At 37.7% G+C, this 144,179-nt stretch overlaps 1 protein-coding gene across 1 annotated transcript; it reads left to right on the top strand.

Moving 5' to 3' along the window:
* Window positions 1-50,232: 50,232 nt before the first annotated feature.
* On the top strand, window positions 50,233-119,020 carry MAN2A1 (mannosidase alpha class 2A member 1). Its single transcript, XM_070742943.1, has 23 exons — window positions 50,233-50,577; window positions 50,714-50,855; window positions 60,442-60,702; window positions 64,800-64,944; window positions 69,334-69,505; window positions 70,491-70,618; window positions 71,754-71,927; window positions 75,593-75,779; window positions 78,339-78,516; window positions 81,477-81,679; window positions 83,849-84,034; window positions 84,252-84,366; window positions 85,803-85,870; window positions 98,158-98,323; window positions 99,941-100,174; window positions 100,257-100,379; window positions 101,539-101,653; window positions 106,529-106,662; window positions 108,213-108,354; window positions 108,639-108,772; window positions 112,329-112,523; window positions 114,538-114,648; window positions 115,646-119,020. The coding sequence occupies exons 2-23, from the start codon at window positions 50,715-50,717 to the stop codon at window positions 115,796-115,798; spliced, it is 3,465 nt and encodes a 1,154-aa protein (XP_070599044.1). The 5' UTR covers window positions 50,233-50,577; window position 50,714; the 3' UTR covers window positions 115,799-119,020.
* Window positions 119,021-144,179: the final 25,159 nt, after the last annotated feature.

Here is a 144,179-nt window from a genome sequence, read left to right as displayed (position 1 = left end):
ACCCCGCCCTGGCAGCAGATGTTCTTCTCATAGACTTAAACACAGAACCCTTGGTCACAGCTAAAGAGATGGCTATTGAAACAAAAAAGGATCATATTTTAAACAGAGTCCTACAATATATTCTAAAAGGGTGGCCTCCCAATGGGGAAGACCCCGGGGTGGGGGAATACAAAACTAAACGACTGGAACTGTCAGTCATGCATGATTGTATTTTGTGGGGTGACAGAGTGGTCATTCCAACTACTCTGAGGCTACAGGTTATTAAAATGTTACATCTGGGACACCCAGGGGTGGTCAGGATGAAGGCCTTGGCTAGAGGCTATTTATGGTGGCCTGGATTTGATAAAACAATTGAGGATTGGGTTGCCACCTGCGGACAGTGTCAGGAAACAAGGCCAAATCCACCCAAAACCACCCCTGCACAGTGGGACATGCCACAAAGCCCATGGTCAAGGGTGCACATCGACTTGGCGGGCCCGGTGGGCAACAACATGTTTTTGATTGTAGGGGACGCATATTCTAAGTGGTTAGACATAATTTTGTTAGGGTCCACTACCTCCACTGCTATTATAACTGCTCTAAGAAAATTATTCTCAACGCATGGGTGTCCAGACGTCCTAGTGTCGGACAATGGGCCCCAATTCACTTCCAGGCAGCTGGAGATGTTCTTGGCACATCTAGGGGTCAGACATGCTTTAACATCACCCCACGCAGCCTGGTCTAATGGGATGGCAGAGAGATATGTCCGTGTGGCCAAAGAGGCCATTAAGAGGTCATCACCAGGGGAGATGCGAGAGAGATTAGATACTTTTCTCCTGACTCAACACATTACACCAAGTTTAACCACTAGCAAGAGTCCAGCCGAGCTACTTATGGGGAGGAAGTTGAGGTCTCCCCTGGACAGACTGCACCTCTCTTTTGTACAATTCAAAAATGTAAATATGACAATCCCTGAACGGGCAATGTGTGTGGGTCAACCGGTATTTGTTAAGAATTTTGACAGGGGCCGACAATGGGAATGTGGCATAGTGACCGAGCAAACTGGCCCAAAGACTTATTTGATCAAATTAAATGATGGACGCCTATGGAAATGACACATAGATAATATATGGGGGAGACAGGAAACAGCCAGTATAAGAGACAATATGGATAACAATAGTAATGGGGTCTCTACTCCTTCACTCCCCGCAGGGTGTTATACCAGACCGGCCAGAAACCAGGAACAAATAGACTGGGACTTACCTGGGGTCAGTGGCCTCTCCAGCGCTGCCCCTTCTTTGCCACATGCCAGTCGTGGGGACTCTTCTTCAGCAGGACCCGAGGAACCCTCCTCTTCCGTGGACACCCAAGTATTGCATGAACCTCGTCGGTCGGAGAGGACGCCAAGAAGGCCTGCCCGGTTGGACGACTATATTACTTATTTGTCAGAATAATGGGTAATAAAAAACTAACCAGAAGGGGGAGGGGTGTTATGTCCGAAGTTTATATAAAGATTTGTAACTAGGTAAAGTTCTAATAAGTTGTTGTTAAGCAGAACTCATCAAATGTAATAAGAACTGTTTACCTGTTTCCTATTGGCTGATGTAGTTTGGCGCCAATATCAGATAGCTGTCAGCCGCCGCTTGTTGCTGGGCGAAACTTTATAAATAGGAGTGCTTCTGGTCTTACGCGTCTTCTGCTGAGCGCGCGCCAGAGTGAAAGTGTTACAGCCGCTCGTTAACCTCCTGCTGTGAATAAAGAAGAATAGTTAGAAATTGTGTATCTCGGTCATTTCAATTATGAGAATCAAGTCTGGGAAAGAAGAAAACCTTCTTCCAACAAGAGAAGGAATGTTGGTCCATTGCATTCTATGCTAATAAATTTACTTTAAAAAGATGGCATACAGTTGTTTAAGTTAATACTAATGCATGTATCAACTTGTGAAGAATTTCTGCTTAAAGAATAGGCTTATTGACTTTCTGAAACAACAAATGAGATTTTGAGTATGTATGTATGTATGTATGTATGTATGTATGTAAAAAGTAACAGCAGATCATTGAGGACAAAACTAGGAGATAGGTTAATTTTAAAGGAGAAGTATTATAGTTCAACAGTATTTGTTTTTCAAAAGAGGACAAAACCCACAAAGAATGATCAAAGTAAAATTTCACAGAGGTCAAAATATTTTATTAATGCAGGTGGTGCCTCATACTGGGATTATACAGTAGAAAGAAGCACATTTAATCTTTACATATATATGACTTTTAAATCTATTTCTATTCTTGTACATATAGTATATTTCTTTGTATTTTAGGTTGGATATCAGAATAAGAAGTATAAAGTAAGATTTCTTTTCTTCCTTCAGTCTTTTGAGTGCATATATAATCTTATTTGTATTGTTCTGTATAACCTTGTCATAGTCATGTTAAAATATACTGAAATATGCAATTTAAAAAAAGAATGGGAATGTATATTATTTTGTTTCATCCAGCTTCTGTGCATCTATTTCTATAAATTACTCTTTGTATTTTTGTACTTATTTCAAATTCTAGAATTTCTCACATACATATACCTTCAAAATGGTCTTTCTTTAATTAGCTTATCATCTCTGATTATTTTTAAAAATCTTCTTAAATAAAATTTCTTCAGGACTCTTTCTTATACATTGCAATTTTTAGAAGAGGGAGAGAGGATGTGATTTTTTTTGGTATACAGTAGTCCCTCGCTATACCGCGCTTCACCCACTGCGGCTTCACTTCATCGCGGGTTTCTGAGGAAGTCGATCGGCAGATTTAAACAGCCTGCCGAACTCGATCGGCAGGTTTTTTTAAAAAAAATAAATCTAAAATTGTAAATAATGTATTTAAATACTGTATCTAAAATAAATACTGTGTGGGAAGGGTTTATAAACACTTAAAACAATGAAAACTTACCAAACAATTACAATATAAATACTTAAATAAGTACTATCAGTCGATAAATATTCCCCATCGTGGATTTCACCTATCGCGGCCAGGTCTGGAACGTAACACCAGCGATAGGTGAGGGACTACTGTAATGACCTTCATATGGTATATCAGTGAGTACAGAGGTAGCAATAAGAGACAGTGATAGCAACAAAAGTCTTACTTGGGTAGCTGAGTTGACTTTGTTCATAAACTGAGAGAAGAATTCCTGGAAAAGGGAGAAAAACCACAGGAGAAAAATGTTAAAATGCCAAGTAAAAAGGATACATGTGTCTTTCTTCTCCTGAATTAATACAATGCAAAAGTGCATAAAATGAGGGATTTTAAGGAAAATCTGAAAGGGAAATGTAATAAAGTTTGAAATCTGGGAAAACATCTCTCTCTCTCTCTCTCTCTCTCTCTCTCTCTCTCTCTGAGCATGTGTGCGTGTCATCTCTCAAGCAGTGATTGGAAACCTAAGTATTTTTCCAGCTTTGATGTGCTGAAAGGTTCTTCGAGGCCTGTATTTGCAAATAATTTTAGGATTTGGTGGGATGTTTCTTGCCCCCCACTCTAGGAAAGACAATTTTATTAGATCCTGCTCAGAATATGTTCTGTCAGGCTCTCTGGTAGAATCCTCCCAAAAATTCACAGGTACAAATTTCAGACACACACGCGTTTGAAAATTCAAAACAATGTTCTTTATAATGAAAATTCACTTAAACTAAGCCCTCTGTTATAGCAAAGAGCACTCGTCTCGAAACAAACTGGTAATTTATACAAGTCCCCTATCAGTCATGTGATACTTAGCTTGCAGCTGTGAGGCAATTCAAAGTCCTTCTTTCACAAAGTGAAACACACTTTGCTGTGGTTTAGGTTCAAAGCAGGGAAAAATCAGCACACAAAAAGTCAAAGTCAGGAAAGCAGTCACGGAACACAACGATCAGATAATCCTCCACAATGGCCAAACCCACAGGCTGCTCTTTATAGCAGCCTCACTAATTACCACAGCCCCACCCAACCACAGGTTGCCTCATTTTCATTGATAATAATCTCTCAGTTGTTGTTGCCTATGCATCGCTCTCCGCATGCGTGGCTGTATCATTAACTCTTGTTCTGAATCCAAGGAGGAGCTAGATAATTGATCTCCTTCGGAGCTGTCTGCCACACTCTCCTCCTCCCTGTCACTCATGTCTTCTTGGTCAGAGGAGCCTTCATCAGCAGATTCCACCGGGGGCAAAACAGGCCTGCAGCATGTGGATGTCTCCCCCGCATCCACAGTCCTTGGGGCAGGAGCTGGGCCAGAGCTAACCACAACAGAATATAAGACAATTTATTCTTTGGTTACTCTTTTTAGGCAATTGGTAAACAGCATATTGCCTTCCTGGTGTTACTGAACCTTAATCCCTTAATCCCTATCATTCCTTTCATTGGCCATGTTGGTATAACTAATAGCAAGTGAAAATTCACATGCAAATAGCCTCAGGTTGTCTTTCCCTGCTCAGGGCAAAAGAACGGAGCCAGCTTAGCCTGATATTTCAACTTGTCATTGAATTAACCTGCTCTTACAGTATAAATGGCAATAGCAATCACACTTAGCTTTTTAAAAAACCGTTTCACAGTGCTTTGCAGCCCTCTCTAAGCAGTTTACAGTGTCAGGATATTGCTCCCAACAATCTGGCTCCTCATTTTACCAACCTCAGAAGAGTGGAAGGCTGAGTGAGCCTTGAGCCAATCAGAATTGAACTGCTGGCAGTCAGCAGAGTTGGAGTTAGGGCTAGGGTTAGGCAATTGAGGTATGTAAGAAGAGTTGGAGGAATATACCCAGTTCCCATAGATGGAAGCTGCCCTTTTCATCTCCCTAAGGGACCATAGATCAGTGATGGCGAACCTATGGCATGTATGTGCTGTTTGGTTTTTAATTATGATAGGGTTTTTAGTTATTTTTTAATATTAGATTTGTGCCATTGTAATATTGTTTTTATCGTTGTTGTGAGCCGTCCCGAGTCTTCGGAGAGGGGCAGCATACAAATCTAATAAATTGAATTGAATTGAATTGAATCTGAGGGCACGCGAGGCATTGTCCTATGTCAGCTCCAGCTTATTTTTGACCTTCTTTTCGGCCATTTTTGCTCTCCCCAGGCTTCAGGAAAACCTCCTGAAACCAGGGGATGGCAAAAAATGGCTCAGTGAGCCTACCGGAGATCCGGAGGCTTCAGTGAGGCCTGTGAAGTGTTTGAGTTGTGCAAATGTTGAGGGGGAGGGCATGCACACATGCACACACACTTTTGGCATCTGAGCCCTCCCAAAAAAAGGTTCTCCATCATAGATCATATAAACTAAGATGACAGGCTGAGAAGAGGTTCACAGGGAATCAGAATTAGAATTGTCTGGGACTAATTGAAACCCACATAGATAATTAATTGTAAACCCTGCTAAATAGAGCAGTCAGAAAATCAAATACAGCTACTTTTATGAGGATTGATCATAATAATGAATCTTGCAAAGGTGGTGATTCTATATCTTGTTCTCCTTCTAATAATTCAGTGAATTAGAGAGAGACATCTGCGTGAGCCACTTCCATATGTCATCTCATTGTTTTGGTTTTTAAAAAAATGCTTGAGCCCTTTTTGCCTAAAAATGATTTTGGTATATTGCTGCAAAGGCCATTTTCCTTATTGTCTACACTGACTGAATCAGTTAGCTGAATTATGTAATATGATCCATGAATCATTTATTCGAATAATATAAACCTAGCTATACTTTGTTTAGATTGTTTAGAACAGCTTTGGGGATCTTTCTGGATGAAGAGCATATTTTTAAAAATCTTGCACTAATATACAGTAATTAAGTACACTGTCTTAGAGATTATAATGCTTCTAATGAACTGGCCTAGATATCTGCCACCTGAGGCAACCCATCTCAATAAGTTAGAGCAAATCCTCACAACTGAAACATACCTATCACATAGAAACATAGAAACATAGAAACATAGAAGTCTGACAGCAGAAAAAGACCTCATGGTTCATCTAGTCTGCCCTTATACTATTTTCTGTATTTTATCTTAGGATGGATATATGTTTATCCCAGGCATGTTTAAATTCCGTTACTGTGGATTTATCTACCACGTCTGCTAGAAGTTTGTTCCAAGGATCTACTACTCTTTCAATAAAATAATATTTTCTCATGTTGCTTTTGATCTTTCCCCCAACTAACTTCAGATTGTGTCCCCTTGTTCTTGTGTTCACTTTCCTATTAAAAACACTTCCCTCCTGGACCTTATTTAACCCTTTGACATATTTAAATGTTTCGATCATTTCTCCCCCTTTCCTTCTGTCCTCCAGACTATACAGATTGAGTTCATTAAGTCTTTCCTGATACGTTTTATGCTTAAGACCTTCCACCATTCTTGTAGCCCGTCTTTGGACCCGTTCAATTTTGTCAATATCTTTTTGTAGGTGAGGTCTCCAGAACTGAACACAGTATTCCAAATGTGGTCTCACCAGCACTCTATATAGCGGGATCATAATCTCCCTCTTCCTGCTTGTTATACCTCTAGCTATGCAGCCAAGCATCCTACTTGTTTTCCCTACCGCCTGACTGCACTGTTCACCCATTTTGAGACTGTCAGAAATCACTACCCCTAAATCCTTTTCTTCTGAAGTATTTGCTAACATAGAACTGCCAATACAATACTCAGATTGAGGATTCCTTTTCCCCAAGTGCATTATTTTACATTTGGAAACATTAAACTAAAGATTTCCATTGCTTTGACCATTTATCTAGTAAAGCTAAATCATTTACCATATTACAAACGCTTTTTGAGTTGATGTGTATCTACGCCCTCTGATGGAGTTCACCTCAAACACCTTTACTTTGATCAATTTGTTGTCCAATGTATATTATATTATACTGTGTAGCTCGTATAACACCAACAGTGCTTTCTTCCTTATCGCCAGTCAAAGGTCCTGAAATGAGAACACATTAAAAGAGAATCATTATGCAATAGAGAAAAGATACAAGAAATGTACATGCTTTAAAGCAGAAGAAAATCACGAAAGGACCAAAATAGCAATACACTTTCACAAATATTTAAATAAATTGTGGAGAAAGTCTACATTAACAGGCTTCTTAAGAAGCCTATTAATGCATTTTATCAATATTATCCCTCTTGTGAGATGAGATTTATGCTCTAATGGAGCATAATCTGAAAGGAATGAAATTTAATATAACACAATAAATCATTATATTAAAAAGGGTAAATAAGAGTGTTAACTTATTTTGTTATTTAAAATTAAGTATAGTTGGAGAGAAGTCTGACTCATTTCCTTTTCTAAAAAATCATATCATATATGGATTCAAAATATTATCATATTTCTAAATAATATGTTTGAAAAGGGGAAGATTAAATAATGTAAAAAGAACTAATAAAATTTGTGCCATTTTGCATTCCTATCATATTCTTAGTAAAGTGAATGAAATAATTTGTTCCATTTTGTCATTCTTATTATAATATGCATCACTAGAATGAGGTGTCAAGAAGCATTTAGACTTCCCTCGATGAACAGCAGAAAAAACAGCAGAAAAAAGAAATAGTGAAAGATTACTACCAAAATTTATATAAAGAGGAATCAGTAGAAAGCACTAAAATTGCCAAATATATAAATGAGAATAATATACTAAAGATAGAAGAGCCAGATAAACAACTTTTAAACATGAAAATAACTCTACAGGAAATTCAATTGGCCTTAAAAAAACAAAAAAACAATAAAGCGCCAGGACCAGACGGACTTCCAGGAGAATTTTATAAATATAATAAAGAATTATTTGAACCTATACTACTAGAAATTTACAACGAAATCCTGGAACAAGCTAAAATCCCGAATACTTGGAGGGAATCATATATCACAATGATACCTAAAGAAGGCCTAGACAAACAAAAAATAAGAAATTACAGACCAATATCCTTACTAAATGCGGATTACAAGATTTTTATGGCAATTCTCTCAGAAAGATTAAAAAATATATTAAATAAAATAATCAGCCCGGACCAAAACGGATTCCTACCTAACAGACAAATTTCAAATTGTACGAGGACAGTCCTAGATATCATAGAATACTGTGAAGTCCATCCAGGAGAACAAGTAGCCCTGGCATTCCTGGACGCACAAAAAGCTTTCGATAGCGTCAACTGGCAATACTTAATAGCTGTAATTAAAGAATTGAAACTGGGAACCAAATTCGAAAATATCATTAAAAATACTTATACAACACAATCAGCCAGAGCAATAATCAACAATGACATGACGGAACTAATTTCAATAGAAAAAGGGGTAAGACAGGGATGCCCAATGTCCCCTTTGTTATACATATTAACCCAGGAAATACTACTAAACAAAATTCGACTAAATAATGAAATAAAAGGAATTAAGATAAAAGATGAAGAATACAAATTACAGGCATACGCAGATGATATTGTACTTTTCCTAGAAGATCCTATAAGATCTGGCCCAGAATTAATCAGAGAAATAGAAATTTGTGGGGAACTCTCAGGACTAAAAATTAATAAGCAAAAAACAATGCTTATGACAAAGAATATGACTATAAAACAAATTAAAAAATTGGAAGAAATTACAAATCTACAAACCACAAAAAAAATTAAATATTTAGGACTAATACTATCAAATAAAACTTCATCTCTTAAAAAAGATAACTATAACAAACTCATACAAGAAACTAATAAAAACTTAGAAAAATGGAAAGATTTGCAACTATCCATGTTAGGTAGAATCGCGGTGATTAAAATGGACATCTTACCCAAATTCCTCTACCTTTTCCAAACTGCCCCTATTAATATCGAACAATTTTTTTTAAAAGAGATTAATAAAACTTTTTCAAAATTTATTTGGCAAAACAAAAAACCCAGAATTCAATTCAGATACCTCCAAGACACCAAAAACAGAGGAGGGTTAGGACTCCCCGATCTGAAACAGTATTACACTGCAGCGTGCCTAACATGGCTAAAAGAGTGGATTAATCTTACTAATAAAAGAATACTGGTACTTGAGGGCCATGATCTACAGTTGGGGTGGCATGCCTATTTATGGAAAGACGATAAACAAAAACAAACTGTCTTTAACAAACACATGATAAGAAAATCTCTGCTTAAAACCTGGTATGAGATTAAAAGAAAATTTTACAACAAAATTCCTAGATGGCTATCTACCATGGAAGCCATAGTATATCCGAACTTAATAGACCCTACCAAGACCATAAAATATAAAGATATTTTACATCCAAATGGAGAAATTAAAACTAAACAAGAATTGGAAATACAAAATTATAGGATGGACGAGTGGACATATATGCAAATAAAATCAAGATATAATAAGGATAAACAAATACCAGGTATAGCAAATTCCACCCAAACTCTAGATAAGATCTTAACAGGAAACGCTGAAAAACACATAACCAAACTATACCAGATTTTACTAGAACACGAGAAAGAAAAAGAGATGATTAAAAATCCAATGGTAGCCTGGGAGAAAAACCTACAAAGAAAAATCCATATAGCAGAATGGGAGAAAACATGGAATACAATAACCAAAATCACCATATCATCAGCCTATAAAGAAAACTATTACAAACTATTTTACAGGTGGTATCTACCACCGGCAAGACTTGCCAAAATTTATCCAGCACTACAAAATGTATGTTGGAAATGCAATAAAGAAAAAGGAACTTTCTTCCATATGTGGTGGTCCTGCCCTAAAATCCAAAAAATTTGGGAAACAATTTACAAATGGTTAAAGGAAATCACGAAGGAGGAAATAGAGTACTCACCGGAGGGGATGCTACTCGGAATTTGGAAAAAATCTTACTCGAAACAAACCCTTTTTTTAGTGACTCACATAAATACAGCTACAAGAATTGCAATTGCGCAAACATGGAAGAACAAACAGACCCCCAATATAAATTTAATAATAGAAAAAATATATACATGTGCAGAAATGGATAAATTGACAAACCTACTTAAGGGAAACAGAATCAACGAAACTAAAAGCATGTGGAACAATTGGCACGAGTGGATTCAAAGGAAAAGATTTGTATAACCTTATACAAAATAGCAGTACAAACCTTAAAAAAAAAATATGAAAATACCATTTGAATGTTTTTACCCTGTTTTGCATTGCATAGTATTAAGTTAATATTATCCATATAACAACTGTAACCGGTAAAAAAGTTGGATAAGACCTGTAAACTGTATAAACAAATTGTGATATATGTATCTATAAAACAATAAAAAGATTTGCAAAAAAAAGAGAAGCATTTAGACTGCATTCCCTTTTTTACAAATTAAAATACTCTGTCATAAAGTCTTGACCTTTTAAATATTCTCCCCCCCCCCCTTTCAGTATTTGGAGATTTCTCTTTTGGTTGAAAATGCATTGCATTACTGAGAATAAAATAATCTGAAGAGGGTTTCTTATTGCATAATTAAAATGCAGAATAAAACAATTAGTAGAATCAATCAATTTTTATTCTTCCCCATTATTTAAAGTAAAATTATACAAATACCAATCTTTCTGATAATGACCTATAACCTATATTTGAATAACATGCTCAGGTTAATGCAATAAGTGGCAATATTTCTGGATTGTACATTATGGTTAAAAATAATATGTATATTCAGGAGTCTATTTTTAGATAAACTTATTGAAGTACCATGTAATTGTACAGACTGAGCCTTGGTCCTCTTTAATTATAGAAGAGAATGAAGGAATGCAATATTAAACGCTGCAGATAGCAAGCAGAGTGAAAATCTGGATTAGTCAGGCATGGTATTCTACATATTCTGGAACCTGAGTCCTTTTTGTCATTGCTAGTGCTAAAAAGCAATATGTTTTTCCCCCTTCTAGCAGCACATTTAGCAGCTATATTTTTAAAAAGAAATTCTGAGTTAGGAAACTTACTTTCTACATTCAGATTCCATCTCACCATTTATTCCATTCCACACAAACCTTATCTGGAAAAAGTATTTCCTTTGATAAACTGACTGAGTTCCAACTTTATGTTAAATCTTTATTTTCTTAAGGAAGGTTAAAGGATCTACATTCAATTTGATATATAGTACAGTAAGATATAAACCATAATTTACAAACAGCAGTGCTTGAATTTCTACAAGTTACAACAAAGCAAAAAAAACCCACATTATGCTGCAGGACCATGTGTGACCAGGTCAATGGTAGGAATTCTTAAATTTAATCAGTCTTAAATATTCCATAATTATTCTAAATGCGAAATAGGTTGACAATTAATGAGATTCACTATAAATAATTCTAGAATTAAAGTTAGAATATTTGTCCAAATTGAATGTAATATTGAATGATTTTATATTCATTACAATTTGTGAAGTTTTAGCAAAGTATTATATGAATATAATTTCACTGAATATATTAATTGCTCTAATTCAGTAATCTAAAGTGCTAACATTTATCATGTATGCAGAGGAAGATGTAAATTTAGTTACCGCTGATCATACATTTGTTAACAAGTTTGCAAAAAACTTATGGGTTCATAAAACATATTGCAAGCATACAAAATGTATATCTTTGTATGGCCTGTGACAGATTTACCTATAATTTGATTTTCTCAGTTATATAAATATGTCTTCAAAACTGTCCATAAGGAAATTATTGACTTTTGTTCATCATTTCTGTTAGCAGAAATCTCTGGCGGGAATGGGACAGGAATTTATCCTCTGTCCTGGTGCTTCTCAGCCTCTCAGCGGCTTTTGATACCATCGACCATGGTATCCTTCTGCGCCGGCTGGAGGGGTTGGGAGTGGGAGGCACTGTCCTTCAGTGGTTCTCCTCCTACCTCTCCGGTCAGTCGCAGTCGGTGTTAGTGGGGGGTCAGAGGTTGACCTCTAGGTTTCTCCCTTGTGGGGTGCCTCAGGGGTCATTCCTCTACCCCTGCTATTTAACATCTACATGAAACTGCTGGGCAAGATCATTCAAGGGCATGGGGTGAGGTATCATTAGTACACTGATGATACCCAGTTGTACATCTCCACCCCATGTCCAGTAAACGAAGCAGTGGAAGTGATGTGACGGTGCCTGGAGGCTGTTGGGGTCTGGATGGGTGTCAACAGACTCAAACTCAACCCTGATAAGACAGAGTGGCTGTGGGTTTTGCCTCCCAAAGACAATTCCATCTATCCATCCATTACCCTGGGTGGGGGGAGTTATTGACCCCTTGGAGAAGGTCCGCAACTTGGGTATCCTCCTCGATCCACAGCTCACATTAGAAAAACATATTTCAGCTGTGGTGAGGGGGGCATTTGCCCATGTTCGCCTGGTGCACCAGTTCCGCCCCTATCTGGACCGGGATTTACTGCTTACAGTCACTCATGCCCTCTTCACCTCGAGGTTCGACTACTGTAATGCTCTCTACATGGGGCTACCTTTGAAAACTTCGGAAACTTCAGATCGTGCAAAATGCAGCTGTGAGAGCAATCATGGGCTTCCCTAAGTATGCCCATGTTACACCAACACTCCGCAGTCTGCATTGGCTGCCAATCAATTTCTGGTCACAATTCAAAGTGTTGGTTATGACCTATAAAGCCCTTCATGGCATCTGACCAGAATGTTTCCAGGACCGCCTTCTGCCGCACGAATCCCAAAGACCAGTTCGGTCCCACAAAGTTGGCCTTCTCCGGGTCCTGTCGACTAAACAGTGTCATTTGGCAGGACCCAGGGGAAGAGCCTTCTCTGTGGTGGCCCCCACCCTCTGGAACCAGCTCCCCCCAGAGATTAGAATTGCCCCCACCCTCCTTGCCTTTTGTAAACTCCTTAAAACCCACCTCTGCTGTCAGGCATGGGGGAATTGAGACATCTCCCCTGGGCCTATACAGTTTATGCATGGTATGTTTGTGTGTATGTCTTCCTTTTTAATAAGGGGTTTTTAGTGACTTTTAATTATTAGATTTGTTATACATTGTTTTATTATTGTTGTGAGCCACCCCAAGTCTGCGGAGAGGGGTGGCATACAAATCTAATAAATAAACAAACAAACAAACAAATAAATAAATATAATAATAATAATAACAACAACAACAACAACAACAACATTTATGGCAAAGTAAAATATGTTGTTCAGGAGTGAAATCAAGCAGTTTCTAAATAAGTTCTAGAGAACCGGTAGTGGAAATTTTGAGCTTGCCCTGAGTGGGGAGGGAATGGAGATTTTGCAGTATCCTTCCCCTGCCGTGCCCACCAAGCCATGCCCACCAAGCCACACCCACAGAACCAGTAGTCAAAGAAACTGGATTTCACCATTAATGTTGTTGCATATATTTTTCTTGCACATTGTAAGAAATTAGATTGCCAGTTTTATAGGTTGCAATGAGCTTTTTTTTTCATGAGTTAATGCAAAGTATCAATTTTCTAGTGCTGGGCAACCAGCATTCTGAGGATTTTTCAAATATATCATCTTATAGGTTGCCAAATGTTGTCCATCCCACACAAAATCTACCTGTGTGTCATAATTTTGCCCTTCAGACACGCTTGATTGTAGGAGAGTCAGATTCAAATGGAATTTTGTCTTGCTTTTGAGGATGAATAATTACAATGTCAGACCTTTACAGGATTTAGTGATTTATGCTATAATTGAAGTGAAAGTGTGAGAGTTAATTCTCACAAAGAGAAAAACAATCTGTTATTAGATGTGATTTCCCCCCAAAACGAGATAATTGGAAATTAGACTTCCTGCCTCCACTTACTCTATTGCTGTAATGGTATGTAAAATGACCTTGGGAGACAAGACACAGCCTGGGAAATGGTCAGATAAGAGACAGCATAATCCACAGTTGCATAGAGACTGGAGTAAGAGGCTCAGAAGAGATCTTCCCTAATTTCTCAAGGGATGAGTGTGTGTGTGTGTGTGTGGAGGGGGGGGGGATTGTACATTCAGAGATGAAATATTCTGTCAAAGTAACCTTATAAAAAAGTAAGAGCTCTACAACCTCCATGAACACATGTAAATAATGAAAGAAACATATCCTTTCTGAGCTTGCTATTAGGTAAGGAATAATGAATGAAGAATGAAGATTCCTCTAAGAATGAGGGAAGGAGATGTGAAATTTACATTTTGCACAGAGAAAATAATTTGATACCAAAATTTTGCCATTATCTATGTGAAACAAGGGAAACTTGGCCTGTCTAGAAGTTCATTGCATAGTTTGGCCAAGAGAAAGAGGTAAACTATGAGCTTTGATTTTACTATAAATAGGAGTGGGTTATGATACACATTTTCCATATTCGGTGGTACCTCTACTTAAGAACTTAATTCGTTCCGTGACCAGGTTCTTAAGTAGAAAAGTTTGTAAGTAGAAGCAATTTTTCCCATAGGAATAAATGCAAAAGCAAATAATGCATGCAAACCCATTAGAAAAGAAATAAAACTTGGAGTTTGGGTGGGAGGAGGAGGAGGAAGAAGAAAAGGAGGAGGACAGTCGCTGCCAAAGAAAGAAGGTGAGGTGAGGGGAATCAAAAAAATCCAAAACGTTAAGGCTTAAAAAACCCCAAGAGGAACTCTGAGCCAGCGAGGAGGAGCACGCGCCTCCCATACACCTGGCGCGAGGCTGCCTCCCATACACTGCATCAGAGAGAGAAACCCAGGGGGAATGGCAGGAAACTGGCCGAGCCTTTGTGCCGCTCTCAAATTTCCTCTCAAATTTTTCCAGACTTCGGTTCTTAAGAAGAAAATGGTTCTTAAGAAGAGGCAAAAAAAATCTTGAACACCCGGTTCTTATCTAGAAAAGTTCTTAAGTAAAGACGTTCTTAAGTAGAGGTACCACTGTATAGGAATTGTTTTTATAATGTCTTTGTTGCTTTTCTACCATCCTTACTTATCAGAAGTTGCTGGACTGTAGCATGCCTATTTAATTAGTTCAAGCCTGGTCTTGCCAAGGAGAGGTCTAAGCATAGCTTTTTGTTATCCTTCATTGTATTACACAACAAAGCAATAATACAAAAGTTTTAAAAATGAGATGTGAAGAAGCAGATATAACAGAGTTGTATTACAAGATGTTGGAAAAACCTGTTTTTAACAAACAAATTTTGCATAAGTTCCCCCACCCCCTCTGGCTTCATAAAGTAAGGGATAATGTGGCTCTAGTAATCCAATACATACAGAATTCCAAGTAATGTAAACGACCTTAACTTTGCTAATTTGTTTTTAATCTACTTGACAGTTCAAAGTAGTCAACGTTTAGAGAATATGCAGGGAGACATAGTGAATTTTTGGTGATCAATCTCCTAACAATATACTAGCCAGCTAACAACATATAGAAAGGCCCATTTTCCTAATGGTTATAAATGTTTGTCTCAAAAGAGCCCCTAGATATAATGTTGCAAAATATATAACATTGCAAAAGAGGATAACATACAAATATTTCTTGAGGAGTTAGCAAGATATCACCAGCTTTTGACCATTTTTCCAAATTACCATGTGATCTAGACTGTTAACACTATCAGAAATACAGGGATCATCCCAGAATGGTTTTCACATTTCCCACAGCAACATCTGGTTTCCTCTTGATGGTGATTGCTTCTTCTGGATTTGAATCATCCAGCAAAGTCACATAACACAACAGATTTAAACTTAATATTAACCACTCCAAACTTGACTGTAAAAAATATGACTTCAGTAACCGAGTTGTCAAAGCGTGGAACTCATTACCGGACTCCATAGTGTCATCCCCAAACCTCCAACACTTTACCCTTAGATTATCTATGGTTGACCTATCCAGATTCCTAAGAGGTCAGTAAGGGGCAAGTACAAGTGCACTAGAGTGCCTTCCGTCCCCTGTCCTATTGCTCTCCTATATCTCCTATTCCTTTCTTCTATTCCTATATCTCTTCTTATATTCTTTCATTGATATGTTCTATTACTATATCTTCTTTTCTATTCTTTCTTAGATATATTTTACTATGAGTATCTCCTCTATAACCTTCATCATGTATTTTACTATGTGTATATATATATATACCCACTAAAATTCTCATTGTGTATTGGACTAAACAAACAAACAAACAAACAAAACAAACAAACAAACAGTATTAGGGATGCTTAAATTTAGACCTCTGTATTGAAAAGGGAGTTTGCCTTCATGGACTATATTGGACCTTCTCACCATATGATCTTATGATCTAAAAGTGGAGACAATGGCTTTCCACTTGATACTCCTCCCTCCCTCAAATTGGGATCCAGAACAGTGAATATGACCTTTAGCCTTTTTCATTTTCCATGTGATTGATGGAATCAGTCAACAGGGAGAATGTGCCTAAAGCTAGTAGAAATGGTACTACTTGTCCCATCCACGGAATTACAACTGTGTACTATAGGATGAGCAAACATTCGGCTTTAGCCAATTTTGTTCTCTTTTCCGTTTTTCTAGGTAACCTTTAATGGCTCAATATGCCCAGAGACATTTGGCAAGATCCCTGACAGAAATATGTTCTGGCAAAATGTTCCCATGGCATTGCCTTCATCTGATCCCAGACAAGAGTTTTCTTTATACAGTATTATCCTCAGATAAACTTGTGTTAATGCTTTTTTCACCTTATTCCAACATGGCAAGGGAGCCATAATTTACATACAATCTATTAAAGTTTTTCACCCTGTGTCTGACAGCAGATGGGAACAGAGACATTAGTGTAGGACAGGAATTGAAAAGGAGAACAGCAAATTTTATGCCAATATAGTTTTTGATATGTAAAAGGCAAGTGAAAAACAGTGGAATAGTCCCAAATGGAGATTTGGCTAAGACATTGTTTCTCTGTGAGCCAGGCACGTTCCCAAATTTTACTAACATATTGGGCTGGGAAGAGAGAGAACATTTAGGTGGACAAAGTAGATCAATGGGCATCTAGTTTGGGCTTAGTAGAAAAATGTGCCCTCATCTCATTGATTAAATATAAGTTCATATAGAATGCTAGCTTCTGATACCAAAGTCACCTTGTATGAATCAACTGTGAGCATATGTAAGGGAAATAAAACATAAATCAGTAATTTTATCCATCTTTCTCTGCAAGGGGAATGCAACTTGAAATCACTGAGGATGTCTTAAAAGATCATGTAGGATTTGCTTGATTCCTTGGGGAGTTATAAAATGTGAATGACTACAGTATTTAGCCCTTTATGGCTTGTATACTGATTCTTTTCTCTTGATACTGTTTTTTTCTGCACACATTAGCCCTCTTGATAACTGTTATTCTGGAGTTTAAAATGTGTGCAACTCTCTGCTAAGAGGATTCACTGTCATTGTATGTTAAATACTTTATCCAAGCATTCTGTATGCACTAAGAGATATCTGTGCTATTGGTTCCAAGTAACAGCCCTTTAAAAGTAATTTCCTCTAGATGACTCCAAATGAGATGGCAGTCTAAGCTAATCTTTAAATCACATCAACACAGACTTAGTTCCTCACTACATCACACTTAATCAATGGGGAAATGCACAGGAGGGACACAGATAGACAAGCGAATGATCAAATGCTTGGATTTCATTAAGCTAAGAAATTGCATGAAGATGTATTTACAGGTTAACATTTTCAAGGACAATAAAAAACTATTTGCCAACTTACTTTTTAGAAGCAGTGGATCTAAGGAGCGTGTGCAGCTGCCATTAAGCTAGATCACATTGCTTTTATTTTATTTCAGCACGACATCTGAAAACATCTTGAAAATTAATTTATACATCTACCATAACTTGCATGATTTGCTGAAATGTTTGAAAAAGAGAATATTTAAAAAGAGCAATTTCTTATGAAATGTTTAAATTATTTTCTATTTAAAAATGTTTTTATTGATTATGTGCCATCAAGACAGCATTACTTTTAGCAACCATTCTGATCCCTTCTCCAAGATGGTTTGTACACAGACTGACCTTTAGGCCTTTTAACAGTATACCCATCAAGTTCATCCTACTGAAAGACTGCAGGGAGAACAATTGAAACCAGCCTGCCTTCCATAGAAGGACTGAATCTTGTGCCAATCAGAAACTGATTCTCAATTGAAAAAATATCTACAGATCTCTCACATCCCGGACATAAACTGTTTCAACTCCTCCACTCAGGACAGCACTATAGGGCATTACATGCCCACACAACAAGACGAAGAGACAGTTTTTTCCTTGTGTATCATTCTGTTAATTCTCACAGTGCTGTCTAATGTCTATGTGTATTCACCCATGTAGTATGGCTGTATTATTATTATTATTATTATTATTATTATTATCCTTATTATTATTATTATCCTTATTATCTTCTTTATTCTTATATATATATCTATACACCCCTCTTATTGCTATGATGATGATGATTCTGTCATTTTGAATGTACACTGAGAGTTTTTGCCGAATCCCTTGTGTGTCAAATAAAGTATTCAATCACTTCAGTCATCCCCCCTCCCCCCACAGCTGGTCATTCTTTTCTTCTTTTGTTCCTTAAAAATCTTCTTATCATCAGACAAAAATTATATCCAGAATTGCTCATATCAATTAAAAATAGGTCCTGCTCTTAGATTTAAAACTTTTAAAAGGTGGGGGAAGAGGCACGACAAGCAACAAAGAAGTCGTGAAAAGTGTTGAATTGGTTTGACTAAGCCAGAATGCTTCTACAAAAAGAATTCATTTGATCCACCATGTTGTTCTTCTAGACCAGGGGTTTCTAACCTTTAAGACTTGTGGACTTCAACTCCCAGAGTTGAAGTTGGCTGGCTGGGGAATTCTGGGAGTTGAAGTCCACAAGTCTTAATGTTGCCAAGGATGGAAACCTTTGGTCTAGACCAGTGTTTCCCAACCTTGGCAACTTGAAGATATTTGGACTTCAACTCCCAGAATTCCCCAGCCAGCCAATGCTGGCTGGGGAATTCTGGGAGTTGAAGTGCAAATATCTTCAAGTTGCCAAAGTTGGGAAACACTGGTCTAGACAATGAGCAGATACTAACATGTGCTAGACTATAGTAACTAAACCCACATTTTTATGTTGGATGATGGTAGCAAGATGGTAGCTTTTTAGAATTGGAATGAGAAGGTCCATTTTACTCTTCATGTCAGGTTACAACTTGTTTTTGTTCGTGGTATCACCATTGCTGATTTTATTGGATCAGCCTGTGATCAATGGTTTATATACACTTGCACATTCTCTTTATTATTTAATGTTATGCTAGACATTGAAACAGCAGAATAATTTTGACATTTCCTTCATTCCCCATGTGTCCACATTCTATGTCCTAAAATCTTTTGCTATCTAAAGACTAAATCCCATTTATTTTACATTATATCTGTGCTTCTTTGATTTTATATTGTAAGCTGTCATGAGCTTCAAAGAGCGTGTAAGTCTAATGTGCAGTAAATAAATATTTCATTACTATTTTACATCAAAGTATTTTCTTTCCGATGAATGCAAAGAACAGCATGCCCATTATGATTATTCACAGAACTGATTTTGAAGTTCCTTTATTAAAAAAAGATGAGAAATTCATTGGAAATCTCATATTCATATTAATATAGAGTTTCTCCCCCATCTGTAAAAAATCTATTGAATGTTATTTGATCCCTGGTATTTTACATCATAATCACACTTCAGAAATTAACCAATGTGACTTGACTTTTTAAATGAGTAGGAATAATGACCAGATTTATATGTATTGGGACAGTGATTAATATTGGCTGCATTCCTATAAACTGATATTCATGTGAAATACTTTTCATGTCAGGGCCAGAAAAAGCAATCAGAAATATCATTGGCTTGTTTTGAGGGATTGAGAGTTCTGCATAGTGTTCTGTCGGGCTCTCTGATAGACTCCTCCCAAAAATTCACAGGTGCAAATTTCAGACACACACACGTTTGAAAATTCAAAACAATGTTCTTTATAATGAAAATTCACTTAAACTAAGCCCTCTTTTGGTACAGCAAAGAGCACTCGTCTCCAAACAAACTGGTAATTTGTACAAGTCCCTTATCAGTTCTGTGATACTTAGCTTGCAGCTGTGAGGTAATTCACAGTCCTTCTTCTTTCACAAAGTGAAACACACTTTGCTCTGGTTTAGTTTCAAAGCAGGGAAAAATCAGCACACAAAAGGTCAAAGTCAGTAAAGCAGTCATGAAACACAACGATCAGATAATCCTCCACAATGGCCAAACCCGCAGGCTGCTATTTATAGCAGCCTCACTAATTACCACAGCCCCACCCAACCACAGGTGGCCTCATTTTCTTTGATAATAACCTCTCAGTTGTTGCTGCCTATGCATCGCTCTCTGCATGCCTGGCTGTATCATTAACTCTTGTTCCGAATCCAAGGAGGAGCTAGATAATTGATCTCCTTCTGAGCTGTCTGCCACACTCTCCTCCTCCCTGTCACTCATGTCTTCTTGGTCAGAGGAGCCTTCATCAGCAGATTCCACCAGGGGCAAAACAGGCCTGTAGCATGTGGATGTCTCCTCCACATCCACAGTCCTTGGGGCAGGAGCTGGGCCAGAGCTAACCACAACACATAGTATCTTGGCTTTGACTTTCCACATTTAGTTTCTCCTTCAGGCTGTGATTTTTCTTCAGCCTCTCATATTGTTTCTTTCTGATGTTTATATGATTAAGTATCACTACATGATATCATCCCCATTATCTTCTAGCCTGGGTCAACTACCACAATGTTTGGTTGATTGGCTAGTCCTTGCCTGTCCATCTGGATTTGGAAATCTCATAGACTCTTACCCCTGTCACTCTCCATGACCCTTTATAGTATCTCCCATCGGGACTTGGGAGAGTATAGCCAATGCACTGTGCAAATGTTCCTCTGTACAATGCCAGCTACGTGGTCATAGCATTCAGTTTATGCTGATCCCACCTGCATCTTATACCTTGCCATTACTTTGTCTAGCACATGGCAACTTCAAATATCAACCAGCAAATGTTCTACCCTCCACATCAGCAAAAAGAATCTGAAACTCATATATAAACTGAATAAACAAAATCTCACAGCCAACCCCCACTCAGTAAAAGACCTTGGAATACTAATATCAAATGATCTAAGTGCCAAAGCCCATTGCAACAATATCGCCAAAAAGGCTCCTAGAGTTGTTAACCTGATCCTACGCAGCTTCTGCTCTGGCAATCTCACGCTACTCACCAGAGCCTAGAAAACTTTTGCCAGACCCATCCTTGAATACAGTTCATCTGTCTGGAACCCATACCACATCTCAGACATCAACACCCTTGAAAATATCCAAAGATACTTCACCAGAAGAGCCCTTCATTCCTCCACTCGAAACAGAATACCCTATGAAAGCAGACTATCAATCCTAAGTCTAGAAAGCTTAGAACTACGTTGCCTAAAACATGATCTAAGTATTGCCCACAAGATCATATGCTGCAACGTTCTACCTGTCAATGACTATTTCAGCTTCAATCGCAACAACACAAGAGCATGCAACAGATTCAAACTTAATATTAACCGCGACAAACTTGACTGTAAAAAATATGACTTCAGCAACCGAGTTGTCGAAGCATAGTGTCAACCCCTAACCCCAAACATTTTTCCCTTAGACTATCCACGATTGACCTCTCCAGGTTCCTTAGAGGTCAGTAAGGGGCGTGCATAAGTGCACCAGTGTGCCTTCTGTCCCCTGTCCAATTGTCTCTCATTATCTCATCTATCTTTTCTTCCTTTCAAATATGTTCACCTATACTTTTATATCTTTTTTTCTATTCTTTCCTTTAGTTATATTATTACATATCTTTCTCTTCAATGTGTATTATGTATTGGAATAAATAAATAAATAAATAAATAAATAAATAAATAAATAAATAAATAAATAAATAAATAAATAAATAAATAAATAAATATCTTCAACTGTCCCTGAGGCCTCTCCTTGCAGAGTCTGCACCTTGAGTCATGCCTAGTGTGGTGAACCCCGGGCGTCTATGAATCTGGTGCTTAATGCTTGTTCCTGGGCTGCTATCAGTAATCCAGTGCTGTCTTGTAATTTAGTACTTTCCAGTCACTGATAGGATTTCACAGTGTCAACCACCTCAGCTATCTGTCAATGGCACTTCCCATCCAGATTCTTGTTTTGCCATGATATTTCCTTGATGTTCCTCCCATGAGTGTTTGATATCAGGTCATATCTTTTCCTCTTGTAAGTACCAAGTGTTTGGTAATCATTTCTATAACCAGTGCATATTGTCATTAAGATTTAAGCCAGAAGGATAATCTTTATCCCAAAATAATACTATGCAAAAAGAGGAAGCCATGAGTGTTTCATAGTTAATTAGCTTGAGAATCCTTTAAATCAACCTTGATTCCTAGTGTCTTCATGATTTTGTTTTCTTCTGTTCAACCATGCCAGATTCTTGGGGACTGCTTAGATAAGTCCCTGAAATTTTCTTGTAATAAAATCAGGGTAAGCAGAGCATGTTTGTTTGTTTGTTTGTTTGTTTGTTGGTTGGTTGGTTGGTTGGTTGGTTGGTTGGTTGGTTGGTTGGTTGGTTGGTTGGTTGGTTGGTTGGTTGGTTGATTGATTGATTGATTGGATTTATATGCCGCCCCTCTCCGAAGACTCGGGGCGGCTAACAGCAATCATAAAACAGTGTACAATAGTAATCCAATACTAAAACGAATTAAAGACCCCTTAATATAAAAAACCAAACATACATACAAACATACCATGCATAAAATTGTAAAGGCCTAGGGGGAAAAGGAATCTTAATTCCCCCATGCCTGGTGGCAGAGGTGGGTTTTAAGTAGCTTATGAAAGGCAAGGAGGGTGGGGGCAATTCTAATCTCTGGGGGGAGTTGGTTCCAGAGGGCCGGGCCCGCCACAGAGAAAGCTCTTCCCCTGGGTCCCACCAAGCGGCATTGTTTAATTGACGGGACCCGGAGAAGACCCACTCTGTGGGACCTGACTGGTCGCTGGGATTCGTGCCGCAGAGGTCCAGATATATATAATATGATATATTCCTATTCTAACATTCATGCTACACTGCAACAACCCCCCCCCCCCAGTGGTTTGCCATTGCTTTCTTTCTAGGGCTAAGAGAAAGAGATTGGCTTAGGACATTCAGTGACTTTGTGTCCAAAGTGGACTAAAACTCGCTGTTTCTCAATTTCTAGCTTGATGATTCATGACAGCAAACTAGCTCTCTCTGCATGATTACATCTATGCAATTTTCTTGGCAAAAATATAGAAATGGTTTGCTGCTACCTTCCCTCAGGATGTCTTTTGTCTTCCCAGTCTAGCCTACAATGCTGTTATATAGTATACATTAATGTATGCATTATGTTACCAAGCCTATAGGCTGCTCCATTCAGAGCAGATTCATAATAATATTTATTAGTGGTCTATTATCCAAGAACTAGCTAGAATCAGCATATTTAGCTTCAAAATTCAGGCCAAATGAATATGGAAGAGCAATAAAATATGTATTTGCACTATATAATGTCATAATTCATTCTAGAAAATTGAAGCAATTATATAATATGAATATAGTATGCCCAATTAAACGTTTAAAAACACTAACACTGAATGCAGCTGGACTTAGTAATAAAATTTTAGATTGTAACTTTGGCACATAGTAAAGGAAAATAAATATATTCTGTACTTAGATACATTCTGGAATCATTGTTATGATTCCTGTACTAGTGATCATTGATCTTGCAATACAATAGCAGGATGCAGGGACTGTTATCTCCCTGTGTTCTTTTTCCATTTTTCTTCTCAATCTTTTATTTTGCTTTGATTTTACAAAACTGAGTGATTGTTCAAAAGTCCTTGTTCTTCATAAAGAATCATAGTTGTGTTCCTTCATTAATTTCCTGAGTTCAAAGGGCAAGATTCTTACTGCTTATAAACAGACATTAAGATTGCTGGTGTCTGATATTTTTCTCAATAAACTTTTTAAAAAGGCATTAGACTGAAGGGGTCTACATAAGAGAATCTTGAAGTATCTTAGAGAAACAGTAGGGTGTAATAATAACAAAACAGAATGTCTAATTGCCAAGGCCCATTTTCTTTAAACTCCATCAGTCAAACATATGGGAGAACGTGGATTACATTCAAAAGAATACACTAGAGAACTAAAGAAGTTATACAAAGCAACTGAGATAGATTTTTCCAAGCCACAAGGGATACAAATGCCACTCTTCTTTGAACATAATTGCAAGATCCACAGCTAACAATATGGTTTGGCTAGAAGCTAATATTTCCTCTGAGAATTGGCAAGACTTTTACAACAGGCTATGCAGTTCTTTCTCCATTAGTTCTGGAATCTTCTCACCCTTTAAATAGTGTTCTTTCCATCCCAGCTGCAGCATTTATCAATTTAAAAATGAGAAAGCAAAGTCCCCAGTAGTGATCTAATACTTCTTACACTCTTGAAAAATAATGTCATTGGTGGGCTTTCCCAGTTGCTTCCCTCCTCCCTAAACATTCAATATATAACATATATTAATAACACATTCGAAACATCTTAAAGATTGGACTTTTCTATTATTATCTCACTACTTAACAAAGGCAACAGCATTACCACCTGAGTTTAATTATTCCCAGCAAACTGTAGGCAGTTCCCAGAACTGGCTAGAACAGGAAAAATGTCTTGCTAATAAATGCGGTCTTATAGGTCCTACCAGAGAAATACCCACATGCATACCCCTTGTCATTATTGATTTAAAACCAGTTTTTGATTCCTTCCCTGCAGAAACATTCTGGTGGAAATTCTTTCATTCATCCATAGAGCAGAGATTACTTTGCTTAATTAGGATGGTACACAAAAACATAAGTTATACAAGTTAGATGTTTTGGATGATATCTCAGAGTGCAAACAGGCCTGTATTATGGCCCTTCTTCAGTATTTATCTGAATTGAATGGCCAGCACCTTGATGAAAGCAGAATTCTAACACTGCATGCTTAACAATAGACAGCAGGCCAGCTTCTTTATGACAATGATGCAGTCATTCTCTCCTAATTCAGCTTGGCCTTAGAAGAAATTTGGGGGCTTTAGCAGATGCGTCTAGGGAGAAAAGGCTCCCAGTAAACTCTTATAAAATCAAAATTGTTAAATCAGAGGCTGGAGGCCAATGAAGAGGATAACAGCTCTTTATTTAATAATCAGGAACATCTAAAGTGACCAGCTCGCAGGCAGGTAGCAACTTAAAAAACAAGCGGCCAAAACCGCACCTTATATACATTGTTACTAGCACAGGGATTGGTGACAATGTTTCAAGACTTCGTGCTGGAGCTTCCTATTGGTTGAGCCCGGAGGCTCCTTATTGGTCATGCCCAGGCTTCCCATTGGTTGCGCTAGCAGGCTTCTTATTGGTCGCCCTGCTCCAATCAGCGATCACCTTTATTCTAGCAACTTGCAAACATAACAAAAATCATGGTGTTCTTGATTGAAATTAGATGAGTAACCATCAATGGCAGTTAATAATAAATTAATGTATGTGTCAATTTTGTGTGAAATTCCAACCTTCTGTAATCTGTAATCTGTCGTGAACAAATTAAACATATATTTCTGATAAGGCCAACAAGTGTCCCATGGCCATACTGGGCCTCTTTCACCACCAAAGAGTCAAGAACAAATATCTTGCCAAATTTTTTTTAAAGCAAAACCCATAAACCTGAATTTAGGCATATACTCAGTGAAGGGCTACCAAAATTTTGAGTACCACACTGTGGGCGTGGCTTATGCAGGATGCCCTGCATTTTCTTTCAACATCTTTCAGTGCAAATTGGGTGCTCTGGGGTTGAGCTCCATTTTCGCTACCCCACTGTGTTTCTCACCCCCCCCTCCAGGCAGTAGCTCACCCCTGCATATTCTGTAATAACCTAGAGCCCTTAGAAATCATCCAGTCCAGATTGCTAAGAGTGCTAGCCTAAGTAATGTACTGTATTTTAAATGTAGCATTCCATTTAGAAACTGGGATCATATTGCTATATTTGTCAACTTTATTCTGGCTCACACATCACTTCTTAGAGATTCCCTGGCTGCTGTGATTTTGTTAGATTTTTCTTTCTGAAAAAAACCAGAATTCAGAATTATCTACACCAGTGCAGCTTCTTATGTAAAAGTATTCTGGCCATGAGTCTATTCAGAGTTAAAGACACAATCTGGGAACAGATGTTATAAGCCTCCAAGTACAGCAGGGCAATTTAAGCAATCAATACTGGCAGGATGTAAGCAGAAAATTGTTCATGTCAGCAAATTAACTATTCAGTATTAACTCCCCCATATACCTCAGAGCTTTCTCTTTAGCCTGCTTTAATGCCTTGACCTCTGCAATATTGGAGGCAAAGTATAACAATAGTCCTTTTGCTCTGTGACCTGGGGGAACTTGAGACTCTAGTCCAGTGATTTTCAACCTTTTTTGAGCTGCGGCACATTTTTTACATTTACGAAACCCTGGGGCACATTGAGCAGGGAGGGGGCGGCGGCTAAAAAAAGTTTGGACAAAAAAATCCTCTCTCTCTTTCTTCCTCCCCTTCACTCTATTTCTTTCTCCCTCCCTCTTTCTCTCCCTTCCTTCCTCTTTCTCTCTCTCTCCATCCCTCTTTCTTTCTCTTCCTTCCTTCCTCTCTTTTTTGCTCTCTTTCTCCCTCCCTCCCTACCTCCCTCTATGTCTTTCTCTCTCTCTCCTTCCCTCCCTTTCTCTCTCTCTCTCTCTCTTTCTCTCTTTCTTTCTCTTGTTTTCTCTCTCTCTCTTGTTCTCTTTCTAGCTCTCTCGCGCTCTTTCTTGCTTTCTTTCTCTCTCTCTCTTGCTTTCTTTCTCTCTTGCTTTCTCTCTCTCTTGCTTTCTTTCTCTCTTTTTTTCTCTCTCTTGCTTTTTTTCTCTCTGAGCTTCGCGGCACACCTGACCATGTCTCGCGGCACACTAGTGTGCCCCGGCACACTGGTTGAAAAACACTGCTCTAGTCTATCCCATTTATTCCTTCCTCTTCTAAAGCAACTTCCATTCTCTCTTCAAAATTTCACTTACCGGTATACAAGAAGTTTAATTGATTCTGAACAAGATTTCATTTTCTCTTTATTGTTGGATCGTAATTCCAACTTCTCCAAGAGAATTCAAAATTTATTTTAGCTGTCATTGCATTGCATTATAGAGGAAATCCTAATTTTACAATATTATAGGTAAAACTTTTGTCCTTAGGCTTTCTATGCTGCTTTGTATTTTTTTGTCTTTACCACATCTCACAGGTCCTTAATTACATACAAACACATTCACTTTGCAATTTACTATTTTATTCCCAAAGCAGGTTTTATAATTTATTCAAGCAGTTTTAACTATTATTTTTCTAGTATTCTAATACTCATATTTAGAACTTTATAGTTTGAATCACTGTCTTTATTTATTTTACTTATTCTCAAAATGTCTATGTATTGGGATCTCATAACACATTTACAAAAATTGTATAAAATGCCGATTGGTTACAATTAGGGTAGTGTTACTGAATAACATCAACAAACAGATACATGCACACATAAACATGCACAAGTACACAGACATCACACACACACAAAACACATAAAGAAACTCCAGAGAAATATAATAAGAAATTAAACATAGATTTATTCAGCAAATTAATGTACATAAGGACATGGTGAATAATTTAAAAAATCAATATGAAAAACCTGAATAATTGAAGCAAAGATTGCTGTAGGTTAATGTTTAATATAGGCCTATTAAGTGACCTGTATACTAGCAGTAATTGTTGAACCTTAATTGCATGAATAATAATCACAATGGTTGTAAGGAAAAAGCTGAGAAAGAGATAAGCAGGTCATGGTCTAGTACTTCTATGAAAACCTCATGAATTCTAACTGAATTTTCTTGCACCATAGTACAAGTATTCAGCAAGATTAAGAATTGGTATTATATGTGTTTTAGAATATTAGTTTCTAGAAAACATTAGGGAAAAAATGTAAATATAATTTACACATATTTTAATTTTAATTCATTGAAACCGTAAGTTCCTGTACTAATTTTAAAAAAAATTAATGTTAAAAAGATGATGGGATCAAAACTTAAACTGCAATAAATCACATAAACATGATGGCACATAATCAATATTGTTACACAAACTCTGTCCTTATGGACAGGACGATTGTAAATCTTTTTTTTTTTTTTTTGCATTATTTTGTCACAGGTCACATTTGTCATTTCTTCCTGCTATCTCCCTTCCCATGAAATCCTCTGATTTCTTTGGGCAATATATTCATAAGATAGACTAGGAATTTCAACTTTGGCATTTCTTGCAATGTCTCATGAGGGGACAAAGCTCTCAATTCTACTGGGCCTTTTTAGGAAATATATTGTATTTTTTGGAGTATAAGATGCTCCGAAGTATAAGACACACCTAGCTTTTGGGGAGGAAAACAAGGGGAAAAACCCCCCTGCTTCGGCCTCCCAGCAATTTGCCTCCTTGCAGCAAACAGCCTGTTTCAGTTTCAGTTTCAACAGAGCCTGATTAACACAAGAAAAAAAATGCCCCTGCCTCCCACCAATTTGCTTCCTTGTTTCAGTTTCAGAACAGCCTGATTAGGACAAGTACCTGATTGTTTGGTTGACATCAAAATGTGTATCAACAAAAGGCCTTCATGGCATTGGACCAGAATATCTCCAGGACCGCTTTCTGCCGCACAAATCCCAGTGACCAGTTAGGTCCCACAGAATTGGCCTTCTCTGGGTCCTGTCGACTAAGCAATGTCATTTGGTGGGACCCAGGGGAAGAGCCTTCTCTGTGGTGGCCCCGACCCTCTGGAACCAGCTCCCCCCAGAGATCAGAATTCCCTCCTGTTTTTGTCTTTGTTTGTTTTGTTTTGTTTTGTCTTTGTTCTTTTATGTTGACTTGCTTGCTTGTTACTGTTGCTACTCGTATGATTTATATATTGCAAGTTATTTTTGTAAATTCAAATAAAAATAAAAAATAAAAAAAAGAAACTCAAAATTTTCAACTACTGAAAGTAAAGATCTTAAAAGCTGTAGAGTAATCAGGTCAACAGATAAGTTGACACTATCTATGACGTCTGATAAATGTATAGATATGAATTTACCTCTTTTTTTCTTCTTCTTTTTCTTTTTTCTTTTTTCCTTTCTTTTACGTTCTTTCTCTTTCCTCTTCCTTTTTCTTTCCTTCTTTCCCTTTCCCTTTAGCTTCCCCCACTTATATATGTGTGTGTACTTTAACTTATAACTGTATACTCAAAATTCCAACATTTGCATAGTCACTTTGCATTATGTATCCCTTTCCCTATCTTCAATAAAGATTATATTTTCTTTTTAAAACACTTTAAAAAGAACCTACTGCTTCCTGTCTTCCCCATACAAGTTCTTTTAATTACTTCCTCAGAATCCAGCATGGAAGAATCCATCTAAATAGGAGCAGCCAGTAGATTCTTGTTATCAGGACAGAAACAGGAAGAGATCAAGGGCTGTGCTTTTAATGTGGCACCCTTGGGCATATAGCTAGATCATGCCTATAAAAGCATGACTGATGGTCACAACAATAAGATGCAGAGCTTTAAACTGATGGAGCACAAAACCAACAAATACCTAGCTTGGTCCCAAACAGCACCTCAGGGAAACTTCAACGACCGACCTCCCCAGAGTTCTAAAAGGCAGCCATTCACCATTTGAGGATATCTCATCATCTCAGGTAGCCGACTAAAACCAAGCATACTTAATTGCTCCTCTAATTGTTACTTTACATTCCAAGCAGAAGGTGGAGCTTTCTACTCTTTGGCAACTGCTATTCTGTTCTCCCTCCCCACCAACAAAGTAGCAAGCAGTTCCTTGGGTCAACAGAGGAGCAGGAACAGCAGGAAACTTCACCAAGGCTCAGCTGAGGGTCGCAAGGAGAGACGAAACTTCCCTAGTGTATATGTGGGAAAAAAGATGACTCAACAGATTTGTCTAATATTTTCCTAAATATGATTGGCAGGCAAACTCTTCTATTACCTTTCAGTAAATGCCTTTCAGATATTCAATGGAATGCAATCCTATCTGTTGTGACTGGTAGCATTTAGTCTGGCTCAGGCTTTCTTTTTACCTGCTACCTGACTCCTTCATCTGAGATATCAGAGACTGAAACAGAGGCATTTGGTAGGCAAAGCATGTACTCCCCCACTGAGCTATCAATGGAGATTCCACAGACTGCACTTTGGCTTCTATAAAGAGACAATTGTCCTCGCTGGTGTGTCTCTTGGCAGCATCAGGCTCTAATTTATTAATGAAGAGTCAGATGGATTTTTCATGGGGATGGGGAAGAAACCCAGCAGGTGTGTTCGTATCTTGCTGACACAGTGATAAAAAGGATTTCTGTCGTGCATTAAAATATTTGGCACTCATATCATAGAACAGAAACAGTCAAAGCAAAATCACAAACCTTGATAGGAAAAAGGAGCAACCTGTTAAATAACATCATACCAGATTAATGCATAGAAATCACCAATTAAGCAAAGTATTCCAAGAATAGTGAGAAATTCAGCTTGTGTTCTATCTATAGAGGCCACGGTACCTATGTTAGAACAGTATTAAATGTATAAAGTATAAATTGTTTACACAATTTAACATGTAATGATTGCCTTTATCAGCATATTCTATTATCTCTGTCCACGAAAATCTCTAATATACAGATTTTCCTAACCTGTTCTAGGCAATGTATCTTACAATTAGTAATTCAAATATATCTGGAAAGTAAAATGTAGACATAGATTCCCAAATTTTTTCCTTCCCTTCCCTTCCCTTCCCCTCCCCCTCCCTCTTCCCCACCCCTCACCTAATTTCATATTTATAATATTGGAGGACAACAGCCAATTGTGAATTTATAAGATTTGCACTCTGCCGTGCTTCTATTTGGAGTGGGTTACAAGAAGTGGTCTACAAAGCATGAGAAAAAAATGGATCAAAAGTTCTTCAGTATGGAATGGTAATCACAGTACACCATGGTTAAAGTTTTGGACAAGGAATGGGAAGATCTAGGTTCTATTCTACCTTCAGTCATGGACGCTCAGTGGATGACTTTGGGCCTGTCATTCTCTCTCAGTCCAATTTACCTCACAAGATTGTTGCAGACAAACACAGGACTTTGCATGGCATTTAGCTTTAAATGCATATAAAAATAGTACTAAAATGCTAATTTGATAGCTTCTTCTTCAGCTTCAATATTGTGAAAGAAAAGCTAAAGTAATATTTTAAATAAACAAATTTGGTAAGAAAATAAGTCTCAAGTTAGCATTTGTCTCTTTATATACCATATCTAATACAAAACTGATTAATAAATTTTACTTTAAGACGTCAAATCTAATAAAACAGTTCAAGCACTTAAATTAAAAAGGAATATGCATTGTTTTTCCTTTTTAATTTAAACATTTTGAACTGTTTACTAGTTTTGATGCTTTAAAATAAAATGACAATCATGACTGCGACATTGTGGACACTGTGACAACTTCCAGTTGTAGAGTGCTTGAATCTCTATTATATGACAGCATAGATGCTGCAACAGTCATAAGTGTGAGGACTGGTAATAAAAAAAATTCAGTGCCATCATGACATCTAATAGTCACTAAACATAGCAGCTGTTAAGAGATAAGTATGGCGAACTTTATAATGGGATAGAATAACTTTTTCAGCTGGTATCCTTCAAACATATTGCAGCTATAATTGCAGGGAACTCCAATACACATTGGTGTACATGCATGACAGTAAGCAATAGGCATGGAGGATTTCTACTAAGGATCCTTTTGAAATCAACGTGGATACCAAATATTAAATCTGATACCTTTTTGAATATGATCATGTCTGATGCTATTATGATAAATAGATAAATGGAGAAGAGAAAAAAAGTAGTAAGATGACTTTAGAGGCAGGTGTATTTGTTCTATATACAGGTGGTCAATTGCCTAAGAGTAGCAGATGGTGGTTCTAAATTAAACAATTTATATGTTAAATTACTCAGAATCTCAGCTGGAAGATACCATAAAATGTTTGTTCTTTCTGCTAAAGACTAATTCTTTTTTTAAAAAAAAGATTAAATGTGTATTTACTTTTAAAAGTTTAATAGTTTCAATATGGAAACTGCAAAGAAGGTATTATAGGCAGAAATTAATCTGAAAATGAAATCAGTTCCCAGAACCATTCAGATGGAATATACCGAGTTGGACTGGATAGGAGTGGTGGGTGGACTGATTAGGATAGATACAATCATCCATAAATTCTGTTCTGGGATCATTTATTGCAGATTTTTAAAAAGACTTCTTTTCTTTAAAATTGCTATTCTTTCTGCTGTTGTTTTTTGTTTGGTCACAAATATTGGTGGCTTCTCGATTCTCTGTAAAGCTTCAGTAAATGACCTAGCTGAAAGTCACCTGGAGCATTAGTGGCAGAAAATAAGGAATCGGTACAATCAATCATGGTTAAATGTCCATTTTAGGGAGTATACCATAGTGATAAGAATGCCAAAGTGTGACTACTTCTCCACAGATTTCATCTGCACATTCACCTACAGTAGTCATTTAAAGGTTACCTAAGCCTTCTGGGCAATGATAATAAAAATAATCTCTCTTCAGGCCACTGTGACAGGTCTGCAAATTTTCTTGAGATAAAACTGCTCCCATTCATTCTGTGTTGAATGTCTCTTGCACAAAACCTTGCAAGATAATTAATTGGGACAATGTCATGTTAACTACCAGGAATTCTTCTGGGTTTATAGACAGAGATATGAATATGGCTTTGTAACATCAGCTTTATTATTTCAGAGCTGGATTTCACAATGTTCCCATTTGATTAGGAAGCTAAACATGTTGTGTGCAGAAATTCAGATTTTCAGGTTCTCTGTAAGTAGAAAGTTTATACTATTTGCCCTGAAGAAGAGAGGACCATTGAACCTACCTGAACAGTCTTCTCGATGCACTGGGAGGAGACTCCAATGTGGGTAATACTTCAGCCTGATTGGTAGGGACTGAGTTAAAATTTACATATTAGTTAAGTCCTGCCCTCTAGGTGCCCCAATAGGCCGGTCAGAAAAAACAAAGGAATGGTGTAAAAGAACAATAACTTTATTAATCATAACGCAACAGAAAACAAAAACTGATCACAAACCACAGCACCCCTGGGTCCACTCCTGTGAGGGTTTGGACTCTCCTCGCAGTGCATCAAGAAGGCTGTTCAGGTAGGTTCAATGGTCTTTTTCCAATGCACTGCTACAGAGAGTCCAATGTGGGATGTACTCAAGTTCTAGTTAACAGGGCAGGAAGGCTGGACCATGGGTGATGGAGAAGTGCACATCTTGGCCATGACCCTTGGAATGAGGCATGTAGAAGGGAAGGTGTACAGGAGTCCCTCCAACCAAGGAAGTTGTTTGGTCATATTTATGTTAAATTTGTGCATATTCTGTTTGCAATGTCTCTCATTTTGTTGGTTGAGTTTCAGAGTGTTCAGAGTTTCCTCTAGACTAGGAGTGGGCAATGTTGGCTCTTCTATGACTTGTGGACTTCAACTCCCAGAATTCATGAGCCAATCCTGCTAGCTCAGAAATTCTAGGAGTTGAAGTCCACATGCTCTAGACCCTTTACTTTTTCTTCTAGTAGCTTGATTACTTTATTTCATTTCATTTATTTATTTATTTATTAGATTTGTATGCCATCCCTCTCCAAAGACTCGGAGTGGCTCACAACAACAATTGTAGTTTGGGTATTCTATGGGCATAAGTGTGTACCTGTTCTGCAGATCACAATAGTGTTACTTCCTCTTTCCATGAGTGGATTTTTAAAAAGAAACTTGAGGGTGAACGTGTAGAGTATTTTACAATAAATTTGTAAAAGGGAAAACTGTCCAATTTGGAATACAGCTATTCTAACAGATCATTTAAAGCTTAAAATTTGGGGGAACTCTAGCCAAGCTAGGGGTTTAAGGTTCTATTATTTAAAGAGTGCTTGGTTTAGGGATTTAGCTCCCATTACATATTCCCATTTTAAGGGAGCTAAGAAGTGTGCTTTTTCCATGGCAGCTTCTGCTCCATGAAACACCCTTCCATCTGGAGTTTGGCAGGCTTCAATCCTTCCAACCATTCCATAAGGGATTAAAGACTTGGCTTTCCCTCAAAGCACTGAAATAAAATGTGTACTTTGGAAGCTATACTTGGCTTAATGGTTTTCATATGGCTTATATATTATCAGTTTTTGATTGGGAGTTGCCTAAAGTTTTTTATAAGAAGGGCAGCTGTATAAACATTTTGAATACATACAATGCATGTATACAATTAGTCTTTAAAGTGCTATAAAACTTTCTGATGCTTTAATGCTAGATTAAAGTTATTACCAAGCAGGACATAAGCATAAATATACTGGTGAGCATATCAACTCTCTTTGGCAAAATTTCTATGGCACTTAATCATCTCCCAGCAAAGGGAAAAACCTAACAGTATCTCTGATCTCTACTATTATCAGTAGAAAATTTCCTCAACCCCCAACCCCCAACATTTTCCCCTTAGACTTTCCACGGTTGGCCTCTCCAGATTCCTTAGAGGTCAGTAAGGGGCGAGCATAAGTGCACTAGTGTGCCTTCCGTCCCCTGTCCAATTGTCTCTCCTATATATCCTATACCTTTCTTCTATTCCTATATCTCTTCTTCTATTCTTTCATTGATATGTTCTATTACTTCTTTTCTATTATTTCTTAGATATATTTTACTATGAATATCTCCTCTATAACCTTCATCATGTATTTTATTATGTGTATATAGATATATACCCACTAAAACTCTCATTGTGTATTGGATAAAATAAATAAAATAAAATAAATAAAATAAATATCTTTTCTCCCATTCATATATCCTTTCCTCTACTCTTCATTGATATATTCTACTCTCATATCTCTTCTTCTATCCCTTCCCTGATATTTACTACTACATGTTTTTATTCTCTTTAACTTTCAGTTTGTATTGGACAAAATAAATAAATAAATAAAATAAAAATAAAATAAAAAATAAATGATTGAAAAAAAAGTGTTTTTAGTTGCAGAGCTTGCGATTGTATACTAATCACTGACACCCACCCCCATAGTAATTCTACAAACTAATTGCTAAATTATAGTATGCCTCTACTGAGAACATAGAATGAAAGTCTAAGTATGAGCCAGCAGTGTGCTGCAGCTGCCAAAACCCCCAATGTAGTTCTACGCTACAACAGAGGTATAGCATCAAGATCACAAGAAGTGATAATGCTGTTCCATACTACACTTGTAAAGTCACACTTGGAATAGTGTATCCAGGGAGGCGGAACCAATGAAGATGTTCCGCCCCAGACGCCTGATGGACCCAGAGGGCTTTCAGACGGCGCTTGGGGTTATTCCAGAGGCACTCGTCCACAGTTCGGTGGAGTCTCTTGCAGAGGCCTGGAACAGGGCTGCTGCGGAGGCTCTTGACCGGATTGCGCCTTTGCGACCTCTCCGTGGCGCTAGGCCCCATGGTTCAATGAGGAGCTCCGGGAGTTGAAATGCCAAAAGAGACGTCTAGAGAAGCGATGGAGGAAGAGTAGGTCTGAATCTGATCGAACACTTGTAAGAGCTTTTATTAAGACTTACAAAGTGGCGCTCAAGGCGGCAAGATGCACGTAGGAAGAAAAATAGACATGTAGTAATATATATAAGGGTAAAGTGAACTTAGAGGAGAGGATATATGAAAGAAAGAAAATATATATGATAAGTGAGAGAAGGGAAAGACAATTGGACAGGTGATGAAAGGCACACCAGTGCACTTATGTACGCCCCTTACTGGCCTCTTAGGAACCTGGAGAGGTCAATCGTGGAGAGTCTAAGGGAGAAATGTTGGGGGTTAGGGGTTGACACAGTTGAATCCAGTAATGAGTTCCATGCTTCGATAACTCGATTATTGAAATCATATTTTTTACAGTCAAGTTTGGAGCGGTTTGTATTAAGTTTGAATCTGTTGCGTGCTCTTGTGTTGTTGCGGTTGAAGCTGAAGTAGTCATTGACCAGTAGGACGTTGCAGCATATGATCTTGTGGGCAATACTCAAATCGTGTTTTAGGCACCGTAGTTCTAGGCTTTCTAGCATAGATAGCTCTTTTCCAGTCCCTGAGGGTCTGTCTAAGAGAAGAGGGGATTGATTTATTTTCCAAAGCACCAGTAGGCAGAACAAGCAACTTGTTAAAGAGAGATCTTATCTGGATCTTACCTGGAACTAAGGAGATTTTTTGGCCTTTTGTAATTGTGAGCGCTCCATCACTGGAAGTTTTCAAAAAAAGATTCCATAACTATTTGCTAAAGATGGAATAAATACTCTAGTCATAGGCAGGGGGTTGGACTAGAAGATCTCCAAGGTCCATTTGAGCTCTATGATTCTATTCTGATTGCAAGAAAAAAAACAAAGCAGTTGGCTATATGATCATGAATTACTACCGGTAGTTGAGGGAAGAAAGCATACACAAAGGATTCCAGGGCAACATACTTTAATAATACATAATTTATTGGGAAATGGGTGGGAAAGATTATTAGGTTACACCCCCCCCCCCCCAAATATACATAAAAAGTGTATTATTGCTAACCTTTAGCCAAAGAGAAATAAGTACATGAATGCCATTAGGTATATAATCTTTCACAATACACAATAGGTATTTATGCTTTTTTAAATTATATTTTCTTATTTTCTAACATCTCACAGGTGAAAATAAGAATGAGCAAGTTTGATTATTCTTTTTAGTAGAATTGGTTCACACTTCCTGGTCTGATAGGTGATCAAAATATGTTTGCATTTCACTCATGAATTTGTGATGCAGTGCTCAGGTTAAAAATATTGTTCTAGTGGGGAAATTTGTAAAAAACAACAAGGATGTTTTTGTATATCAATCTCATAAAACAAAATTTAGCAGAACTCAACATGAATCTAGCTTAAGATATGTTGCAGTCACATTTCCATTCAGGTTCATTCTTAATAATAATAATATACAGCAATACATTGTGACATTCTATGTTCTTAGGAAGAACCACACTCCTACGTACACCAACACCAGCTAAAGATCTGGCAGCGGTGACTTGACATTATTGTGAGCAGATAATATATTCAGCTTATGCAAGAAGATTGCAGAAACTGGTTACAAACAACAACATAACAGTGTTGCCAAAATAATTCACTAGAACCATGATGGTGAACCTATGGCACGAAGCTTTGCCCTATGTCAGCTTCAGCACTATTAAGCTGATTTTCAACCTTCTAGAGGGTAGGGGGGAGGCCATTTATCACCCTCTCCAGGATTCAGGAAAGCCTACAGAGCCTGTGGATGGTGAAAAATGGCCCAATAGGCCAATCAGAAGTTTATTTCCAAACTTCTGGTTGGCTCATTGGGCCATTTTTCATCCTCCCCAGGCTTCATGAGGCTGGGGAGGATGGAAAACAGTCCAACAGGAAGTTCGTTTCCAAATTTCTGTTTGGCCTGTTGGACTGTTTTTCACCATCCACAACCTCCGGAGGCTTTTCTGAAGCCTGAAGTGGGTGAAAAATGATCCTATGGGCCTACTGGAAGTTTGGAAGCTTTAGTGAGGCCTGCACACATGCAAGAAGGGGACAGTGCAAAGGGGGATTGTGTGCGCATATGCGGGGGGACATAGCATTATGGGTGCAGACACATGTGCACCGCTATCATGCCTACACACATCCTTTTGGCACCCGAGTAAAAAATGTTCACCATCACTGCACTAGAACATCTGTAAAAATGATCATGTGCCATTAATGAAAAACAGATGGAAATATAAAAGTTGAGAAAGTAGTAAAAAATGAGGAGGTTAAAATAATGCGGAAGTTTAAAACACAAACTGATAAAGCCTTGGCTCATAGTGTACCAAATTTAATTATGGTTAAAAAGAGGAAGTTGTGGTTAATTGATGCGGCAATACTCAGGGTGACTCAGCCTTCCATCCTTCCGAGGTGGGTAAAATGAGGACCCGGATTGTGGGGGCAATATGCTGGCTCTGTTAAAAAGTGCTATTGCTAACATGTAAGTCTAAGGAGAAGGGTGGCATAAACAAACAAACAAACAAACAAACAAATAAATACCAGGAGATACTGGAATGGAAGACAAAATGCCAACATCTGAAAATCAAAACCAAAAGATTATGACATAAACTTCCATAGTGGTTCCAATAGTTATTGGCATACTGGATGCCATACCAAAACCTCTTGGAGGGCACAAAGAAAATGTGCATGTTGACAAAATTTCCATCTGTCAATTACAAAAGACTACATCACTTGGATCCATACACAAATACTACACCGATACATTATGACATCTTTGGTTCTTGGAAAAAACTTAATGTACATGAAGGAAAACACCAGCTAAAAGACCAGCAGCTGTGATTCAATACATTTTTGTATATACTAATTTATTTACTTTAAATGATCCCAGCAGACAGTGACTCTGGGCAGATTACATGTTAAAACTGTTTGAAACATAGAACAGTACAAGGGTAAATAAAGAACAACAGCACAAAAAGAACAGAAAGAAAGCAAAAGGCATTGGTTAAAATCTCTTCATCATTGGCATCTTTCAATCTTTTAAAGACTATGGTATCATGCTTTGGAAAGAGTTCCTAAAATATTATTTGCAAAGCTGGAATAATCTTTCCAGAGCACGAGGCCTGGGGAGGTTAATATGGAGGATAGACTCTTACCCAAGCAGCCGATCCCCCCCTCCACATCTTTGAAATAATCCAATAGAATTACAAAGCCAATACAATTGGTTCCAGCTACTTTGCAGGAGTTATCAGAATATGGCTGTACACAGTCATGAACTGCTTCCAGGACTCTGGCTCTGGATTTTGCCTCAAAGTTTACTCCTGAAGCCTTTTTTCAATTATGGATATAATCACAAGGCAGTGGAGGTTTGCAGTCAGAATTTCCATTCTCCTAGAAGAGTGATGGTGAACCTATTTTGGTTTGCATGCCAAAAGGGTGTGTGGTGGGTGTGCTAGCATGTTTATTTGTTTATTTGTTTATTTGTTTATTTGTTTATTTGTTTATTTGTTTATTTGTTTATTTGTTTATTTGTTTATTTGTTTATTTGTTTATTTGTTTATTTGTTTATTTGTTTATTTGTTTATTTGTTTATTTGTTTATTTGTTTATTTGTTTATTTGTTTATTTGTTTATTTGTTTATTTGATTTTTATGCCGCCCTTCTCCTTAGACTCAGGGCGGCTTACAACATGTTAGCAATAGCACTTTTTAACAGAGGCAGCATATTGCCCCCACAATCCGGGTCCTCGTTTTACCCACCTCGGAAGTGTACGTGCCCACAACCCTTTCCTCCTCCCTATGCATGCGCACCCACACGCTGCCCCCGCACTTGCGCACAGGCCTTACTGAAGCCTGGTACATTAAAAAAAAGCCCAAATGGGCAAACCAGAAGTGCATTTTCCAAAATTCCAGTTTTCCCATTGTTTTTTGCATTCTTTTTTGCCCTGGAGTGCAAAAAACAGCTCAACAGGCAAACCAGAAGTTCAGAAAATGCACTTGTGGTTTGCCATTGTGCTGGTTTTTTTGCACTCCGGGGCTTCAGTAAGCTTCCCCAAACCCCTGGAGTACAAAAAACAGAACAAAGGCAAACAGGAAGTCCATTTTCCAAACTTCCGGTTTGTCCGTTGGTCAATTTTTTTGCCTCTGGAGGGCAAAATGACCTTTCCCAAGGCTGAAAATCACTGGCAAGCACAGACATGCATGCTGGAGCTGACATAGGGCAAAGTTTCACGTGCCCTTCGATATGGCCCGTGTCACTTATGGCATGCATGCCATAGGTTCACCATCACAATCCTAGAAGATGTTTTTGCCTCTTTATCTATTGTTGGAACATACAACCTTCTTCTGCCTTCAAAACCATTGACCATCTTCTTCTGTAACCCTGGAAAGGGGCCTTTACAAGGTGCTACCATGGGCCAGCTGGACCAAGGTTTTTAATGAGGAATTACTCCTCCAACACATGGTATAACAGACAATGATCATCCAAGTATTCATGTAAATTTGGACAACTTCTCCTCCCGCAATCAGGATCAGAAATGAGGGGGGGGAGGAAAGCAGCCCACCTGCCCATTGGTGGCAAAAGACAGGACCAGGAATGGGGAGGAAGAAAACAGCCCAACTGCCAGCTGGAGGCAAAAGGCAGAATCAGGAATATGTGGGTGGGGGATTTAAAAACTCTGAAATACTGGTATAGAACACTCAAACCCCAGGGGAAATCTTATTCCAGAGAATGAACATTGAAAAAAAAAAGAACGGTTTGAACTAACAGGGCAGTTACTTATTAAAGACACTTTACTACACAGCTTCCCACATGCAAAAGGAGGGAGGGGCGAACAGCAAACTGCCTTCTCATCCAGAGAGGTTCACCTGGCATCTTTACTGTCTTGTTGTGAACTTTGCTTTAGATAAACTTTGGACTGCAGCACTTTTATTTTAGTTTACAAAAAAACCTAGCTGCACCTTCCCTGGAAGACAAATATCACATGCTGTTTGGAAATCTTTTCTGGTAATTCTGGAAAATACAGTCCAACTGCTTCAACACTAGTAGAAGCTGGATTGGGGGTGGCTATGTGCCAATTACTAACTGCAAGTTCACTTTTTCCTACTCCTACCAATGGCAAAGCTAGGCAATTATTGACAGAACAAGGGTTAATGTAGGATAAAGAGCTACTAAAATCTGCAGTCAGAATATCTGTGTTTACACTACATGTCACTATAGATCAAGCTTATTAACTTGAGAATTACAGAAATGTCAGATTCTGACTTCTATCCTATGCAACAATGGGCATGCTATGTGCAGATAAATAGAAACTGTACAGAGGATATCATGAGTCTTATTTAGGCGTGGAATAAGGTTTAGAAGTTAGCAAATTGTTGTCCTGCTTGATTCTCACCTCTAGCTATTAGCAATTGTTATCAGTGGAGGGCTTTCTTATTTATGTAGGCTTTGCATAGCTTTAAACTTCAGAGATCTTCTAGGAGTAAATTTTCTCTTGCAGGTAGAAAGCAAACAGCAACCGACTCATCTCTATTTTCTTTTGTGAGTGGAACAAAAATGAGGCACCAGGGTGGTGGTGGGCAGTTGCAACACTTCCACAATCATAAGGGTGGGCACACTGCCAATCACCTGAATATTGATGATGTAAGTATAGATGTACTTACAATAGTCAGAACTTTGAACAGGGGTCATAAGTCCATTCATTCAGTATTATCATAATGCTCACTGAACAAACAAATTTAAGTTGACGACTACCTGTATTTGAAGATATATAATGTTCCATGGTATCTATTGACTCTGCTCTATTGACTCAATGTAGCATGAGTCTTCCTTTGTTAAAACTTTAAAAGTTTAACCCTCCCCCCTTAATGAAGCAAGAATCAGAATTTAGCTGGGATATGTTGTTTTGGTTAAAGGGAATTATTATATAGATATGTACCAAGTTTTGCACCAACTATCCATTATTTTGGAAGAACCAGAAGAAGAAGCTGAACTCTTGAGAATATAAAACCCGTTTACATATTAGTACTAGCAGTGGGAAATTAGGTATTATGTATGATTTCAATCTTGTCTGTAGAAAATATTGTAATCTAACTTAGCCACATTTCAGATTTTTCAGCCAAGTGAAACTTTGACAAGACAATTTATGATTCATTGCCAAAAACATTTGAGACAGGTGGTATTACAAAGGATTATTATAACTAAAGAAGTTAATAATATTTAATCTATTTTTCTTGGAAACTACTTGTTTTCCTCTTCTACACAGAAACAATATAGACTATAAACCAAAGCTTTATCAGCATTCTCATATCTTGTAATTGAGATGTGATATTAATCTCTTTCTTCTCATGCTTGTTTGCATAATTACAATTCCCAACTCTGACAAGAAATTATTGCACTTTTCATGCTGTTAAATCATAAAGTTGCTTAGCAACTGAATGGAATGTTTTCAGTTCAGGGTAATATATTTGTATATACTGTACTATGGTCTTTGCTGAATCTGCAGCATTCAGACAACTATTATCACTTCTAATTCAGAGAAAGAATATTAATGCACTAAAAAGGTAACACATATTTAGTCATTCTTTGGGAATATTGTTAGATAAAATACATGTGCAAGGAATAAGACTTGAGCTAAAAACTGTGAACAACAGATAAATGAAATTTTCTGCAGATTCTGCAAAGCAAATCAGTCAACAAATGAAAATAAGTAGCAGAGAACTAAGAGGCTAGGAAGGCTTTTTCTATGTGGAACACAGAAGAAGAGAAAGGAAAGTAAATATCAGCATTCAAGAAAAGATGCTTCCATCCACAATTTCACCATTTGACAGGAATTCAATTATAGAGGATTGACATGATATTTAGGAGATTCATGATAGAATCTCATATTTTTTTCCATAATTCAAATATCTGAGAAACAGTTAATTTGAATCTAGGGAGATGGAAAAAAACAGTAGGAAAGAGGGAGACACTATTTAAGACTCCCCTCTCCCAAGACATTTGCTAAATAAAAATCCTGCCCCTTTAACGCTACTGCAGTATTAGCTCTTATCACATTTAACCTTGACACTGGTGCGATTAACTCATGTTAACAATAATGTAGCTTCTTTGATGTCTTAAAAAAAAATTCTATATGTACAGTATTCCAATGTTCTGTGCAAATGGTACTTATGCAGTTAAAGGAAGCTTGTCTTATTATATGAGGCCAATCATGATTAACTCAATGAAGCCTAATTAAAAATTGGCTATTTAAATCCCAAAACAGAGTATTAAATCTTTATACAGGTTGTATTTATTTAACAATGGTAATTGGGCCTGCAACTCCATTTTGTGAAGTGATGTCCTAAAGCACTAACTTATGATAGCAGTTGCAACAGTCCTGGTTACTATCATTAGGCAAATTCCATGCAGTTACATCATCCAATGCTCATGTTACTTTCATTTGCAACTTCCTGCTGACTTTCCCATTAACTTTCTATCATAAATTGGCAGTGAAGGCTACAAAGGCAGATTACACAATCACAGGACACTGCAACTGTAATAATTGCAATCCAGCTGCCAAGTGCCTAAACTGCACCAGGAGATAGAGGTGGACTGCTAAAATGGAATGGTGACATGTGCTCTCCCGGTGTGTCTGTGGCTGATTTCTCTACCTGCCCAGGTGCAGTAGCAAAATTGCACTGGACTACGCTAGTACTCAAAGCCATGGGCACACATCAACATTCCACCTTAGTAGCCCTCCTCTGAATGGAGATGATGCCATGGCTGCAACTATGAGAATGATCATAGGTTCCTCATGTTTAGTGCCCTTGTAACTTCAAATGTTTGCTGAATGAAAGTTGTTCAATGAGAACTACTGGCATCATAATTTTTAAAAAATATAATAAATTCAACAATCCCAAATGGGGGGAGGAGAAAATGGGTATTAAGGGGTCTTGCTTTCTCCTTTCATCACATTACTTGACAATTAGCTATTTTTAATTAAAATATCAGGGATACAGTGAAATATTAGTGGCATTCAAGGAATAAAGGAATATCCTAAAAGTCTCTTACACTTTACTATCATCTATTTTTTTTATTTCCACTTCCTTACAAGTGCATGCTGACAGAAATAAAATGCATTTTAACATTACTTTGAATTTTAACAAGGATTATGTAACAATCAACACAAATTATGCAAAATGTATCATTGTGCTGCCAAAGTTATTCCAGCACAGTATGTTATGATTTAATTATTTTTATACCATATATTAAAATATCGGACATGAAGTGAAGAACATTTAAAATGTAAAGTGATTTTACTTCTATTTTGTCTTTTTTTAAAAAAAATAATCAAACAAATCAATACAAGATGAATAAACTATTATGTGCTGGTGATAATTGTAACCCTAAATCTCAGAGGAAGAAGAAAACTTCCCAGGTCACTCTAATTGTCAATTTAATTTCTTGATGTTTTTCATGGCAACACTAGTATCTCTTTTAGCTTGATGTTAATGTTGCCTGTAGATATAGTTACAAGCTAACTTCACATGCAGTAACTAAGCTACGGTTTGCTAAATATGCTACAAATGCCTAATAATGATTTTGTGATTTACTATAGCATAAATCACAATGAATTATGTAAAAATTATAATCAAACTGACTTAAGTGCTAACATCCCTGAATCTGTGAAAGGTAGCTGAGGTGGGACTTGGAAGTCAAGGCCTCTTGCTTTTTAGTCTAGAGCCTTAACCACTATTGCTTGTAGCTTTATGTATACAGTATAAGTAGGAACTCTTGTAGCCAAGAAACAACTTCAGTTTGTTGACTGTAATCTTAAGCAAACCTGAACTAGGAAAAACTCACTCTACGTTTAGAATGCAAGTCTACATTTTTAGCAAGAAGAGTAGTGACATAAGTGGCCTTATAAGAAAAAAGGCAGGTTTTGAAGTGAGGGATTAAGAAATAAACACATTCTGGGAATGCCAAATTATCAAATCATGTTTCTTTGGGCCTTCACTCTAAAAAGTTAGAAAAAATAGTTTTTAAGAATCTAGCCTGTCAATTTGTGACTGTCGTGCTACCTTCTCTTTCAGATCTTCCGTTTTGTCAATCTATGGTACTTTGATAAGAAACGTTAGGAAATGTTGACATTTCAATGTTGAAATTTTACACTGCAGAACTTTAACTCAAATGTGGCACATATACATGGGAGAGCACCTTGTATTTTCTGATGCAAAGAATGCAGGTAAAAGGATTGTATAATAGTAACATGTTTATTCCAGCAGTTTCTTTTTATATATAAGTTTTAAATTTTTTTTACAAGCATTTCAATGAGTGAACAGTGGCACCTGGGTGTCAAACATTCTAATAATATAAAACTAACAGCATTAGTAATGGTTATTACTTTCAACCAACTTATATACTTCTAATAGTAATATATATTTATATAAAGTTGCAATCTATCATCAAGTGTGTACACTAATATTTCCCCTTTCTCTTATTTCTATCCCTTATTGTAACTTTAAATCATATCATCCTTTGTTAAAAACATTTTCTTTCTATCCTACCTAATTTTTAATCATGTCACTTACCTACCAAAAAAGAAAGGATAGAGGAAAAGCAAATCAAATAAAAAACACCACCAAAAATGAAAAATCATCTATCCATCTTCTCTTGTTTGTTTCAATACTTTAATTGCTATGCTTTTTCCTTTTTGACTTGATTCCCATATTCCTCTCTACAATCTTTATCTCTTCTTGGCTGTTCAATATGAGTATTTTTCCCACCTCTACATCTACCATTGCCTAGTTTCCATGCCCCTACCTCCCTTTCAAAGGTATCTTCCTGTATCCCCAATTTCTTTTTGACTCTCCTAATATATTTCCTCCTTGATTTAATTCATCAGTCCTTGTTATTTTTATTGTCTCTTCCTTTTTTAAAAACAAAACAAAACAAAAACTCTGGTTCTTCATCTCAGTCTTTTCCTCCATTTCTTCTGTTGGCTCTTCCCTTTCCTGGGCATCTTGATCTTTGCACATCATCCTTTGTATAGTATTTTCCATTTTTTCTGTAATCTCCTTACATCCTTTCTCCATAATATTCTTTGTGTTTTGGAAGAATAATGCCATCTCCTTCAATGTTTCATTTGTTTCTTCCTTATAAAGCATCTTGTTTTATCTTTTTAAAATAATCACTTTTGTTCCACTGTCCAATAGTTAGTTGTTCAGTCCTTAGGTTGCCCTTCAAGGGTTGCACTAATCACAGTTCTTTATATCACAAAGATAAACAGTCAGTTCCATTCGAATAGTCCAAGAGATTATTGATTGATTGATTGATTGATTGATTGATTGATTCATTCATTCATTCATTCATTTATTTATTTACATTTATAGACTGCCATTCTCCAAATAGACTCAGGGCAGCATACAATAAGGTTCTCAGAAGTCTTTCAGGGGTCTCTTTAATTAAGTAGCTTGCCTTATTTTCATATTTAAATCTCCAGTAACTCTGGGGTCTAGTTGGCAATAATCCAGTATCTCCAGACATGTAGGTTTTTTGTCAGCAAATGGCACTCCCCATTTAAATTTCAGTATTACTACTCTGCAATTGTCATTTTAGTTATAAGTCAATTCTAAAATCAGAATAGGTTTTATAGGTAATTAATTACAGCATTTTAAAATGCATTCCCAGAACTGTGTCTTCCCAATTTAAGAGTCCAATTTTCTATACATTTCAAAATTTATTATTTTTCCCCGTTGTGTCTTCCTCTGGCAGTCTGGTGTTTCTCAGAATGCTTAGATGCCACTTTAACAGATAATTCTGAGCAAATAGTTCTAAAATATTTCTTGTGCAAGTTTAAGGCAAAAATAAATCTTCTTGCCCAGTTACTATTTATTTATTGGATTTATATGCCACCCTTCTCCGAGGACTTCCAGTCACTGTTCACCTACTTTGCTCCAACACCAGTCTGTTTTGTTGTTCTTTGATTGTCCCAGCTTTGTGGCAGCCATATTTAGGCTGTCTCTTTTCCTTGCTGTGGCTGAGAGGGAAAAAGAACCCTGGGTCAGACAGAAGAGCTATGACTCTCCTTAACCTCAAAGGTACCCCTCTTTGCTTCACTGCCCCTACAAGGTGGCTTTGGCTCCTCTTGGAGCTCACCAATAGGGGGAAGTCAGCACACGGAATGCGGTGACCAGTTCCTTGTGTCTGATATTGCCATGACGTCAACTGGCAGTTTCAATCCACTTGTTATCTACCAGTATACTAGGTGGAGCCAAGTGGATTTCTTTCAGGTTTAGAAATCTTCTGGACAATATTAGTCAATTTAGTTGCTATCCAGTTTCTGAAACAACTATGTTTTGAATGCAGTTGTACCTGACTAGCCTCCGTGTGCAATTTCCCAGATTTTGTAAGAAATGAATCAGCAGCATGTTTATGGAGTCTTAATCTTTCTAACAGTAAACGTGCTTAGCATTCCATTGTTTTGAAACTTACCATTGCTTTATTTATCTAAGTCAAAATGATCTGCAGAGCAGAATTTCCTATCTGTGAATGATGGAAAATAAAAAATTACATAGAAACATTACATTAATGGAAGCATGATTTGTACAGAGCTGCTTATTAGGAGCTGGTTGGGAAGCATGCAAATGACAATCACATGGCTATGAGATGATGTCATTAAAGCTGAGCATTGTAACTTTGAATGTTAAATGAGGCAATTTATGAGACTAGCAGTAATCTATAGGAATTCTGTAAAAAGTTCCTCCCTGCCTCAAATCCAGAGATTATCTTAGAGAAATCTTCCCCAATGTGATCATACTCATTTATGGTTTTGACCTATTATTTATATTTTTAGAAAACAGAGGGAAGGCCCCTACCAATGACAGAGTGGTAACTAGTGTGGATGGGAGGTTCAAAGTAAGGGATTGTGAAACTACTGCATACTATGTTGAGTCTGAATTCTGATAGTAGGTACAGCGATTCTACCTAAGAATGTGCATCACACTTCACCATTAGACTTTCAGGAGAGAACCTGAAAACATCAATATAGGTAAGTCCTCACTTACCGACCACTCATTCAACAACCATTCAAAGTTGTTATGGCCTTGGCCATCATATCACCTCCATGGTCATGCAATCTTCTAAAAATCAGGAAAAGTACAAACAAAAGAGAGAGATAGAGATAGATAGATAGATAGATAGATAGATAGATAGATAGATAGATAGATAGATTGACACAGAGAGAGAGAGATTTGCAACATAGACAGTAGGTGCCTTGCACTTCCTTTGTGGTTTGGCCTTGCAAGATACCAAGATATTAATACACTTGCTGCAGACATTTATAAATGGTAAGGGTTTTTTTTCTTCCCTGAGAGAGACAATCATTATGCAAAACTCAGTATGCTAATCTGAGTGTGGTATAATCTGAGCAGGTGCAAGAATGAAGAGGGAGATGGGTGGAGTTTAGCCTGAGTTCTCCCCCATTGCTCTTGATGATTCTAATGGAAAAGGATGTGTGTTGAAAGTGTTCCTGTAAATATGGTACTGTAATTTTTATTTGTGCATCTATAAAGTTTGTTCTGAATCTCAGCCACACGCAGTCACTTGTTTCTCAAACTTCCGAGTTTTAAATGCAGACTCCGATAATAAACAACTAAATTATTACCTTTTAGGAAACCTTCAATCACCAATCAACTTGCCAAGGATCCAGATTTTACCTAGACTACAGATATTGCATGAAAATTCCCTCTTCTATACTGAGGAATCCTTGGGAGGTAAACTGTCTGAACAATTATTCGGTACTGATCTCCTAAAGCACAAACAAAAAACAAAACAAACACAACAATCCAGCCACAATTTATGGTCAGAAAAGTTATCTGAAGCAGGAATGACCATATAAATTATTAATTGCATAAGATGGACAGAAGGATTTTTACTTGTCTCAAAACCCTGAAACAGGGGTCTTCCAATTATGCTGGCTGGAATGGCACCTTAGGTACAAAAGAATTTCTTTGCACAATCTAATTAGTCAGAATTCATTACTACAAAATGTGATGATGAACCACTATAGTGATTTTATACGTTCATGGAAGAGGAATCTATCGTGGCGCTACTTTTGAAAATCCAGTTTACAAATATCCCAAGTAGAAGAGTTAAGGTGGTAAAGAAGGGGCCCATAAACACCCTAGCATAGGCAGTGTGAGAAACAAAATGAGACCAGCAGGCCTATCCTTAGACCTTAAGACAGTGCTTCTCAAATAGTGGTCTGCCCCCCCCGGGGGGGGCGCAGAGCAATGCCATGGGGAAGCGTGTGACCTCAGGGAATGTGTCTCTTTTTGCAGCAGGGAGTAGGGATTTTTTTGCACTGAACAATAGCACAGAGTGGGAGATATGAAGTGCATATAACAAACCCTTAAGAGACACCATGGAAAAATATTTAACAGATAGAAAGGAGGAGAGAGACGGAGATAATGAGACAAATATAAATCTCCTGAAAGCTAAGACAAGGAAATATGATGAAAGATATGTAGTGCTTGGCTTCACTGTGACTACGGTGGGAGGCGAGGAAAGACTAGTATGTTTACTGTGTCTAAAATTGTTGGCAGTTGACAGCATGAAGCCAAATAAATTAAGGTGTCACTTAAACACATTACATCCCAACCATGCTGATAAGCCGCTTGAGGTTTTTTCAGCAAAAACATGCCAAATATTGCACACAGTCGTCCCAATGGAGAGTTGGGGTGTGTGTGAAATGTTTACTTCTTACTAGGGAGGGTGTAACAGAAAATAATTGAGAAACATTACTTTAAGACAATTTGGAGAGCAGGGCTGGAACGAACAAGTATGGCCTTTTCTTCTAGCTATGAGCAGTCACTGACAAATGTGTCATCCTGTCAAACATAGAATGGTGGGTGTTGTTTTATTATTATTATTAACCTACGGAAATGAGAAAGAAAACGCCCCAATTTGCTTGATAAAAGGGCGAGTAGGCGGAAACATCAGGCTGTTAAGGGGGCACCTTGTTCTATCTAGCTTGAAAATAGTAGAGAAATGCCGGGCTTCTGCGCCGCCCACATCTGCCGTGCAAACTCGAAAGAAGTAACAGTTGAGGAGAAAGAGGTATACAGTACTGTACATAGAAATTGCAGCCGCAGCAGCTGTTGACCCCTTCCCAGTGTACAAAAAAAGGGCTCTGGCCCCGAAACGTTTGCAAAACTCTTTACTGTATTTCCTTGGATGATTTTTTTTCCCGCCCGCCCGCAGGAAAATGCCTCAAGTGTCGCTATGTCAGCCGTCTCGAGCGCGGCGGGACCCGCTACCTCACAAACCCGAGCTCGGTGGGCGCGTGTCCTAGTCACAAAACACACACACACACACAAAGCGCGTCAGACAAAGCAGCGGCGCGCGTATTAGGAAAGCGAATGGAATATAGCCTTCCGCGCACGCCCCGCTCCAGCTAAACGGTATTGGAGGGACTGAGGTGGGGTTTAATGGCAGAGCCTGCGCTCGCCACTCGGGCCTCCCTGCCTGGAGCGCCTCGCCGGCGAGCGCCTCGCTTGGAGCTACGCCGCCGGATCGGGCAGAGCGCGCGGCGCTCCAGCCTGAGATTGCCGTCATAGCCGCCACGGTTGCTGTTGTTGCTACGCGACGGGAGGGCGGGGAGGAGAGGGACGAGACTCCTCCTCGTTCCCTTCCTCGCGCCGCCTTGTGGGTTCGCGGAGCCGCTGCTCCTCGCTTCTCGCAGCCAGTCCTGCTGGAGAGAGGCGAAGGGAAGCTGGCGGGGCCGGGCTGGCGGCCGGGGTTTCGGTCTGTCGCAAGCCCGGGCGGATTTCCCTCTTGCCGGGCCCCTCTCCATCCGCTCCGACGGAACGCCAGTAGCGTCCGCACTCTTTCCGGCAATCCCCGGGCGGATATTACTTTACAACGGGGCTCTTTTCGGGGTCGAGGTTTGGACGTTCGGACTGGGGAGCTGAGCTGAGTTACGGCGCCGGTATTCGGAGACGGGTTGCGGGGCGACCCTTTGGTCCCGGCCCCGCTTTTGCAACTGTCCGGGCCCGGGAGGAACTTTCCTCCTTCCGGCTATCCGCCGGGTAGGCAGCGGGGCCGGGACTTTCCCCTCCAACGTGGCTACAACTTGACTGTTCGGAGCGGTCTTTGACGTTGGGCTGGTGCGCGCCGGAGGAGACCTGGAGCTGATCTCTCGGGCTTGTTTTCCGCCTGGTTTAGGATGGCGATGAAGCTGAGCCGGCAGTTCACCATCTTCGGCAGCGCGATTTTCTGCGTGGTGATCTTCTCCCTCTACCTGATGCTGGATCGGAGCCACCTGGACAACCCCAAGAACCACCGCCGGGAAGGCTCCTTCCCTCAGGTGAGCCGAGGGGACGGGAGCCGGCGCGGGGCGGCTTTGTTGGGATAGAAAAGGGAGACTCGCCTGGCAAAGCCGGGACGCTTTCGGGAAAAGGGGGGGGGGGGGAGAAAATGCAAAGCCTTCAGGCTGTTTAAAGGGGGGGGGGAAGTGGCGCGGATGACTCAAGCGGAGTAGGCACGTCTTCAGAAAGGAAGTGCGAGGGGGTTGGGGACTCTCGAGGAGAAAGGGAAACGGTGAACCTCAAGCCCTTCCATCAAAAGCGGGCTTGCGGGGGCTGTAAAGACGCTTACGCTTCCTTCTTAAGCTGAATCTTGACCGTTTCGGTTTAATTGTGGGGAGAGCGACCGAGCAGCCCCTTCTCTCTTTAGTAGATTTTCAATGGAAGTTCAACCTTAGTTGTTGTTACAGCAGGGGTCCCCAAACTAGGCAACTTTAAGACTTGTGGACTTCAATTCCCAGAATTCTCCAGCCAGCTATGCTGGCTGGAGAATTCTGGGAGTTGAAGTCCATAAGTCTTAAAGTTGTCAAGTTTGGGAGACCTCTGTTGTACAGGATAGACTTCACAGGAGCTGGAGTCCCAACTAAGTCCCAGAATCGGATTTTAAAGAAATATACTTGCCCTAGTCCCACACCGTGTGCCTATGAATGACACTGCCTTTTGGTACATCTCCAGGAGTTGACTATGGATGAAGAGTTAGGGGTGGGATTTCCCGAGAGGGGTCACTCTGGTGCCCTGTAGGAAAAAAGGGGGGAAACGTAGAAACATAAATGATTGAGGGCAGAAAAAGACTTCATGGTCCATCTAGTCTACCCTTATACTGTTTCCTGTATTTTATTTTATGATGGATATATGTTTATTCCAGGCGTGTTTAAATTCATTTACTGTGGATTTACCAACCACATCTGCTGAAAGTTTGTTCCAAGCATCTATTACTCTTTCAGTAAAATGATATTTTCTCACTTTGCTTCTGATCTTCCCCCCCAGCTAACCTCAGATTGTGCCCCCTTGTTCTTGTGTTCACTTTCTGAAATGTAGAGGAGGATAGGATGTTGGCTCTCAAAATATGTCAGCTGTTTTATCAGGTGCTCTTTCCTCCCGTGACTTTGAGAGGAAACTTGTGGAGGAAGTGTTAAGTTTGTTAAATTTAGTTTCACCACTGGAGTATAAACTGCTGGGTTTTTTCTTTTCTTTTACATTCTTACTTTAATTTGTGGATAATGGAGTAACATCCCCTTTCCAACAAAAAGGCTACATTCTTTTATGGCATGGTATAATATCTAGATTAATGGGTTTAATGGATAAACCCAGCCAGTTGTGTTTATTTATCACACAACTGTAGTTTTAAGACCCTTTGAGGGCCTGAAATTCTTTGGACAGCCTGTGTGATAGTTGGTAAGTGGAAGATTGGCCCAGCACTAGATCTGAACTCAGGAGTTAAGTGAAAGTAGAGAGTTTGAAATACTCTATCACTCTGATAATTAATTTGTAGCCTAGAAGTTAACAAAGTATGAAAGTTTAATGGCTTCTATAGCCGTTTTGTTCTGTGAATGAAAATAGAGTTGTATCCGGCATTGAGGTGGTAATTTATAGCATTGAGTTTCTACATTTAAAAAAAAAAGTAATGCTAACTTTGCTTGTTTTTGAACCAAGGCTGACAACATCTGCTACACTTAAAATATTATTTAGAACTGCCAGACTCTGGACCAGGGGTCCCCAAACATGCCAACTTTAAGATTTGTGGACAGCTATGCTGGCTGGAGAATTCTAGGACTTGAACTCCACAAATCTTAAAGTCGCCACGTTTGAAGATCTCTGCTCTGGACTATTTAGCAAACTGTATATGTATTACAAAATGTATTATACAGAGAAAGATTTATGGTCCTGCCTAATTTTGTGGTTCTAAAATTCCAAGTTCCTACCTTTTAAGGTTTATTTTTAGATTTTTTTTTAAAAAAAATCTTTTATAAATAACGCATGGTGATTAAGACTTTTTCCCCTCTTATTTTTCTCACAACAATCCTGTGAAGTGAATTGAACTGAAAGAGAGTGACTGTCCCAAAGTCACTCAGTGGGCTTTCATGTTGTGATGTAAAGCACACACCCCTCCCAATCTTTCTGGCACCAGGGACTGGTTTAGGAAGAAAAATGGTCTTCCATGGACAGGGATGGGACAGGGGAGGAGAATGATTTTGCATGCTATTTAGACCCTGTGCATTCACAGATGAAGCTTTGCTTGCTCACCTGCTGCTTGCGCAGCACGGTTTCTGATAGACCTCAGACCAGTACTGGTCCATGAGATGTTGTAAAGGGATCTTTCTTTTAAAAGTAAAAAAAAAAAGCAATTTAGTTCATATGTATTGCTTCCTGTGTTGAAGCATGCCAAAGTGGTTTACATAAAAACAAATTAAATATATTAAATTCAAAGAAAGCAGAATAACATTTAATAAAGCGTATTCATTAAAAAGATAGGGTAGTACTGTCGAAACGTATGTACTCATTTATGTAACACAGCGATTTTAAAATAAGTTGAATATGTGAGCTATAAACCTGTACGTTTCATGGTGTTTTGTGCTTAATAATAATGTTTTAGAAAGTTCGTCTTATTGTATTTTTGCAACAGTTTACATGGGGACTGAAGTTCTGTAAAAATTAGTTTGGAAACAAAAAGATTCAGGTGATTTTGTTGTGGGCAGTGTCTTCTATTTTGAAAGACCTGTTACTTGATAGACTGGAAATGATAAGTATCTCTTTACTGTTAACAGCTTTACAACTTTGACTAATTCTACCCTACAACATTGTAACACCAATAAATGCTGCCATCTGTTGAGAGAGTAATAGGAAATTCTTCCTATGAGAGAGAGCATTTTCAGTTAAAAGAACCAGTTAGGTTACTGAAGTCTGCATGTTCCCCTTTCTTGTCCATTATTATTTATCTCAGATAATTGAGTGCTGGGCCAAATAAAAGTATTTATATGCAGTGTTTAGCTAGAATTGGAACGTTGTTGGCTTACTTAACCCACAAGTTAGCATTATGATTGCTTAAAGCAAGAAAACATTAAGTACAGCCAGAGCAATAAAAAGAAGCTAAAATTTCTAGCTTAGTGTTTGCCTGTGGATAATATGATAGGCAGATGCTTAAGCTTGCTGAGAAATGGATATAAACAAACCTTCCAGGAATCTCTATTTGGCAGAACTGTGCAGCTGTAGATTTCAGTTATCTCCCTGACACAGGCCTCACAATGGCTTAGGTTGCATGCAAGCTGTAAACTTGCCTGGAGGCACAATCTGATTCAGAGCAGTAGATCAGGGCAGAATTCCAGCTTGCATTCACAGACAATAAACAGGGTAGATGTCTTGATGTTGCCTGGGTTGTAAGCTAACAAATTATAAATGCAGTGAATTTCATTAGGAACAGAAGCACACAGGTCATGTTGATATAGATAGTTTTACTTTGAAGGATGATACACAAGTTTTTTTTTAAAAGGGGGGGGAAATAGTTTTTTGTAAGGGTGACATTTAACTCGAATAACTTTTCATACTGTTAAAAAGTGACTGTTCTCTATTGTGAAATATCTGTATCTTGAAATACTTAGAATTTTAGTGGGATTTGAAATACATTTATTACAATTTTTTAAAGTCTTAGTTAATCTTATAAAAGTGAAGCCAATTTAAATAATGTTCACTATTGAATACATTCTACTTTGTCATCTGAATGGAATATTACATTGTCACTTTATTTTTTTATATCTATAACTGCTATAATTACCTAATTTACTAGTTTCTTCTCTATTCCAATGTTTTTAAAAGATTCAGTTTGTCACTATACCTTTTGGTATCTGATGCCTAAAACCAGTGGCAGTATTCCAAATAAGATCTGATCAGGGCAGAATTGAGTGGAACATTTACTTCTTGTGATCTGGACTCAGTGCCCTTTTTAATGGAATTCTTGTTCAAACAAGTCTTACTTCTAAGAGTTGCTATTATTCAACTTTTTCAATGTTAGGGGGTATTTTCACTTGAAAACAGGTTCCTATCTCTAAAAAAATATATGGATGCAAGATTGTGGCAACACTTAAAATAAAAAATTGTACTTACTATATCTGATGAGGATTTGAATTAAAGCATATTTAATTCTCGGTGCTTGAATTTCAGCCAAACCAATTCTGGAAATTCCTCTGATCTAACAATGTACCCCTGTGACATATTTTTGTGTGTGTGTTTGTGTGTGTATGTCCAAATGTATCAGCCAGAAACCATATTACATTTGCATTTTAAATGACTGATTATACTGTCCTTTAAAATAATTATAAAATGAATTAATGCCTGTGGAAGGAAGGATGTGTTCACATTTCCTGTAATAGTCCTGCTCTTATTGAAATACTGAGCTATCTCTTTACAAATGCTGGGATGTGGTGCAGATGGTGACAGAGTTAAGGGAGAAATGAGAAGATGAAAAGAGTGAACAAAGAAACAACCTTAGGAGTAGTCTCAAAGCAATCCAGGCACAATTGCTGAATAATCCAGACTGCTGCCATCTTGATGAGGGGCCTGTAACACCTTCTCAAGGTGGTTAGCTTATGGAAGCAGGCTTGAAGATGTAAAGCCAAGATCAGTGCATATACCAGAAGTGAACTGACCCCAATTAGGGGAAATTACTATTCTAAACCTTGAAAAATATGGCACACATTTAAAATGTATGTTTTAATTTGTCGTGTTAATTTAAGATAGTTTTGTATACTGAACATTTTAAACTGTTAAGATTAGTGTTTTGCCAAGCTGGGGGGGACGGGACATATGGCTGATACATGATTTTGTAATAGTTAAGCAGATTTTTTCTTTGACAATATATTAACAAGCTGTAAAATTTTAGGTGATCAGGTATCAAGCACAAAGTTACAAGATATTAATTTTATACCATATTTCCCTGAAAATGAGACAGGGTCTTAAATTTTTTGATCTCCAAAATATGACCTTGGCATTATCTGGGGGTGGGTGGGTGGGTTGTTTTATTATTTTTTGGGATCCTGGAGGCAGTCTAGGCTGTGAAATGTAGGTCTTACTGGAATATGGCATCTCTCAGCAGGTCTATTTAGTTCCAGTTCCAGCTCTAGCCATAGTGGGAAGCAAGCTTGCAGAGCAGCTGCTGCCCTGGCTGGGGTTTGAAAGCCACAGAGCCAGAGTTTGGGAGAGAGAAAGAAAGACTTCTGCTTTTGGCTGCATGCAAAGAAAGCAGCAGAAGTCTTACTTTCTCTCTCCCAAACTCTGCCTCTGCTGCTTCCAAACCCCAGCCAGGGCAGCGGCTGCTCTGCGAGTGCGTTTCCCGCTCTATGGTGATGGTCATTGGAGGTCTCACCTTCCCCCTGCTCCTCTCTGCTCCAATCTCTCTGCAGTCCCCCCCACCTGAGCAGAGTGCCTGCCAGCATGCCTGGGAAGCCCCTCTGCTTTGGCAATCACCAGATGGAATGGTGATTGAACTGGAGGACTCTTCTTAGGGACGAGAGCCTTGCAGGACCTTTGCCTGCACTTCCTTCCTACCAAAGGCCCAACTTACTGTTCCCAGATGCCCGGCAGTGAGGCACCGGGCAGCCACACCAAGGGCAGCCCTGACAGATGCAGCTCGGCCGTCCCGGCCACAACCTGTCCTCCCTCCCTGCAGCGGGGAGAGGGCCAGTCGGGGCCTCCGTAGGTGGTAACAGTAAGGGTAGCAGCAATATTTACAATGCCTCAGCTATCCACGCCAAGCAGAAGTAGAAGAAGCTCTTGGGTGGGTGGGGGAGCAGAGTGCACATAAGACCAGCACCAGGACAAGGAACCTTTTTGCTACATGCTGCATGCAAGAAATATCTCTCCCCTTTCGCTCCAAGAGGCTGCGCAGGCACAATGAGTCTCATGGAGACTCATTTCTGGTGGAGTTTAGAAGAAAGATTTCTTGAGTGCAGTGTGCAATCAAAAGGTTCCTTATTTTGATGCTGTGCCTTACGTGCACTCTTCCCTCCCACTCAGCCAAAAAAGTGGGGGAGGGAAGGAAGGAAGGAAGGAAGAAAGGCAAGTGCTTTTTCTCAGGCAGCCCAGGAGAGTTTCTTCCCCTTCCCGCTTTGCTCAAGCGATGGAGGTGAGAGTCAGTGGACATAACACAGAGGGATGCTATGGAGCTATGTGATGGGGCGGACTGCAAGATGCATGTCCTACCTGGGACTTGCAGCTCCATCATGTTTCTCAGAGAGAGAGAAGAAAGAGCAAGAGAGAAGCGGGTGCGTGCACACTTTGCAAGACTGGCTTGGATCCTCTGGGCTCTGCCTCTGGTGGCATTTTGAAACCGGCTCCTGCCTGCGAGGAACAGCAGGCGAGCCTTAATCCCTGCCTTGCTGCCTCCTTGCAAGCAGGAGTTCTTTGCCCAGGTTCGCCTGGTGCACCAGTTGCAGCCCTATCTGGATCAGGAGTCACTGCTCACAGTCACTCATGCCCTCATCACCTCGAGGCTCGACTACTTAATGCTCTCTACATGGGGCTACCTTTGAAAAATGTTCGGAAACTTCAGATCGTGCAGAATGCAGCTGCGAGAGCAATCATGGGCTTTCCCAAATATGCCCATGTCACACCAACACTCCGCAGCCTGCATTGGTTGCCGATCAGTTTCCGGTCACAATTCAAAGTGTTGGTTATGACCTATAAAGCCCTTCATGGCACCGGGCCAGATTATCTCCGGGACCGCCTTCTGCCGCACGAATCCCAGCGACCAGTTAGGTCCAACAGAGTGGGCCTTCTCTGGCTCCCATCAACTAAATAATGTCGTTTGGCGGGACCCAGGGGAAGAGCCTTCTCTGTGGAGGCCCCGGCCCTCTGGAACCAACTCCCCCCAGAGATCGGAATTGCCCCCACCCTCCTTGCCTTTCGTAAACTTCTTAAAACCCACCTCTGTCGTCAGGCATGGGGGAATTGAGATATCCCCTCTGCCCAGGTCTATACAATTTTTGCATGGTATGTTTGTGTGTATGTTTTGCTTTTTAATAAGGGGTTTTTAGTTACTTAAATATTAGATTTGTCATACGTTGTTTTATTGTTGTTGTGAGCCGCCCCGAGTCTGCGGAGAGGTGCGGCATATAAACAAACAAACAAACAAACAAACAAACAAACAAATTCAAAACGCTGGGCCAATCCCATGGGATGCTCATGCACCTGCCTCTCTCTCTCTCTCTCTCCCCCCCAGCCAATTGTGCCTGATGCAAAAACAGTCGCTCCCGGCATGTCCCTCCCCTTTCCCCAGAAAGTAGTGTTGGGGGGGGGGGGTTATTTTTTTGGGAGGCTTTTTTCAGTGCATGCACTGAAAAACCTAATTGGCCTTATTAAGGTGACATGTATTATATTTGGGGAAATACGGTAGGTGGAGGATTCCTTTTGTAATAACTTTCATAAATTATGGTAGTAGCTAGGAATTACATAGAACTGAAAATTTATCTTTTTGTCTAGTTTGCTTAATATACCACTAGGGGGCACAAAACAATACTTCACATGTATGACTTTCTAAACTTTTTCTTCAACATTGTAATATGGTACATAATTTCCTTTGATATTATCAATCTTTAAAGATTCAAATATGGTTTTAAAATATACGAATTATAGTACTTTCTTAAAAACCATCCACTAAATTGGAAGCTTAGTTCAATAGAAACTTCGAGTATGTTTAACAGATATTATAAAGATAAACTAGAAATCATATAAAATTGGAGAATTGCTTCAGATGGTGGCTGATAAGTCATGAAAATATTCTAAATACAGGCTACTTTCCCCAACCTTTTCTCCAGATATTTTGGATTTCAATTTCAATAAATCCCAGTCAGTTTAGTGAATGGTAGCACACAGAGGTGGGCTGCTAAGGTGGAACGGTGACATGTGCTTGTACCCGTGGCTCTGACTGCTAGCGGAGTCCAGTGCAATTCTGCTATTGCACCTGGGCAGGTAACGAAATCGCATGCGGAAACGCATGTGTGTGCCTGGCTTTGGGCCTAAGTAAGATTAGTACTTGCGGTTTTCTGGTTTCTAGCCTAATATATTAATCTCTACACCAGGAGCTGGTAACTTTAAACATTCAAGGAGCCATTTGGACCCGTTTCATATAGAAAAAGAAACACTGGGAGCCACAAAGCTTTTTCCCTTCCTGACTATTTCTTGAGTGGCCACAGAACTAGCATACGTAATTGAATTAAATCTTCTGTTTTCTTCTGAAACTTTTCTTTTCTTGGATTTATCCATGGTGGGACTACCAGGGGTTGAAAAGCTCAATAAGTCACGTGCTAGTGGGTATCACACACTGGCGATTGTGACTCACATTTTGAGCGACAGGGAGCCACAGCAGAGGGATGAAAGAGCCACATGTGGCTCCAGAGCTGCAGTTTGCTGACCCCTGCGCTACACCATTATATGAACATACTGTTGTTGAAAGAACAATACTGCTGCTCAGAATTTCTATATATCATATTGGGTCCCCAACCCTGGTTCATGGAATGGCACCGGTCAATGGCATGCCAGCAGTCAGGCCACCCAAACAAGCGAAACACTATCAGTAGGATATACACAGCATGCAAAACCGGCATTCCTCCGGTCCACGGAAATACCTTTCTCCCTAACGCCCCAAAGATTGGGGGCCACTGATTTATTTGATAGGAACAGGAAATATAGTGTACTGTATATGTCTATTTTACAAATGAAGAAAGTATAAGAAGTCTGTGTTTTTGTTAATCTGTTAATAATTCTTGCTAAAACCTGTAGTTGCAAATAAATATACTAAATGAAATGAAAAGAATATTCTTTTATGCAGGTAGAGCTACCTGTATATAACCGGTGCCACAGCAGGGAAAACAGTATGGTTGTTATGATAGGGGATTACGCTTTCAAAAATATGCATGTAACAGTAATAATACTGTGAGGAGATACAGTGAATCAACAAGGAATGTGTATCTACTTCCAGGAAAAATAAGAATATAGCTAAACCCTCACTAGCTAAAATTGTCTTAATCTGGGTTTTTTTTTCAAACTACATTAAGTAGTTCACTTACTCTATAAAATGTTTTGAGCAGATTGCATATCTAGACTGCAATTCTGTAGCTAAAAAAGGTTCCCTGAAAGGTTGCTAATTATTCCTTTTGATTTTCTTTTCCAACAATATTTTGTAATGTAACTAATTCATATCTTAATAAATAATGTCTTATTGTAGCCCACTAGGCTATTGTAATAGTATAATTTTGAATAAATTATTTTAATGGTAGGATAATTTGAGAACTGATTCTTGAATTCGTTGTGGATTTGGAAAAATGAAAATTAGGGGTGGTTGGGGTTTTTTTACGTTTGCAGCAAAATATGAGTATCACATTTGTTTGCTATTTCAGAACATTTCTAAATCCTACACGAATTCATTTGATTAAAGAATAAAAGAATCTTGAATACTGTTTCTTTTCTTAAAAAAAAGTTTCTTACACTGATTTGATGATAATTACAAGGTCTTTGCTATGATATTTAGAACAGGAAGAGGAAATAAATATATTCCTACTATTAAGATATTTGTATGTCTAATTATGTATTTTTCAACAGGGTCAGCTTTCAATACTGCAAGAGAAAATAGACCACTTGGAACGGTTGCTGGCGGAAAACAATGAAATTATTTCAAACATAAGAGATTCAGTGATCAATTTGAGTGAATCTGTCAAAGATGGACATCATAATCCAGACGTGTTGAACTTTAATCAAAGAAATTTTTCAGAAGTATTGCCAGTTGCCACTGCATATCTTTCAATTGATCCTGGAGATTGTCAGTTTGCTTCAAAAATTGGAAGTCAAGCGTCAGATGTTCAAGTAAGAATCAGTTGAATATTAGCTATTATCCTTCATATATTTTTAGTCTTCTGCCAAAGAAATATACTTTTGTGTAGCCTTTCAGATAGTTATGGTTGGATTCCTAAACTATGAAATAATTGACTAGTAGATTGGTCAAATATACACGCAGATATGAAATAACCGCAATTGCTAATGAAAGTGTACTATGATATGCAAATATGATTTAAATCAAACTCACATCATCACGGCAACATATTGGAACTTTCCCCCTCTTTGCTAAACTGGGCATGGGTGTGGCCAACATGTGATGCATTCAGCCCATGAGCCGAGAGTTTGACAGCACTTAAAGTAATGTATTCATTTGTAATATGTGCAGTTTTTGCATATATGTATAAACCGGGTAGATTTGCTAATGACTTTTCCCCTTTTTTAAAATTATAATTTGGGACATTCATTTCAGATTGAGTGACTGTTATTGTTCGATACAGTTGATCTCTAGTGAATGAGAAATTGTATTTAAGCACAACGTAAATGTTAGAATGACTATTTCATAGAAATTTTTTTACAATGCTTTTGTCTGAATGATCTGAATTATTTTTAAAAAATTGTGGATTATAATTAAAAATAACCCCTTCTTCCTATCTGCAAATTTTATTATATTGATGTTTATGATGCCAAATATTAAAGTAAGACGTGTTTTAGGGATTACAGGTAGTCCTTGATTTACAACCACAATTGAGCTCAACACTTCTGTTATTAAGTGAAGCATTTGTTAAGTGAGTTTTGCTCTATTGTATAACCTTTCTTGCTACAGTTGTTAAATGAATTACTTCAGTAGTTAATAACAATTGTTAAGTGAATTTGGTTGCCCCATTAAAATTTGCTAGCGAGAAGGTCGCAAACAATGATCACATGACCTTGGGACCCAGCAACAGTCATAAATAGCATCTGAATTTTAATCACGTAACCATGGAGATGCTGTAAAGGTTATAACTGAAAAACGGTTGTAATTCACATTTTTCAGCACCATTGTAACTTTGAATGGGCACTAATAATAATAATAATAATAATAATAATAATAATAATAATAATTTAATAGATTTGTATGCCGCCCCTCTCCGACGACTCGTGTCTTAACACTAAACAGTGTTAAGTCAAGGACTATCTGTACTTATTGTGGGAATGCTTATATTTTTGAGAATATTTGAAAATAAAGCAGTAGTAGAGGCTAATAGCCAGAAATTTGACTTTTTATTTTAAATTGTTGTGCAAAACTAATCTCTGACAGCTGTTTTTTCTGGCCATATATCCTATCATTCCCTTAGTTTTCTTCCTTCCAGGTTCCTGAAAGTCTGATATTTTCTTTTTCCCAGAATTTCCTCTTACATTTTTCCTATAAGTGGTTGGGATCCACCACTATTAGATCCTTGTTGTTCTGAGATCAAGATGGCACATCCAGTTATGAGTCAAATTAGTGTTTTGCATATCTTTTTCCAATATTAGAGGAGCTCAATAAATTACCGACAATGACTTGCTCAATAAAATTAAAAAAATATTCATGAGTTTTACAGCTTAACTGTTGAGAGGCCAATTTGCAAGGAGGGTAGAGAGGATAGTATGAAGAAAATGGGACTAAGTTTTTCTTGATATTTGTCCCCTGGATTTCTCCGAGACCGCCTTCTGCCGCACGAATCCCAGCGACCGATTAGGTCCCACAGACTGGGCCTTCTCTGGGTCCCGTCAACTAAACAATGTCGGTTGGCGGGCCCCAGGGGAAGAGCCTTCTCTGTGGCAGCCCCGACTCTCTGGAACCAACTCCCCCCAGAGATTAGAACTGCCCCTACTCTCCTTGCCTTTCGTAAGCTCCTTAAAACCCACCTTTGTCGTCAGGCATGGGGGAACTGAGACATCTCCCCCGGGCATATACAATTTATGCATGGTATGTTTGTATGTATGTTTGCTTAGTAAATGGGTTTTTTAAAATATTTTAAACTATAATTTAGATTTGTCATGAATTGTTTTATTTTGTTGTGAGCCGCCCTGAGTCTGCGGAGAGGGGCGGCATACAAATCTAAATAATAAATAATAAATAAATAAAACTTTAAATTTTATTTCTTGAATTGTCTGTTTGAGGGTTTACAATACACTTTCTATTCTGTTCTCTTGTGACATAGTTTCTCATACTTTTGGAAGTATGAACTGCAGATATTACAAATGAAATTTGTGGCCAAAGGTATTCTAATGGCTGCACATCACCCAGGAGCCTCATGTTAGGCAGCCATGTTCTATATGTTGGCTAGTATTTCATATCATTCAAAGCTTTTGTAGGAACAGTCATTTAAATACATTCAAATCAAATTTATTGAAATGCCAGGCCTTGTATCAGGATAATTTCTGAATATATATATTTAGCAGCTGTGATTACACAAATTAAAATAATTAGGCATTTCCTAGAATGATTTATTTGGATATGCATTTGTATGATTTGCTTTACTGGGATTGCAGTTCATTGCAGTGTCATCAACTTCTGAAATGTATGTAGATGACAGTGCTACAACTTTCATTATTAAAGGGAAGTTTAAATGTAAGTTTATTGGATTTATATGCCGCCCCTCTCCAAGGATTCCGAGGAACATAATAGCTTCTTCCTTATACTATTGGGACTAACATTCCTTAAATTCCTGGCCAGCTATGATTCAGAATATTGGGGGAATTCCAACTTTCTCTCATTGTGAGATTTACTGTATTTTTCAGTGTATAAGATGACCCCTCTCAAAAGTGGGTGGAAATGTCTATGCATCTTATAGAGAAAATGTTACCGAAGCCCCTTCCCTGAACCCTGGGGATGGCAAAAAATGGCCCTGCAGCCCTATTGGAAATTTCTTTCTGAATATCTGGTTGGCCCATTGGGCCATTTTTTGCTCTCCCCAGGCTTCAGGAGACTTCTGAACCCTGGGGACCGCGAAAAACAGCCCAATGGGCCTATCAGTAGTCTGGAGACTTCAGTGAGGCCTGTGCATGCAGGGCGCCAGTGTGAAGGTTGTGTGCATGCACGGGCAGCAGAGAGGGTTGTACGCATGTGGACAGATAGACCAGATATTATGGATCTGGGCAAGCGCACCCTTTTGGCACCGGAGCCGAAAAAAGTGTGCCATCACTGCTATGGGACACTAATGCAGTTTTAAGAACCCAAGCATTAATGCAATGAATATTATTTATTCATGATCATTAGTGTGACATTAAGTGATACTTGAATATTTTTATATGCACAAAATAAATATGTGTATTTGTGTATTTTATTTATTTATTTATTTATTTTTTCAATTTTTATGCCGCCCTTCTCCTTAGATTCAGGGCGGCTTACAACATGTTAGCAATAGCACTTTTTAACAGAGCCAGCATATTGCCCCCGCAATCCTGGTCCTCATTTTACCCACTTCGGAAGGATGGAAGGCTGAGTCAACCTTGAGCCGGTGATGAGATTTGAACCGCTGACCTACAGATCTACAGTCAGCTTCAGTGGGCTGCAATACAGCACTCTACCTGCTGCGCCACCCCGGCTCTATTTTAATGGTTGTTGGAAGAATTAGTGAAACACTAGGAATGTTGGATATAAAATATGTGTATGTTTATAAAAGATGGATGAATGGCATACTTTTACTATGGCCAATCATATAAGTACAATATTCAGTTTATGATATCTAGACAAATCATGTTTATATAAAAATCTAGGAAAAGTATTCGTTGAATGTAGTTTTCAAACAGAATTCTGGAACGAGGAGCTTTGTTTATTTATTTGTTTGTTTATTTATCCATCCATGCCTTAAGGTCTTTGTTGGCACAACTGCCCAGATAATTGTGTGGTGTGCCCTTGCTTGCTTCCTAGGCCTGAGGGAGAGTGACTGACTCAAAGTTACTTAGTCAGCTTTACGCCTAAGGCAAGACTGGAACTCATGGTTCCTAGTCCATTGCCTTTTATCTCCAGATCAACTGACATCAATGATTTGTTTGAACTTTGTTTAATAGTAAATTGATAGCCATAACCATACTTGCAGAACTATGTGCACCAACCTCTTAGTTTTATATATCATGATTATTCTTTTTATGCATTTTAGATGCTGAAAGTCTATGACATTCTTCCTTTTGATAATCCAGATGGTGGAGTTTGGAAGCAAGGGTTTGACATCACTTATGATGAACATGAGTGGGATGATAAGCCTCTTCAAGTTTTTGTTGTACCTCACTCACATAATGATCCAGGTAACATTTCAGAAAGCTTCAAAATATGCTTGGGGCAAACATATTTGTGTCCTCAGCTCCATGAAAAATAATGCTTTATCATTAAATAGTTCTTTTTTATTAATGTATTTTCTTTGATTTCACTGCTACTAAAAATACTTTATATGTTACAGAATCAGGTAGGTAATCACTGTAGCTGGCTAGATTTCAGTACAGATTGTACATAAATAACCAAATGAGCACAAATGAGAGACCACTGATATACTAAACTGTTATTACAGCATTCACAACAATTTCTATTTGCCTTAATCTTTCAGCCTACCACCAATAAACTCTGGATAGGATTTTACAGTTCAGTATAAAGGGATCGCACGATATGGTTCTGCTGGCACTGGCTGCAAGGCAGTAGCCAGTAAATACAGGGTTTGCTGACAATAGACTCAAATAAGGGTGAATGCCAAAAAGGGTTTCTTTCATTTTGAGTAAATATTAAGAAAATTGCAGGAGAAAAAGAAAATATGCCAGACTACATGATCTCCTCCTGTCAAGACTCCAAAAATGATGGCAAAAGGGCCCCCCTGCAACTGGCTGACAATAGCATAATGCCAGTGGTGGGTTTCAAATAATCCCATCACCAGTTCACTAAAAATGTATACGGGTACATGTACACACATACCTTCCACACAGCTTCAGGCATGCATGGCTTCCACCACATGGCAAGGCTCGACCAAACAGCCTTTCAAGGCCTGATCCCCTCCATCACTGCTCTCTGGGGCAGTGGCTGCTTCTCCCCCCACTGCTGGGAGAGCGTCTTGTGCAATTTAGCAGCTGTGAACATCTAGCAGCATTTTCCTCTTAAGTTCCATCCGGAAATCACTGCCGTATAGAGGAGCAGCACCCATGTTGAATGCTGTTTCTCTTAGCCTCAGCCCTTTCCTGGTGGGACTTATTTATTTATTCCATTGTTTTTATGCCACCCTTCTCCTTAGACTCAGGGCGGCTTACAACTTAGGGGAAAGCAGCAGCTCACAGCTGCTGAATTGCACAAGATGCTGTCCCAGCCTGAGCAGCAGCAGAGAGAAGCAACTGCTGCCCTGGAGAGCAGAGATGGAGTGCAAGCAATCAAGGCTAGTAAGAGATGGAAGAAGCAGCTGCAAGATATCTGCTGCAGCGCTTTCCAGATGGGACTTCTTACAGGTAAGAAGAACTGTCTGGTCCATTCCCAAACTGCTTTGGTTCTCCCTGCTCCCAAACCATCCCCACACAGCCCTTTGGCCTAGTGTGGCAGGCCAAACAAAGGCCGGGGTGGCAGTAGCATGCAGATGGAGGCCTGGGACAAGGCCCTGGAGCCTCCGCCTGCTTGCTGTTTGCCTTGGCTCCGGCCTTGTCCCAGGCCTCCATCTGCATGCTACTGCCACCCCGGCCTTTGTTTGGCCTGCCATACTAGGCCAAAGGGCTGTGTGGGGATGGTTTGGACTCCCAGCCGAGGCAAACAGTGAGTGGTCAGAGGCTCTGGAGCAAGGCCAGAGCCAGGGAATGGTGCATCCCTGGGCCCTGACCCAGGGAAAACGGGCAGCATTTTTACGTTTGGTGTATAGAGCAGGCGATGTGCAAAGGCGGGGCACAAAGATTAGTTGGGCCACGTGGCAAAGGCAAGATATATAAGGTGGGGCAGAGTAGGGTGGGTGGGGTGAGCAGATGGGTTGGGCAAGCAAGTGGATGGGGTGGTATTTGACAGGTCTCCGAACTGGCTAAATACTACCTCTGCGTAATACTTTCCCAGATTGTTAGATCTTTGCCAAGGTTTACAGTACCTGAGAGCTTTTGTCACTATTGTATGCTTTTTAAAAGAACCAAGAGTATAAACCACACAACATCTGGAGATGCCTTGGTGGCACATTGCATTGCTTTTTTCTATTAAGGAATAATAGTATTCTAAAACAGTGCTTCCCAACCTTGGTAACTTGAAGATATTTGGACTTCAACTCCCAGAAATCCCCAGCTAGAAAATGCTGGCTGGGGACTTCTGGGAGTTGAAGTCCAGATATCTTCAAGTTGCCAAGGTTGGGAAACACTGTTCTAAAAAGAATACTCTGCAATATCGTAAGCCTTAAGAAGATTCAGACTACTGTATTCACATAAACATTCTAGGTCTTTCGATCTTATTTAAATGAGCTCACATAATACAATAGCTTGTTTGCACATTGCATTAAGAGTTATGCCATATTAGTTAAACCCAATTCCATATTTCAAATAGCTTGTTATATAAAGATTTAAGTTATTTGAAAAAATAATTCAAATGTTAAATTATAGATGCCAACACTTACCAAATTAATAATGGTTATTGCACTCTCATTACTATACAACTAGATCCTTGCATTTAATAAATGCATTTAGAATCATGGGATATCTGTGGAAATTTAAATCTGTGGTCTGAGTCTTGCATAATTACAGCAACTATATTTTAATGGAAAAAATAAATGACAAAATCTGAAAGGGAGCAAATTTGAGAGAGGTTCATAAGGATAAAATAACTTTGTTTTACAAAGGAAATTTCAATAGTAAAACCAAGAAAATAAATAAGTAAATTATATAAATCTAAAGGGCAGCTTTTGGAAATAAAGAGGTCATATGGTCACTGTATCCATAATTCAAGACTTTAATGCCAACAGCTGACATGATTTTCAGGACCTATACACAATAGTTCCTAATGCTTTTCTACTTCCTTTTATGTTTGCCTTTAGTGGTTAACTTGACCAAAAGAGGGCATATTAAATAAAAGCTGAGTAGCAGTGGATTGGCAAGACATAACATTTATTTCATTTTGTTCTGCTTTGCTTTACTAATTCTTGTTCCAGAAATTCTGACAGATATTTGACATTTATTTTTAGTTATTTTTTCAATACAATGGTTACCTGACATTTCTAGTCCCTATATATATAAAAAAAGAAAAATGTTTGTACTGTATTTTTAAAAAATCAACCATTATTTTGTGTGTGTAATAGAATATTATTGTACAATTCAGATAGATATAATAGTCATAAATATCATTGTAAGCTGTGAAAAGAAACCAACATCTTTTATATCAATTTATTTTAATTCAGTTCTTAATTTTGCGCATACATCTCATTCTTTCCAGATTAGTATTTTATATTCCTCTTTATGTTAAATTGTGTTTCTATGTTTCTACTTAGTTTCTAGCGTAAGAAAATAATTTTCATTTTAGTACAAGTGAATAAAACTTCAAAGACTTAATTAAATTAAATTTCACCACTGAAATTACATTTAGGTTTTTTATTGATTTTTATATAACATTTGTTTCCATTTGCATTGACTTTGTGGAGGGTTTTTTGCCTTCATTGTGTGCAGCAATAACAGGGTGATTTGATCTCTTAGTGGCTACTGTTTTGCTCTCAGATTTCTAAGAAAGTGTTAAGAGCACTAAGAAAATAAAAAAATCTGCATGTATTTGCTGAGAAAATAGTTTATTACTTCCTCTTACTGATATGGCTGGAGTAATGAAACAAATCCAACATAGGCACACTTTTATTGCGTAAGTTGTTAATAACAAATGGCAGTTGAACTGAAGTGAACCCCCTTGGTACTTTTTGTTAGTATTAAATAAAAATTAATACTTTCTTCTGCTTTAAACTTTTAAAGCAGTTGACTTCCTCAATAAGATATTACCATTATTACCATAGTTTATGATTTCAAAATGTTTCCAAGTTATTTTAAATATAGATATACAGTAGTATCTCTACTTACGAACTGAATTTGTTCCATGACCAGGTTCTTAAATAGAAAATTTTGTAAGAAGCAATTTTTCCTATAGGAATCAATGTAAAAGCAAATAAAGCGTGCAATTGGGGAAACACAGGGAGGGTGAAGGCCCTGTTTCCTCCCAGGAGATTCCTAGAGATTCCTTATTTCATTCCGTGGCCAGGTTCTTAAGTAGAAAAGTTTGTAAGAAGAAGCAATTTTTCCCATAGGAAAAGCAAATAATGCGTGTGATTGGGGAAACCACAGGAAGGGGGGAGGCCCTGTTTCCTCCCAGGAGATTCCTAGAAGGGCCCCATGGAGGCTTTTCCCTGTCTTTTCTAGTTACAGTTTCGGAGGCTCGGGTTTGTAAATGGAAAATGGATCCTTAGAAGAACCAAAAAAATCTTGAACACCCGGTTCTTATCTAGAAAAGTTCGTAAGTAGAGGTGTTCTTATCGCTATACTTCAAAATCTATATTCAGTTCAGGTTTGCAAGGCGGTCACAGTCTACTTTTTGTTAATGTCTAGTTTTTTTAGTCAGGATTATATTTTTGTTATGCAAACAGCAGTGATGGTTCTTTTTGGGAAACCCTGATATTATTACCATGTATTCAGTTTAATTTGTTCAGCATGTGCTATTATATTTAATAGGTTGGCTGAAGACATTTGATGACTACTTCAGAGATCAGACACAACACATTCTCAATAACATGGTTCTTAAACTTCAAGAAGATAAAGGAAGGAAATTTATGTGGTCTGAAATCTCTTATTTTTCGAAGTGGTGGGATGGAATAGATAGTCAGAAGAAGGATGCTGTAAAAAGGTCGGGATATTTTAATATTGCGTGTATATATTTTCTTTCATCCTATTATACACCCTAGTAAAAAAAACAACCCACATCAGTATTCATTGTCATTGTGACCCATTTATATATAGGTTTGTAAATTACACTGTTCTAATACATAACTAGACTTGGCCTTTATTTCGTAAAGCACAATTTAGTTTCATTTCTTTTTAATGTTATGATTAAATTACCAAGCTTCATAAGTGAACACTTTGGAATAGAAATGTTAGTTATAGCCAATGTCATTTCTCTTATAAAAATAGTGATGCTGGTTCAGTTCAAAATAAAGTTTCAATGAAATAATTTGGCTGTCTACTGAAATTCCATTATTAATATTCACTTAATCTAGACTTTTAATAAAGCAAGCAAGTTTCTCCCAACAGACATAGTATGATAACTAAATCCACATTTCTGTATTGTTGGTAACTCACATCATTTTAATTCCAAGTCAGTGGAATAAAAAGGAAAGAATAGAGGGGGAAAATGAAACAAGATAAAGGAACTATAATAGACTTACCACAAGATCTAATTGATTCAGTTGTAGTCTTTGCATCTCATGTCATCAATAAATGTCAGTCTACACCTGCATGTACAGATGTATCTATCAGTATTTTCTGATCCATGCAATCATGTTTCCTAGTTTCTTAAAAAGAAACTTAAGTTAGATATTGAAGAGGTGAGCCAGTGACTAAATTCACCCCCAAACCCAATTTTAACACTGCAGAATTATTCTTAGAGGATACTTTAATTCTTCTCTCAACTTTACATAATCTTTACCATATTGTAAAATTAGGGGTCATACATTTTTCTAATAAAGATGATACAAGTTCTTTTCTTTTCTTTTCTTTTTTGAGAAATGAAATACTTGCTATCAGTATTTAAAGATGACTGGTTGACTGGTTGAATTATTATTTATAAACAAGCAATATTACAGATGATTTTAAAATGTAAACATATATTTCAGGTTAATAGAAGATGGCCAATTTGAAATTGTAACAGGAGGTTGGGTCATGCCTGATGAAGCTTCTTCTCATTATTTTGCTTTAATTGACCAAATGATAGAAGGACACCAGTGGCTAGAGAAAGCTATAGGTAGGTCCACTTAATTTTTGTCTTGTGAATTTTGCCAGCTCTTCCATTTGACTACAGAGGTTTAAGCAATGAATGAATCAATTATTTTCCTTTATAAATTGTCAAACCACAATTGCCAAAATGTATGTAATATGCTTAATTGGGTTTATAGTAGAAACAGATGTCAGTAAAAACACTTGGAGAACTCTTTGCCTAAACGTTATTGCAGTAAGTTCACTGTGGCTTCTGAATTAGTATAGTAATATATTTATTTATTTATTTAATTTATTTGATTTTTATGCCGCCCTTCTCCTTAGATTCAGGGTGGCTTACAAAATGTTAGCAATAGCACCTTTTTAACAGAGCCAGCATATCGTCCCCACAATCCGGGTCCTCATTTTACTCACCTTGGAAGGATGGAAGGCTGAGTCAACCTTGAGCCAGTGATGAGTTTTGAACTGCTGACCTGCAGATCTAGCAATCAGCTTTAGTGGCCTGCAGTACTGCACTCTACCCATTGTGTCACCTCGGCTCTTGAGTTTTTAGTGCTATTTTTTCTGTCTGTTGTTGATTATTCAAGTTGAGAAGAGAGTAGTTTTGAAATTTGGAGCCCGCCATGTTCACAGGCTGTCCTGTAGGGACTCTTATCCTCCTAATGTTTTATTACTGCATTTTTAAAAAAATAAAAGGCTGCCCTGCTGCAGATTAAAAGACTGCACTTATTTTTATTCTTTAAAAATATAAATGGTAGGAAATCAAGATAGGTAACATTCATTTTGTATGCCTGCAGTTTTCAGTGTGTCTAATTTCTTGGAAATTTAATAATTTGTGTTTGTAGAAAAAATGTAATTTTACATTTGGTGTGTGTGTGGTTGTATAGCACCTTTACTTCATACTTGGGTTCTCCAGACAGTTTCTTCCTTATCCATGTAATCATATTTCCTGCTCCACTGAAAAAGAAACAAAGCTTTCTAAGAGGCAACAATTTATCTTTTAGGATTTTTTGTTTGCTTTAGAATTGACTATATATGTCAACTATTCCAATTTGTGCACCAGCCCCAAATATTGGGAATCCCTTGTTAATGTGTAAGAATAAATGTTGTGTGTTTATATAGTCTGGCATTATGTTGCTTTCAACACACATTCTTTTTATTAGGAGTAAAGCCAAAATCTGGCTGGGCAGTTGATCCATTTGGACATTCACCAACTATGGCTTATCTTCTAAAACGTGCTGGATTTTCCAATATGCTAATACAGAGAATTCATTATTCAGTTAAAAAACATCTTGCAACACAGAAGGCATTAGAATTTTTTTGGAGACAGAATTGGGGTAAGTAACAAATGTCATTTGGCGGGACCCAGGGGAAGAGTCTTCTCTGTGGTGGCCCCAAACCTCTGGAACCAGCTCCCCCCAGAAATAAGAATTGCCCGCACCCTCCTTGCCTTTCGTAAACTTCTTAAAACCTACCTCTGTCGTCGGGCATGGGGGAATTGAGATATCCCCTCCCCCCAGGTCTATACAATTTATGCATAGTATGTTTGTGTGTATGTTTTGCTTTTTAATAAGGGGTTTTTAGTTACTTAAATATTAGATTTGTCATATGTTGTTTTATTGTTGTTGTGAGCCGCCCCAAGTCTGCGGAGAGGGGCGCCATACAAATCAAATCAAATCAATCAATATTATATTGCAATAAATAGTTTTGAGTCCTTGGTGCTCGCTGAACTTCATTATTTGCTTGCAGACATTTCATTGCCCTACTAACTTATATCCTCGGTGTAAGTGTAAGGTTTGCTGCCTACATGGAAGCTTGTCTTGCCAAGTTTGGTGGGGGTGCGGTTTTCCCCTTGGTCATTCCTTGAATAAGTATATTTTTCTCCTTGATTGTTTGTCTGGTGATAATCCTTGCTTAATCAGTGCTGGCTGCTGAAGACAATGTGTTCTGGTCTTTTTATTTTCTTTATAGCTGCTTTATTGGATGTGATTGGATGTGTGTAAATACAGTTTATTTGTATATCTATTGATGGCTGATTTGTCCGAATTTCAAGCTTCCAGTAATTTCCTAGCATTTTCATTTTAGCTTGGTGTAGTTTTTTCTGTGATTCATTTTGTCTACTTATGGCGAGTTTTCTGCTGCTAGTTGCTTTTTATTTGCTAAAAGCCATTGGTTTGATTTGCCAGAATTTAATAGTGTTGTTAAGCTCCTAGAAAAATTCTGCCCTTCATTTCTAACAAAATGTGTGTAAATTTAAAAACTGAGTACTGGGATTGAGAGTATAACTTTAGTTCCTTTGTACTTTGGTATTATGAAGATCTTGGTGATAAATGAGTATATACATATACATATACATATAATATACATATCCACACATCCATAGATACATACATCCATAGATACATACATCCATAGATACATACATACATACATACATACATACATACATACATTGCTCAGAAAAATAAAGGGAACACTTAAACAACACAATATAACTCCAAGTAAATCAAACTTCTGTGAAATCAAACTGTTCACTTAGGAAGCAACACTGATTGACAATCAATTTCACATACTGTTGTGCACATTCAATTTTGTACAGAACAAAGCATTCAATGAGAATATTTCATTCAATCAGATCTAGGGTGTGTTATTTGAGCGTTCCCTTTATTTTTTTGAGTAGTATATATATAATCTGAATAATCTTGTATTTTGTATGTCATATAGTGAGCCTTATTTTAATTGTGATGTTTCTAACACAAATAAACTCTGAATAGACATCTTTTTCAGCATTTTGTGTTGTAACATAAGTTATACAGTAATACCCCGGTTATTGCGTCCCCGACCATTGCGAACAGGGTAATTTGCGATTTTTCAACCCGGAAGTCAAAACACCATCTGCGCATGTGTGCCCTTTTTTTCTATGGGCACGCATGCGTAGATGGCGCCTGGCAGATCAGCTGCTGGGCGGCTTCCCTGGGTCTTCCCCCTCTTGCTGGCGGGAGGGCGAGCAGCGGGCATCAGCAAGGAGTTTCCCCACCGCCCACGCAAACTCCTCGCTGCCGCCCGCCCTTCGCCCGCCCACGCCGTTCATTCTCGCCGCTTTCGAGCTGAGTCCTGAAGCGAATTCGCTCCGGGACTCAGCTCGAAAGCGGCGACAGCCAGCGCGGAGAAGCCGTTCGCTGGCGCTGGCTGTCGGCGCTTTCGAGCTGAGTCCCGGAGCGAATTCGCTCCGGGACTCAGCTCGAAAGCGGCGACAGCCAGCGCGGAGAAGCCGTTCGCTGGCGCTGGCTGTCGGCGCTTTTGAGCTGAGTCCCGGAGCGAATTCGCTCCGGGACTCAGCTCGAAAGCGGTGAGAGCCAGCGCCAGCGAACGGCTTGTCCGCCACCTGCCTGCCCGCTAGCGAGGAGCCGAAGATTGGGGGTGGCGCGGCTGTTTTAAAATGTCGCCGCCGGCATGGGGGGCTTGCCAGCACCCCCTGGACCCCCAACCCGGGTTTGGGGGGCTGCTAGGAAGCCCCCCATGCCGGCGGCGACATTTTAAAACAGCCGCGCCGCCCCCAATCTTCGGCTCCTCGCTAGCGCTGTGGGAGTAAAAACACCATCTGCACATGCGCAGATGGTGTTTTTACTTCCGCAGGGCTACTTCGCGAAAACCCGCTCGTTGCGGGGGGTCCTGGAACGGAACCCTCGCAACGAGCGGGGGATCACTGTACTGTGAAATCTGTGTTAACAAAATTGCAAGCTAGTTGACTTCTTGTTATTATTTTCTGGTGTAGCTAGATAAACATTCTGATTCATCCATCCTGCACTTTTGGAGAACAGGCAGTGTTAATGAGAATGATAAAGGACTTTACAAATATGTTATTTTAAGGAAACCTAGAGGAATGCATTTACCCATTTTTATTTATTGATAGGGTTTTTATTCCTTATCTTTAGCCATATGTCTCTCATAACAGATATAAGTAGTAATATAATATAGCTTATAATCAAAACAAAATATATGAATGGAACAAAAGGAAGGACATTATGGAGAGAAACAGGCTGGATCTAATAATAATAAGCTCAGCTGGAAATAGTCAAAATAGAGTAGCAGAATGCTTGCAGGCTAGGTGATATTTGTGAGAGAGCAAAAGTGAGCTGTTTCTTAACAGGAAGCGGGGGAGTACTGTTTTTCTCTTTTTTGTAGTCTAATGGCTGCTGTTGAAACAATAGTAGAGAAAACTTAAAACTAATCAGTTTGGAAAAACCTTTAGAAGAGAAGTGTGGGTTGTTATAATGCAAACTTAAGCTGTTCATTTTAAAATCTTCTTTGCCAACTTAAACATGCAGAAGTAAAAGTTAGGCAGGGGAATAAGCTTTCACATCACCTTTCCAAAGTCAGTTTTTGGATGTAATGATCAAATAAGCACATTCCTACTTATAGTCAGGTACCTAAAGTAAGAAATGTTTCCAAGATTTTTAAGGTAGGCTTCTCCAAGGTTTACTTCCTAAACCTGTTTTAGCTAATGTTCTATTTAGTTTGACTTTTCTAAGACATTCCGAATCTCAGAAAGCATACTAAAGCATGCTAACAGAATGCTTTATCCAGCACTACTAGATTTCTTTTAAAATTCATAGTATATAACACCATTAGACTTCTCCAAACATAGAGCTCCTGAAGTACTTGACTATCAGTCTGGAGATCTCATATTATTGAGAATCATTTGACTATTAAGGTGAAATCATATAAAGAGTTTGAAATTGAGTGGATGTTAAATCTAGGCATATAGCATTCATTTTTAAATCAGTGAAAGCAACAAACTGGTAGGCTTTCAAGGTAGACTGGTATTGAAACAGCACAGATTATAAGTATACCTATTAAATAAAATATTTTTGGAATTAATTGGTGATGGAAGAAAAACTTTTTAACGCCTGAACTTGGATGATACGGATTCTAAGAGGTCTGGTTTATGATATATGCAAAATAATTTATTTTTATATTTATCTTGGTATTTTAATTTTAGATTTGGGATCTGATACAGATATTCTCTGTCACATGATGCCTTTCTATAGCTATGATGTTCCTCACACATGTGGGCCGGATCCTAAAATCTGTTGCCAATTTGATTTTAAGCGACTTCCTGGGGGAAGAGTTAGTTGCCCATGGAGAGTTCCTCCAGAAGCTATTCATTCTGGAAACGTTCAGCACAGGTAAGTGTATAAAAATATCAATCAACAACAGCAATAATATACTAACCATAAAATATGTATATTTTAATAATTAGACAAAAATGTTTTTCTCGCTTACAACTTTGGATTTAAAAAAAATATTATTTCAAGCATTTTTTACTTAGCATATGAGCCAAAATCAGGTGTCAGAGTCACTTTCAAGTTAAGTAAGAAAAGGCAGCTCACCCCATCTCGTGCTTAAGATTTAAGCAATGACACAAAAGGGAAAAGATGTTAGCATGATGGAAGATAGAAAAATTCACAGAAGATGGAAAAGTTATTTAAAAAAAAAAACAATGGTCTCAGCCATATAATTTTTAAATCCGTCAGTTGAAAGAGGTGGAGTCTTAAGGGCATTGGAGTAAAGAACTGTTGAGTTGTCAGTAGAATCAAAAGAATAGCGTTGCTGCTCTTTGTTTTGCCCTGGATATAGGCAGATGGAATTGTAAGCAACCATATCAAAATAGATCATTATGATAATTGCACTGGCTGCTGATTAGTTTCTGGACACAATTCAAAGTGTTGTGACCCACAAATCCCTACATGGCATCGGGCCAGATTACCTCTGAGACCGCCTTCTGTCACACGAATCCCAGGGCCTGGTCCGGTTCCAGAATCGGCCACCTCAGGTTCCCATCAACCAGAGCCTTCTCTGTGGGGGCCCTGGCCCTCTGGAATCAGCTCCCCCCGGAGATTTGCACTGTCCCCACCCTCCTTGCCTTCCAAAAAAGTTTAAAGACCTGTTTATGCCGCCAGGCCTGGGGCCATTAGATCCTAGCCCCATGACCAATGAGTGTTTTAGTGTATTTATGGAGGGAATGGTGATGAATGTTTTTTTAAATTATATTGGAGTTTTTAAGTTCTTCTAGTCACATTAATTGTATTTTTTGAGATGCATACGGTTTGGTACTTTTTGATATGTTGTGAGCCGCCCCGAGTCCTTGGAGAGGGACGGCATACAAATCCAATTAATAAATAAATAAATAATAAATAAATAACATGATCCAGTCTGTCTCTCAATATCTGGCATTACAACTTACATTTGTAGCATTCTAAGGTCATATGACTACAATTATTTTAAAAAATTGCTGCAAATTGGTCTTTCTATTCAATTTTTGAGAAAAAACTGCCTATTGGGTATGATGGGTCCATTTTAGTGACCATAGTGTTCACTCGATGACTCCTACAAAATCAGTTGTTGTCATTTGGTAACCCACTTAATGACCAGCATGATAATATGACTATAATTCGTCACGAGCTGAGAACTATTTGTGATCACATTAACTATATCTACTCTATGTACTTATGGACAAAACCAAGAATTGACTTTCTTTGTTAGACATTCAATCACTTTTGTCTTCTATGTGGACATTTGTATCCACAATTCAAATTGCTTGGTCAACTTCTGAAGGAATATTACCCAAACTGATGCCCTCCAAATATTTAGGGATTGCATGTTTGGAATTTTGAGTCTGTTTGAAGATTTTTAACGTTTCTGGGGAATGCAACTAAGGCAAAATGGCAAATAAGAAAATGGATGACTGGTGTATAGATCACTTTCTGAGAAAGACACTTATATATTATCTCACTGTTTCCTAATATGCTAATTAAACTAAAGGTTTATATTAGTGGCATAATTTTAATAATGGGGTACTTTTTGCCATTTGAACTGTTTTTTTTTACTGAATTATTTTTCATGGTGTGAATAACTCTGGCAGTTTCTGAAACGGAACGGCACCTAGAGCAGTTTCTTTTTCTACTCTATGACAAAAGCTCTTGATTTATTGCAACAGGGTTGATAAAACAAGAATGTAGAAAAGCAAAGGCATTCAAGTTTGTATACCAGAGTAGTAATGTTTTTTCTCATTATTTTGTTTTGAATGTTTCTTGATTGCTGGGATCATTGTATTTATTACTTTATTGTATTGTATTTATAGTTTTATTATTGTTCTACTGTTTTGATCCTGACCTATCCATAGGAAATTATCTAAACCTATTCTTTTGGGAGTGAAGTAGCATATAAATATCAGTAAATAAAATAAATCAATATTCAATAAGTTTTTATTGAATGTACTTGAGAAAATTTGTGGATATTGTAGAATAATGAGCTATGCATAAATTTAGCCGTAGATGGAGAGTGGAACTGTAATCTTTAATGTTTTATTATATATATGTATGTATGTATGTATGTATGTATGTATGTATGTATGTATGTATGTATGTACGTATGTATGTAGTTAAAAAATGGTGAAATTAATGAATGGTCTGGATGGAGGATGTTCCCATTTCATTGACACAGATTTTCTAAAACTGCTCAATCATACTGAATAAATATAAACAAGCTAAAGATATCATTTTATATCAATTGAAATGAAAGTTGACAAACCTACAAAGAATTGCATATTTCATTAGAAGGAGTAAATTTTAAATAGTCAGACTATGAACTCAGAAGTCAATTCTGGTTGCACAAACTTTACAGAAAAGCATTAGTCATTTAATTCAATCTATAAAAATTTGCAAATCTATTCTTTTATTTCTAAGGGCATGGATGATTTTAGATCAATACAGAAAGAAGTCAAAGCTTTTCCGTACCAATATTTTATTGGCTCCACTAGGAGATGATTTTCGCTATAGTGAAAGTTCAGAATGGGATCAGCAATATCAGAATTATCAGAAATTATTTGATTATATGAATTCTCATCCTGAGTTCCATGTCAAGGTAAAAAGCAATGATTTTAAGACATTCATTTTCTTTTTTTTCATTATATTTTTTTTCAAAGCTTTACATTTGCTTCTGGACTGTTGTGGCAAATAAATATACAAATCTTTTAAAATATTTTTCCTCGGGTTCTGGTGAAATATTCTTCTGGTGTACAGATAGTCCTTGATGTATGAGCACTATTGAGCCCCACATTTTTGTTGCTAAGTGAAACAATTGTTAAGTGAGTTTTGCCCCATTTTACAACCTTTCCTGTTAAGTGAATCACTGCAATTGTTAAGTTAGCAACAAGAGTGTAAATTGAATCTGGCTTCCCCATTGATTTTGCTTGTCACAAAATTGCAAAAGGTGATCACATGACCCAGGATACTGCAACCATCATAAATGTGAACTAGCTGCCAAGCATCCAAATTTTGATCACGTGATCATGGAGATCTGCAGCAGTTGTAAGTGTGAAAAATGATTATAAGTCACTTTTTTCAGTGCTATAGTAACGTCTAATGATCACCACATAAATGTTTGTAAGTTCATAGCAATCCTCTTCAGAGTTATATAAAAATGGAATTGCAGTCTTTGGCTAATTTTATTTGTACTTATTTAGAAATAATAAATCACGTGGCTTATTTCTTCTCCTAACGAATCTAAACCCAGCTTTCAAGTAACTGCATACAATTTTACACTAATCACTTCAGCTAACGGAAACAATTTATCACTTTATCTTCTCTCTAAAATAACCCACAAATCTTCATTATGCTTAAAGAAAAAAAATTGTAGCAAGTCATATGACTCTTTAAAAGAATTTCATGGAGTACCACAGTTTAATTTTTTTAAAGATAAATTGTGTTGTGCTGGCTTTTCATACAATTATTAGGAATATAAATATGTTCAGATGTCAGAGTTAGTACTTATTTAAGTGGAATAGAAATAGAATTTACTTTAAACACAAAGACTGTATATATTTTAATTTTCAAAACTCCCGAAGTAAAGATTTATGAAGGTAATAGTAAATTTTAAAGCAGTTATCTATTATCACTTTATAGCTAAAACATGATGAAAGTATGTGATACAAAGTAGACTTATGTAGAATTTATATAACCTTGAAATGGTTTAGTTTGAATGAAAAATCTTCATTCATTCATTCATTCATTCATTCACTCATTTACTTATTTATTTACTTATTTATTTAATTTGATTTATTAACTGCTTCATGATTTGCTATTTCTTAAATTCAAATGTATTAAAATTTGAATTGTAAGCATTTTATAACCATAAGCACTTCTGTTCTATGTAAAACAACTAAAAATATTTTATGGACTTCAGTGATTTCATTGAAATGATTATTTATAGATGGTTGCTTTGAAATTATAAGAATTTGTAAAATAACAATTTTAATCTTATCTGTGTGGCATGTCCAAGAGTTTCTTATACTCACATATAGGAAGCATATTATTTATCCTTAAGTGTAACATATTATTATTCACAGTTTTTGAACTGTATTGTTTCAGTTTAGGTATATACAACTCTCATTTTTTCTTTTACTTCTATGCAAAAGAAAGGGATTCTGTAGATAGTTTTCCTCTAGGTTTTGATGTCATTTTAAATAATATGATGGATATGATAGTTTAAGACAAACTCCTGTCATATTCAAAGTAAGTGAATTTCAAAACATGGGAATGTAAGATGGGATAGTAAACTAACTGCTGTTTGCTTAAAAACACACACAAATATATACAGCTTTTGTTGCATGCAAAATTATGTTTCAAATTTTTAATATGTAATTCAGGAGTACATTCAAATCATAAAGGCTTACTTAACTTGTAATACTTTCTCCCTACAAATTTCACATAGGCAAAGATTCTCTGAGTCTGCATAAAGGGGCGGCATACAAATCTAATAAATTATTATTATTATTTAATTATTTGCTAGTGTAAAGAATGCAAGGAGTATAGACATATCAGCAATCATATAATTGCCTTTCATGTTCCCTATTGACTTTGGGGAAGCTTTGGCAACATTGAAAATGAGGATTGTGTGATCATGGTTCACTGTGGGAGTTGCAATGAACAGCAGCAGTGTCTACAGTGCCACTTCCCCCACACCCAAATTTCAATACCTCATGAGTAATGGGTCCCAGCTTTCTGTGAGTTAACCCATTTGAGGTATTTTTCTAATTTATTTGTCCTGTGATACAATGTTTTGCCCAATTGAAAGTTACAAAGTATCAAACGGATGCAAGAGTTTTAGTAATACAGTATTTATCTAAATTTATAATTTAGATAAATGGGGCTCCTTTATTGTGCTAAGATTTGGTATCTTCAGAAAGAGAATGATACATAAATAAGATTAATTGCAATATACCACAATACAGTCTTTGATCATATGAAAATTATATCAGGAATGAAAACTAATCCTGCAGCAGTTAACTATGCTTGGGGAGCCAGAAGACTGATAATAGAAAAATTGTTCAGGTTTTTTCAGAAAAAAGATATATGATTTTTTCCTAGACAAGATTTTCTGTGAGTTTTTAAAATTTAAAAGATACAAGCTGACTACCAATGCTAAATAAGAACCTGAAGTCAAAAGAAAGAAGTTTCTGATTCATTTGTGTTATGTTCCCCATTACTTCGTTCCATATTTGGATGATTCATTGTTTGTGTTGAAAATATATACACCAGTCTTTTCCATTTCATCTTTTCACCTGAAGAATTTCACCTGAAGAATTAACAAGCTATAGTAGCGAAACTGAGGTACAAAAAGGTATTTTTGTATATAGAAAAGAAAAATGAGGGGGAGGGACTAAAGTAGGTCAACCTAGAACAAAAATGAGAAAATCACAGAAAATCATAGGAATACAGGAAAATCACAGATACAGTAAGCTTTTCAAAGTTTGCTTCAAAAGCAAAATCTGTTGTAATTTAATGCATGGTAGAGAATTTATATTACATTTTAATTTGCTTTAGGCCCAGTTTGGAACGTTATCAGATTACTTTGAGGCACTGCATAAAGCTGGCAAATTGGATGGAAAGAGTGGCAATTCAGTGTTCCCTGTTTTGAGTGGAGATTTCTTCACTTATGCAGACAGAGATCATCATTATTGGAGTGGATATTTTACATCACGACCATTCTACAAGCGTTTTGATAGAGTTCTAGAATCATATTTAAGGTAAACAGTGTAATTTTGAATATTTATGCTCTTAGGCTATCAAGTAACACATGCTTTTGTAATTATGTTGTTATATTTCTATGTCAATCCAGTAGCATTTATTACTTATAGATTCTACAATAGAATATTGCAACAAATCTTGGCCTAAATGTTAACTACTGTAGAATATTATAAAAGCTGTTACATAATTAATACCTTCTACTGCAATAATAAAAGGGAGGGAAGGGGGGTGAATTATAGAATGGTTATGATTACTAATATTATAAGATGGATTTATTAACTTTTTAATTTATTTTTATTAAGTTGTGCTCTCTTTTCCCCACAATTTTATTTCATTTTATTAATATCCCATACTTTCTCTAACTTTTGGTTTGTATTAAAATCCTGGAATTTTCTTTTGATTTTTTGTTTTGACTATTTGTTTCTTGGAGTAATTCTGTAGCGTCTCTTCTATTCAAGAAACAATCTATCCAGACAATAAAATACTTCTCTTTGTCAAGCAACGAATACTATAATGTCAAATGTTTTTTTCAGATCACATCTTAAAAATTGTAGGAGAAAGAACATATCCACCTCTTGGGTAATTGCAGTTAAATCTATTTAAACATTCTCTGATGTGCTCAGCAATTTGATAATACTGTTTTTGTTAATTTAATTACAACATGAATTCTAAGAGTTTAATCATTCAATTTGAAGTACGTTTATACCACTTCTCATTGCAGTTAATCCTGAAGCAGTTCTCAAGCCTAGTACAGTGAAACAAAATACTCCATTAATAAGTTTAGGGGGATATAATGATTACAGGTAATTGGCCTACAAAAGTGGATTTTTAAAATCCCCACTTTTAAAAGCGTAAGGCATTCAAATACATAATTCCAAAAGATATGTAAACAATATCCATTTCTTTTACTTTTTCCATTTCGGATTATGACAGGCTCTAAGTTAACAATGTTCAATAGAAATTCTCAAATCTTAGAGAAAAGATATACTGTTGTGTCTGTGAGATTCAAAATGTGTGATTGTCAAAAAGTGCATTCAAAGCAATTCAGAAAGATATTTCCGATGAGCAAAATGCTACTTCATCAAGTTGTAAACATACAGAAGCAATACCGTTGCTATGACCCCTAGGAAATAGAAGTTTAGAGACAACCAAAGAAAATGGTTGTCTCATCATTTTTGGATTTTCAAATGTTATTCATGTGTCATCTACTCCAAAGGATTATGGGAATCATGATGATGACAAATGCATAAATTTATAGTTTGCCAAAAAGCCCAATGAAGTAAGTCAAATCCAATTTTAGGTTTAAAGGAATTGTTTGCTTATAAAATGTTTACATTGCCTGAATCTCAGTGACTTTACTTATCCATTGAACAATATTATAGAAGGCCTAAGATACCAAAATATAGATATATTCATACTTAATACAGTGGTACCTTTACTTACGAACTTAATTCGTTCCGTGACCAGGTTCTTAAGTAGAAAAGTTTGTAAGAAGAAGCAATTTTTCACATAGGAAACAATGTAAAAGCAAATAATGCATGTGATTGGGAAAACCACAGGGAAGGTGGAGGTCCTGTTTCCTTCCAGGAGATTCCTAGAGAGACCCATGGAGGCTTCTCCCCGTGTTTTCCAGCTCTGTTTCCTCCCAGGAGATTCCTAGAAAGGCCCCACAGAGGCTTCTCCCCGCCTTTTCCAGCCCTGTCTCCTCCCAGGAAATTCCTAGAGAGGCCCCACAGAGGCTTCTCCCCACCTTTTCCGGCCCTGTTTCCTCCCAGGAGATTCCTAAAGAGGCCCCATGGAGGCTTCTCCCTGCCTTTTCCGGTTACAGTTTCAGAGGTTCGGGTTTGTAAATGGAAAATGGTTCTTGAGAAGAGGCAAAAAAATCTTGAACACCTGGTTCTTATCTAGAAAAGTTTGTAAGTAGAGGCGTTCTTAAGTAGAGGTACCACTTTACAATGCATCTGAGAATTATTTTTTCAAGCTATGATTCTTTATATGAGCTTTCCATGTGTGAAAGGATCAAAATAATGCCTCTAATCAAATATTTTCCTAACACATCTAATAGCACTTGAGTGATTGCATGAAATGTAATGCAAAATTGCAAATGTCCAATTAACATATATTTGTTTAGCTAATCATTCTATAATAAGCAATCTCTTTAATTTCAGAACTGCAGAAATTCTATATACGCTGGCTGTGGTACAATCCAAAAAGTTTGAAAAAACAAAAACGTTTCCTTCAGTTGACTACTATAGATTACTGACAGAGACAAGAAGAAATCTGGGACTTTTTCAGCATCATGATGCTATCACAGGCACTTCAAAAGATTGGGTGGTTGTAGATTACGGCACAAGGTAAGAATTAAAAATCTTAAAAAGTCTTTAAAGGTTTTATTCTTTAAAGTGAATTTAAGTACAATATCTGGAGTCATTAAAGATTGTTTGCTTGTTTTAAGTTTCAGCAGTCTAACACTAGCATATCAATTTTAATACAAAAAAAAATTCATGGCAAATTTAACACAAAAATATTTGCATCTACTCTTCATAGTTGGTATATTTATTTTATTCACAGGCTTTTTCATTCATTAATGAACTTGAAGGAGATCCTCACTGAATCTGCTCACATTCTTACTCTGAAGGACAAAGAAATGTATAGCTACGATGCAGCAACACCATTCTTTACAATGGTAGGTTTCACAAAGCAGCTAATGTGATCACGGTTACTGTAACAGAACTCATACATTGTGCTGATTAAAAGATAGCTTTATATAAATATATACTTGAAATGGTCCTTTAACCAGGAAATACAACAGCACAATTGAACCTGCACCTTAATGTATGGAAACATATGCATATATGCACAATGTGGCTTGTCACACTCCCAGGATCTATTTTTATAACTGCTCTGTTTCCACCTTAGCCTTGGGGGGTTTTTTGGAGGAGGGGCAGATTACATGTGCACACGTGCCCAAACCCATAATTCCATGTGGTCCCCCGCGCATGTATATGTGACACCTCCCCCATTCCCGAGCAATGGCACACCCATTTTTATTTCTTCCCAGGCTTCAGAGCCTTTCTGGGAGTCTGGGGAGGGTAAAAATGGCCTTCCTCACTCCCCAAGGCCCTCCAGAGGCAGAAAATGGCCTATTTGCCAACTTCCAGTTAAACTAGAAGGCCCGTTTTATTGTTCTCCCAGGCTCTAGAAAAGCTCCAGAGCATTTATAGGAGCCGGGGGGGGGGCAAAAATTCCACCCCAGAGGTACCTTGGAGGCCGGAAACCTTATTTGCAAACTTTTGGTTGGACTAGAAGTTCTGTTTTTTGAAAAACAGAAATGACCTTCACCACCACCCTCTGGAGGCCAAAAATGGCCTCTTTCAATTTGGGAAACAAGCCATTTCTGGCTTCCAGAGGACTTTTTTGGGGGAGGGAAGAAGGCTTTTTTCTCCCTCTCCAGGCTCTCGGAAAGGCTCTGGAACCTGGGGAGAGCAAAAAAAATGGGTCTTCCAGTTGAATTGGAAATTGGCAAATGGGCCATTTTTTGCCTCCGGAGGGGTAGGGAAAGCTATTTTCCCCCACCAAGTTCAGAGCCTTTCTGGGAGCCTGAGGAGTGCCAAAAATGGGCCTTCCCCACCCGCTCAGGCGGCGGGAAACACTCCTAGTTGGCCCAGAAGGCCCAAAAATTCGGACCTGAGTTTGTATGCCCACTCCACATATGGCTTCACATGCCATAGATTCGCCATTACAGGGTTAGATATTGGCTGTATTTCTCTTGGGTTGCTTTGGGTGCAATGGATTCATTTAGCACCTCACAATTGACTAAGATAAATGTTTTGGTGTGAGTCTCCCCTTTACCCAACTGAATAGGTTTTCCTCATTCTTGAGGAAAAAGCTTGATTCTGGCCTGGCATATTCTCCAGCAACATTGTTGCTCACTCAGCACGGATAAAGCCTGACTAGAATTTAAATGGAAGATTTGGAATTTAGACATGTAAAATGTCAGAGCCAAAAATCACCAACCCTCATTATAGGGCAGCTGAAGGCCCTCTTGGACTGTTCCTAGCTCTGGTTTTTGTTTCATAAGTTGCATCGGTAATTAACCAAAAATACTTTCCCTACTGGTAGGATATTACTCAGTCTTCACAAGACTCTTTACTACATAAGACCGTCATACAGCTGGGAAAACAGTCAAGGTAAATATTTGGTTCTTTAATATTTAAAAATATCTAAAAATGTTAGATGTTTCTGTCTAGTGTATGTGTGAATGGGGAAGCATGCATTATTCAGCACAATCTCCATTTGCTTTAGTTTATCCATTCCCAGCATTTGACCCTCCCAGCATGTGCCTGAGCCCAGATTACTGTATTTTTTTAATTATAAATTGCACCGGTGTATAAGACACACCAAGATTTCAAAGAGGTAAGTAAGGAAAAAAAGTTGTTGCCTTCCCCGGCCCCCAGAAATACTGTATAAGCCTCCCAAACCCTCTGCGTGCCCCCACTTTTTTTTTTGCAGAAATGGGCATTTTTGCCTTCCCCAATCCCCAGGAGCACTCTGCAGGTCTCCCAAACTCTCTTTTCACCCTTTCTGTGAAAAATAGGGCACACGGCGGATTGGGAAGCCTGCAGAGTACTCCTGAGGGCTGGGGGAAGGCAAAAAGGCCCCATTTTTTTGTGATAAATTGCCCATTTATTGCCCCTTTTTATCACAAAACCTGTGTTTTTGCCTTTGCCCAGCCCCCAGGAGTACTCTACGGGCCTCCCAAACTCTCTAAGCATCCCATTTTTGAAAAAAATAGGCCTGTTTTTTTGCAAAATCTGGACATGGAATGGGGCTTCAGAAGGCCATAAATAACTATATTAGGTGTATAAGACACAGTGACATTTCCACTCTCTTTTAGGAGAGAAAAGGTGCATCTTATACTCTGAAAAATATGGTACTTGAACAGATGTTACTTCTGATTAGCAGTAGACCAATTTCTATTATAAATGGTTAACTATGTCATTACTAAAGAAACTTGACTATGAAATAATGCTTCTTGAATAAATGCTTAGATTCATAAAAATAATTTGAGTTACATCCACTGTTCTATAAAGCAGAATTTTACAAAAATGATCTGTCATCATAGTAAGATGTGCACTTTTTGCTTCTGGACAATTGGACACTTTCCAAGAGGCTATGCAGTTTCATTGGAGGTTGTAAACAGAAGAGTAGTGGATTTCCATTCTCTTTTCCAATAAAAAGAATTCTTTTTATTTGCATGCTGTCATCATTGAACTTTTTTATTCTAATTGTAAAGTGTGTGCTTTAATATATCTTGCTTTGGCAGCCCATCAATTGATTATAATAATACAATGTAACACAATTCAAATGGTTGCATTTGACTACTTCTTGTATAAAACAAACATAAGCTTGAAACAAAGGAAATGCTAAGAAAAATAATTACAACACAAACATCTTTTATTGATTGTGAGAGAATACTAAAAGCACATTTAGAGGTCATTAGAACAAAAAAAATCTTTAAAACATTCCAATCAATACTAAAACAATATTTATATCTAAACTGTCTGACTTTTTAAAACAATCTTTAAATATTAATTTTTCTATTGATTTTATATAATTTAATGTTTAAATTTAAAGATAGATTATTATAGAGTTTCAGAAAATCTGCTTGATATTATTGATTTTATATTAAGATTCAATTGATTTCATGAAGAAATAGTAGCAACATGAAATGAAAAAGGCTACAAGAGTTTTTCTTAGCCAATTGATACAATATGATAAAATGTTGTATCAATATTATATAGAATAGAACAGAATAGAATTTTATTGGTCAAGTGTGATTGGACATACAAGGAATTTGTCTTGGTGCATATGTTCTCAGTGTACATAAAAGAAAAAATATATTTGCCTACAATCATAAGGTACAACACTTAATGATTATCATAGGGCTCAAATAAGCAATGAAGAAACAATCAATATTAATAAAAATCCTAAGGATTCAAGCAACAAGTTATAGGCATGCAGTTATAAGTGGGAGGAAATGGGTGAGAGGAATGATGAGAGAAAAAAAAAACCCCAGTAATAGTAGTACAGATTTAGAAAATAGTTTTTGAGTGATTTTTTTTTTTTGCAGAGTGATGGTGTTCAGGAAAAAACAGTTCTTTTGTCTAGTTGTCTTGATGTGCAGTAGTCTGTAGCAGCGTTTTGAGGATAGGAGTTGAAACAGTTTATGTCCAGAATGTGAGGAGTCAGAAAATATTTTTATAGCCTCTTTTTGACTTGTGCAGTATACAGGTCCTCAATGGGAGGCAGTTTGGCAGCAATTGTTTTTTCTACAGTTCTAATTGAAGTCTGTGTCAGTCTTATTGGGTTGCAGAACCAAACCAGACAGTTATAGAAGTGCAGATGACAAACTCAATGATTCCTCTGTAGAAATCAGCTCCTTGGGCAGTTTGAGCTTCCTGAGTTGGTGCAGAAACAACATTCTTTGTTGTGCTTTTTTGATGACATTTTTTATATTAGGTGACCATTTTAGGTCTTGAGATATGATAGAAACTAGAAATTTGAAGGTCTCTACTATTGATACTGTACTGTGTAGTATTGTAAGAGATGGTAGGATGGGAGGGTTTCTCCTAAAGTCTACCACCATTTCTATGGTTTTGAGTGTGTTCAGTTCTAGATTGTTCCGGTCGCACCACAAAGGTAGTTGTTCAACTTCCCATCTGTATACAGTTTCACCGTTGTCTCAAATGAGGCCAATCACTGTTGTATCATCTGCAAACTTTCAGTAGGTTAACAGATGAATTGTTTGAGATGCAGTCATTGGTGTATAAAGGAGAAGAGAAATGGTGAGAGTACACAGTCTTGGGGGTTCTATTCTATTCTATTCTATTAGAGCATTGCATATCAGCTTGTAGCATGTTCACAAAGCTTTATATCAGTCATAAATAAGCTGAGAGGCATTCTTTTTACATGGATTGCAGCGGAATAAGATAAATTTGTTTAGATTAAGCCTGTCTAGTGAAAATTAATCATTGCTAACAATGAAAGTTAAAATAAAATATTTTAACTCCTAAAGGCCACAAGTAATGGGAATAGAATTATAAGAGTTCATTCCTTGAAACCTTGCTCACATTCTATTGTTATTGCTATTATTATGGTTATCATCTAAATTTGTACATCATCTGATTTGTAGCAATGGATGAAAACAGACATTTAAAAATACTTGCTTCTGCTAATAATATTTATAGCTTATGGCTCAGTGCAATGGAAAATATGTGTGCAACTTGCCGTGCATTTTTATATAATTTTATATATAATGGCCAGTGGACACATTTTGACAACATTGTACTGGATATGATAGTCTTTGCATTGGGGGAGGGTTGTCCATATGGCCCAACACAGACAAGAGGGCATGAAGCTGGACTTCCGGTTCCTCCTTCAGTGTGAACAGAAGCTGGGAATGTGACCTCTGAGGCCGGCTCCAAGCACTCCATGCCTGAGGGTTTGAATTTGCACCTAAGCTCCCCTGTAGAGTGGGCGAAGTGAAGGGGGACTGCCAGGAGGGTAGAGGGGAGCTGTATATCTCCTCCTGAGCTGGCAAGCCCTTAGCTGATGGTATGGCACTGCAGCAGCATACATGGCTGCCACAAAGCCAAAGGAGAGCCAGGATGAACAAGATTGAACAGGAGGAGAACTGAGTTATTTGCAACCTGAAACAAAAAACCCCTCCTTTTCTTTTTAAACAACCCCAAGATTTAGAAGATTTGGAAGATTGAAGAAGATGTGGTTGTGGAACGATAACCTAGTCTCCATTGCTTCAACTTCCTCATCTGCCTCCTCAAAGGGGTGAACTAAGATCGCTTCTAAACAAAGAAGGGAGGTCAGTAGAGACAGTTCAGATGACTCCTCAGATGAATCAATCCCTAGTGTTACGGAAGGGGAGAATCCGGATGAAAATGATTCCAGATGGAATCTATCAGAGGATGAAGGCTTGACCACAAGCCAACCACTCATGACTGGTCTATTTCTTACTTCCTTGTTTAAATCACTATTATTTAAGGCTCATGCAGCAACAGGTATTAAGTTTCTGGTTCCTCTTCAGCTACATTGTCCGAGGACCAAACCAACCCACTTTTTTTGGAGGTAAGACCAGAAATAGATGTTATACCGATTCCCAAACTTTTTTGGGATGCAGCGGAAGGCCAAGGCACAGTTCCACTTCAGGCTCCTTCACATCCTTGCAGGACAAAAGATTTTTCAATGTGGCTTCTAACCTTTCAGAATTACTTTCCGTACCAATGCACCAATCAGAGGCCTACACTCTTCTACATCAATTCTTGGAGAAGTGGAAGAGATCTTGAAAATGGAGGATAAACACATCGAGCAGAGCTTGATCAAAACTCACCAAGCTGCGGCATGGCCATCAAGGCCTTCGCTACATCCTCCTTTTTTGAATGCACAGCTCTCCTGTGGCTGGAGCAAATACTGGACCACATTCCCTCCTCCAACGTGAGAGCACAACAGGATCTCAACAAGATCTTTGCGGCAGTCTAGTTTCTGGCAGACCCCACACTACAGGCTTCTCGCTTCACTGCCAAGGCCATGTCTTCAGCTTTAGTGACCAGACTTATGCAATGGTTCAGAAAATGGCAGGCAGAGGTAAACATACTTGGATGTATTCTTTCTTACATTGCTGTTTAGATATAAATAGCAAAACTGACAGCAAATAGTTTTAGGTACAATAAAAATGAAAAAGATACCAATTGCACTGTAACCAAAGAAAAAATAGCTCTGAAATAAACTTGTTTGCACATTTGTTGAACAAATGATCTGTGATGTCATTATTTAAGGTGAATATCACCGCAATACTGTAAGATTTTTCTTTTATTAGTAGCCCTATGGCAAAGGCAGTACAGGTAGTTCTCAACTTATAACCACAATTATGCCCAGAATTTATGTGAGAAGGTGGGAAATTTGTTAAATGAGTTTTGGCCCATTTTATGACTTTTCTTGCTTCAGTTGTTAAGTAAATCACGGTGGTTGTTAAATTAACATCACAATTGTTAAGTGAGTCTGGCTTCCCCATTGACTTTGTCACAAAGTTGACCCCAGGATATTGCAATCGTTATAAATATGAACCAATTGTCAAGCATTGGAATGTAAATCATGTGAGCATATGGATGCTGCAATGGTCATAAGTGTGAAAAATGGACATAAATTCCTTTTTTTTAGTGCTGTTGTAACTTCAAACAGTCACTAAATGAACTCTTGTAAGTTGAGGACTATCTGTATTATACTGGGAAGTTTTTTAAAATAGAAAATATCATATGCACTTATAAAGTTTACGGTTCAAAAGTCATTAGTAAGTTGTAGGTAAAGTTTTGTTATGTGCTTTTGATTGAACTGCAAGATTCAAAATGATGCTTAATTTTGTTGAAGCCATTCTTTTCTTTTTTTTCTTTTTTGAGTTTTTTCCTCCAAAATTCTCTGGCTTTGTTGCCATTTTGAAATATGTCTTCTATCATTTAGGGTTTAGAGCAGCAATATGTGTGTGTTGTTTTTTAGGATTCCAGGCTGTATTATGACCTTAATTTCTTTCTGTACCATTTATGGATGGTACTATAATTTGTGAAATAATTCATACATTTTTATGATGATCTATAGATTTTGCCAATTGTTTCTCCTGTTTATCAAACTCTCTCTCTCTCACACCTACCAGTTATATATATTAATGCTTTTTGAAGAGATTAGGTTTTAGCATTGAGGGGTTTTGCATTCAATTATGCTGCAATGCGCATTTGATGCAGTTTAGTTTTTCTAGTTAAAGAAAGTTGAATGACATAATGTTTATACATATCAGTATGAATTTTTCATGGAAGTATCTTTGATACTAGAGGTAAGTAATTTATCTTCTTTGTAAAGGTTAATGCTTGCAGTTGTTTTTTCTGGCAAATTACTTAGGGCATTTTTTAAAAGCATCTCTGTTAGCATGCAATCAATGCAATAGTTCCACCAGATTTTTGTAGCCTTCCTGAAAGTTCATAAAGGGAGATGGTATTTTTGCAAATGAAAATTTCAGTGCAATATCCCATTGCTTAGGGATCATACCAAGCTAGATATATATATTTTCCCCTTTACCAAAGTGGCAGTAAAAATAAAACATAATTTGATTGAAATTTTGGAGAGCACTTTAATGCTGGAATACAGGCCACGCCACACTTCTAATTCTAGGGAAAAAAACATTCTGACTGGACATTTTTTTCTTCAGGGACTTTCTGGCTGATCGAAACAGGAGAACAATTTTAAATTTTTGAAGGAAGAATCAATTCCAGCATAAACCCAGAGGCCAGTGCCACAAAGAAGTGCTCTGAATGGTGAGAGCAGCATGGCTGCCTTTTGCCTCTAAAACAGAGGTAGTTGTTCAGTTTTTCCAAGTTCTCCAGGAATTTAAATGGGGAAAAACTTCCTTCAATAAACCTGCTACTATGCTTCAGGATTTTATTTTTAATTTTTTAAATTCATTTGTGATGAGTTATATCTGGTCACTCTCTTCCACATGAGTGGTATTCAGAATACAGAATAAGTATTTATTTATTTATTTTATTTTATTTATTGGATTTGTATGCCGCCCCTCTCCGTAGACTCGGGGCAGCTAACAACAATAATATAAAACATCATGTAAATCCAATACTAAAACTAATACTAAAACAATTAAAAAACCCTTATTTGTGAAACCAAACATACATAAAAACAAACATACCATGCATAAATTGTAAAGGCCTAGGGGGAAAGAATATCTCAGTTCCCCCATGCCTGACGGTAGCATCTGTTGTGAGTGTGATGCTTTGTTATCATAACTGATGCTTTGATTATTGTAACTATGATATTATAGGTGGCATAATATCATATGCCTGCTCTAAAACAGTATGGTAGATTTGTGTTAGTCATAGCTACAGTGTGCATATTGTTGTGTATCTGAAATGCAAACTTATAAATGGGAATCTTTATACAGTGGTACCTCTACTTAACAACTTAATTTGTTCTGTGACCAGGTTCTTAAGTAGAAACGTTCTTAAGTAGAAGCAATTTTCCCCATAGGAATCAATGTAAAAGCAAATAATGCGTGCAAACTCATTAGGAAAGAAATAAAAGCTCTAAAACAGTATGGTAGATTTGTGTTCGTCATAGCTACAGTGTGCATACTGTTGTGTATCTGAAATGCAAACTTATAAATGGGAATCTTTATACAGTGGTACCTGTACTTAAGAACTTAATTTGTTCCGTGACCAGGTTCTTAAGTAGAAACGTTCTTAAGTAGAAGCAATTTTTCCCATAGGAATCAATGTAAAAGCAAATAATGCGTGCAAACTCATTAGGAAAGAAATAAAAGCTTGGAATTTGGGTGGTGAGAGCAGGAGGAGGAGGAGGAAGAGGAGGAGGACGGATGCTGCCAAAGGAAGAAGGTGAGGTGAGGGGAATTTTAAAAAATCCAAAATTTAAGGCTTAAAAAAAAGGGGGGGATTCTGAGGTGACGAGGAGGAGCACACGCTTCCCATACACCTGGTGCTAGGCTGCCTCCCATACACTGCACCAGAGAGAGAAATGGCAGGAAACTGGCCGGGCCTTTGTGCCGCTCTCAAATTTCCTGGGAATTTTTTCCAGGCTCGGGTTCTTAAGTAGAAAATGGTTCTTAAGAAGAGGCAAAAAAATCTTGAACACCCGGTTCTTATCTAGAAAAGTTCTTAAATAGAGGCGTTCTTAAGCAGAGGTACCACTGTATAGAAATCTTTATTTTTCTTTTCCAAAATTGCAAACATACATTTGAAGACTAGTAAAAGGATATACAATATTCCTTCTGTTTCTAGCAATAGCACTTAGAATTATATACCACTTCACAGTGTTTTACAGCCCTCTTTAAGCAGTTTACAGAGTCAGACATTGCCCCCAACAATCTGTGTCCTTATTTTATTCAGAAGTCTGGAAGGCTGAGTCATCCTTGTTCTTATCTTTTAATTTTTCTCTATTCCCCAAAATATTTATCTCCTTTAATGACTGTTCAGAGTTACAACAGCCTCAGGAAACATGTTTTCTATTATAAAAGGTGGAATGCTTCTCCCCTCTAGTTCACAGGCTTTTGATCACATTTCAGATACTTGCCATCCTACCCACATTTAAGACTAGCACTTACTTGCACTCACATGGCCAAAGTTTGTGACATTTTGGGCAATTTCTAGGGGGGTTTTGCCCATTGGGAGAATGGTTTACATAATGACCACTGTGAAAATAGTCATAAAATTAGATCTTGTCACTAGGGTGCTTTGATTTCTAAACATGTTTTATGACCAAAATTTCAGCTCCAATTGCAGTTGTAAGTCAATGGTTACTTATATCGCCCTTATTTTTTTGCATTATTATTAATCAGATTGAAACTTTCCCTGTCTCCTCGATTTGTGTGTTATGCAGATTATCTACATATTAGCATAAAGATATAGTATCTTAAATATAGAAATATATACATTGCATCAGTGACAAGATACTAGAATATGTCTGGATTCATACAATTAGTGGGAATATGAATTACAGTTTTAAATCAGCAAATAGAATTAATCTTTATTTGAGAATGTAAACTTTTTTAGGTATGTAACTGCATAATAATCTTTATGGATTCCAGCATTCTATTTTGATAATGGCCAGTAATATTCCTATTATAAGCTACCATATGAAACAGAATATTAACTTAAGAGTACTCTTCTGATTTAATTTTAAAGATGTAACATTCTTCTTCCTGAATTTCCCAACATTCAACTATATTTGATCCTGGATTTAATATTATATGAATGTCCTTATCTACTTTTGTAAATAAGAGTACAGTATAAACAATCTTAAAAGTTGTTTTAGTACACTAGCATCCACAGATGGTGTAAAACATTTAGAGTACATAGGCAAAGCATAGAACAAAAAATTTGCTTGAATTATTTTTATGTAGATCGTTGTACTATTTTAATGTCTTGGTTGATAACAAAATTATGTACTTCTAGACATTGGTAAAAGATTTGGTGATGCATGTGCAGTCACAATTAAATGCTATTTGGAGCTATATTGCTAGTAAATACCTCACTCTTGAAACTTAGTTGCTTTTATTCTTTTGTTTTCTGTAAGTGTAGAATACAAAGACACACACACACAATCTCAATATATTCATTTTGACCTTTGCAGCTGGTACTTGTACATATTTATAGAGGAAATATTTCTGTAATGAAACCAATTATGGAACATGATAACAAGACGAGAATAGTGCCAGAAAGGCCACGTCTAGATATATTATTCTAAAAATAAAACTATTTTCCTGGTAATTTGTATAAATATGGAGTTAAGTTTAGATTTTCATGTCCATTTATATATTAATTGTGGTTTTAACAATGCAATAGCATTTTTGCAGCTATCTTTAGATTCACCAGATTTGTTAGCTCAATTTGGGTAATCCCCAGAATTTAAGTTTTAGCCCCAATATATCTCAATGCTGCCAAGTCAGCAAGCTGTTAAACAATGGGTTGAATCTGGCGAGTTTCCTTCATTGGAGGATGTTTACTTTGAAAAAGCTTAATTTCATCCAATCCTGTGCTATAAATTTATTTCATTTTTTAAAAATAACAGTACATCTTGTAATTTATAAGTGGTTGTTATATATAAGTCCATTGAATATATCCTACAACAGGATTATATACAGTGATCCCCCGATCATTGCGAGGGTTCCGTTCCAGGACCCCCCGCAACGAGCGGGTTGTCACGAAGTAGCGCTGCGGAAGTAAAAACACCATCTGCGCATGTGCAGATGGTGTTTTTACTTCCGCAGCGCTAGCGAGGAGCCGAAGATTGGGGGCGGCGCGGCTGTTTTAAAACGTCGCCGCCGGCATGGGGGGCTTGCCAGCACCCCCCGGACCCCCAACCTGGGTTTGGGGGGCTGCTAGGAAGCCGCCCATGCCGGCGGCGACGTTTTAAAACAGCCACGCGGCTTTCCAATGAGTCCCGAAGACAAACGTCAAACTTCCGCGTTTGTCTTCGGGACTCGTTGGAAAGCCGTGCGGGGTGTTTTAAAACATCGCCGCCGACATGGGGGGCTTGCTAGCACCCCCCCGAACCCCCAACCCGGGTTTGGGGGGGGTGCTAGCGAGCCCCCCATGTCGGCGGCGACGTTTTAAAACACCCGCGTGCCTTCCCAACTGAGCCCTCAAGCCAAGCGCCAAAGGCGAACTTCTGTGCTTGGCTTGAGGGCTCAGTTGGGAAGGCGCGCGGGTGTTTTAAAACGTCGCCGCCGACATGGGGGGCTCGCTAGTACCCCCCGAACCCCCAACCCGGGTTTGGGGGGGTGCTAGCGAGCCCCCCATGTCGGCGGTGACGTTTTAAAACACCCGCGCGGCTTTCCAATGAGTCCCGAAGACAAACGTCAAACTTCCGCGTTTGTCTTCGGGACTCATTGGAAAGCCGCGCGGGTGTTTTAAAACGTCGCCTCTGACATGGGGGGCTCGCTAGCACCCCCCCGAACCCCCAACCCGGGTTTGGGGGGGTGCTAGCGAGCCCCCCATGTCGGCGGCGACGTTTTAAAACACCCGCGCGCCTTCCCAACTGAGCCCTCAAGCCAAGCGCCAAAGGCGAACTTCTGCGCTTGGCTTGAGGGCTCAGTTGGGAAGGCGCGCGGGTGTTTTAAAACGTCGCCGCCGACATGGGGGGCTTGCTAGCACCCCCCCGAACCCCCAACCCGGGTTTGGGGGGGTGCTAGCAAGCCCCCCATGTCGGCGGCGACGTTTTAAAACACCCGCGCGCCTTCCCAACTGAGCCCTCAAGCCAAACGAACCCGGGTGGCCGGGCAAGCAGCGAGCGAACGGCGGGTGGCCGGGCGAAGGGCGGGCGAGTGGCGAACGGCGGGCGAGTGGGTGCTGGGGGGGCTTCTCGCCCTCCCGCCAGCAAGAGGGGGAAGACCCAGGGAAGCCGCCCAGCAGCTGATCTGCCCGGCGCCATCTATGCATGCGTGGCCATAGAAAAAAAGGGCGCGCATGTGCAGATGGTGTTTTGACTTCCGGGTTGAAAAATCACAAATTAGCCTGTTCGCAATGGTCGGGAACGCAATAACCGGGGGATCACTGTAGTTCTCAATTTATGACTGGTTGCTTATTCAAAGTTACAATGTTGTCATCCCCCAAAAGCTAGATACCTGGTTCTGAAATTCCAATGGCTGCCTCCCCCCCCCATGGTCACATGACCACATTTTGGATGGTCGGCAACTGGCCTTCATGTACAGTAATTTGCAGTGTCCCATTGTTATCTGACCGCAATTCATGATGTTTTTGGTGCTTGCTTCTGGCTTGCCTTCAACCACAGTTTGCTTAACAACTGCCCCCCCCAAAAAAGATGTAAAGTTGGGTGGGTCATGTGTTCTGTTGTCCATCATAGCTTACAACCAGCGGTGGGCTGCCAGCTGCTGGTGTTTATGGTGCACTCCATGCATGTGAACATCCTCATGTGCATGAGATTTGGGTGATTTTTGGCTTTTTTTGCTAACGCGCATGCGCAAAAGCAAAGAAATAGGCGTAAATCACTGGCATTTCACCAGTCATGTGCGTTCATGGCCACCGACCTACCGGAGCCCCGCACTTGGGCGCAGCTGACCTACTGGAGCCGCGCACCTGGGTGCACCGGTGACTGCCCACCACTGCTTATAATCATAATTTGAAGATTTTTAAGATTAAAAACAGACTGGGTTCATACATCACAAGCCATATTTATTTCAAATAGGCAAATGAAACAATAAGTAAGGTGTAGATTATTTTTGGACAATAAATAATAACTTAAAACTGTCAATGTAGTTGCTTTCTTTTGTTATTCTTCTGTTCTATCGTGTCTAATTCTTGGACACTCTCTGGACAAGTCCTGCAGTTTTCTTGGCAAGGTTTTTCAGAAGAGGTTGCCTTATGCCATTGCATCATTGCTAGGACTGAAAGAAAGTTACTGGCCCAAGGTCAACCACCTGATTTTTTGCCAAAGGTAAAACTAGTATTTACAGTCCCCTGAATTCTAGCCAGATGCTTTAACCACTACACGAAACTGGCTTTCAGTGGATGTTTAGCAATATATAGCTCAAATAACTTTTAAAATAAACTTTAGGTGCCTTCCCCAATCCTTTAAGCAATCAATAGAAGTGCACAGAAAAGATAAAAGTGGTGAAGAAAAATCTTGAATTGTCCAAACAATTGATGACTGCTTTATCTCTCTACAAGATTGAATCCGATTAATATCTGGCTTGCTCAAACTATACATAAAATAAATTATGGCTTAGTCCAGTCATGAACCCAGTCATGAATATAATCAATCCAATTTCTAATGATTTCTTGTATCTCTGGAATTTATTTTTTGTCAAGCAGAATCAAATCAAATCAATAAATATTTGACCAAATAACAAGGTTCATCAATTTTCTTCCAGGCACGTTTTGATTTATAATCCTGTGGAACAAGAACGTTCATCGGTGGTTTCACTCTATGTGAATACTCCTAGAGTTAAAGTACTCTCTCCATCTGGAAAAGCAGTTGTGGTCCAACTTAGTGCAGTATGGGATGGGACATCTAAAATATCACAGGATGCATACCAGGCAAGCTACTTTAATACATATGTCTACATATTCTAAAGCAAATGTAATTTTGGAAAATGTTCTACTAATTGAAAACTTTTTTAAAAAACCACTAAATTTCAGTCAAAAATTTATTAATACAGTGGTATCTCTTCTTACGAACTTAATTTGTTCTGTGACCAGATTCTTAAGTAGAAAAGTTTGTAAGAAGAAGCAATTTTTCCCTTAGGAATCAATGTAAAAGCAAATAATGTGTGCGATTGGGGAAACCACAGGGAGGTGGAGGCCCTGTTTCCTCCCAGGAGATTCTTAGAAAGGCCCCACAGAGGCTTCTCCCCACCTTTTCTGGCCCTGTTTCCTCCCAGGAGATTCCTAGAGAGGCCCCATGGTGGCTTCTTCCTGCCTTTTCCTGTTACAGTCTCGGAGGCTCGGGTTTGTAACTGGAAAAAGGTTCTTGAGAAGAGATTAAAAAATCTTGAACACCTGGTTCTTATCTAGAAAAGTTCATAAGTAGAGGCATTCTTAGGTAGAGGTACCACTGTATTGATAAAGAGTGTCTTCTGGATTTCCTTTAAAAAAATCCAAATACAAAAAAAAAAATCTCCCTTAGTGGCTCCATTCTGAGGCTCTGAAAGTTTTGGAACTTTTACAGTTAAATCCTAAGAATCTTTATCTTTATAAATCTTTAATATTTATTGGGATCTATTCTCAAATTAAAAACTTAATGTGGGTCTGCTATTTAAAAAACAATATTGATAAACTGATGTATTTTTTTTCATTTTAACAGTTTAAATTTGAATTTGGTAAGATTAGAATACAGATTCATTATTGCAAATAATTTAACTAGATGCTTTATATAAAAGTATGCAAATAACTTCTCTTTCTGTTTTGTGGTAGGAGAAAATAACTTTAATTTCACTTTGATTAAAATATTAGTTAAGCACTTTAAGATCATTAGATGTTCATACTTACCGGTGCTATATGCTTTGTACCTATTATGTCATATATGTTATATAAAGCAAGTAAGATGTATTTGTCTACTTGAAACATACAATTAGAGTCTGAAACATAAAACAGTATAAACTATTAAGTATAATATTTAGACTTTTTTTTCCTTTTGACCAGTTGAACGTATTGTTTTATTATACCAACTTATATTACCTGTATAATTCTTAAAATGGGAAATGAACATATTTTAGTGATATCTGTGCCAAAAAACCTATTTAGAAAGTTGCAGCTGTAGGCTTGGAAACTAAGCATAAATCTCAGAAATGCCCACAAAATCCTGAGGGGCTGAAAAGTCTAAAAGAAATCCTCAAATAAAGACAGTGCCACTTCCATAGTTTTATCATAAAACTAGGTGTGTCCATGGAATCATGAGGAACTGGGCTTACCTAGTGGTGTGCTTACTATATGATGGATATAACAAATTTAAAAGTGTAGTTAATGTAAGAAATAATTCTTCTGAAAACATTTATTTGGTTGTTGTTTTTTACTAGTACTTTTGACTTTGGGCTAGTGTTGACTTTAATATTTTAACTATTGGTTGCTTTGAGAACCACAAATATTTTTGATGCTTGGGTATCTGATCTTAAGATCAGAAATGTAATGTTTTCTTCTTTCTTTTTTTTTAAACAGATCTCTTTCTTGGCTCAATTACCTCCTTTGGGTTTTGGAGTTTATGAGCTTCTAGAGGGACTGAATTCAGAAGCTGCACTTGCTGATTATAATCTGTATCATAATGATAAAGCTAAATTAGTCAAGCCATACAGAATATTTACTGTTAAAGAAGTACAGAACGCTTTGGATGAAATCATGTTAGAAAACCATTACATGAAAATTTGGTTCTCTGGGAATTCTGGACTTGTTGAGGTATGACTGTAAATTATTTTTAAAATACTATTGATTCTGAAATTATGATGAAGATTAAGCTGACTAATTGCTTTCCCTTTAGAAAATAAATACAAAAGAAGATAATAAAAACTATCGGGTAAAGTTTGAGTTTGCTTGGTACGGAACTACCAGTAACAGAGATAAAAGTGGAGCTTATCTCTTCTTGCCAGATGGAGAGAGCAAGGTAATATTGTATTACTATATTTGCAATAGGTTTACCTTTGGATTTTATGTAGGAGGAAAGTGAAGTCACTGTTGATATATTCATTTGGAATCAAAGTTGACTCAAAGTTCCTAGTAAAACTAAAACAATTCAACTTAGTAAAAAGAACATTGAGAAAACTACCTCCAGACTAATTAAAGGAAGATGGGGGAGGAATGGTTGCTAAAATTACAGGTATATTTAGTAATAATAATTTATTAGATTTGTCTGCCGCCCCTCTCCGAAGACTTACATATTTGATGTAAGTACTCTGCCTGATTTTGTTTTGATAAATCATTAGGCAAATTAAATGAAATAATGTTATATACTATACACTATAATCTCATTCATGATATGTTTAGTTTAGGCTTGGATCTAGAGTTTCAGAAGTTTAATTTTTGGATGATTTCTCATGTTCCCATTTAGAAATTGTGAGATCTGCTAGCAGGGAGATAAAAGGTGAAAGGGAGAATTAATAATTGTTCATATGGTTAGTGTACATTCTTAGTGAACAGTGACACAGAGAGAAAAATTACCCTTAATACAAATAGTCTTCCACTTACAACAGTTCATTTAGTAACCTTTCAAAGTCACAGTAGCACTGAAAAAAGTGACTTGTATGACCATTTTTCACACTTATGGCCCTTGTAGCATCCCCATGGTCACATGACTTACATTCATATACTTGGCAACTGGTTCATATTTATGATAGTCACAATGCCCTGGGGTCATTTGACCATCTTTTGTTGACCTTCTGACAAGCAAAGTTAATGAGAAAGCCATCTTAATTTATAATCTTGCCAAATTCAAATTCTCCCTTAGCAACAGAAATTCTGGGCTCAATTATGATCATAAGTTGAGGAATACTTGTATTTACTTCATGATAAAATACTTGAATGGTTTAATCCAGGGTTCTTCAAACTTGGCAACTTTAAGGCTTGAGGGCATGCTGGCTGGCGAATTCTGGAAGTTGAAGCCCACAGGTCTTTAAGTTTCTAAATAGATGCCTGGTTTAAATATTTGTAGGAACTAACTGTAATAGAAGTGATGACAAATTCCCCCTTCTACTTCTCTGTTTCAAGCAGGACCATGAATCCTGAAACTAGAAGGTACAAATTTGTTTACTTTTGTCTTCTTTCAGCCTTATGTTTTTTCTGATCCACCTATCATACGTGTGACACATGGGATAATTTTTTCTGAAGTTACTACTTTTTTCAGTCACGTGACACACACTGTACGACTTTATAAAGTTCACGGTAAGGTAAATTAACAAATGCTAGCTCTTATATTCTATTTAAAGATAAAAATACATATTTTTTCTTAGTGAATAGATGATTGTGACTGACTGTCATTTGTTTCACTTGCTATGCTATTGACCATTAAAATCTGTCCACCGTTTGCAATAAAACCAAATTTCAAATTAAGGAATTAAAATCAATTTGATTAAACAATAAAACAAGTAAGTCCAATTGCTGGAATTAATCTACAGTTAAAATGCCTCTCCAAATATGTCTTCTAAAGATCTTTCAAAAAGTTAATAAATATATTAACTCACTCAGTTGTAGAAGAATTACATTACACTGAGGCACCACTAGAAAAGATACAACCCCAAGTCCCTGCTGTAGGATCTCTGAGCCTCCGTAGCAAACTTTGCCCCTGAGAATGGAAGTTCCTGTGAAATGAGATGCTTTCTTAATCATAATGGACCTTAGTCCTATTTAACCATAACAATCAACATTTAGGTTTTTTGCCCTGGAATAAATTGACAGGCAGCGCAGAGCATGAATTCTAGGCAAGATGGGATTTTCCTGCATTCTTCTTGAGACCAGTGAAACCTCGTAAGTTTTGTAGCAACTAAATTTCTAGATTGACCACAAAGGCAGGTTCACTCAGAGTGTATTAATATAGTCAAACATGGAGGTTATTCAGCACTAAAACTACAATTTTAAGATAATTTTCTTCCAGAAAGAAATGCAGTTAGCATATCAACTGGACCTTGAAAAAAATATTGATTCTGATTATTGCCTATGTGTGGAAAACCAGAGAGAAATTCAAGGAGCTCTGTCTCATACCTGCTCCTTCTGAGAATGTTACCCCAATCCATGGGTAGGCAAAGCTGGCTCTTCTATGACATGTGGACTTCAACTCCCAGAATTCTTGAGCTAGCATGATTGGCTCAGGAATTCTGGGGGGTGAAGTCCACGACTCATAGAAGAGCCATGTTTGCCTATCCCTGCCCCAATCTGATCCAGTGGTGGGTTGCTACTGATTCAGACCGGTTTTTGGAACCAGTAGCATTCTGCCCACCTGCCCCACATGCTTCTGCGCAATCATGCAAACAAACCGGTAGCAAAATCACTTGCAACCCACCAATCCAATCTGATCCCTTAGAAAATAAAAGCCTTTGACTCCATTTGGTTAAACAAAGGGGTATTTTACTAAAGATATTGGTTGTAGTCAAGTCAATCTAGCTTTGAAATTACCATGCTTACTAGATACAAAAATTGATTGTAGATTTGTCCCCATCCCATCCCTCCTCCCATGATCAATATATTACCAACCAACCAGAGCTTGCCAGATGTTTTCAGAACACTGAGATATTTGCGGGTAATACACATATTTCTTAGGGTACCTGGCTGTAGAATGCTGGTACAATCAGGATATGGCTGCTCTGGTCATTATTACCTGTCATTCCCCCCTCCTGATTTCCTATCAGATACACACAAAGCTTCATTGCCCTTTCTTCCCTTTTTCATCGTCCTCTCTTCTTCTTTTGATGGCAAGATGTCTATGAGGTGTCAAACCAAACCAGGCAGAGCTGATAATTATTTAATTTCTAATAGGCAGATCCATTACTTCTCTGAAACAATAAAAGACGTCACAAAGCACTATTACCTTCCCACTATAATGGTGCCTATTCATCTACTCACATTTGTATGCTTTCAAGTTGCTAGGTTGGCAGGAGATGAGGTGAGGACAGAAACTTACCCATCACTTGGTGCTTAGGTTTCGAATCTGGGCTGCCAGCTTTCCAGCTGACAAACCTAGTATCGTAAGCGCTGAGCTACCACACCACTCTAACTCTTAAAAATAAACAATTTAATTTTGTGTGGACTCAGTTTCAATATATTTTTCATCCAGCCCATTACTGACTGTTCAGTGAAATTCTAGACCAGTTTTAACTGCAACAGAGGTTAATGTGCTCAATTTATGCAGAGTACTTGAGGCTAGGCTATTGTAATCAATTGTATGTGAAACTGCCTTTGAAAAGTGTTCAAGCTCTAGTGACTTTGACTTTCGAAAGTCTCCGAACTATCAGGCAAAGTCATCTCAAATATATTGTGTTTTATTAAGTTTGAATGTTAACCATGTATTAATATTTGAAAAGAATATTTCCTTCAAGATGTAAATCTCCAGTTATTTCTACAAGAAAATATAGAAAATAAAACATGCATCACATTTATTTGGAAAGTATTTTAGCTTTTTGAAACACCTGAATCATATTGCTTACTTAGTTTCTGCTTCTGTGAGTACAATGAAGAAATAGAAAAAAACTGGGCAATAAAATATGTGTCCACGTCTCTGCTTACATATATGCGTTTTCCTAAAAATGTATGTGCTTTAGATGTGTGAAATTTGATTCCCAGAGTTCTCTGCTATACCATGCTGGTGGGTAATTTTAGAAATTTAAGTTTGGTTAGTTGGTTATTTACTTAGTAAGTTATATGCTTATTGTTGTGGTTGGCTCTGGCCCAGCTCCTGCCCCAAGGAATGTGGAGGTGGATGCAGGGGAAACATCAACATGTCATAGGCCTGTTTTATTGCCAACAGAGTCAGTTAGTGCAGTTTCCTCGGACAAAGAAGAAGGTGGGGGTGACTTGGAAGAGGGGGGCTTGGCACACAGCCCAGGAAGCCAATCTCCATTATCTTCAGTCGATTTGGATGAGGAAGTGTTAGACCCACACATGCACAGAATTATGCATCAAAGAGACCAATTGAAGAAATATTACAGGAGATAAGAGAGGCCACCTGTGTTTGGATGGGGCTCCAGTAATTAGAGCTGCTGATATAAATAGCAGCATGCTGGCTTGGCCGTTGTGGAAGATTATCTGATCGCTGTTCTTCAGGACCGTGCCTTGCTGTTTCCAGACTTTGTTTGTTGATTTTTCACAACTTTGAAACCAAAGCAGAGCAAAGTGTGTGTGTGTGTGTTTCACTTCGTGGAAGAAGGAGGGCTGTGATGCTCCTTCACAGCTGCTAGCTAAGTACTTAAGGTCTGATTAAGGGGATTGTACAGACTATCAGGTTGCTTTGGGACGAGTGCTCTTTGCAATACAAAAAGGGTGCTTTGTTTCTTTTGAATTTTTGTGATAAAAAACATTGTTTTTGAACTTTGAAGTGTGTGTGTGTGTCTGAAATTTGTACCCTTGAATTTTCTGAAGACTCGTACCATAGAGCCCAGCAGAACACTTATTAATTTCTGTCATTTCGCCTACTGTTTCAGGCTAGTGAACATTGAATATAGAATAATAGAGTTGGAAGGGACCTTGGAGGTCTTCTAGTCCAACTCACTGCTCAAGTAGGATATTTATTTTATTTATTTATTAGATTTGTATGCCACCCCTCTCCGTAGACTCGGGGCGGCATACAAAAGATCCTATACCAGTGATGACTAACCTTTTCTGGACCGAGTGCCATGCTAGTGCATCCAAACCTCCAAAATGCAATGCACATGCCAATCCTACATGAGCTCCCCTGCATGCACTCTCCCCTTGCACATGCTTGTGTGGGGCCCCTGCGTGCATGGGAGAGACCTAAAAACCAGTTGGCCGGTGGGAGGTGTGCACACATGTGTGGCATAGCTGAGCTAGGGTAATGGTTCACATACCCACAGAGAGGGCGCTGCATGCACCTCTGACACATGTGCCCTAGGTTTGTCATCACTGCCATTTCAGATGAATGGTTGTCCAATCTCTTTTTGAAAACATCCAGTGATGCAAAACACAAAACTAGAAGTGGTAAATTGTAATGGCAGGAATCAACAACTCTGCAGGAAGAACTCTACAGTAGAACCCCGACTTACGAGACTAATTGGTTCCGGAAGGAGGCTCGTAAGTCGGAATGCTCGTATGACGAAACATTGTTTCCCATAGGAAACAATGTAAAGTCAATTAATCCGTGCAACAACAAAAAAAAATGCTGCCGCCGAACGCGGAAGTTAGCGTTCAGAGACAGCTGCGAAGCAGCGCGCGTGTTTTAAAATGTGGCAGCTGGCCTGGGGGGTTCGGGGGGAAGCCCCCGAGCTCCCCAGGCCGGCTGTGATGTTGTAAAACACGCGCGCTGCTTCGCAGCTGTCTGCTGAATCCGAACGCGGAAGTTAGCGTTCCGGATTCAGCAGAGAGCTGCGAAGCGGCGCGCGTGTTTTAAAAGGTTGCAGCCGGCCTGGGGGGCTCAGGGGCTTCCCCCCGAGCCCCCCAGGCCGGCTGCCACATTTTAAAACACGCGCGCTGCTTCGCAGCTGTCTGCTGAATCCGAACGCGGAAGTTAGCGTTCCGGATTCAGCAGAGAGCTGCGAAGCGGCGCGCGTGTTTTAAAAGGTTGCAGCCGGCCTGGGGGGCTCAGGGGCTTCCCCCCGAGCCCCCCAGGCCGGCTGCCACATTTTAAAACACGCGTGCTGCTTCGCAGCTGTCTGCTGAATCCGAACGCGGAAGTTAGCGTTCCGGATTCAGCAGAGAGCTGCGAAGCGGCGCGCGTGTTTTAAAAGGTTGCAGCCGGCCTGGGGGGCTTGCCAGTACCCCCCGAGCCCCCCAGGCCGGCTGCAACCTTTTAAAACACGCGGGATATGAGCGCCAAGGAGCTGTCTCCTGAAGCCGAAAGCGGAAGTTAGTGTTCGGCTTCAGGAGACAGCTCCTTGGCGCTCGTATCCCGAATGTGAGCTCGGGAGGCGAACAAAAATGTCGCTCCCCTCCCAGCTCTTATCTCGAGTAGCTCGTAAGTAGAGCTGCTCGTATGTCGAGGTTCCACTGTATAGGCATAAAAAAGTAGAATTTTGAAATTCCAATTTATGGATTTAACTAATCACTATTGTGAAATGTCATATCAGTGTATTATGTGTTACCTTTTATATTTAGGATTAGAAGGTCAGTCTCTTGAGATATCCAATATTGTGGACATAAGAGGAGAATACAATCGTGAGATTGCAATGAGAATTTCATCTGATACAGAAAGCCATAACAAATTTTATACTGACCTCAATGGATATCAGGTAATTCTTATGAATTAATGATTAATGTACACATATATTAATAAGTTCCATTAACACATTAAAAGTAATTATTTAATAAATTGCATCACAACATTTTATATAAAATTAATATTTTATTATAAACACTGAAAAGATATATTTCTTTCTTAGTGAATATGAATAAAAAAATCTTTACTTTGTTCTAGGGAAATAATCTTTGGGAAATTTTGATGGATAACTAATTGTGTGTATATATATGCATATGTGAGATGCCAGCATAACAACAAGAATTGAGTTTTAAAAAACCTTTTTTTTACAAACTCTTAATTTTTATAGGCTTATGTGCATTTGTTATATAATAACAATCTGTGTTTACTGTTCAAATTTTTTAAAAAAATTATCATTAAAAATATAGTTTCTTTAGCTAACAGAAATAACATCTTTGCCTGGTCTTTTTGTGGCTGAATTTTGTAGAAATATTTTTAGCAATCATTTTGGTAGTAGTTTATACTTGTTATTGACATTCCTCATGTTAATAAAGTGTGATTGAAATATCCACAGAATATATACCATAATTTTAGGAGTATAAGATGCTCTGCAGTATAAGATGCATCTAGCTTTGGGGAGGGAAAAATTCTGCCTCTGCCTCCCAGCAATTTGCTCCCAGCAAACAATACAGATGATATACACTGTTTGCTGTGTATTTCTGTGCATGTGTGCCTGACCCATAGAAATAGCAAAGAATTGGAGAAATGTATATTATGGGTGTATATAATGGCAGAAAGTTTTCTTAAATGTAGTCATACTAATTTCTCCCAATTATTTAAATAGATCCAGTCCAAACATGATTTAAGTCAGAGTTTTAACTCAGAACACTGTTACATTCCAGACTATACTTGTATAGATGCTGTTAAAACTGATGTGGCTTTTTGAAAGTATACATTATTCTCTGCTAGATACAACAAGTAGATACAACACCACTGGACCTGTTCAGATAAGCATTGTTTTAAAAAGCTTCTTCATTTTGTTCAGTTGTCTAGAATAATAATATAACAGTCTTTAAAAAATAAGTCTAATAATTTGAACTTTCTATAGGCATTTATAGTTATTGACTTACCTCTTTGCAGCAAGCCACAATCAGCCAGTCTCAGTAGTGATTAGCACAAGAAAATAAAATTTTGTCTCTGCCTCCCAGCAATTTGCCTCCTTGAAGTTAGTTTCACTTTCAATTTTAGCACATATCGCCTAAATCAGCTAATGTTCAGGAAGCTGATAATCAGTAGCTTGGCTTAACAGGCTCTGTTCTGTTTGCTACAAGGAGGTAAATTGCTAGGAGGCAGAGGCCAAAAGATGGGGATGGCCGGGTGGAGCTACATTGAGTGTATAAGATGCACCTTTTTTTTCACCCTGTTTTGGGGGATACAAAGGTGCATCTTATACTCTGAAAAATATACTTTTATAAATTATATAATATAGTATACACAATTATTATTTTTGTAAAGCCAAAGCAGTTTTTCTACTTATATTATTTAAATTTTTAACGTTCACTGAAATTACATTTTCTAATTTAGATTCAGCCTAGACAGACAATGAGTAAATTGCCTCTTCAAGCAAATTTTTATCCAATGACTACAATGGCTTATATACAAGATAGCAAGATTCGCTTGACCCTTCATTCTGCCCAGTCTCTTGGTGTTGCAAGTTTAAAAAGTGGTAAGAAATGGTAGTAACATTTTGATATGACTGTGATGAAAGTCACAGTTTATTTTAATAATGCCATAACACACCATAATCTAAAAGTTTTTTCTATCTCTCAAATATTTGGAACTGCTGTTTTGAGTTTGACACTTTATAATAATATTAATGTAGGGAAGTTCTAAATTTGCTATTTTGTAAATATTGTTGCTTCAGACATTTAAAACAATATCTGGGAAATATATTGCAGTAAATTTTAATAGCTAATGTGTAGAAATAAAATCAGTGCTTGGTTTTTTTAGGCCAGATAGAGGTTATCATGGATCGTCGACTTATGCAAGATGATAATAGAGGTTTAGGGCAAGGTGTACAGGACAACAAAATAACAGCTAACCTGTTTCGACTTCTGCTGGAGAAAAGAAATGAAGTAAATATGGTAAGAAGCACTTTCATCGCCTTATAGTCTGCCATCTATTAAATATATTTACTTATGTATCATCGATATATTCCACAATAATTTTTTATTATCTTATAGTAAACAGTCCTCTTCAGTGTTCAAATTACAGTTAATTTCATCAGGAATTTTGTATTATCCTTCTACGCCGGGCTCCCCAACGCCCTGGGCTCACTGCCAGGTCACAGCCTGTTCAAAACTGGGCCAAACAGCAACAACAACAACAATAAGAAGAAGAATAATAATTTATTAGATTTGTATGCCGCCCCTCTCTGCAGACTCGGGGCGGCTCACAACAGTAATAAAAAACAGCATAACAATGGGACAAATCTAATAATAAAAATATATAAAAACCCCAACAATTTAAAAACCATACAGCACATACATACCAAACATAAAATATAAAAGCCTGGAGGAGATGTCTTAGTTCCCCCATGCCTGGCGATACAGGTGGGTCTTGAGTAACTTGCGAAAGACGAGGGTGGGGGTCGTTCTAATCTCTGGGGGGAGTTGATTCCAGAGGGCTGGGGCCACCACAGAGAAGGCTCTTCCACTGGGGCCTGCCAAACGACATTGTTTGGTCGACGGGACCCGGAAAAGGCTAACTCTGTGGGACCTTATCGGCTGCTGGTATTCGTGCGGTAGAAGGTGGTTCCGGAGGTAATCTGGTTCAATGCCATGTAGGGCTTTAAAGGTCATTACCAACACTTTGAATTGTGACCGGAAACTGATCAGCAGCCAGTGCAGGCCACGGAATGTTGTAGAAACGTGGGCGAATCTGAGAAGCCCCAAGATAGCTCTCGCGGCTACATTCTGCACGATCTGAAGTTTCTGAACACTTTTCAAAGGTAGCCCCATGTAAGCAATAGGCAAGAGCTCACAAAGCTCCACTCCAAAAGTGTCAGATGCTAACATGAGTGGAACTTCATGTGCAAGCACAAGCGCCCCTCTGCTCATGCACAAAACTCCATTCATGTGAGTGGAGAGGGTACACATCTGCCACTTGTACCAATGGAGCACTGTATGCATGAATGCACCTACTACTCACATGCTCTCCCCCCCCCCCATGCTGGGCAGGGCCACTTAGCTGGAAAGGTTGGGAACCGTTGTTCTAGGCCTTTCCCCAAAAGCCCTAACTTGAAAATAATGTGGTGCCTGCAAATGCAGCTGCTTCTTGATTGCTCAGTGCTTTCCTTGAAAGAAAGATGTTGGTTTGATGAAAAACAACTAGAGTTATGCGTGCAGATTCACTGAAAATGCATAGCTAATTCAAGGAAATGCTATTTCAAACTTCTATTTTTGAAGCAAAACTAGGAAAGGATTCGGACCTTACTTTTGATTTTGTTTCTTATCCCTAATTTAAGTTACGGTACATAAATACCTTTGCTGTCTTTTGGAAATGATCTTTGCAGACTTCCTCCTCCTCCTTGGCACGGGGCTTCTGTTGGTGCTGGGCTTGCCACTATTGCCCCAGCTGCCAGCATTCAACATTTTTAGCCTGCCACACAGTCCAATCTGCCTGTTGGGGCTCCTAGCAGCAAAGTGCCAGCTCCTGGCAGCCACAGTGTTGAATGGTTTAGTTTTAGGGGGTTGGCATATGCATATCCCAGGATATGATAGATAAATTAGTGAAGATTGGACTTAATCCCTGGATAGTTCAATGGATTTGCAGCTGGCTGAAGCATAGACACCAGAGGGTTGTTGTGAATGGCGAGTATTCTGAGCAGAGTCAGGTTACAAGCGGTGTGCCACAAGGGTCTGTTCTGGGTCCTATTCTTTTTAATATGTTTGTGAGTGACATAGGGGAAGGTTTGGTAGGGAAGGTTTGCCTATTTGCCGATGACTCTAAAGTGTGCAATAGGGTTGATATTCCTGGAGGCGTCGGCAATATGGTAAATGATTTAGCTTTACTAGATAAATGGTCAAAGCAATGGAAACTGCAGTTTAATGTTTCCAAATGTAAAATAATGCACTTGGGGAAAAGGAATCCTCAATCTGACTATTGTATTGGCAGTTCTGTGTTAGCAAATACTTCAAAAGAAAAGGATTTAGGCGTAGTGATTTCTGACAGTCTCAAAATGGGTGAACAGTGCAGTCAGGCAGTAGGGAAAGCAAGTAGGATGCTTGGCTGCATAGCTAGAGGTATAACAAGCAGGAAGAGGGAGATTATGATCCAGCTATATAGAATGCTGGTGAGACCACATTTGGAATACTGTGTTCAGTTCTGGAGACCTCACCTACAAAAAGATATTGACAAAATTGAACGGGTCCAAAGACGGGCTACAAGAATGGTGGAAGGTCTTAAGTATAAAACGTATCAGGAAAGACTTAATGAACTCAATCTGTATAGTCTGGAGGACAGAAGGAAAAGGGGGGACATGATTGAAACATTTAAATATATTAAAGGGTTAAATAAGGTCCAGGAGGGAAGTGTTTTTAATAGGAAAGTGAACACAAGAACAAGGGGACACAATCTGAGGTTAGTTGGGGGAAAGATCAAAAGCAACATGAGAAAATATTATTTTACTGAAAGAGTAGTAGATCCTTGGAACAAACTTCCAGCAGACGTGGTAGATAAATCCACAGTAACTGAATTTAAACATGCCTGGGATAAACATATATCCATCCTAAGATAAAATACAGAAAATAGTATAAGGGCAGACTAGATGGACCATGGGGTCTTTTTCTGCCGTCAGACTTCTATGTTTCTATGAGAAAAAGCAAAGCAAATTGGGCAAGCAGTTGCAGATTGTGAACTGCCAGAACTTTCATCACTTAAGCAGTGCATCAGTGACATTTTGCCTAAAGCAAAGCTTAGAGTTGGAAATTCCAATTCCAGTTATGTCCAATTCCAATTATACCGTTAAGTGAAGACTACCTATATAATGGAGTGGAAACAACAGAGATATTACAGAGGTGGCATAAATAGGTAAAAGATCTGAATATTTATTTATTTATTAGATTTGTATGCCGCCCCTCTCCGTAGACTACCAATTAGGTAGAAGATCTGAATAACATTCTCTTGAACCAAAACTTTCAGGGGAGTGAGGCATTGTAATAATGGAAGACTCGTAACGAGTTGGGGTAAATGTATCAAAAATGTCCTATGTGCCATAGCAAAAGAAGAAAACAAAATAAAGTGCTTCATTCTTTAGATAGTGCTGACTTCAAATTAAAATCAGCACTTTTGCTGTCATTCATTCTTATATAGCAGAGATGTCAAACTCATGGCCCATGGGCTGGACAAGTCACATGCTGGCTATGCTTATGCCTGGCTTATTGAAGGGGAGCACGTGATGATGCAAATTTGACACCCCTGTTATATAGCATGACCAAGTCTGACACAGGCAGAAAGGGAAAAATGTAAGTAACACATTGCCTCAAATCCAAATAGTAGATATATGGTTGAACATTACTGTGACAACTCTGCATATGTAACATTTGCACACATTTAGTATTATCCATAGATTCATGTATCAATATAAATAGATGTAATGCAAATATGCCCACTAATTATTTTCTTTCTGCTTTTTAATAGAAAGAAGAACAGTCACCTGTCAGCTACCCTTCTTTACTCAGTCACATAACATCATCTTTTATAAATCATCCTGTAATTCCAATGGTTACTTCTGCAGGCAGCTTTATCCCTTCACTTTTGAATACCTTTTCTCCTTTAATTTCATCTATGCCGTGTGATATGCATTTAGTTAACCTGAGGACAATACAGTCAAAGGTGAGTTCTTAATGCACAATCTTACAAAATCCCAGTATTCCTGTAAATATAAAATGTTTGTGAAATATTACTGATACCAAGTATTCATGTCAGTGGTGGACTGCTGCTGGTTCGAACCAGTTCACCTGAACCAATAGTTTGAGCACTGGTGGGCCCTGACCACCCACCCCGACACTATCCTGCCCTAGATATCTCACTCTCTCATCCCACCCTGCAGCCAAGCTCATTTGCGTGCCTCTCCCATTCTACTAACCGTGGGTGACCTAGCAGGTGTTCAGGAAGCTGCCCCCATCGAAAAAGCCTTGTTTTCGGTTTTATATACTAGTTAAGAAAGTGCGTGTGCATAGCACGCATGCTCACATTTTCGGTGAAGATGTTGTTAAAGTATGATTTAGGGCAAGGATCTCCAATTTTAAGACTTGTGGACTTCAATTCCCAGAGTTCCTCAGCTCTGGGAATTGAAGTCCACAAGTCTTAAAATTGCCAAGGAGAATTGGCAGATATGTTTGCAGAGGAGATGCAGAGTTTCTTACTACGGTATATGTAACAAGCATTATATAGTATAGCTGCCTCCTCTTAATGTGCATTGATTTGTAGGTGCATTTCTTTTTTCTCTCCCATAACATAAACTCTAGTTCACAATGAATTTAATTTGCTCTATAACTGAGCTGCTATTATGTGAACCTGCTGAAGGAGAGAGTGATAAATGTCTTGTGTCTTGTAAATCACAAACTACAATTTTTGTAATGGTAACAATAATATTATGTTATCTGGCTAATAATGTATATGTCACTGAATGTATAAGACTCTAAAAATATTCTTGAATTGCTAAAATAGTGAGATAATGAATTAGTACTAATATTAAGCCTGACAACATATGTCACATATTTCAACCAGGAATGAGTATTGCATATTTCCAACAGTATATATCATGACATATACATTCTATTCATACTTCTTTAAATTAAGAGTATTATGGCATATGCACATTCCTTTTGACAACTTTAAATAGATTGGAAAAATTGGCTGAATACATTCTTTAAAATAAAACTTAAAAAGAAAATATTATTCCTTTATAAACAGCAGGGAGCAAAAGTGGGATTTTACTTTATTGTAAGGATTGCTATCAGGTCTGTTAGAGACAAAGTTTTCCTTTAGAATGGGTATTAACTTAATTTGAAAGTTGTGATGTCTCTAAAATTTTTGCGCCTTGTAGACTTTCTATTAAACATAAAAGCCCACATGTTGGATTTAATTAATTTTCATCCGATTTACTATAGGTTTTTTTGAACAACAACAAAGAATATAATTTTCAAGGAGATTTTGCTTGAGATTTGTTTGCAGTTTTTTTTCCTACCAGTTGCAAATTGAAACTATTTTTTACCATTCCTTTGTTACAAAATAATTTGTTTTATATTACAGGTATATGTACTGGTATAAATAGAAAGTGTTAATAATTCACCATGACACTATTAAGAAATGTTATAAATGTTCATTTATCTCTCAAAATGATTAAAAAGTTTTTAATCATTTTGAAAGATAAGTGAACATTTATAACATTTCTTAATAGTGTCATGGTGTATTATTAACAGTATGGAAGCTTGCTAAATTGTTAATCGTTAATATATCTGAACTGGATTGCTCTTTTATTGTTTTATTATTTGGTGGAAATATTTTGGTTAAGGTTTATTTAAATGATATTTTATCTTTCCTTTTTTGAATTATTTGTAATATTAATTCAGAACCTGTTTTATATAGCATCTAAATTACTTTCTTCGTGCATTTTATGATTATACCTGCTATATTAATCACTATTCTCTAACTTTTGCAAATATCACTCACCATATATAAAGGTCAGAACTTCAAGTGTATATGTGTATTTCAGTCTAGCATAATACAGATTAGACATAACAGTGTTAGACTAGAATATCTTGTAAACTGTCTAAAATTTATATAAGTTTCCTAGTAAATAAATTTCCTACATTTCCTAATTATTTTCCAAATTTGATTTCAGATAGATTCAGGGCCATCTGAAGAAGCTGCCTTGATTTTTCACAGAAGGGGTTTCGATTGTAGATTTACAAACACAGACTTAGGGCTCCTTTGTTCCACCACTCAGGGAAAGGTAAGATACAATATTTTATTTAATAAAGTCTGTAAACTAGTTGAACTGGCTGCCTGGTTTCCAGTTGTGTATGCTGAAAGGAGTTAATTTTTTTAACAGTAAAGCTTCATGCTATTATCACAAATCATAGCTTCATTTTCTTTTGGGAGACCAGATTTATAGTAGACTTCATAGTTTTTACATATTACATTGTATTAGGGTACATATTTTGGTATCCTTAATATAAGTTATAGAAATAAAAAATGTTCATCTTATGAGTTAATTCTGAACATATACTGTCAATTAAGAATGGGTTTGTTTTTTAATCAGTAATACCTTAATTAGATTTTTACTACTTTCTGCTGTCATAAGTCATAATTTTAAAATTCTGTAAGAAAAAATATAAATTTAGTTTACTGAATATGCTTAAACTTCCTTTTAATTTTCTAGATTTATACTTGTCAGAATGGTATTCAATTTTCCTTTAGTTTTAGTTGATTTATCTGCTGTCCTTAAAAACAAAACACACACACACACACACCAATTATTGTCTTATTAAGTATGGGATTACTTATCAGATTTGTATAGCCACCCATATTGCAAGAAATGACTGGGTGGCATACAACAGTCAATAAAAATAAATAATATGTAAAATAGATATTTAAAAATCTATGAATAGATAATTAAAGCTAAACTATGTACTTATCACTTTTACTGTATCTGTTCCCTGTCACAAACATGTGGCTACTGGGCCTTATGTGAAGTTTTGTTTCTCATCCAGGCTTGGCAACAGAAAAGCATTTTGCATCAGTTTGCCTTAGGCATTCTAGGCAAACTCTATCCTTGTTTTTAGCAAAAGTAAGCATAATTGCACTAGCCCTGTTTCAGGTGACTTCAGTCCAGAGAAGTTCTGCATAGTTTAAAAACTTTTGAAGAATAACCTTTAAAACAATGAAATAAAATTTGCATTGAACTGGATGTCGGCAGTAATTTATTTTTTGTCTTTTTCCATTTTCAGTTAAGGGTGCACAAACTCTTTAACAAATTCCATGTAGAAAGTCTAATACCAACATCCCTGTCTTTGATGCATTCATCTCCAGATGCCAGAAATATCAGTGAGATTAATATGAATCCTATGGAAATTAACACATACAGAATTCAACTGAGATGAAACCTGATGTTTGGACTTGGATATATACAATTTGGTGTCTTCTCAAAGATTGATGTGCAAAAAAAGCACATTTTAATTCCAGTTTCTAGATTCTGTGACAATGCATTTATTTTAGAATCTATTTGATCTTAAATGCCATAAAAGCCATGATGCAAACAGTTTTTCTTATTCTCTAATAAAATGCCAACACCAGTATACATGAATACAAGAACTGAGGGAGAAACAAAGGATATTATCTCTCATCAACAAAATGAAGCTCAGGTTAAATATTAGTTTATGACTTCTAAGTTCATAATTTGTACCTGAAAGGGAGCTAACACTGAATTTAAATTGTTTTCTGATCCCTAGCTGACTCTTAAATACACACATTGTTGAAATCACAGTTTAAGATTGAACCTGAAAATTCTCTGGTGAAGCTATTGTCCAAATACTTGTAAAGACTTCTATAAATTATTATTTCACCTTTTCCACAAGGAGTCTGCATTTATCCCACTCTAAAGTGAAATCCAAGAACCTTTGAGAAATGTGGAAGATTTTAATATTAGCCAACCATCGTGAACTGTGGAACTTAATTCTGGAATTATACATCTTTTTTGAAAATACATTAAATCTGTTTTGTTACTTGACACATTGGGATATGTGCAATTACTCCAGAATACAGAATAAGGAAGATGGAAGTCTTGAGGTTTTTTTACTGAATACTTGGATACTAATGCTCTCTGAATTGTATTTTCTATTTCAATTTAACCTTATCAAAATAAATGTGCCTTATTTTTTTGTATAAGTGTTGTTACTTTTTATGTGTCCATATAAGAAACAGGACAAAATGGGGTTAACAGTTAAAAGAAACTCTACCTTTTATTTGACAGTAATGACCACATTCTGATCTACTGCAGCCTATATGATCTAATGGTGCTCTGAATACTATGAATGTAGAAAAATAAGCTTATAAAACAAACACATGAATAAAATATTAAAAATAATCATTTGCTGGCAAATAAACATTTGAAGGCTGGCAGAAATTTGTCATGTGCGTTACAACATCATGTGCCTCTCTTTAAAATACTGTTGTACAAACTCAGTATTTATGGTTATGTAGCCAATTTAGTTTCTTTGCATCAAGCATTTTATATTAAGTTCTTAAAGCCATGTGGCTTTAAATTTTTCATCTCTAAAGCTTTATTTTTAGAATTATTTAAAGCTGCAGTCCTATAAAATCATTGAAAATGATTGCAATCTAGTACCTTCTGGGTGTTTTAGACTTCAGCTGCTGTCAGTCCCATTGAAAAAAGCAAACAGGAGGTTGTTTGTGGAAGTTGTTGTCCAGAATATCTAAAAGGCATCAGTTGGTGTCTTTTCCTGTATGAACATTAGTCCCACTGAGCTTAAATGACTTCAGTCAAGAAATGTACTGTATAAGCTTGTGCAATAAATTGTACGATTCCACTATGATTCCAGTTTATTTCACTTTTTAAAATATTTTAAAACAAATAACTGGCATATTGCTTTCAGGTTCATATATTTTGTACTCTATTCAACCTATACGTGTATTATTCCAAACTTTTAATACATTTATCATATTCAGTGTTGAAGGTCCCCATTATAGTTTTTCTATTTCAGTTATAGGAAAGTATCGTCTGTGCTATTAAAAAGTCAGAGAGTATAAGCAACAGAAAATAAATTTATGCAATAAGTGTATACTTTTGAATACTTTTACTTAAATGGAATTTTAAGTGCAGAATCTTTCTGTCACTTTTACTAATGTTGTCATAGAACTATACATTTTATAGATTGCCCCTCCCAAAATTATTCAGCATATTATATCAATAGCCATTTCATAAGGATCTTTTTACTGTAGGATATCTTTTTTTTTTTTAATTATAGGTCACCCAAAGTTGTTTAGGAGATGGATCACCTATAAATTAAGTAAAATAAGTAAACGTTAAATAATAAAATAAGCACCAACAATATAATTATAGTATTACTAGTTTAATCCTCTTTTCCAATCTAGTTCCTTCCAGATATTTAAAAGTTAAATTCTTACAGTCCTTGATATATGGGGGTTCTAAGCTAGCACATCTGGAAGGCATCAGATTGGGCAGGATTGTAGCTGAATAGGAATATAACTCATACTATATATATTTATACACACACACTTTCTGAATCTCTATGCCATACAGAAAACAACCAAGTGACAACAAGATTAGCTCAATAGACTGAGAAATACCTAATATTCTTTTAATATGTTATGAATACAACTCTACAATTTTTCCTCCCCATAGGTTACTTTATTATTCTAGAGCACTGCCCACACCCAAATCTTAGCTGTCAAAACTTAATTTTAAAAGATGGCATTGAAAATTTGGTCACCTCTTTTGGAGAACCTGATTGTAAAAGGTATCTGCAGTCCTTCCCTAAATCTAACTAATAATTATTGAATCTATCTAGTAAAGGTTTCTGATCTTTGTTTTATGATTAAGACTCTACAATCATGTTTAAATTATTAACGATCATTTGCTTTATTTCATAATATGGCATTTTGCAATAATAGTAATTGATTGTATACGTTGTGAAGTTTGTCAACAACAGTTCAATTTGTAATATTTATTTCTCTGGGACATCGATAACTTCTCCTTTTTTATGGTATAATTTCTAGTAGCTATTCAGATATGATCCAGAGTTTGCCTCCCAAGAGCAAAATCCTTTTATAGTAGGCATCTGATCCAAAAGAAGGAACTTGCTAATGAATCGAGAGATCATTTTTGTTGATTTCTCCTTGTAATGTCTTTAAATCTGTTCCAGAAAGATTGGTAGTCTTTGGAGTAGTTTAGGTGGAGTGATTAATGGGGATGCGAATTGATGAAAATTGCGTCACTTCATGTCTGTGTAAATGCATTATGAGCAAAAGTCTGTTCAAGGGATGCTACTGCTGGTAAATTCTGGATCCAATCTTGGGTACTTTAAGATCAATTTCTATACAGTATACCACATACTAAGCAGTTAAAAGATTGTATCTGCTGCCCTTAGTAAAGCTGAAACCAAACTTCTTCTGTGGGACTATTGTGGATTTTGAACATTCCTTTATATTTTGATTTCTTTTGAAACCAATTGATTTAATTTGAATGATCATTTTCATGTCTTTATTTCCATAGATTTTCTTTCTTTTTTTCTTCTTGCAGGGGGAGTGTAATGTGTTTGCCAATAAAAATTCTGTTATGATAACCATGTGTGATGCTGTCTTGCTAGTCATTTTACATGAACCCAAGTCTCAAAAAAAAAGCTGTGGTTCTTCAGGACAAAGGCTTTACTATAAACAAGACCCATCCATTGCATACAGGTTAGGTTTACACCAGGGCAGATTCCCATTCCCACCACTACCAGTACACTGTGCGCACAGCTTCGTATGTTCTGCATTTGTGTGCATGCATCGCAGTGTGTTTTTGCTTCTGCGCATGTGCAGGAAGCAAAAAAACGCTGAAATCTCACGTGTGTGCACACCCTCATGAGATTTTGCTTCTTGCACATGCACAGAAGCAAAAATACGTTGGGATGTGCACGCACACAGAACAGAAGCTGCGAACACAGCACAACTTTCGCTACCGTTACGGCATCCTTATTCGTACCAGTAGCAACTCAATAGTGGTTTATACATATATCCATAGATCTAAAAGTTGGGGCAGGGCAGCTTTCCCACAATATAATGTAAATAGTTGTTAATATTTTATTCTCCTTTGAGAGTTGGGTGACATATAAATTTAATAAATAAATAAATAACTGCCTTATGACACTTTGTAATATCAAACAGTTTCTGTTTATTTTCTATGGATAATATTTTCCCTTATAATCTGGAATAGAGCTAGTCCTTGACCAAGGATGAAATGCTCCCAGTTTGCTCATGTCTGCCGGTCATCAGAGAGCCAGTCACAAAGGCAGCGCAAGGCTGCCCACCCACCCAGACCCCATTTGGGTTCTTTTACCCTCTGTGCCTGCGCATAGCATTCTGTACCTGCGCAGAGGGTAAAAGAACCCAAATGGTGACTGGGCAGATGGATGGAGCCTTGTGCTGCCTTTGCAACCAGCTCTTCAATAACTGACAGGCACAAGTGAACCGGGAGCATTTCACATCTGTCCTTGACTTAAAACAAGTTCATTTAGTCACTGTTCAAAGTTTCAACAGCACTGAAAAAAGTGCTTTATGATTGTTTTTCACTTACAACTGTTGTGGCATCCCCATGGTCATGCGATCAAAGTTTAAACACTTGGCAAGTGTTTATTAAGATGATTGTGGTAACCCAAGGTCGTGTCTCTGAGTCTTCGGAGAGGGGCAGCATATAAATTTAATGAATAATAATAATGTGATTACCTGTTTCAATCTCTTTACAGGCAAAGTCAATGGGGAAGCTAGATTCTCTCAACAACCATGTCATTAACCACCGATTTACTTAAACAAGGTCATAAAATGGGGCAAAATTCACTTCAAAAGTTTCACTTAACAACAGAAATACTGGGGCTCAATTGTGGTCGTAATGCACGGACTACCTTTAAAGCTCCTTGTGAGATCTGTAGAATAAAATCTTTCATTCTCCAGATCTTTTATCCTGACCTCTACCTTCATCACTCTGTCTGTCTGTTTATTATTATTTGGATTTCTAGGCTGCCCTTCTCCATAGACTTAGGGCGGTTTACAAAACAAAAGTGAATACAAAATAGAGCATGTTAGAAACCCAACTTAAAACTAATCTAAAAAAAACCCCAACTATCCACAATCATTCCATTGCAATCTATGACAGCAAGTTGGCTTCCAGTGATGACATTACACTGCAGTAAGAGCGGCCAGTGATGTTTTTCACACAGAAGGATAGGAGACAAATGTAATTATTAAAAATTATAAATATAATATTAAGCAATAAGTTTATAAAGAAAAAGCACGAGGCAGGAAAAATTATGGCCGTCCTTTTGCGATTCCTCAAATACATTCTGCAAGTGGTATGATCATTTTAGGTATTTTATTATAAAACATAAGACACTTAAATTATTAAATTCCCTCAAAATCCTAGATTCCTCCTAATGCCTCTCCTTAAATCCAGAAGTGAAATTCTAGAGAACCAATAGTGGAGATTTTAAAACCCTGCTGTTCTGTTCGGGTCGTATGCGACCCGAAGCCAAGTTTGAGTCCCTGTAAAAAATTTTCCCTGCATATCTGAAACTTGAAATTTCATGACTTTTCATCATTTCAGGGGTTCTCTCTATGAGAATTTTTTTTGGGGGGTGGGGGGCTTAGTTTTTGCTGGGCAAAAAAAGTTACAAATCTTCTGTTCGGGTCACATACGACCCGGACCGAAAACTCTTCATTTGAAGTGCTTATGTTTGGTCAATTTGAAAACTTTTTTCACTTGGAAAGTAGTCTGAACATTTCTGCACACAATGATATGAAAATTGAAATGAAAAAAGTAAATCTTATTGGTTTATTTTGCGGATATAATGCACGCCCCCCCCGTTTTTGTGATTTTTTTTTCAATTTATGGATAGTTTTGCTTGCAAAATGCATTCTATTTTACTAAAGTTGGTGTGGGATTGGTAGCTTGAACATTTCTGAATATAAGAAAAATATAAAGGAACTGAAAAAAATGATTCTTATTGGTTTTTTAATATCAGAAATAAGGCCTCCCCCCCCCCTCGGCTGCTTGCAACCATTTTCACTTTTTATTTTTTTATCCTCCAAATCCGAAATATTCTTTAAAATCTTAGGCATTCATTTACTCAATTTAACAATGCTGATCATCAAAAAATATTTTTGGGGTGGTGGCTAATTGTTTTCTGGGCAAAAAAAAATCATAACTTCGAGTCTGTTTCTGTTCGTATATGACCGGACCAAAAATAATTTTTTTAGGTACTTGAATTTGATCTTTTTGAAAACTTTTTCAACTGGAAAACTAGTTTGAACATTTATGAACATAATGATATGAAAATTGAACTGGAAAAATTGAGACTTATATTTTTATTTTGATCAAAAAGCCCCTCCCCCCCATCCTTTTTTAATTTCGTGTCAATTTCTATTTTTTTAAGGCTACAAATCCCTAAGGAATTTCCCCCCAAAAGGTTTGATATACTAAATTGAACATTTCTGAATATAAGAAAAATATAAATGAACTGAAAAAAATGGTTCTTATTGGTTTATTTTTGCCACAAAAAGGCCACCCCCCACCCCCGGCCTTGCTATGTGCCATTATTGTCACTGTTTATACATATTTGTCTAGAAATATTTGGAATATCCTTTTGAAAATCAACCACATTGTAGCCAGAGGACTAATTTTATGAAACAAATCCATTTTACTAAAAAAAAGTATGTAAGTTTGAAATTAACAGCATAATTTTTATATAAATTGAAATAATTGAACACGGGGGGAGGCATACATTTATGTGCAAAATAAACCAATATGCATCAATTTTTCCAGTTCAATTTTCATATCATTATGTTCAGAAATGTTCAAGATACCAATCCCACACAAACTTTAGTAAAATAGAATGTATTTTGCTAGCAAAACTATCCATAAAGTGAAGACTATTTTAAAAAAACGGGGGGGCATGCATTTCATCAACAAAATAAACCAATATGCATCAATTTTTCAAGTTCAATTTTCATATCATTATGTTCAGAAATGTTCAAGCTACCAATCCCATACCAACTTTAGTAAAATAGAATGCATTTTGCAAGCAAAACTATCCATAAATTGAAAAAAATTTCACAAAAATGGGGGGGGCGTGCATTATATCCGCAAAATAAACCAATAAGATTTACTTTTTTCATTTCAATTTTCATATCATTGTGTGCAGAAATGTTCAGACTACTTTCCAAGTGAAAAAAGCTTTCAAAAAGACCAAACATAAGCACTGCAAATGAAGAGTTTTCGGTCCGGGTCAGGGTGACCCGGGAACAGAAGATTTGTTACTTTTCTTAAACAGAACAGCAGGGTTAAGTAGTTCTGGTGTGGGAATGGAGATTTTGCACTAATCTTCCCCTGGAGTGGGGTGGGAAGGGAGATTTTGCAGTATCCTTCCCCTGTCATTCCCACCAAGCTACACCAACAGAACTGATGCGGAAAATTTTTGAATTTCACCCCTGCTTAAATCTGTGTTACTTCTGCTGCTTTCAGCCTCAAGATCAAATTAAAATGCAGCCTCTATTCAAATAGATGCATTCCCTGATTTAATACAGTCACTATCCAAGCAGTTGACCGTTCTAATACAATTACACCAAGCAGGAAAAGTAAATATCTTCATTTTGGCTATAACTAATACTTGAAAGAAGCAAAATGATTGCATAAGTTTTGATTATGTCCCAATCTATAGAATTTCACTTATCCACTGATCGCCACCATTCCTATCTTTCTGCAGTTGCTATGGCAATGGCTCTATTCTCTCCTTAATATTTCATCCTGGCTCTGCCTGTATGTAGGCTGACTTGATTTTGCATCCAAATCGTCATTACAAAAGCAAAAATCCAGCTAACAGAAGATTAACAACATGTAATAAATAAAACCACTGTTGTGTATGGCAAACCTCTTTTTGAGGATAATGGAAACTGGATAGTCCAAATACAAAATAGCTTGATATTGGAGTTATGTGGATATCCAAGTAGAAATAATAAGTTCCCAATGGGTGGGATGCTTTCTGAAGTACAAGAATACTTGGGTTTTGGTATTTGGATCTGTTCAATTATCCTGCAGTTTACATGGAAAATATATAATTAATGGGAATAAATGATTTTCAGAAAGACAAAAGACAACATTGGTACTATTACCTAGTTTGGGTAATGAAATGTTTGTATAAAAACAAGCAATCCCAGAAAATACCAATGACCCTTTATTTTAACCCTGAGCTACCAATATTCTCCTTTATTGCTTCGCCAACCTTCCAATCACCAATGTATTTTATCCACACTATAGTTGGTGTGTGTGAGCTGAAAGCAGTTTGTAGGGCTCATACCACAGTTATTGTGTGTTCTGCTTTCCACAATAAAGAAATGGATTCCCCTTGTTGGGAAGACTTCCTGCATGCTATTCAGCCTTTGCATACAAAAGCCACCCAAGTATGGCAAATGTGCTACTGCAGCCCCTGGCCTCCCATTTCAAGTGGGAATGAAGGAAAGCAATTTAGCCAACATACCAAGTTCTCCCTTCTGTGATTAAAATCAAGTTTAATTTCCCTAAATCATACTACAACCTACAGCAAGAAGCAGAGAACAGTTTGGAAAAACTTAAGTCATCTTTGGGATAATCACTGTTCCTATCTTGTAAGTAGAGTTACCACATGTCCTTCATTTTATTTATTTTAGTCATTCAACTTTTACATTACAAATAGTACCTCACATAATCTTTAACATTCTATGGAAATTGAACTTGTCATTTTAAAATAATTTATATACCTATGTTTGATTTTTAGATATTTTATTAGAATATATGTTTTTGTAATATTTTTGTTGGTTTTGTTGACGAACTTTGTAAAGCAAAGTTATAAACAAACAAATATGTTTTTCCTTATGAATGATATGAATCATTATGAACTCTATGGTTACCATACTTCAAAGCCAGCTGAAACCAAAATGTTTGTGCAATTGTGTTCATATACAGTACTGTTTTAATGTAAACTGAGCTGTGGTAAGCTGAATAATGCAAAACCAACTGAATTTAGAGATTATACTAAACTAGAAATGATTCATTACCCAATCCTCCCCAGGTTTCATGTACTAAGCCATGAATTTGACCTTCCATGCCTTGGAAAAGGGGGGTGGGGAGTTCAGGATCTCATGGTTACCATGGCAATTAGGGTTTTATCCAAAATCATCACAACTCTATCTTATGTGATACACATTGGAACTGATTTTCACCTCGCTACTGACAAGACTGTGAATTGACAGGAGAGAAGATTAACTTCAATCCATTATCATAGTAGATTACTATCTAATTGCCTTGAGATTTGCAGCCACTAATAACCATCTTAGAAGGACAGACTCTTTAAACCGGTCCACCTCAAGCAGCTTATGGATCTTCTTAGGCACTTGGGAAATTCCCAGCAACCCAGAAAAAAACTACTTTTAAGCTATGGTGCTACTGGTCCTAACTAATCTCTAAGTTCTCGTTATTTTAATTGATAATCTTCAAAAGATGAAGCACCAGATGAGATGCCTGGAGCAATGCTGATGAAAGACAAGGAATAAAAAAGACTGGAGACAGTTATAAATCCATGCTTGGGCCTATAATGGTAGAGTACACAATTATTCAATCTATAAAGTGTCAATGAGTAATGTCATTTAGGTCAGGGAAACTTGGCAACTTTAAGACTTGTGGACTTCAACTCTCAGAGCTGTGAAACTCTGGGAATTGAAGTCCACAAGTCTTAAAGTTGCCCAGATCGTAGATCCCTGATTTAGCTGACAACATTCCATTCTCAGCCATCATAACCTAAAAGTTCTTCCTACTGGCCTTTTTGACAGAGTTTTGGCTATTTTTTTAAAAAAGGCAAAAGCACTTATGTTTGCTCTGAAGTGGATACTGAATGGATGGAATCCTGTGAGATGATTTTCAATATCTTGCATGATCAATTGAATTCTTTTGAGTCCGTGATGGCTGAAAAAGTTGACAGTCATATGTAGGATGAAACAAATTATTGGCAAATTAGCCCATTAATATGCAGACAACAAGAAGAAACATAATGGCATGACTACAAAAACTAAATTCATCCTTGCAAAAGAGCCAGTGCCTACTATTTGAATGAAGCAGTCCTCTTTTCTTTGAGCTAGCTTTTGATAATTATCTAGTTTCCTACCAACCATTTTGGTAAGGTTGAAAAAATGATTAGCTTTCATTCAGAAGGTCCTTATTATTTAGATTCCTTCCATCTGGGAATCAGACTTAGACATAGAGCAGAGACTGCATTGATTATTCTCATGGATGATCTGCAATGGGTCTCGAAGGGGAGTTATGTGGTTCGTGCTATTATAGGAGACCTCTCAGTCTCAGTAGCATTCAATAGCATTGGTAATTACCCTTTCTAGCTAGCTACAAAAATTAGATATGGTGTGGCTCTAATCCATCCTAGTCAGTACAGATAGTCCTCTTTTAACAATCAACAGCTGATTGTCAAGCTAACTACTTGGTCATAAGAAAGCACTAAGTGAAACCACAATTGTGCTTATGACCTTCGTCTTTCTTTTGCTTTATAGACCTATCATCTGTCATCTGCACCTCTATAACTGTATGGTTTGGTGCTGCAACCCAACAGGACCGACACAGACTTCAGAGGATAATCAGAACTGTAGAAAAAACAATTGCTGCCAACCTGCCTTCCATTGAGGACTTGTATACTGCACGAGTCAAAAAGAGGGCGGGGAAAATATTTACTGACCCCTCGCATCCTGGACACAAATTGTTTTAATTCCTACCCTCAAAACGTCGCTACAGAGTACTGCACACCAAGACAACTAGATACAAGAACAGTTTTTTCCCGAACGCCATCACTCTACTAAACAAATAATTCCCTCAACGCTGTCAGACTTTCTACTAAATCTGCACTTCTATTCTACTAGTTTTTCTCATCATTCCTTTCACCCATTTCCTCCCATGTTGACTGTATGACTGTAACTTGTTGCTTGTATCCTAAGATTTTTTATTAATATTGCTTCTTCATTGCTTATTTGACCCCTATGACAATCATTAAGTGTTGTACCACATGATTCTTGACAAATGTATATTTTATTTTATGTACGCTGAGAGCATATGCACCAAGACAAATTCCTTGTATGTCCAATCACACTCAGCCAATAAAAATTCTATTCTATTCTATTCTATTCTATTCTATTCTATTCTATGAAGGTGGTAAATGTGAGGATTGGTCAGAAAGTTATTTTTTCATCATCATTGTAGCTGCAAGCAGACACTTAATGAGGCAGTTATTAATTGAGAACTGCCTATATTTCTGGGGGAATTTAAGCTTTGGCCATTCCATTGTGGAGTGCTCCCAGGGGTGGGATTCAGCCAGTTCAAACCAGTTTGGGTGAACTGGTAGTTGTGACCTGTGGGTGAGCCCAAGTGCAATTCCGTCCTATATCACTATGTTGTTAATGCCGCATGGATGTTGCACACGCGAGTGAACCTATCCAGTCCTATACAATTGATGTGTTTTTGACACAGCAAGCCTGTGCAAAAATGTGAGAGCGGAAGGCATGCGTGCTCACATGTTTTATTCTGCACAAACCAGTTGTTAAATTATATGAAGCCCACCTCTGAGTGCTCCTGAGGTTTCTCTCTAGTGTATATGCATGAAACTATTAGGAAAGATGATCCATGAGATATGGAATTAGATATCATTAAAATGCTGATTGTTATTCAGTTATAGTTTTTTTTAATATCCCAGTTTAAGTAAAAGATGTGTTAGATGTTCTGTCCTAATATCCAGAAACTATAAGGCAGAGATAGTTTACTGAAATGGAATTCTAGCATGATGGGGCCTTTGCTGGTACAAAACCACGTAATTAATTAATGGATATTCCATCCATGAATGTTCTAAATTTATTTATTTATTTTATTTATTTAATTGGATTTGTATGCCGCCCCTCTCCGAGGACTTGGGGCAGCTCACAGCATATATAAAAAAACAGAACAATAATGTAATCCAATTAATACTACAATTTAAAAACAATTAAAAGAAAAAAATTAACCAAATAATTAACTTATTAACCAAACATTCAGCAGTCATACTTAAGGAATTCAGTGGTCAAGGGAAGATCTAAAAGTCCCAAGCCTGGCGGCAAAGATGAGTTTTTAAGCTATTTCGGAAGGCAAGTAGGGAGGGGGCAGTGCGAATCTCTGTGGGAAGTTGATTCCAGAGGGCCGGGGCTCCCACAGAGAAGGCTCTACCCCTAGGTCCTGCCAACCGACATTGTTTGGTCAATGGGACCTTAAGGAGGCCAACTCTGTGGGACCTCACCAGTTGCTGGGATTCGTGTGGCAGAAGGCGGTCTCGGAGATAATCTGGTCATGTGCCATGTAGGGCTTTATAGGTCATAACCAACACTTTGAATTGTGCCCGGAAACTAATTGGTAGCCAACGCAGTCTGCGGAGTGATGGTGAGATGTGGGCATTTCTTGGAAGGCCCAAGACTGCTCGCACGGCTGCATTTTGGACAAGTTGAAGTTTCTGAACACTCTTCAAAGGTAGTCCCATGTAGAGAGCATTGCAGTAGTCGAACCTCGAGGTGATAAGGGCATGAGTGACTGTCAGCAAGGACTCCCTGTCCAAATAGGGCCGCAACTGGTGCACTAGGCGAACCTGGGCAAACGCCCCCTCGCCACAGCTGAAAGATGGTGTTCTAAAGTTAGCTCTGGATCGAGGAGGATGCCCAAGTTGCGAACCCTCTCTGAGGGAGTCAATAATTCCCCTCCCAGGATGATGGACAGACAGATGCACGTGTCCTTGGGAGGCAGTACCCACAGCCACTCCGTCTTGTCTGGCTTGAGTCTGAGCCTGTTGGCACCCATCCAGACCCTGACAGCCTCCAGACACCGGCACATCACTTGCTGGGATAGGATTACTGGGATATGATTGCTGGGACCAGTATATAACATTCCTTGTAGGACAGCCTACCACCTGAAATTAGATTGGCTTCATTTATTTTGTCTTTCAGGAAAATGGTTAAAAGTGTGCCATAGGAAAGCTATGGAAGACTTTGCATACAACAGCTACATATATTATTCTAATGATGGAATGTTTTTAGGGGTATTTTAATATCTTAATATTGCAGGCTCTTTAGAATTGTATAAGTAAGTAGTTCATAAATGGAAATGAATAAAATAAATTTCTGAACATGTAAATAACAGAATTACAGTATTTTCCTTTTCTTCCCACTTCCATTTTTTTTCTTTTAATGGTAGAAAATGTATGACTTAATTTTTTGCCAGATTACTGATACATTTCATCATCTGAATTTGAGAGACTTTAAGGACCACAAATTAAAGAGGCTCAAAGTCTGCACAAATCTGGGCTGTGGTCCGATCACCTGTTTGTGAAGTAAGGCTAAATCTTGAAGTTGAAGGTTTTGATACATTTTATAAGCACTTGTTTAAAAATACCCTATGTAGATATGGTATCAGTTTCGGACAGGAAAGAAATATTTGTAGCTCCTTTGCTGGTGATAGAAATAACTTTTCTGTTATTTCTGTAGTTTCTATTCCAAATGTCATTTTAAAATTTTTGCCCAGACTCTGGCAAGACCAGAAAAGGTTAAATTGAATTTTTTCTCTTCTGTAATCCCGTAATTATCAACATTGCTTTGGTCTTTATCATGTGTACCCCAAATAGAGAATACAGGGTCTTAAAAAGGGTGTTCATGTATATTTTTAAAAGCATACAAAGTTGTAATTAACAACACTAATTTAACTTTTACAACAAGGTAGTATAAAGATGCGCTTAAAAAATAGAGAATTTTGTAGAATTGACACCTAAAAATAGAGCCGGAGTGGCTCAGCAGGTAGAATGCTGTACTGCAGGCCACTGAAGCTGACTGTAGATCTGTAGGTCAGCGGTTCAAATCTCATCACCGGCTCAAGGTTGACTCAGCCTTCCATCCTTCCGAGGTGGATAAAATGAGGACCCGGATTGTGGGGGCAATATGCTGGCTCTGTTAAAAAGTGCTGTTGCTAACATGTTGTAAGCTGCCCTGAGTCTAAAGAGAAGGGTGGCATAAAAATCGAATAAATAAATAAATAAATAAATACATAAATAAATAAATAAGTAGAGACAGTTGCATCTTTAAGTATTGTGAGCCTCACCTTAAGAAGAAGCCGCCCCGACACTGTTGTGAGCCGCCCCGAGTCTACGGAGAGGGGCGGCATACAAATCTAATAAATAAATAAAAAGAGTTAGAATTTACAAGACAGTATGTTCTCCTGAATTTCATGCAGAGCAATACCATCACTAAAGGGTGTTTTTTGGGTGTGTGTGTGCTAATTTTACATTTAGCTCTATTTATGCTATTGTTTTAGCTAAGCTCTGGAAACTTGTTCCAACAAACTGATTTTATGTACAAAATTTGTGCTTCTTCTGTTCTATTTCTACAAATGTATTAGCTAGACATATTATTCTTGCAACTCTCCATACATGAATAAACAAGTAACTTTGCTGGAGCAGAAGACTTTCAAATGATGCTTGGAAAATGGCCTGTTCTTGTAAATTTATTTATCTTTGACTTTCATTGCTAGTATGCTATTTGGAACAGCACTAAATAGAAGCCAAGAGGTACAATAATTAAGATTTGTCTAATCAATTTTATAAATGACAAATGCTTAATGATTGCATCCAGCAGTGATACTATTCAGCTATTCTTTTATTAAAAGGCATTGTATGTAGAAATCTTTGATCTAGATTAACTAAGCATGCCTTAATTTTGTCAAAGAGCATTCAAAGATCTTGATATTTAAAACCATAAACTTTCCCCAATCCTTTCAATCAATAGTGTGGTGTTTTCAGGTAAGTAGGATTTTTTCTCCTTGTATCCTTTCCCTGATATTTACTACTACATGTATTTATTCTCTTTAACTTTCAATTTCTATTGGACAAAATAAATAAATAAAAACTTTGCTTTTTAGTGGAATCTTGCTATGCACGTAATGGAGCTTGGCTCAAAAGGAATGCACTTGGGGGGGGGGGAGAGTTTCAATCCTAGGCTTATGTTTAATATCAAAACTTAATTGCAAGCACAAATTCCTCACAAAAGCAACTCCAAATTGCCCATTCCAGACTCCTTGCTTTATTTCTCCTTAGGATGGGGAACTATTGCTACCAAAGAACAACTAACTCATAAATCCTTTGTGAACTAGAATTATTTTAAATTGAAATGTTTTTATACTGATTCATGTTCATTTTTGTTGTGAGCCGCCCCAAGTCCCTAAGGAGTTGGGTGGAATATAAATATAAATAAATACAAACAAACAAACAAACAAATCTATCAGTGGATACTGATTTACCCTCTGCTCTCAATAGACATTTTCCTGAAAGCATGTGAATTTTTCTTTGTATTGGCAGCATCTGAACTGATAACAGCTATAAAACTCATTGCAAATCACACACAAACCAAATGCCATTAGAGTCCTTACAACTGAAGATCAATCCACCAAAATAATTTGAGATCCTAATAGGATATTGCAAGTCACTGTCATTGAAAGACATAGACCAGTGATAGCTAACCTTTTCTGGAGTGTCCAAAGGAACCCATGCAACCCCACATGCCCCCTGCCTCGACACATGCATGTGTGACTCCAATGCACCCAACCTCCTACAATGTGCACCAGAGATCCAAAGACCATAAGGGAGTATGCGCATATGCGTGGCTGAACAGAGCAGGGGCAACGGCTTGTGTGCCTACAGAAAGGGTGCTGCATACCACCTCTAACATGCATGCAATAGGTTCACAACAGAGGTAGACAATGGTTAGAAAAAAGATTTGACAATGCTATTAGCCCTTAACATTAATGATTCTTAACATTCTCACCCATTGGATACTTAATCAGCTGTACCAAGGTTTAAATCATGTGCCAGAAGCTTAATTTAATTCACCTAGTCTAAGAAACTATCATAGTAGTTACATTTGCTTTCAAAGGAAATTACTACAGGTTACTCAAGCAAAAATGTATTAAACACAAGAAAGCTATAAACATACTAAAATATAACTGCTCAGTTGCTTTAAAGCGGAAAAAAAGCACTCTGTTTGAGAATATTTCTGAAAACGTTAGCATAATCCACTAGACATTTCTGCTCCAAAAATATGGATGATGTTTATTACTTCACATTTGCATCTGTGCTTTTCTATCCCCATTAGTAATCTCCAGATATGTAGATTCCTCATTCTATATGCACATGGAGTCATGCAGACTGGAAATTATGAGTTAAACAAAGACTTAGATGCATTCTAGAACAACTGTTAAATTAATCACTAAAATGAATGCCTGTATTGTTCAGAGTAGCAAGCCATATTAGTCTTTTAGGCAACCCATTTGTATTAATAATGTGTTTAAAGACTTCAGTTTTCATAATTGGTGTCTGCTGGCCACACTGAATTCCAGATTTCCTTATTTTCCCAAAACATCATATATTAATTTCTTGGTGCCATTGTAACTTATATAACCAAGACTTCCCCATTAAGGTGTTCTGTCGAGCTCTCTGGCAGAATCCTCCCGAAAAGTCAGATACAAATTTCAGACACACACATGGTTGAAAATTCAAAACAATGTTCTTTATAATGAAAATTCACTTAAACTAAGCCCTCTTTTTGTATTGCAAAGAGCACTCGTCTCCAAACAAACTGGTAATTGATACAAGTCCCTTATCAGTTCTGAGATACTTAGCTTGCAGTTGTGAGGCAATTCACAGTCCTTCTTCTTTCACAAAGTGAAACACCCTTTGCTCTGCTTTAGTTTCAAAGCAGGGAAAAAGCAACACACCAAGGTCGAAGTTAGAACAGCAGGCACAAAATACAATGATCAGATAATCCTCCACAATAGCTAAACCCACACGCTGCTCTTTATAGCAGCCTCACTAATTACCACAGCCCCACCCAACCACAGGTGGCTTCATTTTCTTTGATAATAATCTCTCAGTTGTTGCTGCCTATGCATCGCTCTCCGCATGCGTGGCTGTATCATTAACTCTTGTTCGGAATCCAAGGAGGAGAGAGATAATTGATCTCCTTCTGAGCTGCCACACTCTCCTCCTTCCTGTCACTCATGTCTTCGTGGTCAGAGGAGCCTTCATCATCAGATTCCACCAGGTCTCCCCCACATCCACAGTCCTTGGGGCAGGAGCTGGGCCAGAGCTAACCACAACATAAGGTAAGCCATGTCATTGGGGTTTTATGACTAAACCGCTACTACCTTATAAAGAATGGTTGGAAAGATTGAGCAGTTAAATAAGTGATAATTAAGATGAACTTTCATGTGTTGCTTTGTGCCTATCCTAGAATCTTCATTGTAAGTTAAACATTACAATTTATTTATTCATTAAATTGGTATGCCACCCATCTCATCAAGGGGTGACTGTCAGAAGCTTACATGTAAGTAAAACTGTTATGCCGGGCTTCACGTTACGAGCCCCAATTAAGTCCGAAGTGTAAATTCAAACACACACACTATTGTAAAGTAACAAAGAGTCGGTTTATCAAAACAGAAAGAATTATACACATGCAATTTAATCAGCCAAAGTGCTGTCCCACAAACCACAAGCCTGGAATGCTGTGAAAAGCAAAAGCAAAAGCAGAGCAGATAAAGGCAGCTGTGAAGACGTCACAGCCACCCCCCTTCAAGATTCCACACTATACTTAACTGTGAAATATTCAAAAGGTTTTTGTAAATCCTGAAGCAGTCCAAAATCAAACTACACTCGTCCCTCTCCAAATGGATAATCTCCCACGCACGCTCTCAGCGAAGCTGGCAATTTATAAGCAGCCCCATTAGCCTAATTGCCCCAGCCACTTGTGTTCTCCCTTATCTTCTATAATACTTGAGCAGTTGTTCCCTTCTTGTCATAAACCTGTGCCTGTGAGCATCTATGAATCCCTCTTCCTCAAAGTCTAATGATGATGACTCACTAATGGGGTAATTAGCTAATGGGCTGCCTATAACTACCTCATCATCCGATCCTGCTTCACTCCCAGAGTCTGCCCTTGACACAGAATCTTCACTGTCCGAAGCTGATGGCAGTAAAACCGGTCTCTGAGAATGTGAGGATTCTCCCAAACCAATACTCACAGTCCTCAGAGCAGGAGCTGGCCCAGAGCCAACCACAACAAAAACAAGATAAAATATTAAAATAATAAATATTAACATTAAAATTGACTAAAAACAATCAAAGATAAAATGGAAGGGTGGAAGTGGCATGTTATCTTATTCCATTGCCAATTTACAATAAACGTATAGGACTAGCTATTAAATTTATAAAAATCCAATTTAGTCTGGACTCATTCAGACCAGATGAGCAAAATAAATGGGACTTTCCAGAGTGCAGCAGAAATAAATGTCTCAATTGTTTTGAATGGAAATCAGAACATTAATGTTGCCTAAATGATCTTCTGATAAATTGGCCATGTCTCCTGAAATCTTTTGGAAGTTGTAATCCAAACATACCTACAGATTTGGAAAAAGCTGGTCTGAATAATCAAACCCGTTGCAAGCTGATTCACCTCAGAGAGATAATTCATGATATTAAAAAGAAGGACTACCATGAAGAGACCAGAATGAGTTCTCATTTCTTTAGGGAGACAACAACAAAACAAACATATGCCAACTTGAGCTAGGGCCACCCACTGAGAATATGACTCAGCTGTAACAGATCACTCACTAAAAATATGGAATAAATAAGAAATTATGGATAAAACAGGCCTAAGAGGTTATAGTATATCAGTTGAAATTATTCCAACTGAAACTTCTCCTGCAAAAGCAGGACTAACCAGGATTTTTCCTCTGTATGCAAGAACGGTTCTATTTTTTTTCTTTAAATTTTTATTTATTTCATTGGAATAATTGCGCCTTTTGGGGAATCATGTGTCTTAAGTCAAAAGAAGGAATTCTTTATATGTATACATTTAAAAAGCTGTGGTATGGTAAGAAAAACATTGCCTTTTTGATATGGATAAATTCTAAATCTCAGCATCTCTCACCACTACTTGTATAATGATTTAGCAACAACTGGAGAACAGGTGCAAATTCCTCATTCAGAATTTCAGAAGAGAATTTCCTGTCCATTTTAATTTTAAACATGTGAATTGTGTCCTCAGACTTTTCAACAATGGTCATGTAGTCTAGGAAAATCAGAGGAATGTCCAGGCAGAAATTTAATTTAATTTAATTTAGTTTAGTTTAGTTTAGTTTAGTTTAGTTTAGTTTAATTTAATTTAATTTAATTTAATTTAATTTAATTTAATTTAATTTAATTTAATTTAATTTAATTTAATTTAATATAATTTAGTTCAGTTCAGTTCAATTCAATTCAATTCAATTCAATTCAATTTAATTTAATTTAATTTATAGATTTGTATGCCGCCCCTCTCCGGAGACTCGGAGCGGCATACAATATTTAGCATTTAGACTTATATACCTCTTCATAATGCTTTTACAGCCCTCTCTAAGCAGTTTACAGAATCATCACATTGCCCACAATAATCTGGGTCCTCGTTTTACCGACCTCGGAAGGATGGAAGGCTGACTCAACCTTAAGCCGGTGGTGAGATTTGAACTGCTGAATTACAGTTAGCAGTTAGCTGACGTAGCCTGCAGTGTTGCACTCTAACTACTGCACCACTCTGGCTCTGCAGGTTTAATTAATTGGCTACAGCAGGGGTCCCCAACCTCTGGTTTGTGGACTAGTATTGATCTGCAGCATGCCAGAAACCGGGCCACACAAACAAGTGAACCCCATTCACAGAATGCAGGCAATATATCAAACCATGCCCCTTCCAGTCTGTGGAAAAACCTCTCTCCATAAAATTGACCCCTGATGCTCAAAAGATTGAGGGCCACTGAGCTAGAGGATGTAATAAATTCATCTCAGTCATACAACTTTTTAACTGGGGGTCAATTACTTTACATCTCTGTTTCTTAGCTAATGTATTACTGCAAATCTAAGGGTCCAAAAAACAAGAGAAAGGTGGATGCCTTTAAAAAAAAGGAGAAGTGGTAGCTTAATTATTTTGTAGCTGGCAATGTAGCTTTTCCATACCACATGTCCTGACAAGCATTAGCATAGGATTTCAACCTAAAACAGTAAAATGGTCCTTGGAGTGGATATACCAAGTAATTAAGCAGATCAATCTTCTATTGTTTAAGACAAATTCTTTGAAGATGTGATTAAAGAAGGACATAAAAACATCTGTTCAAATGGCTTCTTTTCAGTTTGATACTGAAAGTCAAGGAAAGGACTTATTCTTAAAAGCAAGTTAAGAATATATTTTTTCTTACCACTCTTTTCAAAATGTTTAAAACTTCACTGAAAATTTTAAAGGGTAACCCTAAGCACAGCATATAAATTGCTCCTTTTCCCTTGAGAGAGTTGAAAAACACAGCATGAAAATGTGTCCCAACTTAATATTTAGCAAAACTATTAACACTTTGATAGTCAGCTCACTTTTTATTTTCCCAACCTTTTAAAAGAGAATAATAATACCAACTTTCATCCCTAGGACAAGCACTTTTCCTTTTCTTTCTTTTTTCCTTTTCTTTTCTTTCTTGCCTTTTCTCCCTATCAGATCTTAATTTTTGACGATGATGATCTTGATGGATGTCAGTGATTAGCAGAATAATAATTAGCTGAGTGGGATGCTATGTTTCTGTACGTATGCTTACTCAAAAATGCATTTCGTTATAGTCAGTGAAATTAACTTGCAGTTAAATATATGTAGAATTGAACTTCAATGCCTAAAAATAAAGTGACTGTTAGCATGAACTGTGAATCAGAGGTTGAGAACATGTCACATCAAGCAGAAGGTGACAAACTGGTGGGCACATTTGGAACGTCAAGGAGCAAGTGAAAATGGATGGTCTTATAAAATGGGTTTGACTATTCAGAAAATGCAGGTCACAGCGACCTAGTTCCCCTTTTCCCAATCCTAGCTGATTTTGCTTATTTCGGGAGCACACTATTTCAGCTTGTAAACAAACAAAACCAAGTTCTAATAATGCAGAGGAAAGTACTTAAAATCAGGCTTTTGCAAATTCATTCCATTACACCAGCATACTTTCCCCTTGAATTTGATGGATTAGGCAGGATTTAACCTGAATTTTGGGAGTTAAAGCGCACAAGTCTGAAAGTTGCCAAGTTTGAAGACCTCTGTCCAGTGATGGGCTGCCAAAAATGTTTACTGCCATACTGTGGGCGTGGCTTGTTTTGTGGATGTGGCTTGCCGGTCATGTGACTAGGTAGGAGTGGCTTAACAATCATGTGACCGAGCTGGCTTAAAGGTCTTGTGACCAGGTGGGAGTGGCTTGCCAACCAAGATAAGTTTTCAAATAGTTGCTTGGACTCTTTTTCAGTTGATTAAGTCACATGATTTGAATAGCCACAAAAAGGACAAATGATAGGCAGCATTATTAGTTGAGGAGCACAGTAACATTTTAACAAGGTTTTGTATTGAACCCACAAGGTTCAGTATGATAACAGATTAGGCAAGTAGATTAATTTTCTTTTATTGTTATCAAAAGTTCAGTTCTAGATATTGATTAAAATGATTGAAGTATTTATGGGTAAAAACATACTATTTAATTATTGCCTATTTTAAAATTAATTAAGGATTACCAGAGAAGGAAAGACATTACAAAAAGTATTAAGTATTCAATAAATAGTACATAAACTTACTACCCCCACTACATTTCTCTCTCCCCCCCCCATGGGGGCAGGAGCCCATTACTTCCCCTGTCCTAGATTCTCCAAATTAGCTTTATACCATTCCTATCAGCACTTTATACCATTCCTATCTAATGGGTAAGGGAGACTTTTAGCACTTAATAGCCTCTTAATGACCTCAAACCATGACTGGTCACTCAAATAGGCATTGCTGACTACCAGTATTTCCTCATACCAGAGGTTGAACATCAATTACACAACCAAATGACCAAATTGGCACACAAGTAATATATCCTAGGAAAGTAGGACAAGAAAATCCTGCTGATCATGTTGTCTAGCCTGGTAACAAAACATTCAGAAGCTAAATTGAAAATAGCTGGAAGAGCAAATCACTGTCAAAATCTAAAATCCGAGCGACAAGTATTTTCTATTATTTCACAGAACGTAGCTATTCAGAATTGTTGTTTTCATATAATTAACCAATTAATCAAAATTTTACCAATATCCCAGACATGGATGGCAGCCATGAAAAAAAAAAATAGATTCAATCTCCCATAGTAAAATTCCTCAGCTATGATAAATTGACTGATCAGCATAACTAGTTTAGATTAAATGCAGATAGTCTTCAAGTTACAATAGCAGTTGGGACCAGGACTTCCGCTGCTAAAAGAAGTGGTTGTAAAGCATGATGCCCCATGACCATATCACTTCCCCATTGACTTTGCTTGTGGGAAGCCTTCAGAGAAGGTTGCAAATGGTGATCACATAACTGCAAGATGCTGCAACTTTCATAATTGCAAGCTGGTAGCCAAGGGGCAGAAGCATAATTCAGTGATTGTGGAGATGATACAATGGCTGGAACTTGGAGGATTAGTTGAAAATACCACTCATTCATGCTGTTGCAACTTTGAACAGTCACTTGATTGGTAAGCAAGGAATACAGTACCTATAACTATCAATACATTATTTTAAGTCATTTATTACATTGATTACAGGGGCCTAGGCTAGGGGAAGGCCCTTCTCTGTGGGGGCGCCATCCCTCTGGAATCAGCTCCCCCCAGAGATTCGTACTGACCCCACCCTCCTTGCCTTCCGCAAGAGTCTCAAGACTCACCTATGTCGCCAGACTTGGGGCAATTAGAGCTTGCCCCTCTGATCAATATATGTGATGTATGGCGTGATTGGATTGTATGATTGTGTATTACATAGGGTTTTTATTTGTATTTTTAAATATTAGATTTATGCTATATGCTTATGTTTGTATCTATTCTGTGAGCCACCCCGAGTCTTTGGAGAAGACTAAATAAGAATAAGAATAAGAATAAGAATAAGAATAAGAATAAGAATAAGAATAAGAATAAGAATAAGAATAAGAATAAGAATAAGAATAAGAATAAGAATAAGAATAAGAATAAGAATAAGAATAAGAATAAGAATAAGAATAAGAATAAGAATAAGAATATACAGTACACTATAATTACATTACTATACATTGATTACATTACTATATTTTTTTACTGAAAGTGGTAGATGCTTGGAACAAATTTCTAGCAGACGTGGTTGGTAAATCCACAGTAACTGAATTTAAACATGCCTGGGATAAACATATATCCATCCTAAGATAAAATATAGGAAATAGTATAAGGGCAGACTAGATGGACCACGGGGTCTTTTTCTGCCATCAAACCTCTATGTTTCTATGAGAAAATCAAAGCATTTTATAAGTTCTGATATTAATTTTTTTTAACATGCAGTGAATAAAGTTGCTAGCAAGGTGGCTTATTGCTAATTCCATATTTCTCTCCACATTGAGAGTTGAATAAGATTTAGTACTAGCAATTTGAAAAGGACAAGCTTTAGGCATGGAAGTGTGTATGCATATAAATAAAATTGTTATTTCTGCTTCATTGCTAATGAAAGAAAAATGATCCATGTACTCTGTTAGGATAACAGAATCTTGAAATCCATTTAACTCATGATTTAGATACTCCTGAAATTGTCAACGAATTATTCAATACCCATTAATGAGCTTTCACAGATGTCTTATTAACTTATTAACTGCCAGTTACCTAAGCTTCTGTGTTGTACATGAAAAATAGCTTCTACAAGCTTCAATGTTGCACATGAAAAATAGGTTCTAGCAGTTCAGAAACACACACACAACACACACACACACACACCTATAATCTTCTAGTCTTCTAATCCAATCCCCTGCTCCAGCAGCAGACCTTCTACCATTCCAGACAAGTGGCTGTCTAGACTCTTTAAAAAAATACCTTCACTGTTACAGCACCTTCAACTTCTGCTGGTTAATTATTCTTACAGCCAGGAAATCTGTTCTTACCCTGTTTCCCTGAAAATAAGACGTACCCCGAAAGTAAGGCATGTCAGAGGTTTTGCAGAATTTGCTAATATAAGGCACCCCCTGAAAATAAGGTGTAGTCAAGTTTACATACGGTACAGTGGAAAAACATACGGTACCATTCAAAGCTGTTCATAGCGGTACCGTAATAATGTGGCGTCCCCTGCTGGCCCCTTCCATTGCTTTGTACTGTCCAGTACAGCAGACACAGTCTGCTGCTGTCTCATTGCCATTACAGTCTCCACTACAGTGCGTAGACTGTAGTTCCTCTGGTGGCCGGAAGCTGCAATAGCGGGAGTATACTGTTGTACCATATAAGTGCCATTGTTTGTGTGTGTGGGTGCCATACTGACAGGTACTGTACCGTAATCAGTGTACCATACGGTACACTTTCTTTGGGGGTGTCAGCTTTTCTGCCTATGAATTTGTCTTATTTGAGCAATATAAGGCACCCCCTGAAAATAAGACGTAGCACAACTTTTGGAGCAAAAATTAATACAAGACAGTGTCTTATTTTCAGGGAAACACGGTAGTTCTAGGTTGCTTCTCGCCTTGATTAGTTTCCATCCATTATTTCTTGTCTTGCCTTTTGATGCTTTGGAAAATAGATATACCCTCTTCTTCTTTGTGGCAGCCACTCAAATATTGAAACATTGCTTTTATGTCACCCTTGGTACCCAAATCCTGTAACTATTCTTGAGCCCCAATTATCTTTTCTATATCTATCTGTTTCTATAACTGTTTCTATATCATCTATCCCTATCTATCTCTCTGTCTCTCTGTCTCTGTCTATTTTTATATTCTTTCTTTCTTTCTTTCTTTCTATCTATCTATCTATCTATCTATCTATCCATCCATCCATCCATCCATCCATCCATCCATCCATCCATCCAGGGGTGGGCTACTGCCCGGACAGGGGGAACGCAGTCGGGTAGCGAAAATGGAGCTCCACCCCAGAGCACCCAATTTGCACTGAAAGATGTTGAAAGAAAATGCCCTCATCCTGCATAAGCCACAGCCAGTGTGGTAGTAAAAAAACGTGGTAGCCCTTCACTCTATCTATCTATCTATCTATCTATCTATCTATCTATCTATCTATCTATAATCTATCTATCTATACATCTATCTAACTATCTATCTAACTATCTATCTATTTATCATCTATCTATCTATCTATCTATCTATCTATCTATCTATCTATCAGTTCTTCCTTCCTATGCTATCCTATCCTTTCCTATCTGTCTGTCTATCTATCTATCTATCTATCTATCTATCTATCTATCTATCTATCTATCTATCTATCTATCTATAATCTGTCTATCTATCCATCTAACTATCTATCTAACTATCTATCTATTTATCATCTATCTATCTATCTATCTATCTATCTATCTATCTATCTATCTATCTATCTATCTATCAGTTCTTCCTTCCTATGCTATCCTATCCTATCCTATCTATCTATCTATCTATCTATCTATCTATCTATCTATCTATCTATCTATCTATCTATCTATCTATCTATCTATCTATCTATCTAACAAACCAAGAAACCAATGCCACATAAGTCAGGACTACTTTTATTGTAACAGCCATATAAATAGAGGCTTGAAAGTCTGAATATGCTTCCCTCCTCCCCACTTTGTCTTTGTTTGTACAGGGTTTGCAGGTGTGCAGTCTGAGACATGTTCTCAAATTAATTTTTTTGAATGGACTTAAACACCATTTGTCTGACCATTGTTTGGTAGCACGTTTTCTTCTTGCCTTTCAAGGCCTTTCCCATACATAGGGAGGTAAAGTGGAATACACAATGGTGTGACATGTAAAATATTTCCAAAACCCATTTAAAACTACATAATACTGCTGGATTTCCTCATCTCTCAGCATAGTAATGTATTTAACAATATGTTTCTGCATAGGAAGAAAAATGAATGCTTATAAGCACATATATCTGTTATGTGTCTTCAACAATATCAAAGCCTAATGTGCTCATTGATCAGTTTGGTAGAAGAGAGCGCAATTGTCAGCATAACTAGGTAATCAGGTGAGGAAATTCCATAGGAAAACTAAAACTATTATTTATTGAGATTAGCAGAATTTGCAAATCTGATCGTGCAGTGTCTCCTTGTCTTTATTCTTGTATTCTTCCTGAGCCTTTTTCAAATGTTGTTTGGGATATCTGTGGAGATTCTCAGTCATCCAGGTCATGGTTGTCCCAAAGGTGCTTTTTCAAAAGGCAACTGGACTTTTCTTCCTTTTTTTTTTGAAGATGTTTCTTGTGAATTTAAAAAATGTTTCAGCCCATCTTTACCTAGATAACAGTTCATGCATATTTCTGTCATGGTCATCTTTATTCTCTACAATAGCAGCTAAAAGTTGAGTTTGTACACAAAGAGTGATGTTCTTGAATACTCAACATCTGGGTTAATATTTACTGGTAAAATTGCACACAAAAGCTGAGCATTTTTCATCCCACCTCTTTGTATCTTCTCAGTTTGTCTGATAGAGTCACATAAATTTGACAAACAAACAAACAAACAAACAAACAAATAAATAAATAAATAATCAATCATGCCCTCATCACCTCGAGGTTCGACTATTGTAATGCTCTCTACATGGGGCTACCTTTGAAAAGTGTTCGGAAACTTCAGATCGTGCAGAATGCAGCTGCAAGAGCAATCATGGGCTTCCCAAGGTATGCCCATGTTACACCAACACTCCGCAGTCTGCATTGGTTGCCGATCAATTTCCGGTCACAATTCAAAGTGTTGGTTATGACCTATAAAGCCCTTCATGGCATCGGACCAGAATAACACCGGGACAGCCTTCTGCCGCACGAATCCCAGCGACCGGTTAGGTCCCACAGAGTTGGCCTTCTCCAGATCCCATCGACTAAACAATGTCGTCTGGCGGGATCCATGACAAGAGCCTTCTCTGTGGTGGCCCTGACCCTCTGGAACCAGCTCCCCCCGGAGATTAGAACTGCCCCCACCCTCCTTGCCTTTCGTAAAGTTCTTAAGACCCATCTCTGCCGTCAGGCATGGGGGAACTGAGACATCTTCCCCGGACCTATACAGTTTATACATGGTATGTTTGTTTGTGTGTATGTTTGCTTTTAATAATGGGTTTTTTAGCATTTTTAAATTATTAGATTTGTTCTTACATTGTTCTTGTTATTGTTGTGAGCCGCCCCGAGTCTACGGAGAGGACCGGCATACAAACAAACAAACAAACAAACAAACAAACAAATAATACCTTTCGCACTTTAGACTGAGATGTAGCTCAACCCAAAGAGAATATTGTACATATTGGTGAAATGCTTATTGTAAATGGTTGCAATAGAATGAGAATTGTTTGTGGTCAATTACAGATTCTATGATATGTTCAAAGTCTTGTAAGCAGGGCATCTTGCTGAAAAAGCAAGGGAGTTCTTTTAATGATAATGCCTAAAAATCCAGCAAACATAAACCAACAACCAGAGAAACATATTCTCCCACAAGTTTTTTATCCTGAATCAAATAATAAAAGATGTGATGTGGAATCAGTTATGTTCATTTTTATATATGGTTATAATCTGCAAGATGCAGGACTTGAAGTAGGAAAATGGTACTTTTCTATGGTTGAAACATGAATATGATTTATGCACAAAGATGGAAATATTCTACATTGCCCATAGTGGATGGTTGAAGTTGACAGATTTTGCTGAAATGGATGAATTGATTTCTTTGATTAGAGAAAAGATATCATCCATATTTATTGATGACTGTAAGCCTCTTGTAGTCTCTGTGCATCAAAAAAAACCCTTGTTATTTATGGTTTTGATGAGTAGCTAGGAGACATTATAGAAAGAAATGATATAACTTTAGAAAAGTTAAGATATATTTGTATTTATAACTGACATAAAGAATATCAGAAGCCACTTCTTTTTATCTTTTTTCTATTTCTTCAACTTCTTTCTTTTCCTATAGTTTCTTTTTTATGATCTTTTATGTTAATTTGTCAGTTTTTACTTTCTTGTTTAAAAGTTTTTATAAAAATTATATGTATAAAAAGAGAAGCATGCATATGACTAATTTGTGATTATATAAAGAGCATGTCCTTAGTCTTTGAATGTCCCCCTCTAGAGAAGAAAATGACAGGCTGGCACTGGCAACAGGCATCTTTGATCTGCCTCCTAGGGTCTCTAACAAGATTGTAGTTAGTCCCACAGGGCTGCCATCAGTCATCACAAAAGTTGAGGCATTCGGATTTTAATAAGCCAAAGAACAATATTTAATTGATGAACTTTTCAGCTGTTGAAATGCAGAGTCAATTACTGTAGACCAATGCCAAGCAAATCCTTTTGTAGTTGCAGTGGACCAAAACATTGGCATAGTTAGGAATAATTTTCATGTGGCAGCCATGATTGCTAGAAAAGAACACAGCAAATCCAGATTTTTGGGAATTGGAGCTTACAAAATAGCTTCTATCTACTTTGGAGCATGGGTTAGTCCTTTAGCTGAAATGTGTCCTAGCATAGCAATCTTTTCAAAACCAATGCGGCATTTGCTTTTGTTTAGTTTCAGCCACTTTTATGAAATCTCTCAAAAACAACTATCAGAAATCTCTCAAAAACAGCTGTCATCGAAAAACTATCTC

This window comes from Erythrolamprus reginae, chromosome 2, assembly GCF_031021105.1.
Source record: "Erythrolamprus reginae isolate rEryReg1 chromosome 2, rEryReg1.hap1, whole genome shotgun sequence".
In the NCBI taxonomy this organism is placed as follows: domain Eukaryota; kingdom Metazoa; phylum Chordata; class Lepidosauria; order Squamata; family Dipsadidae; genus Erythrolamprus; species Erythrolamprus reginae.
This window is presented reverse-complemented; position numbering and strand designations above follow the sequence as displayed.

Bases quoted from the DNA above. Each gene is read 5' to 3' on its own strand.
- MAN2A1 (XM_070742943.1), top strand. From the start codon at position 50,715: ATGGCGATGAAGCTGAGCCGGCAGTTCACCATCTTCGGCAGCGCGATT. The intron at 50,856-60,441 runs GTGAGCCGAGGG...ATTTTTCAACAG, and splicing joins GGGAAGGCTCCTTCCCTCAG to GGTCAGCTTTCAATACTGCA. The intron at 100,380-101,538 runs GTAATATTGTAT...GTCTTCTTTCAG, and splicing joins TGCCAGATGGAGAGAGCAAG to CCTTATGTTTTTTCTGATCC.